This window comes from Micromys minutus (assembly GCF_963924665.1).
Source record: "Micromys minutus genome assembly, chromosome: 30".
Lineage (NCBI taxonomy): Eukaryota > Metazoa > Chordata > Mammalia > Rodentia > Muridae > Micromys > Micromys minutus.
Window position 1 is genome coordinate 6,190,624 of NC_137965.1, and position 141,576 is coordinate 6,332,199.

At 39.3% G+C, this 141,576-nt stretch overlaps 3 protein-coding genes across 3 annotated transcripts; 2 read left to right on the forward strand and 1 right to left on the reverse strand.

Annotated features, from left to right (window-relative positions):
- Nucleotides 1–16,427: 16,427 nt before the first annotated feature.
- Nucleotides 16,428–27,090, reverse strand: NMBR (neuromedin B receptor; the record flags this gene model as incomplete). The annotated part of the gene is made up of 3 exons (XM_080941757.1): nt 16,428–16,829; nt 20,412–20,760; nt 26,681–27,090. 3 exons carry the CDS (start codon nt 27,088–27,090, stop codon nt 16,428–16,430), a joined length of 1,161 nt encoding a protein of 386 aa, XP_080797883.1.
- Nucleotides 27,091–67,558: 40,468 nt separating this feature from the next.
- On the forward strand, nt 67,559–69,307 carry GJE1 (gap junction protein epsilon 1; the record flags this gene model as incomplete). The annotated part of the gene is made up of 3 exons (XM_080941728.1): nt 67,559–67,597; nt 68,301–68,483; nt 68,912–69,307. The coding sequence occupies 3 exons, from the start codon at nt 67,559–67,561 to the stop codon at nt 69,305–69,307; spliced, it is 618 nt and encodes a 205-aa protein (XP_080797854.1).
- Nucleotides 69,308–75,249: 5,942 nt separating this feature from the next.
- VTA1 (vesicle trafficking 1) lies at nt 75,250–120,851 on the forward strand. The gene is made up of 8 exons (XM_080941862.1): nt 75,250–75,403; nt 90,111–90,205; nt 93,009–93,136; nt 93,843–93,918; nt 103,816–103,924; nt 108,773–108,949; nt 113,487–113,573; nt 118,769–120,851. The coding sequence occupies exons 1-8, from the start codon at nt 75,292–75,294 to the stop codon at nt 118,912–118,914; spliced, it is 930 nt and encodes a 309-aa protein (XP_080797988.1). The 5' UTR covers nt 75,250–75,291; the 3' UTR covers nt 118,915–120,851.
- The last annotated feature ends 20,725 nt before the right edge of the window (nt 120,852–141,576 follow it).

The following is a 141,576-nucleotide window of genomic DNA, read 5'->3' on the forward strand; positions in this document are numbered from 1 at the left end:
TTTTTTTTAAGCTGCAAAAGTTCACTGATCATTATCTTCAGTGGTCAGTATCATGGCTAAGAACCAAATTATTGCTTGTTTAAAATAAAATAAGAAGCCATTATTATTTTTTAGGTTATTTATTTATTATATATCAGTACACTGTAGCTGTCTTCAGACACACTAGAAGATAGCATCAGATGTCATTACAGATGGTTGTGAGCCACCATGTGGTTGCTGGGATTTGAACTCAGGACCTCTGGAAGAGCAGTCAGTGCTCTTAACCACTAAGCCATCTTTCCAGCCCCTGAAACCATTATTATTTTAATCTTTGTCTTAGTTTGGGTTTTATTGCTGTGAAAAGACACCATGACCACTGAAACTCTTATTTTTTTTCTTAAAAAAAAAAAAAGGTAATTGGGATTGGCTTACAGTTTTAGAGGTTTAGTCCATTATCATCATGGTGAGAAGTATGACAGTGTCCAGGAAAACATGGTCCTGGAGGCACCAAGGGTTCTACATCTTGATCCGCAGTCAGCAGGAGACTGTGCCATTGAGCATGATATTTATGAGCACTAAGACATCTACACAGAGAATACTAGAATAACACTTTATTTGAAGAGAAGGATAAACTCTAAGAAGTCACAAGGATAAATAAATAAGTAATCAAATGAAATCCAAGTAAACTCCATAAAGTCAACAAAAGGACAGGAAGTAACTTATATCTTTCAATGGTAACTCTGAATATTTTTCTTAATAAGATACATGCTAACAGATTGGATCACATGCTAACAGATTGGATTAGAAAACTAGATTCAACTTTTTGCTGCTTACAAGAAACACACCTCACAACCAACTATAAACACCACATTAAGGTAATAAAAAGGGTATTCCAAGAAAATAAAACTAAGAAACAAGTTGGTTTATATATTCTAAAACCAAAATAAGCTTTGCACACTTTTAATTAACTACTTCAATATAATAAAGAGATAAAACTTAAATAATATAGCTGATATTATCTACTAATGAAGTTGAATATGCATTAATATTAAAATATTGAAAGAAAAGGTTGTTTTTTATAACAATGTACATATTTGTCTAAACACACAAAATAATTATTAGTTTAGTTTATATTTTGACTTTTTAGTCCAAATGTTTTCAAATAACTAGGAGACAAGAATCCTACCATAATACCTCTAGATAGAAATTAATGTAAAGTATATTGTAAAGAACAATCCCAGACAAGATCCATAATTTCATTTCTAGTTTCTCACCATATCTTAGGACTTTGTCAAAGTTTGTGTTACAATCTTTCCATCTGTCACACTTTGACAGCCCTTTTATTAGAAGAGATTACTGAATGTAATGTACACTAAACGTTAAAATTCAGCTCTGAAGAATATACAGGAGAAAAAAATTACCTTCTCTAACCATGGGTCTGACCCAGAAGACAAACATGGTATGAACCTACTTAAGAGTGGATATTATCTGTTAAGTAAAATGATAATTATGCTATAATCCACAGACCAAGAGAGGGTAACAAGGGGGTGGGTCTAAGTGTGCATGGGTCTCCTTGAGAAGGGAAAACAGAATAGGGTTTGAACGTGGACTGAGCAGAGATGGAAATGGGAACAGGAGGGATCAGGCTGGGGTAGGAACAGAGGCACAGAATATGAAGACAACTTGAACTGCAAGGCATAGGGTGAGGGTTGTGGAAACCTAGTTCAGTAGAAATTCCAAGTATTCTAGGATAACCCCAGTAAGAACTTCTAGTAACAGAGAACTTGGAGCCTTAATCAGCCATCCTCTATAAGCCAGCAAGGCTTCCAGTAGAGAAATGAGACCCAACCCACCCACAAAACTTTCAACCTACAACATGTCCAGCCTGCAAAATGTGCTGGGACAATGTAGGTATAGAAATTGTTTAAGTGGCCAACCAATGACAGTGTACCCAGAGGCCTACCCCATGAGAAGTAACCCATGTCCTACACAGCATGGATGACTATGAACCAGAGACCTATGATAGAAAAAAATCAATACAATGTTTTCTAATGATATTCTTAAATACTCATAGATTGGTGACGAGCCCAACATTCGTCAGAAAAGCTACTGCGGGTAGCAAATGCAGAGATCCACAACCAAACATTAGGCAGAGAACTCAAATTAAAGATCTCAATTTGGTCTCTCCTCTTGGAGCTCCTAGAACCCAGGAGAAGAAGGGGGAAAGAATTACAGGAGCTAGAAGGTTCAAGGACAGCAGAAAATCATGGCCAACAGACATCAACTAAGAGGGCTCACAGGAGCACACAGAGACCAAAATGGCAACCATAGAGCCTTATATGGATCTCCACTGGGTCCTCTGCATATATGCTATAGTTTTTAGCTTGGTGTTTTATGGGACTCTCAACAATGGGAATCAAGGTATCTCTAACTGTTTTGTCTGCTCTTGGAACCCTTTTGCTCCTACTGGGTTGTCTGCTCCAGCCTTGATATAAGGGTTTGTGCCTAGTTTTATTGTGTCTTGTTAGGCTATGTTTGGTGACTATTCCTGGGAGATCTGCTCTTTTCAGAAGGTAAATGGGGGAAAAAGTTGATCTGTGAGAGAGAAGTGAAGATTGATATCTGAAAGGAGTAGAGGGAAGGGAAGCTATGGCTGGGATATTAAAAATAATAGACAGGTTAGATAGATAGATAGATAGATAGATAGATAGATAGATAGATAGATAGATAGATGAGTAGGTGGGCGGATGGATGGATGATGGATGGAAAAGTGGATGAATGATAGGTAAATGAATGAATATAAAAGATTCACAGTATAGTCTGTAACTTTTATCTCAAGGTTCTAGTTCTATTTCTCACTATGTTTTAAGACCTCAGAAAACTTTGTTACAATCTTTTGACTTGTAACCCTTTAGGCAATCCTTTCATTATAAGAGATTGATTGAAAATAATGTACATTAAAGAATAAACTTCATCTCTGGAGAATGTACAGGTAAAATGCCTTCTCTAACCACAGTTCAATCATTATAAATGGCAGGCATATAAATACGTCAGCACAAAACTGTGAATATGACTCATGTAACCCACAGAAGCATGATGCAATGTTCATGCAAGCCATGAAAGAAGAGAGACTTTGATTTCTCTCTTACAGAGTGCAGATTCCTAAATCTGAGCTGGTGAGCAACTATACCTTTCGTGTATGTGTGTGTGTGTGTTTAGTAGAAATATTAAATTCTGGTTCTACAATGTCATCACAAGAATAAGACATAACTTTTGATTGTTAAATTTTGAACCAAATAAGTAATCATGCAAGCATTAAGAAGAGAACAATAGTAATCAATAATTTCTGAGTATTGTATCAGGGAGTGCTGAACTCACTGAAAGACACAAAAATCAAAGCACAGCAAAGCCAGTTGTTATTTTCTGGTCTTATAGCTACGGCACTCAGGAGACAGTTAATATGTAATGAGTTCAAAACCAGCTTGCATAGTGAAAGTCTGTCATAAAAATGCAAACTCGAATAAGTCTAAGAATACTTATTGCTTTAAATTTATGAAAAAGTGTGCTGGTTGTTTTCTGCCAACTTGACACAAAGATTTGTCTGGAAAAGGAGAAACTTAATTGAGAAAATGCCTCCATAAGATTAGCCTGTAGACAAACCTATGGGGTGTTATCTTGATTAACAATTAATGTAGAAAGATACAGTTCACTGTGGCAGTGCCATTCTTTGGCAAGTGTTCTAGTGTTGTAATAAAATAGAAAATCAAACTAACCAACTCAGTAATCAGCATCTCTCCATAGTCTCTGCTTCAGTTCCTGCTACCACGTTCTTACCTTGAGTTCTAGCTCTAGTTTCCCTCCCTAATAGAATATGAGCTGGGACACGGAAGATGAAAATAAAACTTGCAAAAAACTTCCCACCCAGAGAAAGCTGCTCTCCCAGGAGTGGTGTCACTCCTAAATTCACAGGTGAGATAAACACTTTTGCTACAATAACTGGCCAAAGAGGGACCTGCCAAGAGGCCACAGGGCAGGAAATACAGGATAATGGGGAAGAGGGTCCTTCAGGTCTCCATTTGCACCCAGGAGTTAACCATGTGGCACAGCTCTCCAGACCCAAATGCTGTCCAGAGAGAGCTGGTCTCCCTGAAACACTGTCACTCCCAAGTGCACAGGCTCCCAGAATCACAAGAGGGACAGGCTCCAGTCAGAGAGAGCAAGACCAACTAACACCAGAGATAACCAGATGGTGAGAGGCAAGCACAAGAACCTAAGCAACCTAAACCAAGGCTATCTGCCATCATGAGAACCGAGTTCTCCCACTACAGAGAGTCCTAGTTACCCAGTCATACCAGAAAAGCAAGATTCGGATTTAAAATCACATCTCATAACAAGGACTGAGGGCTTTATGAAGGACATAAATAACTTCCTTAAAAAATACAGGAGAGCATAGATAAATAGGTAGAAGCCCTTAAAGGGGAAACACAAAAAAATCCATCAAAAATTACATGAAAACACAACCAAACAGGTGAAGGAATTGAACAAAACCATCCAAGATCTAAAAATGGAAATAGAAACAATAACGGAATTACAAAGAGACACAACAGGGCAGATATAAAATCTAGGAATGAGATCAGGAGTTAGACACAAGCATTACCAACAGAATACAAGAGATAGAAGAGAGAATCTCAGGTGCAGAAGATACCATAGAAAACATTGTTATAACAGTCAAGGATAATGCAAAATGCAAAAAGTTCCTAAACCAAAACATCCAGGAAATCTAGGACACAATGAGAAGACCAAAATTTAGGATAATAGGTATAGAAAAGAGAAAAAATTTCCAACTAAAAGGTCCAGTAAATATCTTCAACAAATTATAGAAGAAAATTCCCCTGACCTAAAGAGAGAGATGTCCATGAACATAAAAGAAGCCTATATAACTCCAAATAAACTGGATTAGAAAAGAAATCTCTCCCATCACATAATAATCAAAACACCAAATGCACAAAAATTAAAAGCAGTAAGGGGAAAAGATCAAGTAACATATAATGACAAACCTATAAAAATCACACAAGACTTGTCACCAGAGACTCTAAAAACTAGAATATCCTGGGCACATACCATACAGACCCTAAGAGAACAAAAATGCCAGCCCAAGTTACTACATCCAGCAAAACTCTCCATTAGCATAGATAGAGAAACCAAGATATTCCATGAAAAAACCAAATGTATAAAATATCTTTCCACAAATCTAGACCTAAAACAGTTAATAGATGTGAAACTCCAACACAAGGAAGAAAACTAAACCACAGAAAAAGCAAGAAAGTAATCTTTCAACAAACCCAAAAGAAGATACCCACAAAAACTCAATTCTACTTCTAACAACAAAAATAACTGGAAGCAACAATTACTTTTCCTTAATATCTTTTAAAAACAATGGACTCAATTCCCCAATAAAAAGACACAGACTAATAGACTGACTATGTAAACAGGTCCCATCATTTTGCTGCATGTAAAAATCGGGCCTCAGAGACAAAGCAGACACTACTTCAGAGTAAAAGACTGGAAAATTTTTCCAAGCATATGGTCCCAAGAAACAAGCCAGAGTAGCCATTAAAATATCAAATAAAATAGACTTTCAACCAAAAGTCATCAAAAAATATAGGACACTATCCTTGTCAAAGAAAAAAAATCTACCAAGATTAACTCTTAATTCTGAACATCTATGCTTCAAATGCAAAGGCACCCACATTCAAAGAAGGAAGTTAACTAGAGCTCAAAGCATACACTACAGCTCAAACAATAATAGTTGGAGACTTCAAAACGCCACTCTCATCAATGAGGGAAACAGAAATAAACAGAGACCCAGTGAACCTAAAAGAAGTTATGAACCAAATGGATTTAACAGGTCATCTATAGAACATTTCATCCTAATTAGAAAGAATATACCTTCTTGTCAGTACTTCATAGTACTTTCTCCAAAATTTACCATATAATGCATCACAAAACAAGCTTCAATAGATGCAAGAAGATTGTAATAATTCCATGATTCCTAACAGATGACCATGGACTAAAGCTAGTCTTCAATAAAAACAAAAACACACATGAAAAGAACAACTTTCTACTCAATGATAACTTGGTCAAGGGGAAAGAAAGAAAGAAAGAAAGAAAGAAAGAAAGAAAGAAAGAAAGAAAGAAAGAAAGAAAGAAAGAAAGGAAGGAAGGAAGGAAGGAAGGAAGGAAGAAAGAAAGAGAAAGAAAGAACAAAAGAAAGAAAGAAAGAAAGAAAGAAAGAGAAAGAAAGAACAAAAGAAGGAAAGAAAGAAAGAAAGAAAGAAAGAAAGAAAGAAAGAAAGAAAGAAAGAAAGAAAGAATTTTAGAATTTAATGAAAATGAAGGCACAATATACCCAAACTTATGGGATGCAATGAAAGCAGTGCTAGGAGGAAAACTCAGTTCTGAGAGCCTCCAAAAGGAAACTGAAGAGATCTCACGCTAACTGCTTGACAGCTCATCAGAAAGCACTAGAACAAAAAGAAGCAAATACGCCCAAGAGAACAAATGGCAGAAAATAATCAAAGTCAGGGCTGAAATCAACCAAATAGAAACAAAAAGAACCATATAAAGAATCAATAAAGCAAGGAGCTGGTTCTCTGTGAAAATCAACAAGATAGATAAATGCTTGGCCACACTAACCAGAGGGAACAGGGACATTATCCAAATTAACAAAATCAGAAAATAAAAAGGAAGGCACAACAGAAACTGAGAAAATCAAAAAGTCATCAGGCCCTACTGCAAAACCCTATACTCAACAAAACTAGAAAACTTGGAGAAAATGGACAATTTTCTAGACAGATATCAGGTACCAAAGTTAAATCAGGATCAGATAAACCATCTAAACAGTCCCATAAGGAAATATAAACACTCAGTAAAAGTCTCCCCTTCCTAAAAAAAAAGTGCCCAGGACCAGATGGGTTTCATGCATAATTCTATCAGAACTTTAAAGACCTAATACCAATACTCTTAAAACTATTCCACAAAATAGAAACAGAAGGAACACTACCCAATTTGTTCTATGAAGCTACAATTATGCTTATTTGTAAACCACACAAAGACCCAACAATGAAAAAGAACTTTATACCAAACTCCCTTATGAATATCAATGCAGAAATACTCAATGAAATTCTCAGAAACTGAATCCAAGAACACACCAAAACAATCATCCATCATGATCAAGTAAGCTTCACCCCAGGGATATAGGAATGGTTCAATATTGGAAATCCATCAATGTAATCCACTATGTAAACAAAGTCAAAGAAACACAACCCACATGATCATTTTATTGGATGCTGGGAAAGCATTTGACAAAATTCAACACCCCATAATGATAAAAGTCTTGGAAAGAACAGGAATTCAAAGACCCATACTACCCGAGGACCCAGATATGCCACTCCTGGGCATATACCCAAAAGATGCTCCAACATATAACATGTTCTACTATGTTCATGGCAGCCTTATCTATAATAGCCAGAAGTGGGAAAGAACCCAGATGCCCTTCAACAGAGAAATGGATCCAGAAAATGTGGTATATTTACACCATGGAGTACTACTCACCTCTAAAAACAATGACTTTATGAGATTCATAAGCAAATGGATGGAATTAGAAAATATCACCCTGAGTGAGATAACCTAATCACAAAAGACCACACATGGTATGCACTCACTGATAAGTAGATATTAGACCAAAAGCTTGGAAGAGCCAAGATATAATTCACAGACCATATGAGGCTCAAATTGAGACCAAAATACTCAAAGGAGGAAATATGGAGAGACCATGTGGAGCAGAGACTGAAGGAAAGACCATCCAGAGACTGCCCCACCTGGGGATCCATCCCATATACAGACACCAAACCCAGACACCATGCTGCATGGCAAGAAGTGCTTACCAGGAGATTGATGTAGCTGTCTCCTGAGAGGCTCTGCTAGAGCCTGACAATTACAGAGGAGGATGCTCACAACCACGCCCTTTGAACTGAGAAGTGGGTCCCCAATGGAGGAGTTAGAGAAAGGACTAAAGGACTCTACAGAAGCAGTGGACATAGGTAGAGGGGAAACCAGGAAAGGAGATAACATTTGCAGTGCAAATAAAAAATATCTAATAAAACAAAAGAAATAAAATAAAACTAGTTTTTCCCCAACTATCTTTTGGCCATGGCACTTTATTACAGCAATAGAAACTCTAAAGAAAAAAAAAAACGGGGATTCAAATTTTACTTTACTAAAATTAATTACCCCTCTAAAATATGAGCAAGTAAACTAACATAGCAAATAGGATTAATAATTCCACAATTCTGCAAAAATCCCATGATTTCTATATTGACAAATTATCGTGTAGTGCGTCAAAAACTATCTCTTCTTTGAGACCTCAAAAAGAATGAACATAGGTTTAAATTTTTAATTGTACTTAATCATGTTAGCTTTATAAATTATATCAGTGGTAAGTGCAAATATGATTGTTATATATACTGTCATTTTCACTGCTTGATACCTCTAGCTACCATTCGCCTACAACCCTCTGCACAAACCACATAATAGAACTTTACTAAAATCTGTCCCATACATAAATATGTATGCTCTAACAACTGTTTCTTAGTAAATTAGAAACATCCATTATCTGCTAGAGAGTGTGGGGTGATGTAAACTCATGGCTCATGGATGCTGGAAAGCAAAAGGTGAATGAAGAGCCAGGTTGCCAAACTCCCCTTCCAGGGCCCATGTCCATGGGACTCACTGAAAGACCCCATCAAGGCCCCACCTCTTAAAGGCATTTGAGACCCCATCCCCCAATAGTCCTAAAACCAGCACAAAGAGTTTAAACGCAGGCCTTTGGGTGCATTTAGCCAAATCATAGCAACAAGAAAGCAACAGCCCAACTTAAAAAAAAAAAAAAAAAATGGGGAAAAGTATAGACAGACAGCTTCCCAAAGTTGTTCTATGAAAAGAAACGAGCATATGGAAATGGTAATTTATTTCCATTTGAGAACTGAACATTAAGACAACTGTGGTTAATCACTACACATCTGTAGGACTGGAATGGCTAAAATTCAAACTTGACATCACCAAGTAGTTTGCAAGCTCACAGAGCATGAAGGAACTGTCAGTCATTGGTGCTGGGAATGCAAAACTTTGAAAGACAACATTAAATAAATGGTATATAAAAAAAGAAACATTCATTATTTTTAGAAATTTAAAAAGAAAGGGCAGGACTTTATGGTAGTGAAAGCATCTCCACTGTGTCTATTAATGTTAATTTTGTTCAATAGTTGCAGATAGAAGAAAATATTTTTATGAGTATTTATCAGAATTTCAGTTTTGACCAAACAATTACATGATTTGCATAATAGGAAATTATATTGAAAATGATACATAGATTTTGAATGACCTAAGCATATAGGTCATTAGTGAGGGTTTTAATTACGAACTAATTTAAGCAGAAATTCTCTCCACTTGACACTGAAAGTGTGTTCTGAGAAGATTGTGGGACTATGACTTTTTATTTCACGTTTGTGAATTTTCTACAGTGATTTTATTAAATATTCTTACTAAAAATAAGTCATCATGATGTTCTAAAGATAAAGATGAAAACAAGCAAAGAACTTAACACTATCACAGGCACTACAAAGGCATAAATATTCATTTCTCTTATCATAAATTCTCTTAAAATAAAATGTAAATTCTTGTCCTCTGTGAAAAAATGTTCTGAGCCATTGAAGACTGCATTCATTAGTGCTGGTCTTCACAAGATGCCGGACATGAGAACGGGGCTCTAACTTCTAAACACTCTGGACAGCTCACTGTCTAGTTTAGGCTGAAGTACAAAGTCTTTTATATGGTTCTCACTGACCTCCAGAGATGGATTTGATTAAACAGATAATCAGAAACAGTGCTGTTTTTGGTAATTTGTTGTAGGTATAAATGTATGCTTTAAACTGAGTGAAAAGACCATCCTCAGTTTAATAAGATGATACATTTTATTAAGTATAGAACATCATCATTATTTGGCTAGCACTGCCACATTTTGTCATGAAGAGACTCCATCCAGCATAGCAACAAATTTATGAAGATGAGTAAGTCTAGAGAAGATACAGGGTAGAGGAAAAGTGATCTGTGGAATTTTACCACTAACTTCTTCACTCCCACAAAAGGCAGGTTCTAGGAAAAGAAAAAGATTCTTCTTTATACTGGCACATATGTTAACATAAGAAAAATAGTAAAGGTTGTGTTATTTTGGGTTTCACAGTGTGGAACATGCCTGCATTTCACCAGAGAATGCGGAAAGTATAACTGGGGGTTAGAGACTAACCTGGACTACATGGGAGGGAAAAAATGAACTATCTTCAAAACAAAACTCATACTGTGGATGGGTTTTGAACATTGTATCTATAAGAAAGCAACAGAGTATTACATACAACAAGCAAACAGGTTCCTAGCATTGGAGTCTAAGAAAAATTAAAAGTTTCAAGTATTGGTTCATGTTTCCAAGTAATATTTTAGTATAATAAAAACCCAGCAATTGAAACATTCTACTACCTGATTTTCAGATTGGATAATTTCGATAAGTTCTTTTTCTGACTTGAAATTTGAGAGAATTCAAATGATTATAGGTTTCTTGTTTCAAGTAAATAAATTACAAAATTCCCAGGGGCTTTAGCTTATATAATTCTTCCGCTGTGAGGTGTAATTATTATCAATTTATTACTCAAGAAGAAAGCTGTGCCTTAGAAATAAAATCTTCACCAAGATATTGTTATATGTGATTGCAAATTACCCATTAAAATTAACAATTTTATAGGGATACAGAAACATTTTTGTTCAAAAGCCTGCTAAGTTGCAACATATAAAAGACCATAAAATAACCTGGTAAAATAATTTAGAGAGTAACCCCACCAGTTTGCCTATGTTAATAAACACCACTTTCTAGAGGAAGTCACTAGCACCACAGTTACAAACACAGTTCTCTTGCTACTTTTCTTTTGTTCTTTTGTAACTTTACCCAGATAATTTTCAACCCAGAAATATTACAACTGGTGATGTCATTATTGTGGAATATCCTGTGTAGTTATAGTCACAGTGACAGCTACAATGTTATTAGATGACTTCATCTAATACACTTATTATTTATATTAAGCCCTACTTTGACTAAAATGTCCATAAACAGTAAATGATTCCATATAAATTTAGAAACCAGTAAAAGCTAAAAGATAAGCTCTTGCTCATGTGTTTTGCCTGCTTTTTGGCACTCAAATTCCTTATGCATTGGACAGAAATTAGAACAACCCTTCTATAAAGAGCTGACATAATGATCCTTATAAAGAACACAGTACGAGCCGTCACAGTAAGTGTTTCATAAATTTAATGATCATCCTACCAGGTGACACAAGTTGATTTTAAAGTATGCTAGACAGTGCCTTCTGTGAGCATTTACTGTTGGGCCAGGTGTTCTTGGGCAACGTTATACATTCAATCTTTGTGGTGCCATTATTCCATCTTCTGTGCAGGAGATAATTGTGAGGTTAGGACCTATTCTCAAGCATAAACAAGGTCAATGTATTTATTTCCTTCGTGTCTTCTGTTTCAAGGAGGGTATTTGAATAATAAGACTTACCCCAGGTGCTCATTAGAAATAAGACTGTTTACTTCAGCCTGCTTTGCACCCTTCAGAAGGTTTACTATTCTTTGGTGTACTTCATAGGTATGTTTTTGGCTAATTTACCTTCTTATCATCGTTTGGAAGTAAGAACTATCTTTGTTTGTTCTTTACCATTGATATATTTATAGAAAAACATTTTTATAAAATGCCTATGAAAATTTTTTTCTAAAACATGTCATAAATAGAAGTTTTTCTTATAAACATAAATTATAAAATATCTCACAATTGTATGCTCTTGAACTCTAAATTCTTAAGAATTCATAATTAACGTATGTCCATGTCCTTTTAGTTTTAAAGTCACATAAATATATTACAGGATATATGCAAGTGTTTTTACCACATTTCATATATTTCTATATACATGAAACTCAAAGAATCTTTAAGATATATGTGAATGAGTCTTGTAATCTTTCCTATGTGTCTATTATCATCTTAATATTTTTTTGTGTGTACCACTTTAATTTTAATACTCCAGAGGCAAAAGCTGGAAACACAGATGACCCTCAAAAGAGGAATGGATACAGAAAATGTGGTACATTTACACAATGGAGTGGTAATCAGCTATGAAAAATAATACCTTCATGAAATACAAAGGCAAATGGATGGAACTAGAAATTTTCATACTGAGGGAGGTAACTCAGTCACAAAAGAACACACATGGTATGTACTGATTGATAAGTGGATATTGGGATACCTTGGAATTCCCAGGATACAACTCACAGACCATATACAGCTCAAGAAGAAGGAAGAACAACAATGGATGCTCAGAATGGGGGACAAAATAATCATGGGACATTTAAGGAGAAGGAGGGACCAGGGAGAGAGAGGAAGGGGAGGGAAGATGGGGCCAGGATCAGGTGTTGGAGGAGCTGTACAAAGGGTCAGAGAATTGAACAGGGGTGTGTAGCAGTGGGGAATAGGAAAGTGGGGTAGCACCAGCAAGTTCTACATGTCAGGAAAGTAAGTGGCTCCCAGGACCCAACAGGGATGACATTATCTAAAATACCCATCAAAGGGGAAACAGTACTTGTGGAGACCATATTCAGAGATTAGGCTCAGCACGAGGTTGAGATATGGGGACACCCACCTATCTCAAAAATAACACAAAATTTCTCCTGTCTAAAGGAAATGCAGGGGAAAGAGTGGAGGAGAGACTGAAGGAAAGGCCATCCAGAGACTGTCATCCTGACGGATCCATTCCATCTGCAGACAACAAACCCAGACACTACTGCTGATGCCAAGAAGTGTTTGCTGATAGAAGCTAGGTATGGCTGGCCCCTGAGAGGTTCTGCCAGAGCCTGACCCATACAGATGTGGATGTTTGCAGCCAAACATTAGAGAGAACATGGGGATCACAATTGAGGAGGTGGGGAAAGAACTGAATGAGCTGAAAGGATTTACAACCCCACAGGAAGAACAACAATATCAATCAACCAGAGACTTCAAAGCTTCCAGGTACTAAACTACCAACTAAAGAGTAAACATGGGGGAACCCACAGCTCTACTTGCTTATATAGCAGAGGATGGCCTTACCTGGCATCAATGGGAGGGAGACTCTTGGTCCTGGGGAGACTCTATGCCTCAAAGTAAGGAAATAATGCTAGGGCAGTGAGGCAGGAGTGGGTAGGGGGTGACGGAGCTCCCACATAAAGCAGGGGAAAGGGGGGATGAAATGGAGGGTTTGTGGAAGGGAAACTGGGAAGGGGCATAACATTTTGTCTTAGTCAGGGTTTCTATTTCTGTACAAACATCATGACCAAGAAGCAAGTTGGGGAGGAAAGGTATTATTCAGCTCACACTTCCATAACGCTGTTCATCATCAAAGGAAGTCAGGACTGGAACCCAAGCAGGTCAAGAAGCAGGAACTGATGCAGAGGCCATGGAGGGATGTTACTTACTGGCTTGCTTCCCCTGGCTTGCTCAGCCTGCTTTCTTATAGAACCCAGGTCTACCAGCCCAGGGATGGCACCACCCACAATGGGCAGGGCTTTCCCCCCTTGATCACTAGTTGAGAAAATGCCTTACAGCTGGATCTCATGGAGGCATTTCCTCAACTGAGGCTCCTTTCCCTGTGATGACTCCAGCTGTGTCAAGTTGACACAAAACCACCCAGTACGCATTTAAAATATAAATAAATAAAATAAGCAATATAAAAAAGCTGAGGGTGGCGCTCTACATAGTATGTTCTAGGCCAGCCCCATGTCAAACAATGATTATTTTGAGGCTGGAGAGATACCTAGAGTAACCAGCACAGACTGCTCTTTCAGATCACCTATTGCAGGTGGATTAAAACTATCTGATATTAACTACAAATCACATGATACCTCAAGGGACCCAATAGCTTGTTATGTCTCAACTTCCATTTCCTTTTTGGTGCCAATCTATAAAAACTGAAGTGCATTGTATGTAATCTCTGCCTAACCCACTTCATGAAGTGCTCATGGTACCCACTGAGAATGCCCAACAGGAAGCTGTAGTCAGCATGAACACTTAGTGGTTGGCTCAGCATAGTTGTGGAATCTTCCTCCTCTGGTTGGGGCTGTGGAACACAGGGAAGATCCTGTGCTGGAGTTCATATTTTCAGGAAGTCATATTTGAAATCCACCAAATGGAGCACTTTGAGTCTACACCAAACCTTCTGGCCACTCAGCCAATCCACTCCATCTAACACAGTCCTGAAGGTATCAACATTGGAAGTTGTCCATCAGGGGGTCAACATAGAGGTGCAGATAGAGCCAAGTTGCTACTGTGTGGTCCAAACTTCTTCTGCATCTCTTAATGACGGCCTCCTTGAACAGTGGGGAGATTAACACTTTGGGCAGGTCCTCCAGAAGAGAGACATCCAAATCTTCATTACTCACCAGCACCTGGATTGCCAGCTCTGAAATGGGAAGAGCCTGGAAGCTCATCCTTAGGAATTCAGGTGGAGGGGTCCAAGTACAGACACTAGTGACTGGTCTCCTATTCCAGCAGGGTGAGGAGGTGACTCGAAGATTCCCCTCATCTTAACATTTTTAATGAGAAATATTCTTCATGGACCAAAGATTTTTCTTTTTATTCTGGGGCAACGGTTCTACAGATTGCAGCGAGTGGGCATTAAAAGATTTGTAAGATGCTCAAAACGAACATAGACTTGGTGCACCTTGTGTGATTTCGTGGTAGGTAGATCTGCAGCTTGCCCGAAGCCACAACTGAATGACAGTGGAGTTGTGGGGCACTCACTTTATCATGTGGTGTTGGTTTCACATTCCACGTTGTCTACACGGCAGAATAAACCTGTCTAAGACTATGCAATCTATACAATAAAGAAAACAAGGGCTATTTCCCAGGTGTCTTTCCATGAAGTTAATGACAGCCAATGACCAAGTTTACATTCATTAATACATTACCATTCTCATTTAATTTGGGGGATTGTGTCATCTCCTGAATCAAGATCCCCCCACCCCCAAATTTGAGAATCTACATAACCTAGAAAATTAGTGCCGGTCTTTTATTCTTTTAAGAGTTTATTTGAAGAAAATAGCTACACATAAAACTCTGCTAATAAAACTAAAAAAACAGCAAACACTTGATTAGTGTCTGTTATCATTCATATTATCAAATGCTACAGGTAATTTATTTACATATGTTTTCCAATTGCTGTGTACAAATTGCTTATTTCATACTTTTAGTGTGGGTTAGGGATATGTAAAGGGAAGCTTAATGTTCCACAAAAATTCTTAATGCATTTAGAAGGAAACATAGTATGAAGAAAGTCAAGTACTAGACGTTTGGTCTGGGCTTAAGAAACAGGTAGCCTTTAGAGTTTAATAATGACAATGCTTGTATTTCACCGACAAATGGCAAGAAGTTTATTTGGAGAAAACTGTGCTATCATGCAGAAGAAAAGCTGTCTGAGATCCATACACTTGTAAGTTGGCAGATGCAAGATCAAAGGAGAACTCAACAAACTGTGCAAATCTGATCATCTGTTCGGGATCAGTCCATTTGTAAAAAGTTTAGGTGTTTACAGAAATTGTCATGCTGACATACAGGTAACAGTATTGAAATTTGGGGCATATTGTATCTGTTTTACATATACAAGTCAGGTCGCATTCATACATCAATTTATAATTCATAATAAAATGCCATCATGCTTTCTAATACAATATCTAGAACTTACAAACCTTTCCATAAATTATAATTATACAAAGAACAATAAATATTAATAAACTATTATTAAGCTCCACTTTGGGAATTTTTTTAAAATTAAGATATGTGTGTGTGTGTGTGTGAGAGAGAGAGAGAGAGAAAGTGAGAGAGAAAGAGAATTATAAATAAAATTTACTCAGCAGAATGATGTAATTTATATTTCAAATAATGGGAGTCTGATTATTACCCCTCACTAAATTACAGAATTATTATGGAAATGCTCTCTATAATTTAAGATAAAAGAAATTTAAAGTAAATATGCCACATTTGTTTGTTGAAACACCCTAAATCCCAAGGGAATTTGTAAAGCAATGTTAGCAGGAGATGTGTGTGATTTACGTGTGTGCAGTATAGACAGGAATGTTGTAATGTAAAACTTTTTCTATTCAAACAAAAGTATTTGCCTTGCACTTGAGTCAGTCATGAGCTCCCCTGATGAATTAGCTAGAGAGCAGTATAAATGTGGAAATTATTGAATTCTGCTTCGCTTAATAATAATGAAAACATTTTCGAAGTACTTTCCGAGCATGAATTGGCTGGTCTCCTGTCACAGTGCTATTTCTTGCTTTGTGCTATGTCCATTGAGCAGGACAGAACTGGTCACCACATTCTTGGTGTTGCTTTTTAGAGAAGTCATTCTTACAGCTGCGGAGCTGAGGAAGGAGCTGGTGTTTCTCTCGGGGTAGGACTTCCTCCCGCAGCAAAGCTGGCTGTTGAAGCGCTTCCGGAAGTTTTCGCTGAGCAGGTAAAGCGCAAAGGGATTGACACAGGAATTGCTGAAACTCAGAACCCGGGCCACTAAGGTGACGATCATGTGTCCAAGAGAAGGATCGATCTCTTTGTAGTTGAAAGACCTATACAAGTAGAGGACGTGGTTGGGAAACCAGCAGAAGACAAAGCAGCCCACAAACACCAGAACAATCTTGGCCAGGCGTTTCCGTGTCTCCATCTGTGAAGGGCAGAGACGACCACTGGTCAGTAGGAAATGGAGTCACAGAAGCAAGAATGCTTATCAGGGCGTTCGGTGAATCCCAAACACAAGAACTCTTTCCTTATCTCATCACCTCATCAAAGCCATTGCTCTAATGGCTAGACAGGGACAATTTTGGTTACCACCACATCATTTTCTTCTGAATACATTTCATATGTCTACAAGATCAGATAATAAATTATAAATGACTATCTTATGTCAAAACAGTGATCTTAATGAATGCCTCCGAATATTTTCCTTTTACTTAAGATAGGACCATGTTAGTAAAATCATAAATTATTTTGTTTATATTAAACATACTAAATTAAACAAAATACACTCAGATGTACATTTTCCCCAAATATCAGGATATTTTAACAAGGAAAGAGTGACCTAATGAGACAGAACTAATTTCTCCTCCAGGTACCCCTACTTATCCCCCCACCCTTTCACACAAGTAGATAATAAAAAATGAACAAATAAATAGACACAGAGATTTAGGCTCCTGACTTGCAAAACTTTTTTTTTTTTTTTTTTTTTTTGAGGATTGAAGCGATTACTCAGAAGTCATATGCTGCCAAACCTAACAAACTGAGTTTCAATATCATGACCCTCATGGTAGAGGAAGAACAGTCACTCTAGGACGTTCTCCTCAAATTCTCACACACATGCTCACACATGTTTATACATACAAACATAGATGAATGATAGATACAAAGATGATAGATAGATAGATAGATAGATAGATGATAGATAAATAGATAGATGATAGATAGATGATAGATAGATGATAGATAGGTAGATAAGCAGATGATAGATAAAAAATAGAGAGAAGATAGATAAAATAATTTTTAACTTACAAGAAAAAGTATCAACACTAATAAAATAAACTAGATTAGATTATAGGTTTTTTTTTTTTTAATAGAGTGCATACGATGACACTGCTTTGCAACAAAGTCCCCAGGGAAGTAATAAGTAGCATTCAAAGTCAGACATTTAATATTTTAACCTAAAATCTAGAGCACAAGATTTGGATCTTACTTCCCATTTGCTTAAATAATTAAATATAACGGTATGGATGGGGACCGAATATTGGAAGACACTGACAGCAGTCGGCACATTTTCTGCAATGGAGCCATTAGTGAGCTGCCAGAATACTCCAAAGAGAACTGGAAAATCTGAAAGCAGAAGCAAGGGCAGCTGACACGCAGGAATAGAAGGTGCAGTGTTAATGGTGCATCTTGGTGGAATAAGTTGGACAGACCAACTGTTTTAAGAAGTGGGAGTGTGGAATCTAGAAGATTTCTTGTGTCCTCTCTAGACGAGGCAGCATGGCTGTAACACTTCCCTGGCAGGCGGAAGCTAGAGATTCAACTTCAGGTGAGCTTTGAGATGGTGTCTTGGCAAGTGTCAAGAATCAGTTATCCAATCAAGGCTTCTAAATCTCCAAAAATAAGACATAACCAATAATTAAATAGAAAAACAAAAAGCCATGGGCATGCAAAGAACTCAACTTAAAAGAAATCAAAAGCCAAATAACAAATATCCAGTTATAATACAAACTGGATTACAGAACTCTGAGTAAAGTTTCTAGTTACAGAAAGTGCACGGTGGGCCCGGAGCACTGATGTTTTGTTTCTGGGATTCCAGATGCCTGGGAAACAAATCATTCATTTACCTGAAACACTGAGTCACTAAGTCTTTAAAATGAGTGTTAGGTCTTCATGGTGACAGTTCTTACTCAATGAAAGATACTCTGCACCATGGCAACCTCCACCAGCCCCTGATCCGTGGCTCAAGGCTCCATTTTCTTACTCCATCTCTCCCACCACTGATTTTTCCCCAATCTCAGATTAAATTTGTTTGCCTTCAAATTAGCCACAAGTGGCCATCACCTCCCTGTAACCTTTGTCATTCGTTGTGACCCATTCTCTCTCCAGGAATATAGAAAGACACAAATAGAAACTTTCACACAAATAACATTAGCCAAAATTATCAGTGCATGTTCTTTAACAACAATAACAAGAATGTAGCTAATCTACGTTACCAACTTCGACTAGTACGTGTTCTTTATGGGAAGGCTGCCCAGTTGCAATAGACCTACTGTTGGGATTCTGTAAACCCCACCCCTCAATTACCTAGCAACAGCCAGGTATACCCCACCCCTCAATTACCCAGCAGTGGCCAGGTATGCTCCGCCCCAGTGACCTGACACTATAAAAGGAGCTGCTTGAGCCCTCCTCTCTCTCTTGGCCTCTCTTGCCCTTGTGCTCTTGCAGCCTTGCTCTCCCCTTTCCCTTCCCCCCTCTGTCCCACGTGCTCATGGCCATCCTCTACTCTACTTCTCTCTTTCTGTCTCTACCACCCTCTTAACTCTCCCATGACCTGAATAAACTCTATTCCGTACTATACTGTTGTGTGGCTGGTCCCTCAGGGAAGGGATTCCCAACATGGACCCCCCAGAGGCATCTCCCTTGCCCCCAGGCCTCGCCGCACCTCCATGGGCCATATGCCCCCCACTCTCTTCATCCTTCCCCTAACATTGGTGCCGTGACTCGGATCGTCATCCTTTCACAACATTGGTGCCCTGTGACTTTTCCTTTCAGTGACTTTTCCTTTCATTGGTGCCCCGTCATCTTTTCCTTACACCTACTGTCCCCACCTCCAGCTGCCTTTGGCTTTGCATTCATTCTTTCTGCTTCTCTGGGGTTTCTAGCTTCTCTTCTTCTGCTACCCCTCAAGCCTCATGATCAGCCCTAGAACATTAAAGAGACACCATTTTTCACTCTTCCTGATGCCCTTACAGGGATACTAGGGAAAGAACATAATCAGTTCAGACTTAAAATGTAGAATTTTCAGATCGATGATCTTGAACTTTATAAAAGTATTTTCTCATGTAAAAAGTTGAAAAACAAACAAACATTGGTTTCTTCTAATTTATTATTTATTCATGTGGTGTATGCACGTGTGTGCATGTGTGTATGTGTGTGCATATGTGCATGTGTGGAAATCAGAAGCTGCCTTACATGTATTTCCTGCTATCATTCTTTATCTTTCTAGACTGGTTCTGTCACTTAACCCTGTGCACACACTTAAACTTATGCACACACTTAACCCTGTACACACACTTAAACCTATACACACACAACCCTGTGCACACTTGACCCTGTGCACACATAGTAGATTAACTGGCTAGAAAGCTCCAGAGAATTTTTTGCCTACATCCTCCCCCCTGTTCCTGTTAGAGTCACACCTCAGACCCAGGTAGATCTCTTCCCCATGTTACAGAAGCACAGGTAAGAAATTCTCCAAGAACCCTTTCAGCTAAGGCAAAGGAACGCCCGGGTCTGTCTTTGTATTTCATGGAATGGACAACGCATAAAATAAAACAGGAAATACTAGTCACTGGTTTTGGCAAGCACTCTTATAAAACACATGCACCGGGAGAGAGAGAGACAGAGAGAGATAGAGAGACAGAGAGACAGAGACAAACAGAGAGAGACAGAAAGACAGACATAGACAGACAGACAGACAGACAGACAGAGAGCTGGATCCGCTTACCTGCTTTTTGGTATGTTCATTGTATTCTCCAGGAAGATTGTGTGCACTTTTAATTAAGGTCTTTGCGATGTGGTAATAGTAAACGCTGATAATAACAAGTGGTATGAGGAAATAGACGAGGAAGATGAGAACTGAGTGGATCTTCGGATGCAACTCGTCTGTCTGTGGGTAGGGTATGCACGCCGTGAAACTGCTGTTATCCAAGCCACCGATGCGAGCTACTTCCGAGAACACGGCTTCAGGGACCGCCAGCAGCACAGAGACCACCCAGATGCCCACGGCCTTCAAACTGGTCCACAGCACCACGCCAGATGTCTGCATGTCCATGGGGTTCACGATAGCTCTGTACCTAAGACAAAAGTCTCAAGTTACCCTCTAGGAAGAAAAAAAGAGAGAGGTATGGAAGGAGGGAAGTAGAAAGGGAGGCAGGGAGAGATGAACAGGGGAGGGGAGCAGGAGGGAGGGAGGGAGGGGAGAGGGAAATAAATCTCACTGGCAATAGAGGTGCCAACATTTCTTCTCTCCTGACCATCTCCTAATGTATGGAAGATACAAATTCCCTGGCATGTCAGTGTCTGGTATTCGTTGCAGGGTTTATTGGCACAGAACAGAGATGAAAATATTTTAAAATGGATTTTCCTGAGCAGTGGAAAGTGTCTCTTTCACAATGACTTTCTCTTGTGTCAATGGACATGGATCATTTTTCCTTGAATGTGACCAGCTATTAGACTTTTTCACTTAAATGATTTCATTTCCAACTTATTATTATAATTGCTACCTATGGAAAAAAATAACTGAATTATGAAAGGTTCATAAAGCAATGCATTTGAATTCTACCTTGATTCTATCTATCCTCACAGCTTTGGTATTGGGGACTTTGAACATTTTTCCTTAACAATTTCCTAATCAACAAACCCTAGACACTAGCCCAGAGTGAGAATTTCCCCACAATCCAGTTGAGAGACCTGATAACTCTTTTTATATAAGACTTTTTATAAGACTACTCTTTTTATAGCTTGATATTATTGCCTTAGATCATACAGAAGCCTCTCTTTTTAGCTCATGTTTATTGGTGGCAGTGTGCAGTAAGGTCCACTGGCACAGGACTCGCCTTCAGAGATACTGTGTCTTAACTCCTAACTCATCATGGCCAACTCCACACTTTAAATGAAGCAGTGAAAACTCGAATTGTCCAGAAGCAAGTTATGTTTGTCTTTAAAGGCATTAGAAAGTATATACAAGAGACAATAGACTACAATAAAAAGTAATTTCAGTTAGACTAATCTGTCATTATGATGTCATTTAGACAAAAACCTAAGTCCTTTTTATTTTCACTATGAAGTATGGACTAAAAACATCTCCCTCCCTCCAACAGTTACATATCTAATGGCTGATAACGCTTATCAGATAACTCATAAGGGCAAATTACCCAAACACATAAATACATAAAGCAGTTGAATGTATTTTTTAATTGAGAAGGATAAATGAGACAGATAATAAATCTCTATAATGAGCCTTCTTTTTACATAGCTAAAGACCAGAAAGGATGTTCTCAATGCCCTTTATAGTTTCAAAAAATAAAAGATGCTTTTCTCCATATCATATACAGTAATACACTTTCGGAGACTTAGTCATAGGTCATTTGAAATACTAAATTAAAATAGGCTGGGTGATTTATGAACCCCAGAAAGTTACTGTGCAGTCCAAAAAGAGTAGAAAGTCCAGGATGAAGGCTTGGAGAGATTCAGTGCCTGGTGAGAGTGTCTCTCCTGGATGACATGGGTTAAATCCAAAGCAAGTCCCCACAAAGACAGTGCTGGTGACTGTTCTAAACAGGCCTCTGAGTGGGTAAACAGAAGCCTAAAGCCAGCATTCCTTCCTCAGGCTCTTTTAAGGCTGGCTTCTGTTACCAGGAAAGCCACTACCTCCCATCTCCCCTAACAGTCAAGTCCCTGGCCTACCCGGGCAGGGGCATGTAGCTCCCAATCAGTCTGAATATCCTGCTGGCTCTCCTGCTAGCCTTTATTCTCAGAGGGAGCCTGGCAGCTTGTTCCCCCCAGAGGCTTTCTTTCTGCCTGCAGAGGGGTCCAGTTGGTTTCACTATGCCCTTGCTCAAAGTACAAAAGCGGTGTCTTCTCTTGGGTCCTTCTGGGGTACTTCTCACAATGGCCCTACTTTAAAGGCCTAATTACACCTCAAAGGTTCTACTACCTGTTGCTATTGATTTGTGGGAAAAGATTTTGATTTATGTGAATTTTAGGAAGACACAAACCTTCAGATTATAATATGCACTATGCCCCTAAAACAATGGTAAAGTAATTCAAAACAGTTGTAAAATGTATAACCCTTCCATTCTGATGAGATTACTGGCTATACATTTGGGTAAGCTTTTGTATAAGCATAGATTTTCCTCTTGTGTATATAGATGGGAGGTATTTTGTGGAATTATATTGTGAATCTATGCTTAATTTCATAATTGATTTTAAACATACTTGTATTATTTAACATCTAGAAGAGAAAAATATTGTGCTTCCTATAACTAAGCAGCTGGCAATCATACTGAGGGATTTCATTCAATTTTTGTAATAAATGTCTATCAGATTCTTATTAAAAAAAAGATTACTGGCTATAGGCCAAAATTCATTTAGGAAAATAAATCCAGCAGGAGTCAACAAAGATAAGAAGGGCCATTCCAACAGGGATGATTCTCTTCACCTCCAGCAAAGAAAAAAAAAAAAAAGGAAGTGATAGCTCAAGAAGTCTCTTAACATTACCCAACTGAGTAAAAATACAATCGTGTAAATTTCATAAACAAAGAGTTAGAATACAAAAAGAACAGACTGCCAAAGCTAATAGTGCTTGTAACATAGCTCACAATTACTGAGTGTTTGTGTTTGTTTCTTTGTTTGTCTGTTTTCTTGGGGAGATGCAAGTACTAGAAAATACCAGGATATCATGTATGCAAGGCAAGCAAGCGCTCTACCACTGACCCACAGACCAAGCTGGGAAAGAATATCAATGCTGCAAGTGTATCTTTGAAAGTCCATAAAGAAATAAGTAAAGCCATCGAATGCATATTAAAGTGGGCATGTTTTATCATGCTTCCTTCAAATATGTACATAAAACATGAGAAAGATGTCCCTCAGCATAAAAGCTATTTAATTAAACTCTGTAGATTGCAGATATGTGCAAAGTCTTACATTTTCTCTTACAAATGGTCTCAGAGAGATATTCCTAATTGAAAACTGAGTTAAAGGATAACCAATCAAAAGGCAGTTATAGGGATGTATAATCATTATTGACTTATTAGGCATCAACGAATAAATTTACTCATCAATTTGAATCTCATTTTGTCTCTATGTGGTATAAATTTAATGCAGATGTAAATTTGGATTTAATCGTAATACAAGTTAGAGAATTAGATCATTTTTAGTTCTTGCAAAAATCATCAAAACATCTCCAAATCTGTTTCTTTGAGCTTGTCTACCTAAACTTCCCTCTTTCTGCTTACTGGGCTTTGGTGTGCAGAAAGGAGGCCAGCAAAAGTCCAGGTGTGACCCACTGTTGACAGAAGCACAGCGATTTCTCACTATTGCTTCTCTAGTGCACAGGAGAACGCTCGGAGTGCACCCTGGCTTCTCAGTAAATGGTTGTTGGCTTGAGTAATGAGCACACCCTCAATGGAGAGCACTTGAGAGTGGGTGGAGCTGCTTGATACTGGGTTGGGACAGAATAATGATGTACAGTGGAGACTGTCTGGTGATGTTCAACGCACAGCAAGCTTCAGAATCATCTAGGACTGCTGTGCAATTAGAAGGGCAGACTGGGATTTTCCAAAGATTGACCGAGACAGAATCTCTAAGAGGTGAGCTGAGGATTCTGCCTTAACTTTACTAATATTTTTCAGATCTGCACATAAGCCGTGCTTAGAGACAGTTTTCAACAGGACTGATGCTGCAGTGGGCATTTTTGCCTCAGGCTTCCTGCAAGCTGTCCAGAGTGGTGGGTGCACAATCACAGTGAATTTCTGGAAACAACGTAAGTCTGTTATTTAGAGAAGCAGACGCCATTTCTTAAAGCATCACATCATGTTGAAACAATTGGTCTTTTTTTTTAGGCAAACTAACTAAATTATAGAATCAATATTAATACTCGAGAACAACACGGTGCATCTTAAGTCACCAATGTTCCTTCTGTGTAGGAGGAACATAGAAACAATCTAGAAGTGACTAAAATCAATTGAGCAAAAGACACAATTTACTATATTCTGACATAATATAGCATAATCTACATAATGATAGAGTAATAAACTAGGTGCAGAAATCGCCATTTTTCTCTGTAACTGTGACTGTAACAGTCACAGCTGGACCCATACTATAAGAGGGAACTTTTGTTTTGGGGATGACAGCTTCAGAAACTCTCAGAAATTTTAATTCCCCTTAGTGAAAGTGTGGGTTACCCTATATTTGTCCATTTTCATTTTTCCCTACACCTGTTTGCTTCCCCTTTTATCCTCGTTATATGTTATGGATACTTTTTTTTTTTTAACTTTTAAGCTTCCAATAAAAACCAAATTGTAAACAGCCAGGGTACTCAATGGTCCAAAAGAGGCCGCCGTCCACCAGTCCTTATCACTAATAAATAATCAACAATGAAAGCGTCATGATGACCCCGTCATCCCCCAGGCGTGCATAGGATGCCCTCAAAGTCCTGAACACAGGTGCCTCTTCAGTCTTTGGCCTCTGATCTAGGCAAATGTACTTGTTTCCACGACAACAGACTCGGAAACTTGTTTGAAATAAACTCAAGCTCTGAGTCTTGCTACTTACTTTAAAAAGACAATCTATCTTTTTCTTTTTTAAAGGATGTTTGGTGCAGATGTCAGTGACTGTGTTTTATTCTAATTAAGTTTATTTCTTTAATGGTCTGATTAGAATAGGAAACCCAAAGAAGATCAGCCAAGCTTCAATGTCATATTTTAGCTTTGATGTTTAAGTAAAAGTTTGTAATAGAACTGGTGCCAAGAAGACAGAACAGGTTCACGAGGTATTTGAAATTTTTAATCACTTTTCCATGAGCGTTTAAAAATAACACATTTCATGAAATAAGTATCCACTTAACAACAACAAAAGAGACACTCCACTGAATATTGTCTTACTTCCAATAAATATTAACGCTTCGACTCCAAACTGATATAAGGGCATTATAACAGCCCCAAGAAACTCCAGGCTCATTAATAATTCAATATGCAAATGAACAAGGTGAGTGAATATCTTTTTTTCGGGTTAAATTGTTTAGCTAAATAACTTCAGACTGTCCTTCATTCCCAAGGCAATAGAACCACAGCTCCAAAAAATGTCACCTAATTACATACACTGCCTCCTGTCACCCACCCAGACATTCCTTCCTGCAACAGCCTGAAATCAGAAAGCGGACAGCCAGGGATAACAGCTGTAGCCTCCTAGATTTTCCTCCCGGAAATCTCAGGAGGACTTACATTATCTGAGCTCCAGGATCTGCACGTGGGGAAAAGATGCCACTGAACCAAGTGATCTGCCAAGCAGAACGATGAATAGATACATCACACCGCTAGAGTGTACGTGAAAGCAGATTTGTTCATGAAGGCTGTGTTCACAGTGCAGTCTGAAGACGTTAACGTTTAGCATTATGGGGCGGGGGCAGGGGAATCACTTGATTCCAACAAGAAGTAGAAGACCGGAATACTTTTATACAAGATGCGAGAGTCCATTTTTGAAGAACACCTATTACTCTAACAGTTTCCCTTAAACGACGAATATTTACTTCATATTGTAAGTGGTGCGCAGGCTGACCTGTGCAGCTTCCCAGAGTTAAACTCAGCGCTCTAACATAGCAGAAGGCCACCCTACTGAATCAGTAAAGCACACTGTTCAGGTTTGGATACAACGGAGAGAAAAAGAATCCCAGACCACAATTGAATTTTAACTTGTGCGTAGTAAGGTTTCCAAAGTGTGTGGGGGAACGCAGGCGAGTTTAAAGCTGGTGCAATTTTAAGTATTATTTAAATACTTTTTTTTTGTAATTTTAAACTCCACTTTCCATTATGTTTTAATTCAACTTACTAGGCTTTCCTTATACACATACACTTTCCTCCCCCTCCCCCCACCTCTATCTCCAACCTTTCTTAGCATCCTTTCCTAGGCTGGCAAACTCCAATTCCCAGTCATCCTAGCCCCCTGCCCTGTCCGTCACTTGTCCAGTCTAACCCTTTGCTACCTGTATTTTTTTACCTGTCGGCGCTGAGGGCCGTGAGGGTGAACACGGAAACCCCCACCGAGGTGAGCTGGATGGCCGGGATGAGTTTGCAGCCCAGCTTGCCGAACACCCATTCATCAAAGAAGTACCGGGAGGCGTCCACTGGGACGCAGGTCAGCAGCAGCAGCAGGTCCCCAGCCGCCAGGTTAGAGATGAAGATGTTGGGGACACTCCGCATGGCGCTGTTGGTGAGGAGTATCTTCACCAGCATGATGTTGCCCAGCAAACCCACCGAAATGATGATTAGGTAGAGGGATGGGATCACACAGCGGATCACCAACTCCGCGGTGGTCCCATCCGAGTCAGGCAGGAAATCCTCGGGTACCAACTCGCTCTCATTCGCCTCCATGGGCGAGGAGAGGTTGGGGAGAGACCTGGGGGGCATGGCTTTCTTTCCCAGGGAACTCGCAGGACTTTTCATACACTCGCGTGTCTCGAAAGCGCAATGGGCACGACGTGGGTTTAGTTCATTTGTCCCTGATCCTGGCAAGTTTGTGGCTCCTGGGGCACAAATCACCGTGCCGGTCCTGCAGAGAAGTCTGTGCGCGCTGCGCTCCAGAGCTTCCCCCTAGGAGAGGTTCCCTTCACTGCCGCTGGTTTGCGATTTAAACTCGAAACAAGAAGCCAAGCAATGGAGCCTTTATTCTATCTTTAAGGCTTAGTTTCCGCTAGTAGCAAGCAGGGGAACGAAGGTCAGGCAGTCCCTGTGGGTCCCAGAGTCCTACCTGCCTAACTGGTCCAACCCCCAGGAACGGAAGTCATCCAGGAGCTGCGCGGCAGCTGAAAAACTGCCACTAACGCGGGGCCTCTTGTTCTTCTCTCCGCCGCTCCTGTTGTACAACTGTGTGGAACTGAAGGGTGGCTGAATCTGGTTTTCATTCTGTGTCCCCATACACATTCATCCTCAGGCGACTCCAAGCAGGAGGAGCCCACACAGGAAGTTTGTGAGCCTCTGAGGGTTGGAGATCTGAGCTGGCAGGTCCCCAGTGCTGAAACACTGAATTTAGCAAGCCAGCCAGGGACAAAAGATTCCTCTCCACTGTTTCCTATCAACCTCTGACCACACCTCACCCTAAGTCTTGGAAACTCTATTTTACAGTTGATGCGTATTTAAACTTCTATTTTATTGTGCTATATATAGCTTGTGAAAAGTGCACATCTCTTAGATGTATGCTTTACCATTGGGACAGTCTAGTAGAGGCCAGCATTATGTCTGCCAACCTTAGTTGGCCCTCTCTTGAGGATCACAGGGATTGGACTTCTCAGAATACAGTCATCATCCAACTTTGTCCCCCCTGCATCTGTGAGAGGCACACATGTCTTTCAGAGGAGCAGATGTGTTCGATAACATTTCCAACTTTAACCGATTTTAATGAAATTTCTACGAACTTTTTTTTGCACACGGTTTCCGGTGCTCATACTTGCAAAACTTCCAGGCTTGGATTTGCTAGTCTAAGAGCTCATGTATGTTATAAAACATAAAGAGTTTTCTGTATGAATTGCCAACTTGTTTTTCTTTTCATATTAATGTGATATTGACACTATCTGTATGTGTGTATGTATGTTTATGCCTATAGTTGATAACGACAGTCATAAATTTAGACACTCAAAATCTAATATGTTCGTTTTCTGAAGTGTGATGGCGTGTGTCACCCAGGGTGGTCTTGCGTTCTTGGGCTCAAGCGATTGATTCTCTCACTTCCGTTTCGGGGATTTGGACCTACAGGACATAACCCTGCAGCCGAATTGACAGCTTAAATATCCGTCAATAGGAATAACATGGTTTTCCGAATAACCACCGCGTCAGAATTTTACAATAAAAAGACTGCTCAGGGCCAGTGAGTTTGCTCAGTGCAGGAAGCATCTGTAGTGTAAGAGAGACAGACGGAAGTCATCCCTTGAGTCCAAGGAAGGGATGGGAGAAGAAACACAACTGAAAGTACTGCCTCTAACTTCCACAGCACACCTGAAAGCACAACAAGAAGCCATAATAATGATTCCAAATTAAATATTTTAAACTGCCTAGACATAAGGACTCCAAAATTCAGCAAACAGCAGCTTTGTCATCGGGAAACATGTGCATGCGGGTTTGAGTATTAAATGGTAAAATTTAACAACTAAAAGTCAGCCAAGGATCACCTTCACTGACCTCGACAGGAATTCATAAAAGAGACACAGGGGCAAACCCACTTGTCAGTTAAGCGGCTTTTCAGACACCACCTGCCAAAGGAGAGTTCACACAAGCAAGGTAGATATTGGGATTAAAATCGAATTTTTCCTTGCTCAATTTTAATTATTATTATTTTTTTTTTTTGGTACTCTGGAATTTCACCGCTTAGTCCATGGCAACATTTGGACCGGCTAGATGGAATTCTCATGTACAGTTCTTTCAATAAGTAAACGTTGTTTCTAGTTTTGCACATTATACTTCTGTAAGATGATTAGCATTGCATATTAATTGAAAATATGTCCCGAAAATATTATCTCCAAGGCTAAGTTTTCCTTTTAACATTCAGTCTCGCTGTGCAAAATAGATTTTTAGAGAAATTAAACTTTTGAGGGGTCTCAAACTTTCCAGATCAAAGTACTGTTTCACTGACTTTTCCCCTTTTTAATGTTTTCCCTCCCAATAGAATTGTATCATTTGCACCCGCTATTCACTCCTGTCTGGTTGAGAGCCTCTTTTATTTTATTATACTTAGTATATATGTATCTGCACATGTATAAAATATATACCTTGTTGGATCCATTGGTGTCGTTTGTGGGTAGATGGTTTCAAGGCTGACCACTCCGCAATGGGAAACCAATCAGGATGCTCAGCTCTGAGAGCTCTTTGTGCTCTCCTGGTAATCATTAGCTGCTTGTAGTTCTTTGTCTAGGGGCAAGACTCTGCGATATTTCTCCCTTCTACTAACATTATCATTTCTATTGATACAGCCATTGTCCTAGTATTATTTGTGTGGCCATTTGAAGGAAAGACTGCTTACAGAAGATGTCCTGATAGTCTGGTTCTAAAATCCTCCTGACACTTCTTGCTTAATGTCTCCCAGGGCATAGATGCAGGAGCCGTGACAAAAGTGTACCAACTGGGACTGGGCTCCCCATGATCTCTGGACTGTGTCCAGTTGTGGTTTTCTGTGATGGCTTCCATTTGCTGTGAGAAGCTTCTTTCATGGGTGGGGGTCGGAGTGGGGGCTGTACCTACCTGTAAGTGTAAGGATGGGATTTAGAATACAATATGGAATCAATGCTGATCTATCAAAGCGGTGGCAGTAGATTCTCTCTCTCTCTCTCTTAAGTCCCTGACCTCACCACCCCTAAGAAGCTGGTTATGTTAGTACCAAGCACCATCTGTCCCCTTGAATGGGCCTCAAGTCCAATTAGACAGCTGTCAGTTGTCATGCACAGGTGAATGTTTTCTTAAAGTGATCACTATCTTACACACTGGAAATTGTCATGGCACATAGGTGCTGCAGCTGGATAGGGCTGTTGAGCTGATTTCCTGTCTTCTCAGCCTACATGGTGTTTTCTGGAACCAAGGGAGCTGTGCCACAGGAAAGAGACGGTAAGGTCAGGTCCAGGTTGTGTATCCTAAATGTGTGGTATATTCAGCAACAGGGGCCCACCCTCCACCCTCAACTCCTGAGAGGCAAACATGTGGTATGATGTGTGCATACATATATAATTATATATAATATAATATATATAATATATATAAAATACATATAAAAATGTTAATGTGGTATGGTGTATATATATATGCACACACATTCACAGACATATATATGTGTGTGTATATAAATATAAGTTATATATAATTATATATAATATAAATAAAAAATATTATATAATATAAATATATATATATAATTTATATTGTTTTGGAAATAATATGGACTACACTGACCAACCCTCTGAAAGGCGCTCTCTTGTGTCTTGCTACTATGCCAGTGTACAGTTATCACTAGACATGTATGTATGTGAAGGTATGTGTGAAATAAAAGTATTGGTTTCTTTCTTCTGGTTCTCTATATTTTCATAATCATTTAGATGAGAAAAGTGTTTGGTTCAGAAGCCCTGTTAGCAAATATCCAATAAAGGGATTCGTAGAGCCTGTCCGTCATATTTCAACTGTGGTTTCCACTGGAACTGGAGATGAGATCACCTCCATGACAGCCTCCAAACCCCTTAACACCTGGTGCCCTGACCCCACTGTTGACCTGTGCTAGGTGCTGTCAGGACCTGACTCGTGGGACACACCCACCCATGACAGGAGCTCTGATGGAAGCAAACTGCCCATATGGGAGAAAGAGGGCTCTGGGCTGAGGTAGGGAAAAGATAGGATGTGCATTCTCTGCACAGAGGTATCACTTGTGGGAGACCCTCACTTATGTGTGCCCTCAAGATGGAATAAGCCAGGCAGTTCACAAAGGCGAGAATTCAGACCAGTTTTATTTTGCCACCTGGGGACACCTACTGGAACCCCTCCTCCTCATGGGACTCAATCATGGTACAAAGAAATGACACTACTAGGGGCACTACCAGGGGGACTGAGGGTATTGGGACACCCCCTGCGCAAAGGCCACCTGTAGCCCAATAATCAGATTCACTCAGAAAGACAAAGAAGCAATGGGATAGCCAAAGAAAAAAAGTTGGGGACTCACATTGCATAAATTCGGGTATGATGGCCAAGGTGAGAGAAGGGAAGCCAAATGGAAGAGAAAAAGAGAACAGAGTCAGGGCAGGTTCAAGTCTTGATTCAATTCCTCCCCTTGGCTAACCACCCTCATATCCACCTTGGTAGGACCCTTAATTGTTCTGCTATTGTTGACCTTTGGACCCTGCATATTGAACAAACTTATAGCCTTCATATAAGAGAGAAAAGGTACAGTACAGCTGATGGTCCTGTGCCAACAATATGAGACCCTGAGGACAGGACCTGAAGAATCTGAGTTAGTTATCAGAGACCCCTGAGTGTAGCTAAAAGATTGGAGCTTGTACAAGAAAAAAGGGGGGGAGGATGAAAGACCCTAGGGGCTTTCCCTAGATTTACACCCACCACCTCAGGTCAAGACAAGGCCAGTATCAGCCTCCGAGCTCAGGTCAAGGCTAGCCCAAATTCCATTCTCCACCCACCATTCTCAGGAGAAGCAGGAACATTCTTGAAAAACCACAGAATGTATCACCTGATAGTCACCTGACTCTCTGGTCCCAGATAGAGTCCTAATGCCTGTCATGTGCTTGCTAGCCAATAAATTAAAAGGTCAATATGCTTAGCCAATAAGTTCACATTGTAACCTTGCTGATGTACCCTGTACCCGTAATAAGTATAAAACCTGCTGTTTTTGCTTCCTGGTCACTCGAAACAAGGGGCTGATTGAGGGTTGATCTCAACATGCCAGAAAATAAACCTCTTGCATTTGCATTAAAAAGAAGAAGAAGAAAGAAATGAGACATTTGTATTGAATGAAACTTTTCATTTTGAATAAATCTATATATATATTTATTTAGAAGTTAAGGTTTATGCTAAACAAAATTATAGACAATGTCTAAATAATGAATATTATGAAAAATTTAAATGAATACAGCTATTGCATGCATCACAAATTCCAAATAAAATATGGATATTATCTAATGTTTCAACACACATTAGATATAGGCATGCACTGAGGGACAAACGGTTTATTTCATTTAACATGCCATCCATCCCCTGAGAGTCACATCTCATTGATAGGTATAAACAGTCTTTGAGGTGAGCATTCAAGTTTTATATTTTATAATAAACAACTAAATGAGTGAGGTAAGATGCTTAATTCTCCAAAAATCCCAATAAAACGGTAATGCTACAACTAAGGCTATGAGGTTAGTGTCTGTTATATTCCTTTGTTCCTTAAAAAAAACAAAAACTATTATGGATTATAAGCAACAGCAATAGGTCCCTGGGTAAAGTGTTTGTTGTGTAACCTTGAGGAACAGAGATCAGCACACCAGTATATGTGTAAAACCTGGGCACATATCTGTTATATCAGCAGTAAAACAACAGAGACAGACAGATCCTGGTATCTTCTTGAAAGGACAACGTAGTCAAAATAGAATATTCCATATCGAATGGCTAAGAAGCATCTAAGGAAGTGCTCGACATCATTAGCCATCAGGGAAATGCAAATCAAAACAACCCTGAGATTCTACCTCACACCAGTCAGAATGGCTAAGATCAAAAATTCAGATGACAGCAGATGCTGGCGAGGATGCATAGAAAGCGGAACACTTCTCCACTGTTGGTGGCGTTGTAAACTGGTACAACCACTCTGGAAATCAGTCTGGCGATTCCTCAGAAAATTGGACATAGTACTATCTGAAGACCCAGTTATTCCACTTCTGGGCATTTATCCCAGAGAAGCTCCAACATACAACAAAGACACATGCACCACAATGTTCACAGCAGCTCTATTTATAATAGCCAGAAGCTGGAAAGAACCCAGATGTCCTTCAGTAGATGAATGGATACAAAAATTGTGGTACATTTACACAATGGAGTACTACTCAGCTATCAGAAACAATGACTTTATGAAATTCTTAAGAAAATGGATGCATCTAGAAAATATCATCCTGAGTGAGATAACCCAGTCACAAAAGAACAGACATAATATGCAGTCACTGATAATTGGATACTAACCCCAGAAAGCTCTGAACACCCCAGAAACAACTGACAGACTATATGAAGTTCAAGAAAATACAAAAAGAAAAAGAAAAAAAAGAAAATGAAAAACCATGATGCTTAATTTTTACACACCAAGAAAACTTTGACTAATTCCAGGTTACGTCTTATTTTACATGTACTTTATGCTCATTGTAACTAGTAAGATTTTAATGCATACTATCAAACCTTTAAAAAAATAAATCAAGTACTGACAAAAATGTATTCATATACTTTTATGCAAAAATGCTTAAAATCTGTACATTTATCTTTGTTTTTTTAAATAAAGTTGTTCAATTTATTTAAAGAAAATAAAGTAAACAGAGCAGTGGCTGAAGGGGTGGCAGGCATAGCCCCTGGGGTGGGATAACTACATCATTGCTAAGATGAAGTTCAGCTTCTGTCCTAGAGCTTTTGGAGGAGGCACAATGTCCAGGTGAAAGCTTTTAGTTCTTCCCTGGGGACAGCTGGGAAAGGAAGCTGAGAAAGAAGAGCTAAGCGATGAGACTCCATCCCACCCAGTCCCCCTCCTTATCACCCCTTGTCCTGCCTTAGTGTTGCGTTTGTATGGAAACTCTGGGAATTTTTTTTTTAATTCCAGAATGAAACCAAATAACTAAGAATGGTCAAAATGGGACAGCTCTCAACGCAGGGTTGTTTTGTAAACAGTGATTTGCTCATTGCATTGCAGTCCTTAAAAGTAGACAGCTCTAACTCGTTTGGAAACCTTGGCAAAAATAGAGAGAATAGTGAGTGTTTTAGAGGCATTCCCTGGTGGTGAGCTGTGCTATCTATGTCTGACTATGATTTGTTATTTTGAGTGTAAATTAATATGTCAAATTCATGACTATTCATGTAAGTATTTGCTTTTAATGCATGTGTATCAGTTCATGTATGTGTGGGATGGGGATGCATATACATTTATATGCTAGAGACAATGTCAGGTTATTGTTCTGAGGAATGCCACCTACCTCCTTTGAGATGGGCCACTTACTGGTCTGGAGCTCACTAGTAGAGCTACACTTGTTGATTAGGAAGTCCCAAGTTTTACATGTACTTTTTGCTCACTGTAACTAGTAAGACCTTAATGCAGAGTATCAAACCTTAAAAAAAAAAAAAAAAAAAAAAAAAAAAAAAAAAAGCCAAGCACTGCCAAAAATGTATTTGTATACATTTAGGCAAAAATACTTAAAATTTGTTCTTTTATCTTTGTTTTTTTTAAAAATAAAGTTAAAAAAAAACAAAAAAATTAATTAATAACCTTTTTTCCATATGTAAATGTTACATATATACATATGTGTATGTATATGTACCCACAAATACTTAATTACAACCTTAAAAAATGTATTCGCATATGTTTATGCAAAAATGCTTAAACTTTGTACATTTATCTTTGTTTTTAAAATAAAGTTAAAAAAAAGAAAATTGAGATAATATCTTCTGAAATGTTAAGCATATGGTACAAAAAGAGACATATTGAATTTTAGATAATATTTACTATGCATTGAATCAATGTAAGTATGTATCATTCTGTTCTAAAGAATTCAATTTAAAATAATTTAAATTTAGTATTGGTCTAATTTCTTTTTCTATTAACTTGGGATATTTGCATGTTCTATTAGTGCCAGGATTTTAATAATGTAGTAAACCTTGTAAATCCTATGAAATAAACATTTCAATGAAAATTTTTTTAAAAAAAGGAAGTCCCAAGTAGCTGTCTTTGCCTCACTGGGATTACACACATTTGCTACTGTGCCTAAAGCTTTCACTTGGCTTTTGGGACTCTAACTCAGGTTCTTATGCTTATGTGATAAGCACTTTGCCAGGTAAGCTAAAAAAATAGAATATTCCAGTTTTGATGAGAGTTTTGTATCAAATATTTGGTAGAGAGTTTAACTAAACTCATTGTAGGGTTTCACATACTCATACACGAGGGCAGGGTGTGTGTGTGTGTGTGTGTGTGTGTGTGTGTGTGTGCATTAGCCACATACACAAACACAAAAAGAATGAATAAAATTGAAATTGAAAGCTAAAATGCATCAATGAATATAATTTCTATATAAGTAAAAGATGAGTTATTAACCCTAAGGTACTAGATACTCATAAAATATGCATTATAGGTTTTACATCCCCAATACAAAAACTATAAGGAACCATATCCTTGTTTCAAATTTGTAAATATAATCATTCTATAAGTCAGCTGAAACAATTTGAAACTTACATTAGTTTCATAACCTTTATCTCTCCCACTGTATATTCTTTTAAAGTATTATGAAGAAGTCAAATATTATACACATGATTCCCATTTAAGAGCATTGCAAACACAATGTATCTACAATTATAGTTGCTGTGTAATAGTTAGAGGCTACTATAATCAGTGTTATAATAACAAAAATAGAAATGTCTAAAGGTTGAAAAATGAGATGGTGATACAAAGTAACAATGCTCAAAGGACAGTGGCAGGGGCTGCATAAGAAAGAAAAGTTGGAGAAAGATGAGGAGGCAAGGCCACCCTGGAAGAGGACCAGCAGTCTCAATTAACCTAGACCCTGAGATCTCTGAGACACTGGATCACCAACCAGGCAGCATACACCAGCTGATATGAGGCCCCAACACATATACCGCAGAGGACTCTCGGGTCTGCATTCAGTCAGAGAAGATGCACCCATGCCTCAAGAGACTGGAGGCCCCAGGGAGTTTAGAGGTCTGGTGGGGTGGGTGGGGTGGGAACATCCTCATGCAGACAGTGGGGGTGGGGAGAAGACGTGGGATGTGGAACAGTAGGAAGGTGGACTGGGAGAAGAATAAAATCTTGAGTGTAAAAATGAAATAAAAAATATAAATAAATAAAAAAGAATGAAACTCAATGGAAATGAACAGAAAGTTCAAAGACAACTTTGTCTACAAGCAAACATGTATTTAAAAGTCCGTGGCAACCAGTGCGCACAGGGAGGTGTAGCTTTGTTAATAGGCAATACTTGGAAAATCAGTTCCCATTCTGAGAATGAGTCTCTACATAACACCGAATGCTAGAATTTCAGGGAGTGATAGCACCGTCTGTGACGCACAGGAGAGAAAACAGGAGAGAAAAGTCTGTTCATGACCAAGGGGAGGGAGGGGCTTTAGACTAAACCAAGAGCATAAAAGCAACGTGCAAAATCACTGGTCAAAATGAGATGGTGATACAAAGTAACAATGCTCAAAGGACAGTGGAAGGGGCTGCATAAAAAAGAAAGGACCTAAGTGAGATACTTAGCATCAGGGATATAAGAAACCTTTGAATACACAGAGCTTCTGGTACAGCACTCTGGAAAGTGGAAAAAATTAATGACACAATAAAGGCTTTTCTGTTCTGTCCTTCCAACCAGAAAACTGCTAATAAAGATGGAAACTCGGCTCAATAAAATCATACGGGTGATATAATAGTAGATGGGTAATGAGAATGAATGAATGCTGTCTCATTTGGTCAGAAAGGAAAACGCATTCTGGGATCCACAAAGAAAACAAAAAAGACATATGATGATGATTGTATAGAAAAATGTCTGTTATAAAAAATAAACTTTATACAACTAGCAGCAGAGAAAACATTGCTAGGGAAGACCTATAGTGTCTCTCTAGATGGGAATATATGCTACTTGAAGAAATAATATACAGACAGAAGACTTAATTTTAATTTAGCTTTTAAGCTAAATTTAGTAAATAAAATTTAAGACATATAACCTACCACAGAATATCTAACCAGCCTGATATTGCTTTAATGAAGTGCCAGAAAGTGGATGAAAACGAAACAGGAAACAATATTATTGAAGAAACACTGCCCCCAGTTTTGTGTATTTGTGGAAAGCTAAAACAGTCCAGACACAACAAATCCAGGCATATTTATACAAGTTTGAACTCTGCAGCTTTCTCACTGAGATCGGTCACATAGGACAGTGTGACCTCCTCCTATGAACACTGTCCGAGATGTCCTGGACAATGCAATAAGGCAAGAAAGGAAAATAACCTGGATGGAGGAAATCAAACAGCACTTGCTCATCCACAAATATGAATCAGGTTAGAAAATCTTGGATAATGAAAGAAGCCAGCAAGCAAAATGTTTCTTGTAAATAATAACGGATCACAGCATAATTTCAAGACTTAAAATTAGTGCCCAGGTGTCAATTCTTTTCACATGTACTGTCACCACTAAGTGGGTTTTAAATTCCCAACAGGAGGACATGTTCACTGGGTCCCTCAAGTGAAATACATAGATGCACATCTATCAAAGCACATACGGTATCTAGTTGAGGATGGTTGTAGAGAGGAAGAAAGACTTGATATATCCGTCATCACACGTGGATCTCCAGATTCAATGCAACTCAACTAATAGTCTTAAAAAAGTAATATGTTGGCATCAACAAAATGACTATAAGGTTTCAATGGATTTTCTGAAGGCCAATAATTGTGAAAGCAATGTCGGGGAGAAAAGGGACAAACTCACAGAACTGATTTTACCTGAAGCCATGATCTGTAGTTGCCAAAATAGTGCCATGGTGGGGAAAGAATGACAAGAGAGTCAGGGGAACAGCAGATGTGTCCTGAAAGTGTTTCCACAGAAACATAAACAGCTGTTCACTGACAGAGAACTAAAGGGAAAATGTAAACTTATTAGCACATGGTGATTAAACAATGCACATCTAAATACAAAATCTTCTCCTCCTCCTCCTCTTCTTCCTCTCCCCTCCCCCTCTTCCCCCTCCTCCCCATCCTCCCCCTTCTCTTTCTCCTCCTCCTCCTTCTCTTTCTTCATCACCACCACCCTCCTCCTCATCACCATCAGCATCTTCTTTGTCTTTATTACCATCTTCATCATCCAGGCATAGATCCTATATCAAACATGGAAGTTAACTCACAGTAGATCACAGGCTTGAATGTAAAACACAGAACAACAGAATCCCTCCATAATCACATGGGGAAATTTCTAAATGACATGGGGATGACAATGAGCTATTGTATTAAACCGGTAAGTTGTACTTACTAACTTGATCAAAATATAACTTGTAAAAATTACTGTCAAGAGGATACAAAACACAGGCACAGACTGACTGAGATCAGTGAACTAAAGAACACCAATTATAAAATTGTTGTGATTACATATCCAAATTGTGCAAAATAAAATCTTTTATTTGTGTGTACATTTATTTATTTATTTCAGGTATGTGTAAGTTGCCTGCGTGCATTCACCTGCCCCAAGTACATGCCAAGAACCTGTGAGATCAGGAAAGGCTAGATTTCCTGAAACTGAAGCTTCCATGTGGGTGCTGGGAACTAAACCTGGGCCCTTTGCAAGACCAACAGGTATTCTAAACTACTGACCCACTACTAAACCCAAGGACACAAAGAATTTTTTATTTTAATTTTTTATTAGATACTCTGTATTTACATTTGAAATATAACTCCCTTTACCCACCTGCTCCCATCCCCCTCCCTCTCTACTTGTCTTCACAAAGGTGCACTAGCTCCCAATCACCCACTCCACCTCAGTGCCTTGGCTTCCCCTACATTAGAAAAACATGCCCTCCCTGGACCAAAGGGCTCTTCTCACATTAATGCCAGACACTGCTATTCTCTGCTGCATATGCAACTGGAGCCATGGGCCTCTCAATGCGTGCTTGATGATTGGAGATCTAGTCCATGGGAGCTGTGAAGGATTTCGTTGGTTGACAATGTTGTTCTTCCATGAGGCCGCAACCCCCTTCAGCTCCTTCATCTCCCTGCCCAGCACCCTCACTGGGGTCCCCGGACTCAGTCTGATGGTTAGCTGCAAGCATGCTCAGCTGCATGACTCTGGCAGAGCTCCTGAGGAGGCACACCTGTCTGGTTCCTGCCAGCAAGCACCTCCCAGCATCAGAGATAGTGCTTGGGCCCAGTGGCTGCACATGGGGTGGATCCCCAGGTGAGGCAGCCCCTGAAAGATCCCCTCTTCAATCCCTGCTCTTCCACTTGATCCTGTAGCTCCTCCCGTGAGTGTTTTGTTCTCTCTTCTAAGGACTGAGGCTTCAACATTTTGGCCTTCCTTCTTTTTGAGCTTCATAAGGTCTGTGAATTGTTCCTTTAGTATTCAGAGCTTTCTGGGGCTAGTACCAATTATCAGTGACTTTATATTATGAGGGTTCTCTTGTGACTGGGTTACCTCACTCAGGATGATATTCTCTAGTTCTATCCATTTGCCTATGAATTTCATGAAGTCATTGTTTCTAACAGCTGAATCATTGTGTAAGTGTACCACACTTTCTGTATCCATTCCTCTGTTGAAGGACATCTGGGTTCTTTCCAGCTTCTGGCTATTATAAATAAGACTGCTATAAACTATAAACATGGTGGAGCATGTGTCTTTATTATATGTTGGAACACCTTTGGGGTATATGCCCAGGAGTTGAATATTGAATAGCTGGGTCCTCAGGTAGTACTATGTCCAATTTTCTGAGGAACCACTGGACTGATTTCCAGAGTGGTTATACCAGCTTACAATCCCACCAACAGTGGAGGAGTGTTCTTCTTTCTCCACATCCTCACCAGCATCTGCTGTCATTTGAGTTTATTATCTTAGCCATTCTGACTGGTGACATAAAGAATTTTTAAAGCTGAACAATACGAAAAAAAAAAAAAAAAAAAACTGACCCAGTTTTTAAAAAATGAGTCACACCGCTTCAACAAAGACAGACATATGGATTTCTAGGTCTCATAGCCAATCAGTCTAGTCGTTCTGTGAGTACCAGGTTCAGGGAGGTACTCTGTCAAAATAATGTACAAAGTGATAAATGAAAATACCCAGTATTATCCTACATCCTACACACACACACACACACACACACACACACACACACATTCATTTACATAGAAATATATCCTTCACAAATAAAAAAAAACTTCAATTAAAAAAAATCAGGATAAGATTCCATAGGATCTTAAAATTTTAAATTGCCACCCAAGTCAAAAAATAAAAATCAGTACAATCGTAGGTGATAGTAGAATAAACGTGTGATGAAAGAATGGGGGAGGGGTGGTCCTCAGAGTTCAAGGTTCAAGTGTTAAAGAGGTAGAAGGGTGGGGGATGGCAGGGGCAGGGGTTGGTCAACCAAGCTGAAGATGCAGAAATTAGCCATAGGTAAATCTTCTAGTTTGTAAGCTAATGACAGATAATACAGAGCAACGGAGCTTAACTACTTTTCCAGGAAGACACAAGTTGTTTATTGAAACTTCGGTGCCAGGTACAGGTCACCTCCGAATGAATGACTGGACAAGGAATTCACAAGGACACCGAAACACTGCAGGCTGTTGCCCCTGTGCTTGGCTGTCAGACTCTGGCTGAAGACGCTGCTCACTCTGGTTTCAGGACATTGAGAGAGCAATGTCACACTGACCAGGAGACTCCGTACTATATGCTTTTACTGTGCCGGAAGATTCGGTGTGGGCCACTGGGGATAAAAGTTGGTCATACGTAGCACTTGATAGTACAGGACACAATACCAACCTGCCAGGCAAGTTGTTCCCACTGTCACAATAGTGGCATGGTGGTCGTGAGTATAACTAATCACTTTCTGATTGGACTTGAAGGGCCCAAAGCACAGGAAAGATTTCATTTCTGGTCAAAAGCTCATGGTTGGAATATCACAAGCCCCGGTGACAAATGTACTAGTGTTTCATTTAATAATCATGTTGGCAGATGCACTACCTTCTTAATATTCATGTTTATACCCACAGGTGTGTGCTGCTCTCAACTTTGGGGACAGAGAAGCTGCTGTTGCTCTCTCCTCCTCCTCCTCCTCCTCCTCTTCTTTTTCTTCTTCCCTCTTCTTTGTAGTGAGTTATGATTGACACAGATTCACATCTGATAAAAATAAATGGCCAAGTGCTCAGCCATGAATGGGTTACCAATCTAAGCCCCCCCCATCAAAGTTCAGGGAACATCACGGAAGAAAGGAGGGGGAGAGTTTCAGAGCTGGAGAATGGGGAGAAGAGCTGTCAAATGCTCTCCTCTCTGCATGACTGTTGAGCGAAATACTTTCCGAGGGAGAAATAACACACGTGTCTACACATAAAGAGAACTCAAGACAAACAATTTGCTCCAAAATTCAAGCTGAAGCAGTGAGGTTTGCTTTCGTTAGCAGGAGCTTGGGTGAACGGTGACACGCAGAAGCAGGGATTACATGCCAACAGTGGTGATGACATGACCCGTAAGGCTGCATCCCTGGAGCTCACTGCACAGTGTACAGGGTCTCTACAGACCCAAAAGACCTCATCTCAGCAAAGTTGGCAGGTCCATCTCCTCCAAACCCAACCCCACCAGACCCCACTTACAGCTGCTTACTGCTTTAAATAATGCTGACTTTTATATATTATATTTATTATCTTATATATCATACATTATAATAGACAGTATTTATATATCATGCATTATTGATATATTATTACCTTTATGTAAAATATTAGTTTTATATAATATTACTTAGGGGATGTGACCACTGGTAGGTTGTTAATGCCCTAGTGGACTGTCCCATTCCTGTTTGCACATGATCAGCTTTGGGGGGACAGGGAACTCTCAGTACCTTTCCAGCACCACATTTTCCTGCATGTCATCATACATCCCACCACGCTGATAATGGAACTGATAATGAGATTTCTGACACTCTAAGCAAGCTTCTGTTTTTTTAATTTAATTTAATTTTTTGGTCTACATAATGTATTTTTTTCTTGTTAATATTTTTTTGTTTTTATTGGATATTCTCTGTATTTACATTTCAAATGTTATCCCCTTTCCCCCTAAACTCACCCCCCTCCACTTGTTTCCATGAATGTGCTCCCTCTCCCAACCACCTTCTCCACCTCAGCTCCTTGGCATTTCCCTACACTGGGGAAACAAACCTTCACTGGACCAAAGGCCTCTTCTCCCGTTGATGCCAGACAATGCTGTCCTCTGCTACATATGCAACATGGGCCATGGTCTCTCCATGTGTGCTCAATGGTTGGTGTTTTAGTCCCTGGGAGTTCTAGAGGGTTTGGTCGGTTGATAATGTTGTTCTTCCCATGGTGTTGCAAACCCTTTCAACTCCTTCAGTCCTTTCTTTAACTCCTTCATTGGGGTCCCCATGTTCAGTCCAATGGTTAGCTGCAAGCATCCTCACCTGTATCTGTATGACTCTGGCAGAGCCTCCAAGGAGGCATCCTTATCTGGCTTCTGCCTGTAAGTACTTCTTGGCATCAACAATATGCTTGGGTTTGGTGGCTGCATATGTGGTGGATCCCCAGGTGAGGCAGCCTCTGAATGATCTTTCCTTCAATCCCTGCTCCTCTATTTGTCCCTGTATTTCTTCCCGTGAGCGTTATGATCCAGACTGCTGATATAGAGGGGTGCCTCAGCTGATACAGAGGGGTGCCTCAGCTGATACATAGGGGTGCTTCATTCAATATTATTAGCTTACAGCACACTATGCACCTACATTCAAGATAAAATAATATTACTTTTGCTCAAATCCAAATATATGTGTCTCCTTGTTATCCAAAATGTGGGCACTCAACTGGTCTTATTAATGCATGACTATACTTCCACCAACTAGTATCTCTAATAAATTATATTCTGTGCAATCCAAGTTCAACTTGGTTTTCTTTCTTCAGATTTACCACATTGTGATGTCCAACCTCTTAAACTATATTGAGCATATCCAGAAAACTTATCTGTCTTAGTGAGGGTTCCCATTGCGGTGAAGAGACATCATGACCAAGGCAACTGTTCTAAAGGAAAGCACTTAATTGGGGCTGGCTCACAGGTTCAGAGGTTCAATCTATTATCATCATGGTGGGGAGCATGGCGGCATGCGGGCAGACATGGTGCTGGAGGAGTCGAGAGCTCTACATCTTCATCTGAAGGCAGCCAGGAGAGATTCTCTTTTGTAGGAAGCCAGGAGGAGGCTCTCTTTCCACAGCGGGTGGAGCTTGAGTATAGAAACCTCAAAGCCCAACCCCACAAGGACACACTTTCTCTAACAATAACTCCTGATAATGCAACTTCCCATGTGTCAAGCATATTCAAACTATGACAATATTGACAAAACAAAACAAAACCAACAACAACAAAAGCCTGCCCATACATAGGGCTTACTATTGTCAAATTTTGGCAACAAACAAGATGTCTTTCTGCAAGTCAATGGGACAAAAGCAAACTATGATAGGCCGAACTAAGGATGGTATTCAGTGCTAAAATAGGCTCTAAACCTTTAAAAGATTAAGAAACAACAGAAGATGTGTGTGTGTGTGTGTGTGTGTGTGTGTGTGTGTATAAAGGCAACCTGAAAAGGATGCAGCCCATATTATTGTAAGCATAAGGAGCTCTTCAAAGGGCAAAAAATAGATGCAATAAAGATACCAGTGGCTACCAGTTTTGGGGTGAGGTGAAATCAAAATATTCAAACTACAGAGGATTTTAGGTTAGTAACAACTACTCTGTATGAGACCACCATGTGTAATGCATGTAACATACACTGCTAAGAATGATTCCTAAAGTATAGTCTCTCTGTGGTTTGGAGCGTTTCAACATAGATTCACTCATTATTAAACAAATACCGCTCTTGTTGAATATAACAATAAGTTATATTCTATTCATATATTGAGGTGAGGGATACCTGTGGAATCAGGACATCTTTTGAGTTGTACCTTGTCAATACTCTCTGAATATATTAGTTGATTTTGCTATGATAACAAAATATCATACTGGATTATTTCTCTGTATTCTCATATGGTATTAGAGACTGACAAGCTTCTTTGGGTTTCTTTAATAAGGGTGCCATTGCCTCTTCCCTAGTGACCTAGTCACCATCTTAAGGTCCTATGCATGCTACCTAATACTGATAATGATTAAGTTTCCACATATGAATTTTGGAGGAATACAAAAATTCAGAAAATAATACAAAATATTTTTCCATTTTAAAAAACAATGTGGAAGTACTGAAGCCAGCAGACCCATGCGGATCACAAACAAATTCTAGTACTAGAGGTAATATCTGTAGTCTAGGTGATTTATAGCAAACCCTCTAATACACACAGATACGAGTACAGTGAAGATTAACTACTGCCAAATGATTCTGACTTTAGAAACACGCCTCTTGTGTGTAGCGGCTTCTTAACTTCAAAACAATTGTCACACAATGGGTACAGCATATGTATTAGATCAAATAAAAAATTTTACTACTAGGTTGAAGACAATATTGAGATAAACAGTAACTGGCATAGGGAAATTATTGCCAATAGGATTTGCCCCACTAAAGAGATACATCCCGAGGCAGGGCTGGTCTTGGAGAATAAGCTATCCCATGGTTATTCTATTCCGAGGGAGGAAATGGAAGAATGGTGGCAAGTGTCTAGCTCAGGTAACTGTGTCCTTCCTTCCCCTGAGGGTAAAAGGCGTTCAGATGAAGATGTAGCTCATAGCTCATTAGTACAGCACTTGCCTGGTGATGTGCACAGTGCCTTATGTCAGACTTCCATTCTCCATCTGTACCCAGAGCTAAGGCTGTCCCACAGCCCTCCGGACCCAAAACCTGCCTGGAGAAGGCTGGTCTGCCAGGAGCGCTCTTATTCCTAAGCCCACAGGTGAGACCCCACTTTCACTCCACTGACTGATCAAAGAGCAACAGGTATCTTAGTCAGGATTTCTATTCCTCCACTAACATTATCACCAAGTAGCAAGTTGGGGAGGAAAGGGTTTATTCAGCTCACACTTCCACATTGCTGTTCATCACCTAAGGAAGTCAGGACTGGAACCCAAGCAGGTCAGGAAGCAGGAGCTGATGCAGAGGCCATGGAGGGATGTTACTTACTGGCTTGTTTCCCCTGGCTTGCTCAGCTTTCTTTCTTATAGAACCCAGGACCACCAGCCTAGGGATGGCTCCACCCACAATGGGCTGGGCCAGGGATGGCTCCACCCACAATGGGCAGGGTCCTCCATCCTTGATCACTAGTTGAGAAAATACCTTACAGCTGGATCTCATGGAGGCATTTTCTCAACTGAGGCTCCTTTCTCTGTGATAACTCCAGCTTGTGTCAAGGTGACACAAAACCAGCTAGTACAAACAGTACAAACAGGGCACAAAAACTGAGGACTAGCCTGGGACAGGACCCTTCTGGTCTCCATTTGTCCCACAGCCTTCTGGACCCAATACCTGCACGAAGAAAGCTGGTCTCCCTGGAATGCTCTCACTGTCAAGATCACAGGCTTACAGGCCCACAGGAGGGACAAGCTCCAGTCAGGGACAGCAAGACCAACTAGCATCAGAGATGACCAGATGGTGAGAGGCAAGCACAAGAACCTAAGCTACAGAAGCTTAGCATCATCAGAACCCAGTTCTCCCACCACAGCAAGTGCTAGAAATCCCAATACACCGAAAAAGCAAGACTTAGACTTAAGAGCACATCTCATGATAATGAGAGAAGACTTTAAGAAAGACATAAATAGCTCCCTCAAAGAAATACAGGAGAACACAGGTAAATAAGTAGAAGCCCTTAAAGAGGAAACACAAAAATCCCTAAAGAGTTACAGGAAAACCCAACCAAACAGGTGAAGGAATTGAACAAAACCATCCAGGATCTAAAAACTGGAAACAGGGCCTTGTGTTCAACCCACAATCCATAGGAAAGAAGGAAGAAAATACAAGAAGTGTTAACACTATGTGAATCATTAGTAGAATTCAAAAGAAACCCTTCAGATGAATGGTTAGAAGTAGATACAAAAGCAGCCCTCTCTGAGAGCACACCAAGACCCATGCTAGAGGGCTCTCCATAGACCCATCTTACCCCAGGAAAACAGAACTGGTGGACATTAGTAATGCACATAACCATCCGTAACCTTACACGTTGTCAATAGTTCAAAAAAAAATGAAGAGACTGTCCAAAGTACCTGAAAAGTCTAAATAAAATCATAATACGCCTGAGGCATTGAGAATCAACCTGTCACCTCTAGTCCTTGTAAGTCCAAATTAGTGTGGTACCTTTTTCCTGTAACTTAGCAGCCACAATCATGAGACTCCATCTTTCCCTGCTCCCAGCAATGCTATTACAGTTTCCTCCCAGGATGGTCAGGCTACAGCTCGGTATCAGTCCCAGCATGCCTGAGCTCTAATCCAGCCAAGAGCACTTGAGTAGTCTAGAGCGATCTTACTCCGTAATCTACCACCAGAGATCAGAAGTTAGACCCTGGGTGTAGCAGTCTATAAATCTGGGGTTCTTCTCACCTTCCCTCCAGTTCTCTTGAAGAGGGAGGGGCAAGGCAATAAAAAATTAGACGACCACACTTGCCCATGGCTCTGCCTGTAAAGCAATGGCATTACTCAAATAAAATAAGCCATTACCCTGCATTTAGGGCTGCAGCATATGGTTTTGCTAAGTTGGAGTGCTGAAAAATGACTAAAAGAGAAAAGAAATCAAAAGCTTTACTCAGGGAAACTCACGCTGGAATAAAACATGGAGAATTTCAAGATGAAGGACATGCTTCAAATCAATAAAGATTATGATTTACTGTAGCTTCTAAGAATAATAAGCTAAACTGTAAACCACGTACTTACTTCACAAGAGAGAACCAAAAAAAAAAAAAAAAGAAGAAAAGAAAAAGAAAGAAAGAAAGAAAGAAAGAAAGAAAGAAAGAAAGAAAGAAGCAGGACAGAACAGAGCTCAAATGCTGACCTCAGAGTCTACCCTATGCAAAGGGTCCTGAATTTAATTAAATCACACTGTGAAGCATTTAATGCCCTCAAGGTATTATTAAAAACAATAGATCATAACTCAGCAATTAGTTGAAGCTAACAGCTGGGTATGATGTTTACTGAGGCAGATAGATTAATAAAAAAGTTCAAGGAGGGGCTGGAGAAATAGATGGCTTGGTGCTTCAGAGTGCTGACTGCTCTTGCTTAGGACCAGAGTTTGGTTTCTAGCTCTCAAACACACCTGTTACCCCATTACAAGGGATCTCATGCCTTAACCCTCTAAAAACACCTCCACTCACATGAGTATAACCTCACACATAATATATGTTTAAAGATTCAGGGACAAAGACTATCGGAAAAATGATGCTCAGACTCCTGCCTACTGGGATGACGGTTGTCATACACAGCTTCCATTTATGAGAAGTGACCACAGTGAAGAATCTGGTTCATAAATATGAATAAGCCAATAGTTTTGATGATGGTCAGGACAGAGAGTAGATACAATATCACCAGAAGTTTTCAATGAACAGAAACAAAACATATGGGAAAGAGTAGACAAGAGAGAGTGAAATACCAACTATAACATATGAAACATTAAAGGTAATTATTTCATAATGACTTTTCTATACTGCCTGAATGTGATTATTGAAATGTTCAAGTAACTAAATAAGCCTTGGTTTAAAAAAATAGGATGTCTCATTAAGTATAGCATATTTAAAAAGAGGTAATTTTTTCTGAAAGAACATCAAGTAACTTCTGTTCCCAGCACTGGGTTTGAACTGGCAAGAAGCCAGTCACACAGATAGCCTGTAGTGTGTGTGTAACCTGGAGACAAGAGACAGAGAAATGAAAGTGAACAGACTTGGAAAAATTGTCACATGTCATTAAGTGTGCAGTATAAATAATATCATAATAGCAGACAGATAAAAGAGTCATAAAATATTCAAATGCATTTCTCAAACTCAGAAAAGCATATTTAAGACACATTGGAAAAAAACTCCCATAATCTACCAACTGGACAGCATAAAAATATTTATACAGAGGCATTTTCAAGGAAATGAAAATGGTCAAAGATAAAATAGTGAAAGCATCAAAGAAAAATGACTTGTCAAGTACAAGGGAACATCTGTAGGGTAACAGCTCATCTTTTTTTGTTTTGAAAGAATAAAGGGAGATCTATGCTCCAATGGGCTGTCATATTCAAAATAATGAAGGAAAAACTGCCAGACAAGAATCTTATAATCAGCCAAGCTATCCTTTAAGAATGAAGGCAAGTACATTCACAGACCAAAGAACAGTACTTTATGGTAGCAACACTTAAAGAAACACTAAGGACATTTCTGTGGTGGCCTCTACTGCAGAAAAGGTTATTCTATAAGGCGTAAGAGCTACACTCATCTTAATCATAAGGATCGTCTTTGTAATGTACCAGCCCTGTACTGGCTTAAGGGAGTGACATTAGTAGGTTCTCTCTAGTACCAAAACTTGTCAGCCACAAGTAGTTGAATGTGTTTACAGTACCAGGCATGAATTACCTCTGGTTGAATGGACCTTAAGTCTAATAAGATGGCTGCTGATTAGCTCCAAAAATCTATGCTGCTTAGCATCCCAACTGATGCATATACAATACAACCTCTTCACCTAAGGCTCATGGAATCCCAGAGAAGAGGGAACAGAAAGAATGGAGGAACTAGAGAAAGGTCAAGGGGCTGAAAGGGTTTGCAACCTCATGGGAAGAATGATATCAACCAACCAAACCCTCCAGAGCTCCCAGGCACTAAAATATCAACCACTGAGCACACATGGAGAGACCCATGGCTCCAGTTGCATATGTGGCAGAGGATGGCATTGTCTGGCATCAGTAGGAGAATAGGCCTTTGGTCCAGTGAAGGCTCGATTTCCCAGTGTACCAAAACGCCAAGGGGATGAGGTGGGAGTGGGTTGTTGGGACTGGGAGCATCTTCATGGAAATAAGGAGAGGGGGAGGGGGATAGGAGTAGGGAGAAAGGGGATAACATTAGAAATGTAAATACATAGAATACCCAATAAAAATGATAAAATAAAAGAGACAAAGGGCCAGGACATCGGCTCCAATATACTAGGGAAGCCACAACCATGAAATAGTGACAATATGACCACCTTAAAAAAAAAAAGAGTTGCACATGACTCCACCAGTTGCCGTCCTGATACAGAAGTGGCGTGGCACAGGCTCCATGCACAAAGGAGGAGCAATAAGCAACTAATGGATGCTTTTCCAAGGAACAAGTCCACTGATAGAATAGTCAATCCCAATTGTGATGGAAATTCTCAGAACGAAATGTGAAAAGGAAACGTATGTCTCAAACAGTACATCACATATTTTAACTACGTTTTCCCTTAATAGTAATAGGCGATTTTATTGTCATTGTTGGTGTTTTATGCTGTTTATCATATAATTATACACATTTCTAATTATATAACAACTTTTTGTTGAACAAATACATGGACTATGAAGAAAAGATAAGGGAAATTCCTTAGCTGGTAAGCAACTAACTGCAGTCCAAATTTACATGAATTAATATAACAAACCCTGTAATTGTGCAATTCCTCTTACTCCTCCCCATTTCATTTAGAAAGAGATTACAAGACATAAAAATTACAACAACGTGTTACTGGACTAGTAACATGCAAATGAAATGTCTTCAATAATACAATCACCAAAAATGGGGTGTGGTCTATGTGACTGTCAACCTGAACCTGACTGTTGGGACTCACAAGGTAAAAGAGTTGTTCTCTGACCACCCGCGCCATGTGCCATAGCATACAAGCCCAGAAACATACATATACGCAATGTAATTTCAAAATAAAAGTTAAACAGTAAATAAAATTGTAACTTACTAAAAAATGTTCGTGTACTTCTGAAGCGGATCTGATGACATGCACATGATAATTCATAAGGTAAACACTAAAAATATAAAACAGAAACTCACAAAATTCAAGAAACTGAAAACCTTAAGACAGAAAATAGACCAGTTTCTCACAACCTGGGAAGTTATGAAGAAATGGGAGGAAATGGGAAAAATGCTAACGATGGAAGGTTTCTTTTGGGCAAGACAAAAATGCTTCGAAATTGAAAAGACTTTGGGAAAATTCGATGTTGATTCTCTAAAGCAACACATCTGTCTGTAATAATGCTTATGGGACAATGGGGGCCTGAACTCACTGAGGCGTGACCTTTGACGTGTGCTGATAAATACAACTCAAACAGAAACTTGAGAAGACATCGTTCCTGTTAGAGAGAGACAAGGAATTCAACAGTCAAAGTTTTATTTACGGCTACAAGTCAAATTAAACATGTCTTAAAGTGAAAAGTTGCTTTGGCTATGTTATTATATTGAGCTTACTATCAATATCAATTGCGAAAATTATAAGGATTGGTAACATTAGGGAACCACTTTAAAATAGTATTATCCAAGGACTTGTATCGAATAGTTGCAAAGAAAAAGTGAAAGGGGTAGATGTGTTCAAACCAGAGCACGGAAGAAGACGGAATGGTGAAAAGCTTAGGATAAGAGGAAAGCCGGTGTTGACGGAACCCAAGTGAAACTGGAGCTTCAGATAACACACACTGGTGGGGACTCAGTCAATGACTCTAACTCCCCATTTCACACAACTCTTCATGTGCCGTGGCTTTCAGCTTCCTCGGGGATGCTCTGGTACCTTCCAGCTCAAAACCAATGCTGTTTTCAAGTTTAATTCTTAAGCAACATAAGCAAGGCCTCAATCCATTAACGGATTTTGTTTTGTTTTAGTAAATCCACTGAGTGCTCACGCTGTATGTGATTTTTGTTCTGAATGTACAATGAAGGTGAGAGTCATTTTTCCAACTTGAAGCACTCATGCCTCAAAGACATGATAAAAATTTCCTTCTAGTAGCTGCCATGACTCTCATTCGAACCTTATACAAATAATTAGAGAGCTCATCCACACGGTCGAGTTTTCCCCTCTTCCGATGCATGGCTACAAGGATCTACTCATTGGTTTAAGAAAAGAAAGTCTTGTTTTCAGCAAAAGAAAATGGTTTTTATTTTTATATTCTCCGAATATGAAATGGGGGGAAAGAATAAACACCGTCTTCAAATTCTGTAAATATCAAGAATCAGACAGATCACTAAAATCCCTTGATACATGAGGCGAATTCCCCAAATGAGACAACGTGGCGAATCTGTCTGCAGCCTCCACATCCGTTTTGCTGAAGTTCATAATTTAACTAGCAGAGTGTTTGACAGTTCAGTAGTGTGTGTCTCGTTAGCGCCATCTACCGAGTGCTGGTTTCCTTTTCTAAACCTCAGAAACAAGACCAAAATCAAAACATAACCAAATCAGGGGAACAAAAGAACGACAACAGGGCTCTTCTGTGGCCAGAACGTCATCCCGGTCATTCATTTTTAAGTACGTGTGAATGTCACAGCACAGGAGGCGCTAGTGTGGAATTCCACATATATAGACACATGTTTTTACCCACCTTCTCTAAACCTTGTTAGTCATGAATCAGTACTGAAAAGGTAACGAAATAACTCCATGTGTCTTATTAACCACACACACATAACACGGAGGGAACCTCACTTGGGAGAGTCAAAGAATCGCCACGTTGTCTACAACGGCTACCTTTACACTCGGAAGCTTTCGTACTCGCAAACAAAAACATACTCAGGATACGGGTGCCAAGCCCTCTCGCCCTAGCAGATGCATTCTTGTGCTGTAGAGATCACCCGGTGGTATAAGATCCTGCAGCATTCTCTCCCCGTGCCGTTCCCCCAGAGGTTTCTATCATGGAGATCTCAATGAAATAGGAAGCTCCCCTCAAAGCCAATAGTCACCGAGTACGCTGCGGAGGTTAAAAAGCCGGTAGGAGTTTGGTCCACTGCGTATATCCTGCGCGGTCCTGCCAGGAATTTGAATGAGCCCAGGTGGAAAAATAAATTGTCTTGTTCCTTGAGTACCGTGTCTACTGGTCAAGGCCATGACCTGTTCCTTTGGGACTATAATCATGTCTCCCGTGCCTCTTGTTTCTCTTTCCCTGATAACTATGTGGTCTGGACATCTTAGGGAGTAACCTGGTCTTTTATCAGAAATTGTCTTTCAAACGATGAAAACAGTTCTTGATAGAATATGAATGATACACAAGTCCTCCGCCACTAAATCAAACTCAGTTTATTAAGAAGAATGTGTCCCTTCCCTTCCTTATATTTACCTGTACCGTCCTCGTTCAGTGAGTACACTGTGACACTTCAATTTCCCGGTATTTCAACACATATATAGAAAAGTGTAATGAGCAGATGGCTGTATGTCTTTGTTGATGTCAGACAAAAGGAAACAACACACTGGTTGAGAAACTGTCGTCTGAGCAGTGTTCGCTTTACAGGTACCAAGTTGATAGATGGGTTTCAGTGAACATTAGATTAAAGCCAGAGACTGCAGGGAGAAAAACAGAAAACCTTCTTGAGAATAAAAAGCAAAACAAAGAACAGTTGTAACAGTGCGTTACCAGTGCATGCAATTAAATGGTTCTCAGGCCACAATCTCCAGAGCTGGGAACCAACATATATCTATTTATATCTATCTATCTATCTATCTATCTATCTATCTATCTATCTATATACACATATATACTCATATATACATATATTTACACACACACGCATATATATATATATATATATATATATATATATATATATATATATATATATATATATATATATTCCTCTTTCTAAGTGGCTCATCTGAGGGATTTTTGTTTTAGTGGCAGAAGCTGAACATAAAATGTGATTTTACATTTTGTATACAAATATCACACTGCTGAAATACATGTCAACCAAAAGTTGTATGTGTGCATTTTAAAAGAATTTTTCATGTTTTAAAGGGTACTGTTTTTTTTAACTGATCCATTCAGAGTTATTTGCTCACTAAGCTGTGCATCCCTTGGAATTTTCTACCTACTAAAGTGTTCTGGATTTTGTTTTCCCAACTTGCACAAAAACATCAAGTGGCCTTGTATTACACTGGATAATGTCAAATGTTCCAAACATTGAAAAGAAAAAAGGTTTGCTTTTGACTCAAATGATCAAGCAATCAATTAATAAAGCTAGTCATTAAAAGTCTACATTTATTGACTGATTTTACTGTGTGTGTGGAGTGTGTGTGTGTGTGTGTGTGTGTGTGCGCGCGCGCATGCATGCATGCATACATACACATACATGTGTTTGTGTATGGGTGTGTACATGGAGAAAGCTCATGGGGATCCGAGGAAAACTTGCTGGAGTCATTTCACCATGTGGGTTCTAAATATCTAGCTCAGACCACCAAACGTGGCACCTTTCCATGCTAAACCACTTTGCTGATGAGAGAAATAGCTTTGATAATTCTCTTTGCACCCTTAGTCTTACACGAATACACATCCATTAAAACACACATCAAGACAAAAGTGCCTACTGAATTCAGTCACAGGAAACTTCTTGTAGAATATTTGGCTCTAAGGGAATTTGTAGTTACTAAGATCTCATAGGAACACAAACAAAGGCCTGGAAGTGGTCCCATTCCCACACTCTTTCAGGAAAGATAAGTTAGTAAGACCATCCATTGACTGAGAAACAACTTCAATATTTACAAGGCTGATGATGCTCCTGCATTTCTGAAATGTTACTACTCTAGAGAAATCTCCTATGCTGTGTGTCTGAGACAGCATTTGACTCCAAACTGCTCTGTGGACCAGTTCTAAACAGTTCATCCCACTAGGATCTTACTTTTGGTCAAGGTCCCTCTACACTTTTTGGCAATTGATGAGATGTATTTAGACAAGCAACATTAGAACACACTTTTTAAAAAAAAAATTTATTTATTGCCTATTCATGTTTCCATTAAGAATTTTAGAGGTATATGTTTTACTGCAACAAATTCATTGTCATAGATAATCTTTCTGTTTACTATTATAAATTTTATCTAAATAGGCTTTGATGGTTATCAATGCCTTTAACTAGCTATTAACTTCTATCGGCATCATTATGATTAACATCATTAGGAACCTGCCACCTCATGGATGAATAAATCACAGATGCAAATGCATATTTTGTATAGTAACATTGCTATTAGAAACTTGATGCACATAAGCTCATAACCTACATTGTTTGGATCCCAGTTACCAGCATGCATTATGGGATTGGTTTCTACTCCTTTAATGTACAACAAAGTCTGCTATGAATAAATCACTATAGGATACTTACAGAACCTTTCACTGCATCCTAAGAAGTATTACTGACAAGTCTGGGAAAACTGTTCATTCTAAAACTGTGAGAGAGTGTGAAATGCTTTTAATTCCTTTTTCCTATATGACTCTGAAATCTGAAACAATTATAGTAAGTAGAACATTAATATAATCATCACACATATGACCCTTATTCTATCAACTCCTATATATCTACATCGGAAAATCTCTATTAATACTATAAAGAAAAATTAGCATGTTCTCAATGCATAATGAGTAGAAATGCATAGAAAATGTGACACTAAATTTTCCTTACAAAAGGGAGCAAAAATACTGTATAAATTGAGTGTTCATAACAAGGGAAAGCATTAATCAGCTTTCAAAAAGCTAAATGCTTCTCAACTTGATTATTATTTAAAGGAGTGGATTTTCCCTAGTTAGATGTCACAAAGGAATAAGAAGGAGACCTCATGACAGCCCAACAACTTAGTAGGAGATTTTTAATTCTACAATCTGAAGCTTATGCACATACAAGACCGCTTACAGGAACTAAAGTTCAATTTTAGAAGCAAGCCATAAATTAATGACATGCATTGTATCTTAGGAATTCAAAATATGATTCCATATTTTCAAATATTGAGTCATTACGAAATAATGTTTTCTTAAGCTAGAAGCAATCATTAATTTTCTCCACACTAAAGCAGACAGCCTAAGCATTCACAATTTCTCATTATGTGTGACATTTGAAAATTACAAGAAATCAATGGCATAATGATACCGATTGATGGCATATAGAATTTACATGAATAAAAATTGGAATTAAGTCAGATACGAATGCCAGGGAAGGAGAAGCACTAAGCGTAGAGACTTAAGTTTGACTTGTAGTAAATAATTTTAATTATATATTAGTCCTACAGATATTCGGTTTGTCAAACAATGAAAAACAATTGAAACGTCCACAGATTTAATGTTTTATTATTTGTCACAAGGAGAAATGTGCTTCTCTTACCAACAAGTCTAAGTGGTCCAGCTAAAACACCATAACCTCAATAGCTCTTCAGTTTTTACAATTACTTGAAGTGATATGAGAAAAATCCAACCATACTGAAAATACTCCAATCAAATGCGTCTTCAGCTCTCACTTAAAAAAAATATATTGGCTATTTTATTTATTGACATTTCGAGTGTTATCCACCTTCCCAGTTTCCCCTCCACAAACCTTCCATCCCCCCTCTCCTTCTATGAGGGTGTTCCCCTAACCATCCACCCACTCCCACCTCAGTGCTCTAGCATTCCCATATCCTGGGCCATCGAGCCTCCAAATACCAAGCGGCTCCCTTCCCACTGATGCCCAATAAGGCCATCCTCTGCTATATATCCAGCTGGAGTTATGGCTCCCTCCATGTGTACTCTTTGGTTGGTGGTTTAGTCCCTGGGAGTTCTGGCGGGGGGAGGGGGTCTGGTTGGTTGATAGTGTTGTTCTTCCTATGAGGATGCAGACCCTTCGGCTCCTTCAGTCTTTGCCCCAGTTTCTCCACTGTCCCTGCATTCAGTCTCTATTAGTCACGCTCTCTCAGGGGACAGCTATACCATCCGGGCTCCTGTCAGAAGTGCTTCTTGGCATCAGCAATAGTGTCTGAGTTTGGTGTTTGCAAAATGGACTAGAGTGTCCACTTCTTGAGACTATTTGAATTATAAGAACTACTCTCAGAGATCAGTCCTAGAAGATGACATGGACCTGACAGACGAGAAACGGTCCATCTTCTAAAGGGTGTGCCCCTCTGAAGCCTGGAGCTGCTAGCTTACGGATTCTGAACATGCCATCAGGGTTTGCCTGACAAAATGACAAAGACTTTAGACATAACCAGCACTTTAAAGCTTTGATCTCCAAGTCGCATTGGCAAATGACCAACTTTCAATTAGTGATCACAAAAAATCAGCATCAGTATTTTATTGATAGCCTGGTACTTAATGTTTGCATATGAAAATGAACACTTCACACAGATTATCTCATTTAATCTTCATAGATGCCTTAGGAGGCACATCATACATCAGCTCATAACTGAAAATCAGGAATAAATAAAGTACAATGTTTTCAGTATAATTGGAAAATAGTCAGATATTGAAATACAGGAGATTGACTGTCTTGGATGTCAGCTTAGCATTCCATAAATGAGGGGTTAATCATATCTAATACAATAAGAACATGCTAAACAGTATGTGCTCAATTTCAGGGCTTAGATGGAGAAAATAGAGAATCAACGTCAGCAAATTGTCTTCTAACCTTCAGGCCTGACCTATGGCACACTCACGCCTTATCCCTCCAAAACCAGCAAGTATACTGAAGCAAACATAGTAAAATCCTAATCATTAATTAACTGAAATATTTTTGTACTAGTCCCCCAATAAAATCTCAATTTCTTCTTAAAGGAAGAAAAAATAGTACATACCGAAATAGACAATCAGTAACACTCAGAACTTGAAATAATTTGGTCTTTTAAAAGAATGAAACTTTACAGCTTGGCATAATACTGATGGTATACCCTTGAACACTCACATGGACCTCTGTCAAATTTCTCATTTTACTTCTAAGTCTCACCTGCATTATAACAGATCTTTTGAAACTGCATTATATTTGTCCCGTTATCTTATGTCCAACAATCTTAATTTGTTAGAATACTTGGAACCACACAATTGCTTTGAGGGGTTCTCTGTTTGGGAAGAAGTGCAGTGCTATAAAATGGGTGTTTTGCTTTCAAACTAGGGTATTACACCAACACCAACAACAACCTTCTGTTACTATCACTGCAAAAGATTCCACGTCCTTACAAAATAAACAGTGCAGAGCTTCACTAAGAGAAGAAACAAACAAGCAAACTGTGAATACATCAACTTCTGTCCATCTGTTTCCAAGTTCTTTTAGGATCAGGAAACCCAAGCAGAGCCTAGGCATCTCCATGAACTGAGAAAGCGCAAGTCCATTTGGGGAAATGGGAAGATTCCTGGTTTGCCAAAATTAATACAGGAGGGGTGGCAATGAAGCAGAAGGAACTCTGGAGACCTGCACACACGTCTGCTTGAAGCTTCTGCTGAGGTCTGATCTCATATCTGACAAAAGGCTACCCAAAGCCTGAGAAAGTACTGGTCTAAGTTCTAACTCCCACTACCACACAGACAGACAGACAGATGGGCAGACAGACATAATAGTAGGTGTCTATTGTTCTGGCACTCAGGGATGCCACAGGAAGATCACAAACTTACTGAAGCCTAGGTTGCTAAGTAGCAATGTCTTTTCCCCAAAATTAAAACAAAAGTATTTGAAATACAAAAAACTGAAAGTACTCTATGTCCTGCGACACTTTGTATTCTCAGAAAGGGAAAACCTCATAATTGAGGATGTGCTTTATATATTACATTCATTCGCTGAAAACTACATTTGGGTCAATTATGGGCCATTCATATAACAGTGTCCCCATAAGATTAAACCATTCCATGATATAACCATCTTAGCTGGTTCACAGTAAATACACGCTATGGTATTTGAACACTGATTGAATTGCATTAACCATGTATGGCTCAGGATTTATCCCCAACCCTGATTCATATATGATTATCCTCAGTAGAATTTTACTTTAGCTGTGAGTCTAAATTTTCCTACACTAAAAGCAAATTTAAATCTACCTTAACAGTGTTTAAACCAAGCCTCAAAACTATTCATCAGAATCTAATAATATAGCTGCATGCCAGAACAGATTATAATCATATTTAAAAGAAGACTATAAAGTTCAACAGCCAACAAAATAAAATTTGCAAAGCCAGGCAATCAGTTAAAACTCACCAGGTTTATTAAAAGCTACAACATGTAATTAATAACAATAAAACTCAATCACGAAAAACAGACAGTGATAAAAAAAAAAACATGAAAGCAGAGAATATATTAAAACGGCTAATATAATATATTCTGTCTGTTTAAACAAGAAGAGGAAAGGTATGGTCACAATTATTAGAAAAAGAAAAAAGGATTTTTTTTAAGTCCTTAATCCAGCTTCTAGTGCATGACGCACTCTGAAAGCTCTACAAGCTCTTGGTTTATGGTCCATATAGTAAGTACTCTACCTTCATGGACCACTTAATTTCTGTCACATGATTCAGCTCTCATTTTATACCAAAGAGCAATCAGAGAAAATACATACGTACATACATACATACATACAATACATACATACACACATACATACAACAGTGGTGCAATAAAGCCCTTGTTCATAAAGAATTTATCAAGCTGCTCTGTTGAACTCTTCCTAGAGATAAAATATGTCTAAAATAAAAAAAATTCCACCTCCAGAACTTATGCATTAATTATTTAAGATTAAAAAATACTGTAAAAATGAATAAGGATCAGTTACGGTCCTTGTTTTCTGTTGCTATGACAGAGCACATCACTTCCTGCTTTGGAGACTTTTTTTCCTCACAGTTTCTGTTACCTTTGGTTAACCACTGTCCAAAGCTATTACATGGAAAACCCCAAAAGGAAACAATTTGTAGGCTTTGAACTGTGAAGCACTCAGAGTGGCGTGATGAAATCTCTCTTGCCTCATCACTCCCTGCTCTGAACGTCAACTGTCCTCTTATCTGTGTAGCCTCTGTGTGTGTGATAACTTTACATTAGTCACTAAGCAAGTGTCTGTGACTACTCTGTCAGTCTCACGGTACTTACGTTCAGAACAGCTCTGACAGAGGCACCCAACACTCACACACATGCCTGAACATGTAAAGAGCACTGAGTACTCCACACAATTTGAGAGAAAGAATAATCACATGCAGAACATTTATCAAAAGAACTTGCTACATTTTCTATTTGGTTGGAAGTTTAAAAATAAACTCTTCCTGTGCCTAGCTGATAAACTAAATTTCTTCATAGACACTGTATTTAGAAACTATGTTTAAGAAATAACACCGTATAACAAATGTAGGACCATGGTCCAAAAATGGAATTGTGAGAGAAGAATTCTAAGTGCTTGTGAGAAAAACCCAAGAAAACAAGAGTCTATTGACTCAGTTTCTTCAAACCACAGAGTTGTTCTTGGAATGTGCTTTCATGCTTCGCCCTGGCATAGTAAAGAAAGATGTTTACTTCAGATTGCTCATTTCAACTGGCTATTGTTATTTGTTTATAGGCCTCTATGAGAAAACACATTTTTGCCTCATGCAGCTTGCCTGACCTCCTTGTGGCTTGTCCTTGTGATTGTACATTTTTACTCATGTGGCTCTCCTTAACTCCCACAGGATAAATTATCTGATGCTCTGAATAAAGTTGGCTGTTGCATGAGACTTGAGTCACCTCATTCAGCTCCCTTCTCCCGGGTCCCAGACCTGGGTTCTGTCTCTGGCTTCAGGACTGTAGAATGGAAGAAGTAGTCTAATGTGCCACAAATTACAAAAATTATTTAGCTCATAATGCTGCAGGCCTGATAGTTTAAAATAATGACTTTGACATCAGGCAAGGGCCTACATCCTATGCAGTAACATGGTAGGAAACCAAGCAAGTATGCCTGAAACAGAAAGAAGAGCAAAGATGTGTCCTTGTCATCCCAGAGTAACCCTTTAAAAGTTCACTCCCTTCCACCATGCCCATTAAGCCATTTTCAAGGACAGAGGTCTCAAGAATATTTGGCATAATTTCTGCTAAGCTTGATAGAATGAGGAATCACCTCCCAAACAGTAGTTGAAATATTGTTTATGGAGAAACCAAGTATATATCTGACAGACACCATTCAAAGTAAATTACATAATTTACTACTCTAGTCAGCATCTCTGTTAAAAGTGGCCTTATCCATTTTAAAGATGGAGAAACAAAAACTGAAGATTCAACAGAAATGGTTAAACAATAGCAGTAGCAAAAAAAATAGGTATGGATTTGGGTCTTCTAGATTTATATGTCGTGTTTTCCATGGAGTTTGATCATAATCATGAGGTATCCAAAAAAAAAAAGGGAAGATTTCCATGCATTATGAAAGTAGAAATCAGGCAATCTAGGAATATTCAAAATATAAACTCTGCAGAATGATGGGAAAGATGACCTTCCATTCTAGTCTTAGACCAAGAAACTATTGGTACCCAACAAATAACTGTCAATAAATCTCAAAAGTTGAGCAATTATCGCAAGCATAAAAATACTTAGGCTCATAAAACCACAGAATTGTAAAATTATTTAGACTGTAGTATCTAGTGCCTTCCAGTTAGAGAAATGGAGGTGTATCTTAGAACATTGATGGTTATTGGCCTTTCCACTAAACCATCCCCAGTTGCATTCCAGAAAATATAAATTATTCATGTAGAAAGACAAACCCAATTTTGGCAGGTCAGAGATTTCAGTGAGATATGAATTGGTTAAGGACCATGATTTATGAATCTAGGCAGCTATCCAGATTGTCTTATCTCAGCTGTCCTTCTGGGAAGCACACTATTGTGACAACCTAAATTGATCTCTATTCTACCCCATTCAACAGTCACTGGCTATCATGTGAGGGGAAATGTAATTACTGAGACACAATACAAATACTGAAAGTCAAAAAATGTTAGAGAGGAAATTTATATTGAGATTGTCTCCCCTTGCTTGCTAGATACAAAATTATCCAAGATAATTCATGACCATATTCTGAAAGCTTAATACAAATCATGTCCCATTTTAAGCAAACCTTCAGCATGTTTTTAACACAAACACACACACACACACACACACACACACACACACACACACACACACACAGGCATGCACTCGCATGCACACATGCACACACATCAATATATACATAGCCATTCATTCTTCATTTAAGATTGTTATGTGTGTCATTGTTTTGCTTGTATATGTGCACCACATGCATTCAATGACTGTGGAGGTCATAAGGGTACAAGAGATCCCCTAGAGCTTGAGTTGGATGCTAGGAATTGAACTGGGGTCTTTTGGACTAGCAGCAAATTTTTCTCAACCACTTAGCCATCTCTCCATCCCTGACCCTCACATTCTTTCATCCTTGTATGTTCTTTGAATTTGAGGACTACCATTTTCTCAGTCATTCCAAACACCTTGCACAGCAGCTGATATTGTAAGTGATCAATGATTACTCAATGAATGAAAAAGATACAGAATAAGCAGAAGAACACACACACACATGCACACAAACACACAAAACATGGGTAGAAAGTGAAACATTTAACAACTTACTTTTTATCATCAGGCTTTTAAGGAAATTTGGGAACTAATTGTATTTATGTATGGTGAACATAATGATGTTTTCATGTTTACATACATTATTAATCATAGTGAAGCTTACTAGTATATCCATATCTGTTTATATGATTGAGGTGAGATAACAGGCTACCATTATTATCTCTAGCAGTTTTAATTCCTTTGTTGGTATTTCATAATTTTCTCTCTTACACAATTTTTATTTTTACTGAAAGTAGCTTATTGTCTCATATAATATAGAGTGATTATGGGTCCTTCCATCTACACTTTCCAGTTCCTCCCAACTGCCCCTCCCATCTTTTGTCTCTCATTAGAAAACAAAAGGCTTCTAAAGAGAATAATAAAACATAGTAAGACAAAACAAAAAAAAAAAAATACTGGAATTGAACAAAATAGAAAAGAGCCTAAGAAAAGGCACAAGAGAAAAGCATAGACAGAAAGACTGACTCATTTGCACATGCAGGAATCCCATAGAAACACTATCCTAAAATATACATACAACGGCCTGTACGGTTAAAAAAAAAGATAGATAGATAGATAGATAGATAGATAGATAGATAGATAGATAGATAGATAAATAGATAGACAGACAGACATAGACAAATAGTAGATGACAGATAGATGATATTTTTCAAAATGCCCATATAAGACCCAAATTGAGCCTTATCTACCTGAAGACTCCTATGAATGATATGAGAGTTCAGGGATCGATGTAAAGACAAGAAGTTTATTAGTCCAGTGCACTGGAGAGGCCTACATTCAGTGCACTGGGGTAAGGAGAGGCAACCCCGAACTTACTCTTATTACAGTTTTTATACACTTTGTAAAGGGCTATAGCGGTGGTGTTTAGGCATGCAAACATTGGTGGGGTCATCTGACTTTTAAGATAATTGGCTGTCACTGACTTGTGCCACATTGGAGTTCTTGGCCCACACTCCAGGGGCTAAGCTGTGCCAGGATTTCCCAACCCACAGTCCAGGGGCTAAGCTGTGTTGGAATAGGGGTAGGTGTCTAGATAAGGTTGGGACATTTCTTCCTGTGGGGAAGGGATGCTTGGTGCCCTGGAGACCTTCCAGGAACTGTGACTAAATAAGATTGAAGCATTTCTTCTGGGAGGGGAGGGATTACTCAGCACTTTGAGGCTGGTGGAAAATTACTTTTTCTTTCACCCCAACATGAATTATAAAACAAAGAACTTCCACTGACATCAAGTTCATTTTCTGTTAGCCATCTAGTGTTGGGAATAAACGCCTACATAACTTTAAGAGTACTTTGTTTCCCCCAAGTGAGATTCCCTCAAAGAAAACTAACCTTTCATTCACAAGTGGCTGTCAATGGAAAATCACTCCTGGGTTACAGTCAGGGGCGTGTATTCACTTCTCCTTACAGTTCTAAACTCACATCTGGAACAGACCCCTGTGCATGTTGGCTCAGACTCTGTGGTTCATAACGTTCATTCATCATGTTGACTTAGAGGACCTTGTTTTCTTGGTCTCCTCTATACCATATGGTTTTTATACCCTTTAATCATGAGTATCCAAAAGTCTCTCAATCTCTGAATACTGCCTGGCTTTGGATCTCTATACTTGTTCCCACCTGCTGCAGAAGGAAGCTACTCTGATGATGGCTGAGTAAGGCACTGAACTATGAGTATTGCAGAATCCTTAGGAGAATCATTTTATTGTTTCATTTGTTCATTTGCTTGTTTTAGAGCAATGGGATATGGATTTACCCTGGCTCTTGGGATATCTAGTTTCAAGCTCTTGATGACCAAACAAGCAGTATCAAATATGGTTTGTGTCTCATGGAATAGGCCTTAAGTCAAGTTAGGTATTGGTTACACCAACTAGCTTTGTGACACATTGCACTAGCAAATCTTGTAGGCACACTACAAGGCACACTACAAGGGTTTATTGATGGGTTGATTGGCTATGTTTCTCTTTTTGTAGTGTGCAAAACACCTTCTTGTTGCAGTAAACATTAAAAAGTTTAATATCTTATTGGCCCCGTGTACCAAAGATGCTAGCATGTGGATGTAAAGATTCCATGTAGGCATGAGCTTAACTGTTCCACATTCAATGAGTTGTGTAGGTGTTGTTATCAGCAATGGGTCATTGTCATAGTTTGTGGAAAGCAACCTATATAGTCTTGGCAACATCCTGGTGTGTTTGTTTGGGGCTCCATGGGATCCCCTTTGTCTATTAACTGCATTAGATCTATAAGCTTCATTTGGTGATAAGACATGGCCAATTACGGCTTCTCCCCACATAACTGGTGATTTCATTTAGGTCACCTTTATATATGTATATATTTTACAAAGCTTTGACTGTATTAGATTCTTCATATGACACTTAATTTTAGCTGTCTCTCCCTGTACTCCCTCCCTCATTTCCCTCCCCATGCCAACATGATCTCCCTATTCAGCACACACCCCAAATCATCTATATTATCTATATTCTAATTCCTTTTCCTGGGATATTTATCTCCAAATCCCTTACTCTATACCTAACCTCTGTGTGTGGTTTTATGGATTGCAACTTGGTTATCATTGACTTAATATGAATACACACACACACACACACACACACACACACACACACACATATACGATATCCACATATAAGCAAATTCATATAGTATTTGTCCTCCTGGGCTTGGGTTAACTTACAATTTTTTTCTAACCCTGGATTTATATAGTATGTGCTCATTCTGTTCCCACTGGTGCATTTCTTTATGAGGTATCTCTATTTGTTGCAACTCTTCCCTGGGTATGTGTGATGACTGGCTCATTCTCTCCTTCACTTGGTCTCCTTCCAGTGAAATCAGACTGTGAAGGTGGAAAGAGAGCAAACACCCGTGGGCCCTTCTGATACTGAGCTCCTCAGTGCTCTCCTAAGATTTCAAGAAAACAAGAAAGCATGTGTGATTTTCTCCCTTCTTTCTTCATGATTCAGGATCCAAGACTTCACTATTTGCTTTGTAAGCAGACGGAACATGCTGTGCTAGAATATTTCTACTATTGCTCTTCCTGGCCAGTAAACAATAATGTCTACTATAAGAAAGAGATTTAGGATAGAATTCAAATTGATGATAAACTATAATGTTCTTGCATGTAATTTCACAAGTACTTAAAATATGAGTAGTGGTCATGTCAGTGAAACAGAAGATTGCTAAGACTCTTTAAAGCATGTTCTCCCAAAAAGTTTTCCCCAAATAGTAGCAAATATATATATATGGACAGAAAATTAAGGATTATATGACTTATTATTATATGACTTATATAATAAGATATTATATGACTTATTAAAGTGGAGCCACACACCTTTAATCCTAGGACTCCAGAAACCTAGATAAGCAGATCTCTGTGCCTTTGTGGCCAGCCTTGTCTACAGAGCAAGTTCCAGGACAGCCAAGGCTACATGGAGAAACCTTGTCTTGAAGACACAAAAGTAAAAATAGCTGAGTGTATTAAATCTGACATATACATATACAGAAACGGGCAGGGGGACAGGGATTAAGCATGTAACAGGAGAAGCTGGAGAGATGGCTTAGCAGTTTACAGCCTTGCTACTCTTCTAGAGAACCTGGTTTCCCTTCTCAATATCCACATGACAGCTAACAGCAGTCTATCTCCACTTCTGAAGGGTATGGCATCATTTCTGACCTGTGCAGGTACACGGCATACATGTGATACACATACATATGTGCAGAAAAACATTCATACACATAAAAGAAGTGATTTTTAAGACTGTAGTAGGTAAAGAATCGCTAGCATGGGTTAAAGAGCTAGATCTTGGTCAAATTATAAAACCATTTGTTCCCTGGTTTTCTCCTGGAGGGCAGCTGTTACCATTCAGCTTCTAACACAAACCACTGTTTTCCTAATAAAAGAGGGAAGATGCTTTCAGCGAAGAACAGAGTACAGAGTTATAGGCCATTGAAGAGCCACAAACCATAGCTAGCTGTGGATCTGGGGACCATTCCTGTTAAGCAATAAAGTCTCCAGCTGGCAACATTTTCCCCTGTGAACTGAAAACTTGCACTGCAGTGGGGGCTGTATTCTCCTGCTCTTTCGGGTCAGGTAGAAGAATCGATAGGTCACAGGTCAGCTTCAGCGTTCTCTGTGGGTGGTGAGTGGAAGAAGGCATTTCCCTCTGCATCTTCAGACTCCAGAACAAGAAGAGTAATATCTAAGCCACTTCCAGGCATGGTAGCTAAAGCCTGCTATTAGACCAGACACTTAGCATCCTGTCTTAATACTGAAAATGGTGAAAAAGATGTGAATGTCTATGGTAGAATATTTATAATAGAATATGAATTTGGGCATAATTTTTCCCTTATCTTAGTGCCTATGACTCTGTCCCATGACTTAAGATGAAATAGCAGAAACCATTTCTCACATCTGTGTTACCATCACTTACATTGCTTAATGTATCACTAGTAAGCATGTGTTAAAAAAGTAAGCAGGTGCCCAGGCACTGCTTAACCTGTGTCTTAAAGAACCTGCATGTAAATGAACCCAGACGATCACCCAATAAACAATCCTACAAATGTTGTCATATGTGTGAGTCACCTCTCCCCAAAAGTGCTCTTACCTGGTGGGTTTAACATTCCTCTGGAAGGTAAGAGTAACTACACACCATTTATAGATCAGGACTTGCCCCTCGTGAGCCAGTAGTGCACACGGGAGTGGTAATGACTCGCAGATGACACTGTATATATTTAACTAAACATTATCATCTATTTCTGTCCATAGACAGAATCCAAAGCAGGATCCCTTCACAAAAAGGACTGTAAGGCCTAATATAATCTCTCTCTAGGAAGGAATTAAAGTATATCCCTATTTCGAATCCGAAGAGGTAAGATTATGAGCTAATTTTCTAACCAGTCATCAAGTGGCTTGTCTTGGTTGCGCCTATTAAACCAGTGTTCTTGTTCAAGAATGTAATGGTCTTTGCCCATTGGTTATAATTCTATATAATGTCATTTTTACCCCACTGTTGAAAACAAAACAAATGAACAAAAATCAGCCTGGAGTTAATCTGAATATCACAAGGGAATGAAGAGCGAGTAAAGGAGATACATCGGAGGCTGCACACTCCTTCTGCTGTGGAGAGAAAGACAGCAATCGGTGTAGATGGAGATAGTTACTGTCTGTCTAGGTCCATGCTGTACCTCAGCCCCATAACCATATCTAGTGGACACTGTATCTACGAAAGAACAAAAGGAAAAGATAAATTCTTTATGATTTAAGCCAGACCCTAGCCATACCTTCATTATTATTCTACATATGAATCCTTAGAATTGAAAACTAATTGTATCATTTTCCACACCTCTTTCAAGTATTTAGCAGAGAGACAAATATAAAGACATGCTGATAATATCCAGTATTGAAATAATGATCACAAGCCCGTGTGTCTAACTTCTTAGACCTCCTAGAAATTAGCCATGTGTTCTGGAAGTCAGTCAGAAAAAAATATCAGAACTATTTCCATGTACTTTAGGACACAGCACATAGTATTCTAGAGTACACAGTGTGCCGATTTATATCTAAGCAATTCTCAAGAGACCGCAGGGCCCCTCGTGCTCAGGGTATCTGTCTGCTGGCCTGCTTTGCTAGCACTCCTGGCTGACCGGCGGGCTTTGCTGATCTTGCAAGCCAAGGGATTATTAGACTGACCACATGCCCACTGCTTTTGTTTCTTTGTTTTTGTTTTGTTTTGAGATGGAGATAGGAAAGTTTGACTAGGGCCCCAGAGATCTATGATGGGGGTGAGGGGAAGGAAAAGGAGGAGGGGAAAGAAATTTGCAGAGATAAGTGGTTTCTGTTGTACAAGTCAAGAGAGAACGTAAAAGTTTGATTCTGGTAGAAGGAATCTGACAGCATAGTTCAACAACAGCCCACCGGGATGCCAGGATAACATCTCCTGAAAGATGTCTCTAAATTACATCAAGAACTTCTATGAAGGATGTGTAAGTAGCAAGCCAGAAGATCAATTGCATGCGTTTTTGTCTGTGTATTTTAACCCCATTGGCATGTACGGCGATGAATGTATTTGCTGTATCTTTACAAAGAAAATAAAGTAACGGCCATCTGCTGTAAAATATTCAGAATTTAAAATTATAGGTAGATTTAAGTCTGGAGGCACGTTCCACTCATCCACTGATGCAATAAAGTGGTTCACACCCTTAATTCAATATTAAGTTTGAAAGGGCTGAATAAATACCGTCCCGTCAGTGCGGTGGTGCGTGCTCTCCATTTAATGTTGTGTTTGTGCTGTAAGCTTCCAAAAGGAAGGAAATCAGACATTCTAAGATCCTGTGGTTTTGTTTCAGAGGGATTGTAGGAAAAGGAACTATTCATCGCATTCCAAGCTGGTTAAAGTATCTCTAAGCTTACCCATGTGATTGGCAACAGATCCCCGTTTGCCTTTTGTACAGAATAATTTATAAGTGAAGTACACAATAACCGTGCCGTAATGCGGACTTAACAGCAAACTTGACCATTTCAAAGGATCTGTCTTGCTACAAAAAAAAAAAAAAAAAAAAAAAAAAAAAGTCTCAGCTCTATCTCAACATTTTTGAAACTCATTTTAAAATGTGATGATAAGTGCATCCTTCCAATTCTCCTTTTGTAAATGTTTGTTTCCAACCTTTCTCCCTCCCCAAACAACAGGTTAAACCTCCAACTGTGATTGGCCAGTTCCACACTCTCTTCTTCGGCTCTGTGCGGATGTTCTTCCTTGGGGTGCTGGGCTTTGCTGTCTATGGAAATGAGGCTTTGCACTTCAGCTGCGACCCGGACAAAAGAGAGATAAATCTGTTCTGCTACAATCAGTTCAGGCCAATAACTCCTCAAGTAAGTTCCACCCCCCAACACTCATGGTTTCTTCTCTAGTTTTCAGAACTGTATTACTTTCTTATTGGCTGAACTTGAAGTCCTCAGAAATGTCTCCCAAACCCTATATTCCATTATCTATCAGCATACGTCACATAAAGACATTAAGCAGCTAATATAATCAAGTAATTTACCATTTCTTTAGCAGACAAGCAGTGATAATAAATTGTGATTCTCAGCTGCCTTATGTTTAAAGTTTCATTAATTTAATTCAATGATTAAAATTTCAGCACTACTAGGTTTGTTCACTGTATTTCATTTTTATAAGGTATTTGCAAAAATGTACAGTTTTTTTTTTTAATTAGGCTTTGGTGAATGTGTGAATTTTCCATGCGTCTCTTTGACTGTTGCTTATTTGATTTGACTAAAATAGTTCTGGCATGCTTTAGGTGTTCTGGGCATTACAGCTAGTGATTGTCCTGCTTCCTGGAGCTATTTTCCACCTTTATGCTGCATGCAAAAGCATCCATCAAGAATGCATTCTTCAAAAGCCTGTGTACACCGTGATCTACATCCTCTCAGTTCTGTTGAGAATCAGCCTGGAGGTGTTGGCATTTTGGCTTCAGATTCACCTCTTTGGCTTCCAAGTGAAGCCTATTTACTTGTGTGATGCTGAGTCTCTTGGTAAAAAAATCAGTATTCTAAAATGCATGGTCCCAGAACACTTTGAAAAGACGATTTTCCTCATTGCAATGTACACATTCACTGTGATTACCATGGTACTGTGTGTTGCGGAGATTTTTGAGATCATATTTAAAAGGTCGTGTTTCCTCTTTAAACAATGACAGGGTCGATCGCCAACTGTCATGCCACTGTTCCTATCAATCATTTATGTTTGGTTTTCTGATCAAGCACTTCAATTCAATACGATCTTTAAACCTTGGTGTGTCTGTAATTTATATATACGAGAAGATAGGGTACCAAGTTCTAAACTAGGTGTTTTCAAGCAAATATTTCCTCCTGCTGTAATTTTATAACTTATTATATAATAATGTATATGTAACCCTAATGATAGCTCATTTAAAAAAAAATACTAAATTTATAGGCTTCTCTCATATACAACATTTTAAGTGATCACATTATTTTTGGCCAAAAAGACTTCTTATGAAGGATAAAGACTGGAAAGTTGATGTTCACAGATGTTATTTATATGCCCTAAGTCACACAACCAAATCCAGGTCTTTCCCTATACACTAAACTATGTACCTTTAACTTTGAGGACATAATTATTCCTGCATTTGTGTAAATATGTACCTTTAAACACAAAATATAAGTAAATTAAGAGTCATATAGTTTCATTGGTAACTCAAAGAAGATGAACAATTGAATTTTTTAAAAATATTAAACCCATATTGTTTTGGTGAAATAAACATTAAATGATTATGGTGGAGATCGTTGTCAAATAAATTAGAGCTGCTATGGAAAACACTGTGTTATGTGTTGTGGATTCCTTGCTTTAGTTGTGCCCATCCGTACCCTGAAACAGTGAGCTTCCATGTTAAAAAGTATTGAACTGAAAACTTTGTTTCCATGGGACTGTAAGTCCTCAACAGATCACGCCATAGGTAAATACTATAGAAAATCAGAGCACTTCCTTCTGTCTGCCTGTCTTAGCAACAGCCATCCTCGCCTTGTGTCTGTTATCTTTCTCTGTCTTAGCAACAGCCATCCTCGCCCTGTGTGTGTTACCATTCTCTGTCCTGCTGTTTTATGTTGGGTGGCACTTTGGTGGGGAACCACCCATAGTCAGATACTGAAACTTTGGAATCTTTATTGAGCACCGTTGGGCTTATACTTGATATTAAAAATTCTTTATTAGGCATTAAAACCATTGATTTAGCGCCACATAAAAGCACAGAGAAAAATCCAACTTGGTTTCATTAAACAAATAGTGACTCGGGGCCTATTATTTAATATGTACTACATTGCTAGGTCATATTTAAAAGCAACAAATTGGCACCCAAAGGAGGTCACGTTCCATTGTCCAGTAAAATACCTACAGGGTAGCGGCCTGTCATAATGGAAATAAACTGTAAATAGAATAAAAAATAAAGTGTTTAGCAAATGTCTAAATATTTGGAAAGAATTCACTGATAAATTGATAATTATTGTGGAATAAGGAACACGGCATCAGAAATTATAAAGTAAAAAAAGCAAATAATATTGAAAACAGGATTGATCAAAAATTGTTTAAAGAATTGAAGCAGCGTTTCGCCGCCCATAAAAATTCTATTATTATGTCACTAAAAATTGTAACAACTTTTATCTTCTCACTTCAACAAATTGGCTAAAACAACTCAGTGAGGTGGGGACAAAGCTAAACGCACAACACATAGAAAGATGAAGATGAGTGTTAGGGGAAAATGTATTAAAGGAAGCTTGGTAAACTAGTGCGTCTTCAGCTGCACAGTTTGGGATGACAAAGAGAAAGAAATCAGCCTTTTAATAAATGCAAAGTGATGGACATTAACGCGATCACAAGAATATTTGGAAAATCAAAAAGTTTGGCGGGGTGAAGAAAGTCGTTGAAACCCATACTACTGAGACAGGAGAAACTGATAAACTACGTAAACTTATAAATATTCTTAAGCCTATTTTAAAAATGCAAACCCTTTTCATAAAGAAAATGCCTCATCCAGAGGGCCCTGGTGGAAATCATCAAATGTTTAAATGTTTAGAGGAGAGAAAACATTGCAAAATCTCTTTAGGAAAAAAGAAAAAGGAGCCTCCTAGCTTCTTGGGCAAGATCATGTTGGAATGAGTGGAAAATATTTCCCATTTTGTTTAATTCGAGCAGCTTAATTTTTCTATCATAACTTTGATATCAACATTCTTAGCAAAAATACATTAGCAAGTGTAATCCAGCTCTGTGTGCACAAATAAAGCAGGACCAGGTTGGGTTTATCCTGGAAATAAGAGACTACTTTTTAACACTTACAAGGCAATGGATGTGATTGAACTGTATCAAAGAAAAAAAGGAAGAAACCACATAGCCATCTTAACAGATGACAACGCAGGTGTCTGATTATATTCAACAGTCATTTCTGATGAAATAAACAAAATCAAACTTTTCACTTAATATGAAAATTACCTAAATTTGAATAGATAGATGGATAGATATAGATATATAAATTTTTGGAAATACCACATAATATTGAAAGAATAAACAATTTTCCTCATGATTTGAACAAGGAGAAAATTTTCCATTTTTTTCAATTTTGGCTTTATTTGAATTGTAGTTTCAGCAAAAACAATAATAAAATGTGAATCCACTGAATAATTTCTTCAATAAACGTAATAAGACCAAAATAAAAGATACTCAGATACATAGCTTGGAAATCATCTTGACTCAGACAACAGTACATACAAAATTCTAAAACATCTTTTAAAAACCTACAAGACTAGTGAAATGCACCAAGAAAACACTGTAGCAACAACAACAAAAAAAAAAATCAGCAACAAACCATTTAAATTTGTGTAAGTATTACCTTTTAGAATAGGCTAAAATGCAGGGAAACACATGGTGGAAATCCCACAATATTTGCTAGACAGGTACAATAAAAATAATGTAGCAATTCTGAAAGAAAATTTTTTAAAAATCATGTCATGGCCATGACTATTCTGGTCGCCTTAATCACTTAGAACTTCTGATACTGACACAAAAATAGTTCAATATAATCTCAGCGAATTATAATAAATATCTGCAAGTGGTTTCTAAATTTCATATGGAAATACAACTGAAAGCGAGTGATAGAATAAATATCCCAAAAGAGAAAAATTTATTATGTCGGTAAGTAAGCCAAACAAAACAAGCAAGCAAGCAAACAAACAAACAAAAGGTACCATTACAAATGGGGGGGGCGGGGAGATAAACTGACCTAGCACATCTCTGACAAAATCACCTAGACACTGAAACTCAAAGAATATTAGCATAACTATTAATAGAAACAAATCAGGTTGCTGTAAGCCAGCCTAGAGACTTCCAGTCAAAATGAACATACTAGTCAAGTGACCCAATAATGATTTAACAATTATAAATGTAACTGCATTCGCTGAATGTTTGAGCTTCTAATTTCATAAATTAAACAGTAATGCACATTAAAGTTTAGACATAGGCTGAGACAATCAATACCCCAGACATCAATACCCTATTTTTATTCTTAGAAAATCCATCCAAAGTAAAAAATCAGCAAAAAGAGTTCAGATTTAATCTGCATCACAGACCAGCCGGAATTAATAGATAGGTACAGGAAATTCTACACAGTGTATACAGAATATACATTCTTCTACTCATCCTGCAGAACTTTTCCTGTCATAGAACATACAGGTCATAAAGTGAGTCTAAATAAATAAAAGAGATTGAGATAATCCGTAGCATCTGTGAGACAATGGAATAAAACTAGTAACAACCAAAAATACGTGAAGATGGACAGTGGGGTCTAGAAGGAGCAGTGAGCCATTAGAGAATTCAAGGAAGAAACTTTAAAATCGCTAGGATCAAGTGAGAACCACGGCCCAACTTACCAGAATTCGGAGCTACAGATAAGAACGTGTCAAACTATAGAGTGGAAACTGTAAAGCTGTAAGTGCCCACATTAAAAGGAAAATTCAAGGAGATCACTAGTAAATAACCTAGGCATATCCTTTAAACATTCCAGGGGAAAGAGAACAAGCCAAACCCCAAAGAAGTAGGCACTGAGAACCAATGGAGGACACGGCAGAGACTAGAGAGTCAGAGGTTACAAGAGTACCTATCAGTTCCAAAGAATATAGGTGTTTGAAAAGCTAGACGAGATTGAGAAACTCCCAACCCAACTAACCAAGAGAGAAACCAGAATTAGACATAAAGCAGGTTGTTAGGGGAGAATCCAGTGAAACTCACAGAATCATTAGAGCATATTTCAAAAACTTATATTCAAAGAAAGCAACTGAAAAATCTAAGAGAAACAATTTCCTAGGCATATATAACTTACCAAAATTCAACATAAATTAGACAACTTCAAAAGGTTCGTAACCAGGAATGAAAATGAAGCAATATTTTTAAAAGTTTGTCCACAAAGCAAGAATAAATAAACAGATAAATAGATAGATGAATAAATAATAGGACCAGTAATGTTTACTACTGGATGCCCTTAGACTCTCCTAAGACAGGTTTCTCTTTGTAGCCCTGGCTGTCCTTGAATACCCTCCATGGACCATATTTTCCCAGACCTCAGAGAGCCACCTACCTCTGCCTTCAGAATGCTGGGATGAAAGGTGTGTGCCATCATGCCTGACAAAACTGAATTATAATGGATCTTTATGGAAGAACCTATAGCAATACTTATCAAACTATTCCATGTATCAAAAGGGAAGCAACATTACCAGTTTCATTCAGGGACACCAGTTTTATTCTGGTGGTAACCCACATAAGGCAAAAGAACCCTATTCACCAGGATTGGCAACGGAAGGGAAGTTCGAGTGACATGTAAGTGCTTAAGGATGATAATATGGAATGAAGAAGAGGCAAGCATATATATATATGTATATATATATATATATATATATATACATATATATATGTATATATATATATATGCTTGCCTATATATATATATATATATATATATATATATATATACACACACACACACATATACATACATACATGTGTGTGTGTGTGTGTGTGTGTGTGTGTGATGCTATAAAGAAAAGGTGGGGTATGCTGTAAAATGCTGAGTCCTGAATCTCCAGAACTCTTATCTTGCCAAGTATTAAGACAGACTAATACTTTCCTAATCTTCCTCGTCTTCCTCCATTAATCAACTTGAATAGCATTAGTTCACTAAAACACACACTAGCTAGGTCAGAGAAACGTGTGAGTTTTAATTTAGTATTTAAACATAATATTTCTCATAGAAGAATTTAAAACTTCTAAACTAAAAGCAATGGTGGTTTCCAGTTCCAAATTCCTTTACATATATTTTCCCAGTCTCTCTCTACAGTTTCTAGAAAGCTAGAGCTTGTACTTTTTTGTGTGCATGTATAAAATTTTATTTTGTGATCATTGCTCTATTAAAATTAACGACACCCCCCCCCCAAAAAAAAACCCCACTGTGGACCATCTATACATCTATGGCTGTAATCTCTACTAACTGGGAAGCCCTAGGTAAAGGATTTCAAGTCCAAAGCTTGCTTTGGCAATTTAGTGGGACTCATTCGGAAGGAAGGAAGGAAGGAAGGAAGGAAGGAAGGAAGGAAGGAGGGAGGGAGGGAGGGAGGGAGGGAGGGAGGGAGGGAGGGAGGTGGGGAGGGAAGGAGGAAAAAAATAAAAGCTGAGAAGGTAGCTCAGTGTATATACTACTTGCCTAGAATGTTACACACACACACACACACACACACACACACACACACACACACACACACACACGAGGTGAAGTGAGAGGAGAGTTTTCCTTTCTCCTAGTCAATGTCCTTTACGTTATTTTCCCCTTTCTTCCTTTTGTTCCATTCAAACAAACAAACAAACAAACAAAAACCCGAAAGTTAAACTTATAAAACGCTATCTTCCTCTTACCAGCAGAGAGCGCTGGAGCCGCGTGCAACACAGAAGACTCTCATCTCCAAATTACAATTGCCTTGATCCAGGCAGCAAAGTTTGTCTCTTTCGGGCATCCGTCATGGACAAGCGTCTCAGCAACGGAAGCGTGGGTGGGTATTGCCCCACTCAAAGGCGGAAGCGGAAGTGTCTGTGGCCGGCTAGTAGGAAGTGGCTTTCCGGGGAGTGGAGATGGCCTCGCTGGCCCCGCTGCCGCCGCTGCCCGCGCAGTTTAAGAGCATACAGCACCATTTGAGAACGGCGCAGGAGCATGACAAGCGGGACCCCGTGGTGGCCTACTACTGTGAGTCCCCCGAGTCGCCGCCCTCCCGCACGGTCACCACCCGAGCCCCGCGCTTCCCTCCGTTCTTGAGGCCCGCCCCGCCCCCTGGCTTTAGACCTGAGCCTTGACCTCTGACCCGCCCAGGGAAACCTCAAGAACCAGAGTGCACCCCCCCATCCCCCGTTTCCCCGCCTCTCCGGCTACGTATTCTGCACACGCCTCCCGGCTTCTCTGTGTGTACACCGAAGCTACCTGTCTTCTGGGAGTGATCACCTCGATAGTCGAGCCTTTGAGATGGGGCGAAACTCTTGTAGGTGTCCCAGAGATGGGTAGGAAGGGAGACGAACAGAAGACATAACAAAAACTGTACATTAATTTCGACAGCTTTCAGGTCCGTTCCCAAACTCATAAACAGTTCAGTGGACAATGTCTACTACTGAAAATTTGAGTTTGACTGTTTCTGACTTGTTTTCTGTACTCCTCATTACTTACTTACTAATTACAATTTTTTCAGTCATCATTTAGCTACCCTGAAAGTTAAATTTAATTAAAAACATTCTTAGTTTGAGATGTATATACTACTGTGCCACTGAAGGGGGAAACAGGCTGAACTCTGTTCAGGCCCCAGGCGTTTAGAGTTGGTGAAGTGGGTAGGACTAGTAGTTTTAAGTAAATTATATTTTGAATATTTGGTTGGGGGAAATGGCTGTGCTACTCTGAGTTTCTAAAGAACTTACAGAATAGAGAAATTCAGTGTGGTGTGTCCTCTGTTGTGGACATTGTCAGGACATTGTCAGCAGAAACCTGGACCAAGTCAACCCTTCTTGACATGACCCTCGCTTCTCAAATGTGCATGGATGTCCTCCCACTACCAATAATTGCCATATTCCAGGTGGCTTAAGATCTGAATTGTCACCTCTTTTTGCAAGCCTTGTGACTACAGTTCCTTTATATAAAAATATAAGAGCATTGTTTCCACCCCATGCTTGTTTTTAAGTTCCTCAAAGAACTCCATGCAGCGGGTAATTATAGGTCTGTTTACCTATTGCCAAGCATTCCTAGGTACTGCAGCTCCTATATTCATAGGGCTACTGGGAGAAAGGTGCTTGGACAAGCATTATATAGTCAGTCAGGAAGGGGAATAGAAATACCGAGGTAGTGTAGAGGGGACCTCTTTTTCCTGGGCTCAGAAACACTTGCTCAGTTGACAGTTGAAGCCAGACCTTTGTGCCCAATTGTCCAAGAACAAGGAGTAAAAGTCAGAAAGTCCGGGGCAGGTTTAAAAGACGAGGAGCTAGATTCCGAGTATAGAGCCGAGAGAAACTGGTACAGAACAAAGAAGCTGACTCTGGACTGGGAGCCTGGTCCTTTGTTTCCCTCTGAGCTAATCCTTATCCCTGTACCTATTGTAGTGCACATTTGTGACTACCTGGGTCTTTTCCTTCCTGTATCATTCTATTCTTTCCTGTCCTTTGTTCTAAACTTGTTCCCTTGTTTTCTTTGTTGAAAACAAACACAAACGAAAAAAGGAGAGATGCTTCTCATGACAGTCCCCTAAAATTAAGTGTTACAGCTCTCCCTCATAGATAAATTTGAGCTGGGAGTCCACTCTTGTCCTCACCCTTTCCTGGTGAGGACACTTCGCCTGCTGTTTTTATGGGTGTTTCTATTTCAGTGGAATTCCTTCTCTCTAGTGTCATGAATGGGCATTTTATGACAAAGTCGATGTGGCTGTGATGCAGTTTTTGTTATGAGACCTGCATAAAATCCATGCAGAGTTTAGGGAATGCTGGGAAGGAAGGAATGCACTCACATCTGATATTACTCAAGTTTTTAAGTTTTGCTGAATTGGTGGGTGTGAATGCTCTCTCTTTAAAGTGATATTTGCAATTCTCTGAGTCTTAATGAGGTTCAACATCTATTCATATGTTAATTAAGCATGTGCTTTTCCTTTGAACTGCCTTTTGTTGCTTTTGCCCATAATGCTATTGAAATGTCATTTCCTAGAAATATATACTGATCCTTTGTTGCATGTGCTGTGGCTATTTTCTCCCAGTTCAGTCAGGGTTTCTTCAAGAAATCCTTTTTCCAAAATGCTCCCTATAAATTGTCTGTCATTTTCTAGGATACATTCTGATTTGGTTTGTTAGGCCTTGATTTTCTTTGGTGTCCTCACTTGGGATTTTGTTTCTTAAGGCTGTAAATGGATCTCTTATCAACTGTAGAAACATATGTTGTTGATGCTATTTTATGATTGCTGTTGTGAAGTGTTTATTACATGTGTGTTTTCCTTTTCCCTTTAACTGTCTTCTCTTAATTTTGTCATATATTTCATTTGTGGTATGTTTAATTCCTTAAAGCCTGTTCTAATACATATCTGTTGCATAGCACAGCTATTGAGTTGACATCTACTTTTATTTTTTATATCTAAGTATTGTTTGTCTTCAAACCTGCCTGCCCAATTCTGGTAGTTTCTTAGTAGTGAGTTCATCCTGATGAACTTTTAAGTTACATTCTTACCACACACACACCCCATATGCTCTAAAATACAAAAGGCTATTAATGTCAACATGATGGCACATGTAAAAATAAATCACAGAGAAACATTGTCTCATGCTTCAGACTATTGAAGTATTTAAATTTTCCTCCCGTGCTAGAGAGATGGGTGCTGGAGAGATTGCTCAGTAGGGGAAGTGCTTACTCTGCAATATGAGGACGGAGTTCCGGCCTGGGATATCCTGTATAAACAATAACACGGTAGAGCATAAAGGATGGAGGTCTGGGAAGCAGGACAGGTAGATAACAGGAGTTTTCTGCCATCTGACCCAGCTGATGGGGATAAACTCCAGGTTCAGTGAGAGACCTTGTCGCAGAAAATGAGGTGGAAATCAACAGAAAACTCCCATCTTTGATCCTGCCTCCATCCAAGCCTGCAGAAGGATGCAGATACACACACAAAGTTATCTGCAGTCTCTGGGTATAGAATACTTATGAAATGAAACTATGTATTGACTTGGATTCCTAGTACAGATACCGTTATAATTAGGAGTTTCTAAGAATATAAAATCCAAAATACGTTATATGTGTTATATTTATTCTTGAGTAATTAAAAACCAAAGAGTGATTCCTTGACTTAATAGGAATTCTCTTATTTTGTTTAGTTGTTGTTACCTTAGTAACCTTACATTTCTAGGTTGCTTGCTCTTTTGTTCTTCTTTTAAATCAGAAGTTAATGCTAAATAATAGATTATTTTGCCCTTTTTAGCTACAATAAATACTAAGGTATTTGTTATTTACTTGCTTGGACTATTTAACATAAGCAAAATAGTGAATTCATAATAACTGAAAACTATGTCTATTCCAAGAGTGAATCCCATAAGCTCATCTTGTATTGTGTGGTTTTCAAACATAGTCTTTGTAGCTCTGATTTCCCTCCCGTTCAACAAGACCCACTTCTCCCTCCTGAATGCTGAGATTGCAGGTGTGAGATACCATGGGAATATCAAAGTTTGGTAGACATCTTCCCACATGGTGAACAATTGTTTGGGCAGAAATGCTGCTGCAGGTTCTAGAGGGGACTCTTCTCTGGAGGGGACTCTCAGAAGCTTACAGCCTGTACCCACATCCCCATGAAGTCCTTCAGTTGTGGCAGGCTGTAAGGCTGGCACTTGATGGAAGTCCTGGGGGTCCTTGAAAGCATAGGCCAATTGCTAGTGCTGACAAGTGGGCCCAGTGAACGTGCTGGAAAATTCAGTGGTCACCCAGGCCAAGGCCATCTCTGCACAAAGTCTCAGGTCCTCCTGCCAGTGAGTATCAGCATAGAAACTAGAGGAGTCGTGTTTTGGGAGCAGTGTAATCCAAGAGACTATTCCCAAAGTTCTGATTTTGTATCATTTCATTGGATGGTAGCTTTGTGCTCTCAAGGCTCAGAGCTTGGGACTGGATCACTAGCACATCAGCACCACCTTGGAGTTATGTCATTAAAATATCAAGGCCTGTCCTGGACTAGGCTCCTGTCAAAGGTATCTGGGCTGCCAGGTAGCCTGCCTAGAGCTGGCTTTTGAGGTATAGCTTTATCAGATATGCCTGATTGCAGACTCAGTGGCAGGTGGTGCTGAGTTTTGAGCAAGCAGGGCAAGCAAGCCATGAGAAGTAAAGCCATAAGCAGCATACCTCTGTGGCCTCTGCATCAGTCCCTGCTGCCAGGTTCCTGTCCTGTTAAGTCCCGTTATGCTGCCGTTGGTGATGAAATGTGAAGGGAATAAACCTTTGCTTCCCCAGGTTGCTTTTTGTCATGATGTTTCAGTACTGCAATAGTAACCCTAACTAAGATAATCAGTAATAAGTGTAAGTTAAATGAGGACCATTTTTTAATTGAACTTGCTACAAGTTCTTGGTACTAAAGTCTTCACTGATATAGCTGAGTGAGTTGACACAAAGTTTTTGAAGGCATTTTGGGAAAATAAATATATGTAGTTAATTGGTTCCAGTTTGGGGAAATTTTGTTTAAGGAAAAAAAGCACAAATATTGCTTTAAGCAGAATTTCATGAATATATATGGTATATATCTCTTTTTTTTATTAATGAAGCCAGAAAAGGTATCAGTCCCTACAAAACAACAGACACTGAAATATTTTGGACACTGCTGGATCTGGTCCTGTGGGTAATACTAAATGCAGAAAGATCTTAACGCTTTCAAGTTTGCTGAGCATCATAACATACACCTGTAATCCTGGCACTCAGGTGATAGAGTTCAAAGGATCAAGAGTTCACAGACAACCTGGGCTACATGAGAACCTGCCTCAGAAAAGCTATAGTGCTAGGGAAATAGCTCCCGGTTAGAGCACTTGCCTCGAATGTATGGGGCCCAAGTACTGCACAGGCTTTGCTAGAAATAAAGGTGTAAAATTGTGTGTGTGTGTGTTTAAATATATCACAAATGTATAAATAACTACTATGAAACTAGTAAGTGGCTTCACTGGTAGAAATTATTGTTGAAAATGGCAAAGTCCATTTTATAAGACAAGTTATATAGAAATGTAGGACAAAAAATCTCATATATATTCATAAGCAATGGTGGGTTTATATATGTATGGAATTTTTGCTTTCGATTGCTTTTTTGATGTTCTCTAAGTTGACATAATTTATATTGTAAAAATAAATAAAGCTATTAAAAACTAAAATCAAAAACTATTAAAAGCCATAGGTAGTGAGGAGCCTCGAATGCTAATCCAAAAATAGCAGAGTCTTTTATCTCTAAGCTTCCCCTTTTCTCTAATAAAACCAGAAAATATTTGAGTTCTCACTAACAAAATTGTATTATAACAATTTTGACACCACCAGATTTGATGCTATGGGCCAAATCCAGAAAGATCTCTTCTTAAGTTCACTGCAAATAAAAATATGAACCTTCCAGTTTGGTTTTCAAAGATTCCTCTAGGGGGCAGCATTGTAAAACCCTATTCCTTCAGAGACCTTGAAAATCGTTTCTTGAGACTCGGTCTGTTTGTGTGATCACAGAAAGATATCCCCTTCGGAAGTTGGGGATAGATGCAACTGTTTCTGTCAGATATAACATAGAAAAGCAGAAATGTTTTACTTAAATACCAATAATGTTGCTTTTCTTTGCTAATGATGGTAAAGTATATGAAAATCAATATTAAAGGTTTAGTGCCTATTATTAATTTTTTCTTAATCACACAGAAAAAATGGATTTTTAAGTTATAAGCCTAAACCAATGGAAAGAATCTTGTTATCTTTGGGGTTTCAAAACTTAAATGGTAAATTGGCACCATAGTCTTTTTTGAAATTTTGTATGTTATTATTATAGGCCAGCTCAGCATATTGCACTGTAACAGTGAAAGGTTAACAGTAAGTACACAGGGTGACCAATCCCTGCTCCATGCCTTATATCTGAATTCTTTCTATTTGTGCAAGTGTGTGGGCACCCATATCTTGTCCTGTAACTGTAGTCATCTTAGTCATTCGAATATTCTCCTTTGTTTAAAGCTCTTGAGAAAACAAACAAACTGGGATTGCAGGAATGGAGCCTGTGTAACCCCCCAACTTTCATTTCCTTCTTTGCCATGCCAGAGAATTCAAGACAGTCAGTACTGCTTGCTTTTCATAATGGGTACATTTGACTGCTCAGAGGTGAAAGCCTGCATCCTTTTTGAACATCAGCAGACTTATCTATAGTAGGCTTCAGTAGACAGGCTTGCTAAACTCTGCTTCATTTAGCTGTTATGATTACTTTTGTTTTTCTATCCTGAGGCTTATCAAGTTTTGAGGGTTCTTTTGTTTATTGAGATTCAATTTATTATCATTTCCTTTTGGAAAGAGGGCTGGACATGATGGAAGAGTAATTCTTTGTTGACAGGACTGCCCAGCACATTTTAGAAAGTCATTGTAAGGCCAACAATTCCCTGACACTGCATTCACTAGGAAAGTGGCTCAGTTGTGATGTGTGTACCGTGCAAGCATGACCACCAACTTTGATTGCTAACACCCACATAAAAGCCAGGCAAGATATCCTTCCTCTCTAATCCCAGCACTTACAATGCAGGGACAGGTGGCTCTCAAGGACTGATTGGGCAGCCAATTTGTCTAATCAGCAAGCTCTAGGTCCAGTTAAGAGACCTTGGCTCAAAACAAAGCAAAACAGAAAAACAATCAAACATGTGGCATGGTGGACATTGAAGGTAAACAGACACACACCGTTACCTTTGGTGTTCATGTGCACGTGACTCACAGTGCACCCCATGGCTTTCTTGCTTTCTCTAGAAGCAATAGGCACTACTGTTTTGCCACCTTTAAGAAACATTGGTCAAAAAAAAATGCATGGGTTTTGTTTTTGTTTGTTTTTTAAGAAACTTTCTAATACTTACGAAAGAATAAAGAATCTTACAACTTCCTACTTATAATCATTACACACAGTATTTGTTTGAAGTGACTAAAATGTAAATTTGTCTGCAAATTCACACCTGCTATCTTCTTTAACTTCATGTGCCAGCTGACATCCTTGGGCTTCAGTAGTTTTGAGGGGAAAATGCTTAATTATGTCCAAAGGAAAGATTATCCTGTGAGGAGGGACCTCAGGAACCACAGAGCTCTGAAGTGAGACAGTGACCCAATGGAAGGGCCTCCTGAGACACAGAAGCCCAGGAGCCACACAGTTCTGAGAGAAGCCTCCTCAGGAAGCAGAGAAGTGGCAGCTCCATCCTGATTTTTATGCAGGCCGTACTTCTTTATGTTCCCATTCATAGTGCATGAATGTGACCCCACAGTTGCCAGCATGTGTGGGTTTTCGTCTTAGCCGTTCTGATTGGGAGAAGGTGAGGAAACCTCAGTGTAGTTTTGACTTACATTTCCACAGTCACTAATAATGTTGAAATTTTTTATTTGTGGGTTGACTCGAGTTGTTCTGAACAACACACATTGGTCCCTTAGTTCTTAGATTTTTTTTAATGTTCTATATATCCTGAATATTAATTTCCCAGATATATAGATAGCAAAAATTTTCTTGTGTTTTGCAGATTGTCTCTTCTTTGGTAATTACTTTGCTGTGAAATCTTATGTAAATAACATTGGTCAGTTCTTGATGTTATTCCCTAAGCTGTTTTGAATCCTGTTCTTAAAGTTTTTGCCTGTGGCTCTGATGTGAAGGGTTTTCCCTATGATTTCAAGGCTTTGATTAGGGAGTCAGATCCATTTTCAGTTGAGTTTCAGAGCCATAAAGATAGAGATTGATTCTTTTACATCTGACTGTCCAATTTCCCAGCATTATTTTTTAAGAGTCCTTCTTGTCTCTAACATACGGTTTTAGCACTTCGAGAATCAGATAGCAGGATGTGTACTTTATAGTAATCCTGGGCCAAAAGTAACATCAGCTTCACAATATTTTTGTGTGGAACTGCTTTGATGTTACCACTTTTAAATGATCACCTAAGTCCATGGTTCTTAAGAACTCACTTAATGCTAGTTAGCTTTAAGTTACTATTTTCCAAATCACTGGAGTCTTGAAGAGCATGTATTTGTGAGTCTTACAGTTTTATTTAGTATAGCCTTTGCCTGTTAATTGGAGTAAATCATTTGTTTTACTAATTACTGATGTGCTTGAATTCAGATACTCTTGCAAAACCCAGACAAGTCAAAAACAACACTGACAGCAAAAATGCTGTTCGCCCCTTTCTAATTTTTGTCTCTTTTCCTGCCTCTTTGACAGATAATTGGGGTCCTCTTTGTGGTGGGGGCAGGGGTGTGTGTATGTAGTGTTCTTACCTGCCTGTTTGTGTCACATGTGCATGCAGCTCCTGCAAAGGCCAGAAGAACTGAAAGAATGGAGTGTTGTGCTGAGACTAGAGCCCAGATCCTCTGCAAGAACAACTAGAGTACTCTAACCACTAAGCCATCTCTCCAGTCCTCTTGAGCATTTGTTTTTGTTTTGTTTGAGAATTCTATCATTCTTTTAGTAATATTTCTATGAGAATAAGTGTTTATTTATTAGTAACCATTATAAAGTTTGCAGTAAGGCATTACAGTCTCCCATCACACACTCTATAACTTTACACGTTAAGTATTTAGTTTTGTCCTACCTTTTGCCTGTAGTTGGTATTTTCATACATGTCATATGCCCTATATTTTTGTTATTAACCATTCTGTTTTAGTTTTTTATAAAGTGAGAAGCTCATTTTTCCTATTTTAACCACAGAAGTATCATTTTCCCCAGTCCCCTTCCTTTTTGAATGATGCCATTCCTTTCTCTCTCCCACAGCTCTGCCGTTTCCTACTATATTCATGCTGAAATGATTTCAGCCTCTACCTCAGCAAGTAAGCTTTCAGCTCAGCCTTTCTTTTTGACAGATGCACTTGCAGTGCACTGGACTTGACAGTTTGTTTTCCCTTCACCTCCTTTTAGACACCTTTCTGGCTGGATCCCTCCATTTGGAATCTAGTCACATGTAAGCCAGACACTTGACACTTTCCTGGACCAACAGAGGCTGGTTTTAGGTTATTTGTCTTCCTTCTTTTCTTAAGACTGTTTTCTCCTAGTTTTATTTTTGGGTGGTTAGTGGTGCTATTTCTGAGACGCACTAACATTTTCTCTCCCTCTTCCCCCCTCACTCCCCCCCTCTTCCTCCCTCCCTCTCTCTGTCTCTCCTTCATTTTCACTCTCTATTTCATGTTTATACTGTACTTCTAATTGAATCAAGTAAAATTTTCACTTGGGATAATTTTTTTTTCTGGGTGTTACATTTGAGTTTCTTGGTGTTATTTCTCTTTTTCTTCTTTTTACTGGCTTTTCTTTAAATGATTTAATATTAGTTTCCTGGTATTTGATAGTCATCTGATATTTCCTTCATTTTAAACATTGCTTGATCTGTTTGACATGTTGGCTTATTGCTTTATCTGTCATATTTCCACACCTGTATGGTTAGTAGTTCTTGCTTAGTCACAGGACAGTTTGGAAAGGTTTGATCTGGCCAGCACTCAAGGTATTTGTGGTTCTTTGGGTCTTTTGTGCCTTGTTCTTTAGGATTTTTCTCAGTGTTGTCACCATTGTTGTTCCTGGCTCTGTGGAGAGATGGGTAGAGTAGCCTTTGGAGAGATGGGTAAAGAGCTTTCCTTTAGGGACAGTAAGCCCCGTTATTAAAGTATGGTTTCCGAGTCTTTTCTCTAGATACCATGGGTTGTTGTTTCTGCTGTTAGAAAACACATTTTGTGTATTTTGTTCACATGTCTTTCTAAGGCCTAGGCTGGTTTTGATATCTTTCAGTTTCACAGGCCAGCCTTGAACCTGGCAATTCTCTGCCACAGCCTTAAAAGTGTCTTAGAGTTCAGGTCTGATGGTACCATTGGTATAATCAGTGGCCATGGACTGCCTGCTGTGCGTCAGCCAGTGCTGCTGTCTGTGGTCTTAAGTGTGAGCATTGGCTGGTTTTGTACATGTTTAAAACACTAGATATATTCACTGATACGTTGAAAGTAGTTGTATTATGACAGGAGCTGTGAAAACCTTGTTTTTGAAGGGTGAATGTGTACCCTTTAGTAGACGTTCGTTCATTCTGCCTTCCTTGTTCACTGTTTTGATTTGAGTTGTGATCTAACTGTGTATATGGGCAGGGGAAGAGATTGTTACTGCAGTTTACTTTGTAAGTAGTAAAGTCATACCTACTATAAAAACAGTGCATATAATTCAGTGTTTGACTCAGTAGTCACTGCACAAAGGGTAATACTGAGCATATAGCAAGTACCAAATTGAATACTATAATACTTTCATCTCTAGTTTCTGAAATAATTTTTAATGTCAGTATATATTCTAGTATTTCAATGCACTGTTCTTTTAATATAAGAAAACCTTATTCTTCACGTGTGTGTGTATGTGTGTGTGTGTGTGTGTCTGTCTGTCTGTATATGTGTCTCTGTGTGTGTGTATGTGTCTGTGTTGTCTGTGTATGTGTCTGTGTGTGTTATCTGTGTATGTGTCTGTGTGTGTGTGTGTGTGTGTGTGTGTGTGTGTGTGTTCATGCTCGAGCACGCATCATCTTAGGCATTTTTACATTTCTCTTAGATAAGCAAGATCTGTTAGAATATTTATGTTCAGAGTCTGTGAAACCTTGAATAATGCATACTTTCATGATTGGTAAATGTTTGTCTCCTGAATGTCTCACATTAAATTAAAGTTGGAATGGAAAGTACTTAATCCTTCTGCAAACATGCCTCATTACTCATCATCAAATAATATTTATTTATGAAAACAAACAAAAAGAGACCATGAATTTGAAAAAGAGTGGGGGGTGGAAGTGAGGAAAGGTAGCATTATATTATCATATCAGAAAACAATTAAATTATCCATTTCTCCTAAAGGAAATTCCAGTATGAAATATTCTTGGTGACTTTAGCAACACACATATTTGTGAAAACACTTAATAGGTGTTTTCAGTGTTCACATTAATTTTTATTATATTTCTATTTCTACAATGAATTTCTATTTCTACTTATCTCAGACATGAAATGATCCTTTTTCCATTCATATGGCAAAAGATGCTTTCTACTTTTCTTTCATACAGAGATTTAAGGTTTTTTTTCTTATCAGTATTAGAGAATGTATCTTCTATTACTTACTTCAAACTTGAAATTGTAAGACACTTAACTAATACATAAATGTCAAATCAGAGTCTGAGAGGATCTGATCTTATGTTAAGGATGCTGCAGAGTGAGTCCCAAGCCAGCCTGACATACAAAGCAACACTCTTATTTCAAAAAGCCAAAATAAAAAATGCATTGTAAAATTAAATATGCTTACAGAGAGCGGAAAGAAGACAGATTATAATTTAAAAGTGGAAAGATGCTCATGAACTAGAAGCCTGGAGTGGTACATGTAGTTAAATGTAGAACAGAGTATTGCATTCAGAGCTGTGCTTGACAGACTTACTTCCCTGTATTATCGGCTAGAGAAGGTAATTCAGTTGTGGAATGACAGTGAAAGCAGGTAGCAGTTAGGTCAGTAAGCATGCCACTTTACATTTGAATTAGATTGGCTTGCTTATTACAGAAAATTCAAACTAATAATCCAATTCAATAAAGATTTACTCCCTTGTTTAAAAGAAAGACTTATTAGCATACATTGTCAGTGGATGTCTTGGGGCCCTAGTGTAGTTACATAGATAGCAGCTAGCACATTACAAAGGCTGCATATAGTCTGAGATGAACACTAGAGTTGAGTTCCGAAGTGTTAGTGTTCTAGATGGCAAGGAAGAAGTGAAGGAAATGCGATGTTTCCCTGCCATTTATGAAAGTCTTTCCGAGCAGTTTCTGGTTCTGTAAAGTTGGGTTTAGCTCTTATACAATGTCATCCTTTTGTTTTGAGCATTGCAAAACTCAGTGCTCATTTCAAAGTGAATACATGTCCACATAGCAAAGGAGATGGGAAGCCAGCATTCAAGAGGGCACCCAGCAGTCTCTGCTACAGTAGTATCCGTGTGACCTGGGATGTTTCAGGACTATGTCACATGGACAAGGAGAGACCCTGAGATCCACAGGTCATTGCAGACATGACAATACTGGGTGGCAGAGGACACAGCACCCGAGAGAACTGGGGTGACACTGGAGAGAGATTAAGATTAGATGACAGCAGAATTTGTAAGTGCCAGACAGGCGGTGTGTGGGTATTAAAGAATGGTGGCCACCTGAGGACTAGGATGCTATCCTCTGATGATGTCCTTGGGTGACTAGCAGCTTTCCCTGAGACAAAGCATGGTCAAGGACACGCTTGGTAGAGGCTACTCTGAAGCAGAATGTGAAGATTGGGGCCAAAATATGTGATTGCTGGAAAAACTGGTGTACAGTTTGCCACATTCTTCATCTGCCCTGAAGAAACGTGTATTAACACCAATCTCCAATAATATTGTCCATAATTTATTAGCTACATATTGTTGTGCTAACTTTAAATGAATACATGAAAGTAAATATTTTAGAAGACGGAGATTAAAATGTCATTAGATGTGCTTATATTATCTTTCCACAGGCCATCCCAGCTGTTTTGCTGACTCAGGCTCGTGTGCATTCCAAAGGCTCCCACTTGAGTGTAGCTGAGGATGGTGACTGTTAGGAGAAGTGTAAGCCGTCTGGCTTGGACACTGGCATTGAACTGATTCCTTTCTTGTCGGAGTTTTACTCTTAAAAATAAGCGCAAAGACACTTAATGTCCTTTATGAAACTTTAAAATTACTGTAAAACATGGATTAAATTTAAGAGACTAACCTGAGGACATTATCATGTAATATTTACAAAAGCGTTGATCCAAGATTTCAACAAACTCAAACAGGCAGAAAGCATACAAAGTAAAGTGTATTAAAGAGTCACAGATCACTAAAAAAAAAGATAATGTGTTAAATGGTTTTCACCTATGAGTCACTTAAAGGTAGAATATAAGATAAAGTTAAATTTGGAAAAATAGGCCATGAGAAACCAGATTTGAATGTTGAAAGAAGTTTCGATTCCTGAAGTAGAATACGGAGGTATCTAGGAAATATGTGATGGCAGTTTAGTCGTCAGAATACACAATGACAAGCAGCTGTCAGTCCCTAGAGTGACAGGGTCTTGTGTTCAGTATCAGCTCTTGTGAGTTTAAGAAATAGAGGTACTTGCATATATCACAGAAGTAACTATGGTGGCGCTTTGTTTTCAAGCTCACCTCCACGTGTCTGTCAGTGCAGCTGGCACCGGGGAGTGCTACCTCTCCTTTTTCTGTAACCCAAGGAGCTTGTGAACGTGTGCACTGGGAAGTACTGTAACACAGAATGAATTATAACCGCCAACTTTCAGAATTGCCCCAGTGTGTATTTGCTAGTAGAAGCCATGTGTGCTGCGAAACAGTCGTCCGCCCATCTCAGGGACATGCTGAGTGTGCAGAAGGAGGATTTACAGACTGTGTGCGTATGTTGGTCCTGTAAATTCACCACCATAAAGATTTCTAGTTCTCCACACTGGAAACTGTAGAAACTGAGATGTTTGTTAAAGCCGGCTTCACTTTTAGCCTTATCTCAAATGCTTTTAATAGTTTTTAAGAGGTTTATTTATTTAGATAGTGTACATTGAAATGACTGACCCGGCTCTCTCTGTGACGTCATCGCAAGCTCTGCTGGCACCACCCTAGCCCAAGTTGTCTACCAGCTCCACTAATTTGGCAAGCACTCCTCACATGGGACTGTATTTTATTTTGTTGTGTAGTGCTGTGTCTTTTAATGCTTCGACTCACTAGTTTATTATATATCCGTTTGAGCATCTTAGGGCCTACCTAGTTTTGTATCTCTTACAAAGAGTTTTGTATTTCTTACAAGTAGGAAGGCCTTACTTGTAAAGATATGTTAGCATGACACCTATCTTGCGTTTTTAGGTAAGATTTTGTGTTTTATATAAATAAAATTCATAAGAAATCTAACCTTTAGTTTAAATTTATACACATTCTGAATTTCTTACTAGGCAAAAAATATTTTAAACATTCAGTCACTTAAAAGAAATGTTTAAAGTATAAAAGTTCAGCCGCTTCTCATCTCCTAAGCTGGTGCTTTAAAAACTCCAGGAAGCTGGGCCAAAGGTAAAGCCTGGAGCCAAGAAAGCTGAAAGCCAAGAAAGTGTTGTTGGTGTGTTTCAACAGGCAAAACACGAAACAGGAGTACTCAAGATCCGTGTTCCCTATGTTGCCGTGTGTTCTGGAAAGGGCTTGTAGGAGAGGACTTGCTCAGCTGCTAAGTTGTGAAGACGAACACAGTTGCTGGGAACAAGCTTGTATGCTTAGTGGAGTACCTAGGTGTTTTTCTACTCAGGATACGATGCAAAGGCTCTTGTGCCTGGGGGTGGGGTGGGGAAGCCCTGCAGTAAGCACAGCTCCTGGTGTCAGGTCAAAGGTGCTTACCTCAAGAAAGGCGACTGTCAAAGCCCAGACACAAGGGTGATGAGTCAATGTAACGAAAAAGGAAAATGCCGAATTACCAGGCAGCTAAGATTGACAGAACGCTCTGGACTCATGACTTATACATTTTGCCAAAAATTAAAGCTGTTCCCCAGGTCCAGGTCTGTGTGCCGCCCACTTACATCCTAAGCAGTGGAAGAATCCTCATGGATGGGTGTTGTAAATTTCCTAACCATGGGCCTAATTAAGTAACTGATGAATTTTTCTTTTTTAGTATAGAAATTTAAAGCCAACATATTTTTCTTTTCTGTGTAGGTCGTTTATATGCTATGCAAACTGGAATGAAGATTGACAGTAAAACTCCTGAGTGTCGTAAATTTTTATCAAAGCTAATGGATCAGTTAGAAGCTGTAAGTTACTCACTAATGACTTTCTACTTGGCTCTTTCTATGGCGTTTTGTTTTGTATGTTTATGCATGTGTTTTCTGTTATTTCCGTTCTTCACCTTGAACACTTAGCAATGTCACATTATACCCACAGCATTCCCAGGGGAGTTTCAGGTATGAAATGCCCGGTTATTGTTGACCCGCATTATTATAAATGGCTTTCTGCTCCTCCTTTCAAAGTAGCAAGGCCGCCATTGCTGTCTTTCACATGGTCACTCAGATTGTTGACTGAAGAGTTCTTACTGTAATAAAATGGGCTGCTTAGTGAAAGGAATCACGAAGAAAGAGGTACCAATGGCTATTCTCTTTCCCTTCCTCTTAGTGGCAGGCCACATACCCTCCTATACTTGTTGGATGGTGGTATGAGGGGCTAACAACTCTGACCCTTCAACGAGGTTTAACTTCAGGTTACTGTGCAGGTCGATTGAGGCAGCGGACTTGGAGTTGTTTAGCTTGGATGTCATTGAATAGAGAATGCAGTGACAACCATAATAGTCTTAGTGATCAGGGTTTATCCTTTGCCCTGCTGTCCAGGTGTTATGGTTAGTTTGTATTGGCACTTGACATACTTAAGTCATTGGAAAGAAGGAAATTCAGTTGAGTTGCCTTGATCAAATTGTCCTGTGGGCATGTCTGTTAAGAATTGTCTTGATTAATAATTGGTGCAGGAGAACTCAGCCCACTGTGGGTGATACCATCCTTAGGCAGGTGGGTGTGAAAACAAACCAGAGAGCAAGCTATTTAGAAACACTCTTTCACAGGTTCTGCTCTAGGATTTTGTCATTAGTTCCTGCCCTGACTTCCCTTAAAGATGGACTGTGCCCTGGAAATGTAAACCAAATAAACCTTTCCTTCCTCAAGTAGCTTCTGGTCATTGTTCTTAGCACAGCAACAGAAAAGCAAACTAGGCCACCTAGTTTATCACTTAAGAAAGGCAAAAACAGTGAAGTAGTCATGCGGACACTCCAAGTCCTCCTTTGACAGCTGTGGCACACTGTCTACTTAGGGATGTTTTAATTGGATCACATGCATAATTTTGCTTAAGGAAATTACAGTCATACATACTAAAATTAAATAATTTATGTTAGCCCAGAACACTTTAAGGTTTTTGTTGCTTTTTGTTATGATTCCAAAGTTACTACTCAGATGAAAGGGCCAATCCATGGTAAAGACTGAGAGCCTAGTTGTAATTGGCAGCCATAGATACAGTGCCCCGTAACTTGCTGTGACTGTCTCCTGGTTTCTAGGGTTGTCAGGGGAATTAGAGTGCTATGGCAGAGACCTTCTGGGAAGATGGAAAATGACTTTCACACATAGAAGTGACTCTGTAAAAGTCCACCTGTCACAGACATCCATACAGAATATGTCTCTTTCCCACTACTAATAACAATTAAGATGAAAATTCAGGATAAGCAAAATTCCTGTCTTTGCAATTCATATAGTCACATTTATGTAGGGAATCACCAGGCATTGAAATGATGTCAGGTAAGTTCATATAAATGCGTATCTCTGTGATATATTGTCTACATTATACTTTAAAGCCATCAAACATATGTCGCTATTTTATCAGAATTGTTTGTTTGATGAGGATAAGATGAAGTGGCAGATTCTCACTACTTTTCTAGAACTAAATCTGGTTTTGAAGATCTTTTTTCAGCTTGAACACAGTAAATAGTATTATGTCGGATTTAGGTATCTTTGTGCTGTTTTTTAGAATCAGATTAGTCAAAATTGCCTTAGATCCCAACATTACATATATCACTTCTGAACTTTAAATTATTCTATTTTAATTTTCAGAGTTTTACTTAAGCTCGCTCAGTAGCCAATCCTGATACCATGTGTATGTGTGTGTGCTTGCACACATGAGTGTTTGTATGCATGCATGTGTTCTGTGTGTGTGTAGTGCCTGCAGAGGCCAGAAGAAGGCATTAGATCTCCTGGAACTTGAGTAACAGATTATTGTGAGTCACCATGTGGCTCCTGGGAACTGAACCCATTTCCTCTGCAAGAACAACAGATGCTCTTAACCCCTGAGCTAGCTCCAGTCAGACTCTAATAGAAGCAGTTGTAATAATATGGTTGCTTGAATCTAATATTCCTGAAAATAATTTTATTCCAATGTAATGGTCCTAGACAAGAAAAACAGAAGCTCCTTTGATTGTAAATATTTCAAATTGATGTATATGCAGTAGAGAGATACGAAAACTAAATATCTGCATAGCTGAAATTCTGTTGACTTGTAAGGTGCAGGTTTAAGTGTAAAATACTCTGGTAATGAGTTTGTCACTGTATACGTCTAGTGTGCTGTGATCTTGCCTTAAAACTTGTTCTGAAGGTACTATTTTTGGGCACAGTGATACTTATAGTCTTATTTTTTTATATTTGATACAAACTGAAGTGGGTTAAAGTTAAATTTTAATTATGTGCTTGAGAAGTTTCTAGTTCCATTTTAGGGTAGTTGTTAGCGACTGGGTAATATTTAGCAGGTTTTGATTCCTCACCAGGATACGTGGCAATGTTGTCCTTTATTTTTGGTTGTTTTCAGCTTTAGACCTCAATTTTACCCCTACTTTTCCACCCCTGTGAGGACATCGAGCTCTTGTTTGAATACAGAAAGCTGCTGTAGACCTTTTTTATTTTCATAAGGTTTGCCATTGCAGCTTTTATTGAAGTGAATGTAATTTAAAGTAATTATTAGAATTACTTGTGCTTAAGCAGACCCTTCTGAGAATACAAATCATGAGTTATGTGTCTGATTTTATTTCAGCTTAAGAAACAGTTGGGGGATAATGAAGCCGTTACTCAGGAAATAGTTGGTTGTGCCCATTTGGAAAATTATGCTCTGAAAATGTTCTTGTATGCAGACAACGAAGATCGAGCCGGGCGATTTCACAAGTAAGTGGTGATGGGCAAGTACAAACGCCCTTCAGAGTTACACCATTTTCAGTTAAATACTTTCTGACCACAATATTGTGGAATTGTCAATCTACAATGATTTTTAAGTGTGGATGTGGGCCTTTCTATAAAGAAAATAACTTTTGGAACAAGCTATGTCAAAGTTATTTTTCAGTAAGTTTATCCCAATTAGCCAGTCTTTACATTTAGTAAAAATAGTCAAAGCAAATTTGTCCTGATGGTAGTAATGTTAAAAGCATACCAGCCTAGCTAGGTGTGGTGGCACATCGCTATTTTGAGATAGGAGGATCATCAACAATTAAAGGCCAACAGAGGCTACATGGCAAGACACTGCTTCACAAGCGAACACAAAAGCCAAGAAAGACTGGCTAGTCATTGCTATAGTGTTTAAAGCCATAGAAATATATTGTGGTTTGATAGAGATTCAGCCCATGCTTGACATTTCTAAAAAAGAAAAAAGAAAAGAAGAAAATCCCTCCACAATAAGCCTTGCAGCTTTTCCTTAGAGTGTGTTAGAGACTTCTGATAACACTAGCAATTGACTCCCATTTGTGTTCTTGGGTCAGGTTTTATTTTACATATTAATTTCAGTGTTCTTAAACATTAGTTTTAGGGGCACTTACCTGTATTTCAGTGTATGTCTCTTTGTTTTTAAATTTAAGTTAGAACACCTTTCCTCTTCCAGAAACATGATCAAGTCCTTCTACACCGCCAGCCTTTTAATCGACGTCATCACAGTGTTTGGTGAGCTCACAGATGAGGTGAGTGTATGCTTGTCCTGCCTCAGAGATGACCATGAGTCCTGTCACTTGTTACCAGTTTTCTCATTGCATTGTTTATTCAGAAAAGCATGTCTGTCACAAAGGTAATGGAAACTAAAAAGGTAATTTTTTTTCTAAATACATTTTGAAAATCAAATGAAACACTTTGCACACAGGATAGCAGTACTTTGAAAAATACTTACTTTTCATTTAAAAAAGGGAGAGAGAAAGGCAAACCAGAATATAATATGATTGAATATTCAAGTGCTTAAAGAAAAAGAATGGGGGAGTAGAAATTATAACTTGTTCACCCGAACACTGTTGATAGGGCTTTGTATTCACTTTGAAGGATGCGATCTGGGAAGCAGTAAGTGCACTGGCTGCTCTCTGTGAAGGGAAAGTATAGGAAAAGAAATGTCTGATAAATGCTAAGTGACCAAACGCCAAGGAGAAATAATAAACAGAGTAAGCTGTGAAAACATATTAGTGCTGGTAACACAAGACATCCCATAGTAGTCAAAGGTCACTTCATGAAGAAGGTGTACAGTAACACATGTCTGTATACTCAGTAATAGGATTTTCAAGTTACATGAAATCCCTAAATATGTATAATTATTGTTGGAGATTTTTCAAACCATAGTCACTGATTAAAAAACAAACAATTTCTTTAACAATCAGTAAAATTAGCCAAACAAATAAAGACTGACCCTGGAATGTTTAGAATGAAGAAAAACCAGACCTTTCAGACTTTGCTTGGTGGATATGTTAGTTGTTAGTGGGAAAAAATGGCAGGTTTTACAAAATTAAACATACTCCCACCTTTTTACCCAGCAGCTACTTTTCTGGTACTTAGCCAAGAGAAATAAAAACATAAGTCTAGAAAAAGAATTTGCTCATTGGGAACTTACTATAATAGCCAAAATCTTGACACAGCATGGACATCTACATCTGAACAAATGTTTAAAAGAAAATTGTGATGTTACTCAGTATGATACAGAATTGACAACTTATGTATGGATAAATCTTGTAGAAATAGCCAGTCCAGGCTCACTTTGAGAGAACATATTTAATTGGATGGCTTTCAGATAGTTACAAGCTAGCCAGGACAGAGCATATGGATTTGAAGCTTTTTAAAGTTGGGATAGGTAACAGTGTTCTATTTAATTGACAAAAATGATGTTAGGTGTATTTTGTACTTTGTAAATTATAGAAAGGTAATAGTTGGGCTCAGCTTACATTTGAGAGAAAAGTTTTTTTTCTAATTAGACAAAGGGTGAAATGTGGTTGATGTCCATATGTAGGTGAGGGCAGCGATTGGACAGTGAAAAGAAAGGTGGGGGCAGTTTTTGAGAGGAGGGAGAGATAGGGAGGAGAGGAAGAAACCAAGATGAAGGAAGAGAAGGATGACCCGGACCCATGTGACTTTAATTAGCCACAGTAGCTATGAATATCTTATAAGGGATGGATTGTTACAGGATAATTTGTCTTATCTAGGTGGGCAGTTTGTATCGATATCAATTGGTTCTGAGTTTGTTGTGTGGGCGTTTTGTGGAGTGACAATTTACTGATAAAAATCTGATAGATTTTAAAAATGCTGATCAAAAGAATCAAGTGGTACCCGTGCATGGTTGCTTGTACATAATACATAGCTGTAGACAAATTCCGTCTAATAAAAAATGTAAAGTACTTTCAGAGTCTTCTAGGGAGGCAAGGGAAGTGGACCTGGAAAGGGCTGTAGAGAGTTTTGCTTAGTTGGAAATTATGTGTATTGAGAAGCATATGATTTACACTGACATTTCTATCAAGGTTATAATTTATGTACTTAACATTTGTACATCTCAAATTATAGATAATCTTATTGCAAAAGTTTCACTATTGAACTGTTTCTAGGCCAATTTGGGATGGTTGTTATAAAGTAGCTTATTCTGTTTGAGCAAATGGGTGAATACAGAGGGAAGCAGGTTTGTCACTGGGAGAAATTAAATACAAGAAGAGAGGCAGGTGTATTGTGCTGCAAAAGTAAAGGATCTTAATTCATGCTGCTGAATACATTGATTTATATTATACACATCATGCACCTGTATACATACTATGATTTGTGTGTATAGTTAGCAAATTTTCCTAAATACATGTTTATGGTGTGTATGTAATATGCACAAAAACATCTACAACCTAGTTCCTGTTTCTTTGTTTCAAGACAGTCTAACAACAGTGAAGAACCATAAGGAGAGAACAGCCTGAGTACCCGAGTTGATTTTGAACACCAGTCTTTTTAACATGAGCCAGTTCTTAGACAAATGGCCGAATGATAATCAGATCAGGAAAACACTAAGTGTGGTCGTAACTGAGAGATGTGGCAGCCTCCTTACAAGGGCCCCAATGTCTAATAAAGAACAACTTCAACTGAGCAGGCACACACCTGTGGGTCTGCACTGCAGAAGTAGAGACAGGAAGATTGTAAGTTAGAGGCCACCCTAAGCTGGGTTGAGACCCTATCTCTACATGGATGGATGGACGGATGGATGGATGGGGTGGAAAGAGAAAAAATGTGAGCATCTGTGCAAATCTGATCATGATCAGTACTCACCTATGTTTATAGGACAATGGGGGCATCATGCTAATAAGACAAGCAAGTGATGGGAGGAACGAGGAAGGTCCTTATAGCACTAGATTCTGTTAAGTGTCTCCCTCAGATTGGTTAATAGCTTCAAAGAGAAAAACAGCAAATTCAAAAGGAAAACCATGGACCTTTTTAACCAGGTTGTGAAACCTGGCCTCCCTGGTATTGGAGCAAGCCAGCACCACCAGGAATCTATTCTGTATTAAAGAGTCTGTGGCAATGCTGCTTAAAATATAGAAAATAAAGAAACAGCCAACAGATCTAGTCAGTGTACATTTTATAACTCTGCTATCATGTTTTATGTCGGGGTCAGAAAACATGGCCTTTATAGATTGAAATTACATAGACATGACTACTAGGATTACCAGGTCTGGCTCAGTAACGCATGCTTCTTAGAGTCAGTCTCTGCTGCACGAGACATCGCTGCTTCAGCTGACAAGGTGCTGGGCCTGGGAACCACACAGTACTGCTGTGTGTGAGTATTCCTCACCTCCGTGTCTGTCGTATGAGACTGTCTTCCATCTGAGGGGAAAAGAGAGGAAGACAGTATCTTAACAGTTGGAGAACGATTAGATACGTCTATAATATAGTATATCCTGTTATTAACCTTTCTTATAAGTTTAATGAAACTATATGATTAAGTAGTTATTTGGGAATACTTGTTTGAAAATCTAACTTGAGTGTACATTCCAGTGTTATGATAATCCAAAAAATGTGGATAAATCCAAATATGTGGATTAAATTTTAATTATTTTTGTAGTAAAATTTTGGTCTCCTCTTTAAAATCTTGTTTTGTGAGATTATGGTAGCTTTAAAAATTACACAACTATAAAACTCTTGTCAAGAAATATATGTAATAAGTAATTATAAGTACTTCAGTATGAAGTTGTTGCTATTATAACAATTTTTATTGCTTGTTTCTCAAGTACTTCTTACTATATTTTATTGCTCCTGATTATATAGAACACCTATTGCTTGTTATGATACATCTTAAGGACCAAAAGTAAATATGCTGTAGTCACTAAGAGTTTACTAGTAATTTATTTCTTTTTTGAACTTCTATAACTTGGGGATTGTATAAATATTCTCAATACTATCCAGCAGCAAGAGAAAATGACAGAGTCCAGGAGGGGTGATTATGTGGGACCTGTGCTGCCTTATCAAGTGCTATGAGATTCTGAAGCTACTTTTAACTACTCACCCTTGATTGGGAGGTGGCAAGGCCAATACTGTGGCTGAACTGAAAATAAGAGCAGGAAGAATAATAGAGGATGAAGAAGAGAATTCAGACATAGTTGATAAGAAGTGTCTTTACTGAAACAGTTCCTGTTTTCAGTGTAGAAGACCAGGATTGGATAGGGAAAGCAGACATTAGATAATCAATATTAGATACTGCTTGCTCTTCACTCAAGAGTTAGCTCAAGATAACTCTTGCCAGAATTAGTTGTGCAGGGGATGGCTGCATGTAGTCACATTCTGATTGTGTTTCTGTCAGGCTGAGAGAACTGGGTGATAGGAGCATGACAGAGCTTGGCATTAGAGCGACTGTTAAGAATGGTGTTGCATGCCTAGTGTGGTAGCGCTCAGGAGGCAACAGCCAAAGGATCAGGAGTTCAAGGCCAACCTAGTTTAAGTTTAGTACCTTAGAAAAACAGTCAAATTATAAAAGAATTGTCATGAGAAGAAACAAATTTAGTGAGGGCATCAGATAATGAAGCTGAAGAACTATAAGGAATTTTATAAGGAACTTATTTCTTCTAATATGAAAATATTCTATAATGAAAAGAAAATTTCCCAGCTGGGCAGTGGTGGCACATGCCTTTAATTCCAGCACTTGGAAGCTGAGCCATGTGGATTTCTGTGGGCTCCAGGATTTCCTTGTCTACAGAGTTCCAAGACAGGGTGTGCTGCACAGAGAAGCCTGTCTCAGAACACAAAAAAACAAAAAAAGAAAAATTTCCCAAAAAAATCTGAGACTTTTTACCAGGTTTTAAAATGTGACTTCATGTATTGCCTGTAATAAAACAATAGGGAGGACTTGGGGGGGTCAGGGAGGGTGGCGCGTAAGGAAGGCTACTAAACTTATACATGAAATGTCGGGTTAGATGGGTTAGTGTTGAGGGGTTTGGAAGAGGTCTGAACAGAAGATGGGAGTGTGGGACTGTGTTGTGTGCTGTTAAAGCCATCGTGGACCAAGGCAAATTTTGTAAAGAAAGCATTTAAATTGGATCTGGCTTACAGTTTCAGAACTTTAGTTCATTATCATCATGGCTTGAACCAGACAGGCATGGTGCTGGACAGTAGTTCAATAGCACAAGGAAAATGCAAGACTGGACCTGGCTTGGGCTTTTGGAATCTCAAAAGCCACCCTAAGCTGCAAACCTCCTCCAACAGTGACACAGCTCCTCCAGCAAGGGCATGTCTCCCGATCCTTTCGAATAGTTCATCCCTGGGGACTAGGCATGCAGACATGAGACATGGGTGTCAGTCTCGTTCAGACCACCCCCTGGCTAAGAGGATGAAGGGGAAGAGGGAAAAGAAGGCTATCTGAGAACTAGTTGACAGCAGTCTGGGCCTTACATAAAACAAGAACCAGCAAGGACTGATTGCAGTGTCATCAGAGCAATGGGGGTGATACATCAGGGTGTCATGGTCCAGAAAGTGGCATCTTGTAGGGTGAGTACAGAAGTGTTCAGAAGTATCTGATAACAGCAGTCATCGTGCATCATGAGGGTATTTATAATGTTGGATCTGGTAGGTTCAAGACAAAAAGCCACAGAAGAAGAAATAAAGGCAAGTCAGTGGAGCTTTCCCGAGAGTGAAGCCACGTGTGCTGGAAATAGGTTATATTGGCTTTTTCAAGTTTGCAAGCTTGACACAAATGTGGTTTTTGTATTTAAGTAAATCTGTTTTCATTCCTGTATGCACTTAGCTCAAGACCACCTAATGCAGCTCTGTGTTTTCCTCCCAGTGCCTCCCAGTCCAGGCACAGAGAGCTAGTACAGGCAGAGAATCGAGAATTCAGGGGGAAAGGAACCTTTGCATCCGCTGCTGACCCTACTAGCTGAAATTTGCCATTGTCAGTGATTTTCATCAATTCAGTTACAAAACAGGAAGTTGGGGCCAGGAAACAAAAGTAAAAGCTCCTTTTACAATTCCTGTTTCCCGAAAGGATGTCTTAATCGGCCAAAAGGAGCGAGTGGGTCTTAGAAATACTGACATCTTATTCTCCTCTTAAAATACTGTGTATCATCAAATGTTATTTATTTTTAATACAACAGTATTCAAATGTGCATTAACTCGTTAAAAACTGTCAGAAATTTCTGCTATATATTATTTATGCAAAGGTCTTGGAAATGGGGAATAAAAAAGGTTTTTCTTTATGTGCTATGGGGAATTTTTCTCATATACTTACAAAATAAGCCCTCTTAAGTTTAAACTAATGTTTTCTTAAAACTTTACATATTTAGTAAAGGTGCCCAGAATGGTTTAAACTTCTCACAGTATGAAATCAGTGGATTTTATAGTCTTAACTCTTCTGCTAAATCTACAGACAAGGTTAACTTGTATAAAATGTGACTCATTTGTCTGCAGAAATGTCACTTTTTTTCTTTTGTTTTTACTACAGCTGTTATCTTTAACATGAATTAAGTAATTGGCTTTCTAAAGTCATTTCCCTGTGGTTCATATATTTCCATCTGAATTGCAGATAGATCGTGATCATGATTGCTGTAGCTTACAGATCATTTATCAATAATGTGCCCGGCATCAGTACTACAGCATCATGACCACTGACAGCTCTGCAATGATGAAAGTGTTCAGTCCTAAGGGAGAAGATGAAGTGACTGCTATGATGTGGATGACGTCTCCACATATCTGGGTTTTAGAATGCTCACTTCCTCAGAGACCTTGTGGTGGGAAGGAAATCTTTTAGGCCATTGTAAGCATCCCCACCAAGGATATTGCGGGACCCAGGCCTTTCTCTCTTGTTTCTTGATGATAAAGTATCAAGAAAGAATTTCTTTTTCCAGGAGAAGCTGACAGTAGTACTTTGATGAAGGGGGTCCCTTTTAGAGTTGGCAGTTACTGCTGGCCTTCATGTAGGAGTGTTTGTAATGTTTATACTGTCTTCATCCTGTCTCCCTCAGCAGTTAGCATAGTGACTGTCTTGAGGAGATGACAAATAATTATTAACTTGCTGCGAGCCAGGGAGGCTATTTGAAAATAAAGATGTAAGCTGAGCGTGAAGGAGAGGAGACCTGTGAGCACACAGTGACCATGGTAGGAAAGGGAGAAGAGCATGAGGAACCCCACCTCTTCTGGATAGCAGGAATGGCATGGAGCAGACTGAAGCAGAGCCAGAGTGTGGCTTTGTTCACCTGGCCCCATAATGCCTCAGTCTTAGAGGACGTAAAGTATAACTTGCTGGCTCTACAGGGTGGTTGTGAGGACCAGACAGGAAAGTATATGGAAGTGCTTTATAACATGGGTACTGATATATAGTATTTGGCTAAAACTGCTTTGGATTTTTCTTATCCAACTCATTCACGATCTTCTTATCCAAAACACATTGATTTTCTACTCATCCCAAGGTTTCATTTCCACCTTTTTGACTACATGGACCTTTCTTTCTCCCCTGTCTCCTCCTGCCCTTTTCTACCTTTCTATGTCATGTTAGTCTTAGAAGACCAAACCGAAATATTTTTCTTTCTAAATTGTTCAAACACACACTACAAGAGGCAGGTTAATGTTTCTACTTGTTATAGTTGATGTAATATGCTTCCTGTGTGAGTAGCTGGATAATAAGCTCCAAGGGGCAAGTGGAAGGTATAATTTACTTTATATCTCTTTGCTTGCTAATTTAAAGCCTCAATAGCAGATGTTTATTAAGCTATAAAAAATTTATAGTTTCTACATATATTAAAACAGATCATTTTAATTTTACAACTGGAAGATAAGATAATGAACATTTTAAAATAATGTCATTTGTAGATATGGGATTCAAGTGAACATCTAAATCTAGAGGTTCTTAAGTTAGATAAGAACCTTTGTCTACCATCAGTTCTGGTTTACTTGGGATTTTGAAACTTAAATCTAAAGGAAACTCAGTTCTTTGACTTTTTTTGTTATTGTTATTTCATATAGTGAAAGAAAGGGAAGGAAACAGAGCAATCAATATCCTGAATATGGTTCTTTAGGTCTGAAACTGTTAGTCTCCTGTTGTCTCACGCTATAATCCCATCATGGGAGGCTGAGGCAAGAGAATTGGCCCAACCTGAACTATACATTGAGTCCCAGCAAGCATAGGCTTTGGAATGATACTCTGTTCCAAGAGTCCTCCCACCCCATACCCAAAAAAGTTCAACAGTCAAGTTTGGGGACTTTCGAAGTTCTCTGTATAACTACACAATTGATTCCATTGAACTTTCTAACCTGAATAATGCATACATAGCCAAGCAACTCTTAATGCATTAGTAGAGAACAAGACAGTTTCTGTTAGCATCCACTCATCAGATGAGAGAGATGCTGTTAACCAGCTAATATGTGCCAGAATAAAACAAGATATATGGTACAGAGAGCAGACAAGAATAAACTGCCTTTGGTGATAGGAGTGTGTTTGTAGACAAAAAAATATTTTATAAACATAAATATATAGTGATAAATTATGGCAAATATTATTAGGAAAAATAGATTACTTAGTTATTTTAGACTTGTTAGGTCAGGAAAACCTTTGTGAAGCATTAATATTTGATGTCCCCCATGGGGAATGAGTAGAGGTAAGTTAGTATACCTTGTGAGAAAGTCTTCAGTGAATGAAGATAACTGGGAGGAGGAGATGCTGAGGAGAATCAGATTAATTTACTTGTGTATATGACTTTGAAATGAAATACTAGATCATTAGATACTTATCAAAAGCAAATTCAGACTAGATTATACATTTAAGATTAGTAAAGATGACAGAAACCATATGAATCAATATGGTGCACAGTCCCGACGCTTGTAGGAACCGCAGGAGTAGAATAAGGAAGACAGACAGACTGCTGTGAGGTGACAAACTACCTGATAATACATGCTCACGATGTGTAAGCCTGGGAATGCAGGGAGAGGGGAGGTGGTGGAGAACAGGGGAGACATGGTATATTGATGAATCTGTGTGAGTGGACATCTTCTGAAGGAGCTGCCTCCCAGCCCAGACACACTGCCAAATAAAAGTAACCCCAGTGTTTCAAAGCCTTTATTTCTGAGAAAATTAGAAAGAATGGATTTCTGTCCCTTTGCTGTTACTGTGGGAAACATTAAGTAATGTTTTCCAGTCCTTTATGAGTGACTCTGGCTGCTCTGCTGACTTGCAGTCTCTGCTAGGACAGGAGCCTGCTGACTTTGAAGGCTGGCTAGGGGCGGGCTTAGGTAGCAAAAACTGAGGTAGGAGAAAAAGTGTGTCACAAAATGGGACTAAAAGTTTAACAAACAGAACTGGTCCAGGGCTTAATGTACTGCTGTCAGGCTTGACATGGGGAGGCTAGAAATAGCCTCTGAGCTTGCCCAAGAGGAGTAGGTTATTGGTGACTTTATCCAAAAAGAAGAAGCTCCAGGGGTGGGTACATTTAGATTGTATGACTTTGTGTATGAGTGAACAGAAAAGAAATAAAGCAAGAACACACATGCCAGTGAGCTAAACAATAAAACTGAGTTCGGACAGTTGTTTTGAAAAGCTTGTTGAAGAAATGGAGCAAAATGTATCAGACCTGGGGGGGTACAGAGATGAGCAGAAACAGGAAAGCACTGCAGGCCCCTTAAGAGCTGTTTTGGGTTCCTCTTTAGAAAACAGACTGAAACTCTGGTTCCCTTGAGAACTGAGGTGGTCAGATCAAGTACTTAAGTAATACATGACAACTTAGGAATTAAAATTAACCACCATACCATTTTTATCATGTAAGTCTTATTTTTATTTTCAAGGATTTGTCTATATCTTTACAGAACTGTTACTGGTTTCTTTTATATTTTATCTTAAAATTTCATTTAACCGATTTCTGTAGGTACCCAAGAGTTAGAAATTTTGCTAGCAAGACACACACATGTTTCCCTTGCAGACTTAGTGATGCCATGGTGTTCTAATGAAAATGCCTTCTCATGGGGACTGCCAGTCCTCAGCACTGAAGAGTCGGCAGTAAGACATGGAAGACCAGACTCTCGGAAATGTGGCTGAGCCCGTGTTAAGTGCTTCTCATTTTTCTTTTGCCATGGTCTAATGGTGCTGCAAATATATTCCCTTTTAGAATGTGAAACATAGAAAGTACGCAAGGTGGAAGGCAACATATATTCACAACTGCTTAAAGAATGGGGAGACTCCTCAAGCAGGCCCTGTTGGAATAGATGAAGATAACGGTATGTATTTATTCATCTTAGTTTTAGTAGAGTCTTCAGTAGAAATGTTTCAGTAAAATCTTAAGTTCTCAGAGGTTTCAATGTTTTCAGAAGGTCCTAGCAATTTTTTCATCTATAGTAATTATAAAGCCAGGAATTTAGGGACAGGTAAGATTAAGGCTTTCCATGTTCTGTTGGTCTTTCTTTGGTCCAGTATTTCCTGGCTATGATAATTTGGAATAGTAACGTATATCCTATGCCATATGCTAGAAGTATCTGATCTGCTTTTTCATTTTGATTTTGTAGGGGATTACAGTTAAAGAGATTGCATGAATCTCAGAAGAAACTTTGAATTTTTGACTTTGAAACATTGATGAGTCTGTGATTCACTATGGGGATTTTGGAAATTGGACTAAATGTATTTTACATTGTACTATAGCTAATTATGGCACCAATAGGCTCTTGTGTTTGAACAAGCCTACGGGGGCCAGGGAATGGAATGTAGTGGTTGGAATATGATTGGCCAGTCGGGAGTGGTATTTTAAGGAGGTGTGGCCTTGTTAGAGGAAGTGTGTCATTGTTGGGGGTGGGCTTTGGAGATCTGCTTCTATGCTTAGACTCTACCTACTACAGAAAAGAGCTTCCTCCCAGCTTCCTGAGGATATGATTCTCTCCTAAATGCCTTTGAATCATGTTGCAGAACTCTCAGCTCCTTCTCTAGCACCATGTTTGCCCACATGCTACCATGTTTCCTAATATGATGATAGACTAAACCCCTGAAACTATAAACCAGCTCCAATTAAATGTTTCCCTTTTTAGGAGTTGCTTTGGTCAAGGTATCTCTTCATAGCAATGGAACTCCTAACTAAGACAACTGCTGACCGGAGAATAAGCCTCTCCCAGGGATGAGCCATCATTGATTCAGTGCAAACTGGTCAGCCTTGAAACAGTATGCACACGACAAAAACAGACTCAGCGGGTTGTATATATATATATATGCATGTGTACTTGCACACACACATACACACACGCACACACGCACAATTTTGTATTGTCTACCAACTCCTAAATGGGGATCATGCCCAGGAGTCTGAGTGGTATATACAGTGCCTCTCCATTGGAGACTATTTTTTTCTTTCCCAGCTTCTTGGACAGAAGTGGAACTGTGTATCTATTTCCCTTCTCTGGCCTGGGGTTTTATCTTTGGCCTGAACTTTTATGGGTCATGTGTGCTTTTACAGTGTCTGGGAGTTCAGATGATCTTCAGTCCTGTTGTTTCTGGAGAATGTTATTTTCTGGAGTCATCAGCTCTCGCTCTTAGAATCTTTGCACCTCTTCCATGTAGATTCTTGAGCCTTGAGGAGAAGAACTTGATAAAGATGGGGTTGTCTTAGAGACAGTGCTTTCAAGTCTCTTCCTCTGCACGTTGTCCACTTGTGAGTTTCCATGTTACTTAGCATCTGCTGAAGGATGATGACTGTGCTAAGCACTGAGGGAGGCACTGATGTCCGGAGATAGCCACACAGCCGTTAACTGACATGTTATTGTCATGTTCTTTTAGCAGAATAATGGAAGGTTTCCCTCTAGTCAGTGCTTCTCAGCCCTCCTATGCTCTGACCCTTTAACAGTTCCTCATGTTGTGGTGACCCTCAGCCATAACATTGTTTTTGTTGCTACTTTATAGCTGTAATTTTTTTACCGATGTGAATCATAAGGAAACTATGGGGTTTTGTTTTTTGGTTTTATGGGTTTTGCTTTCCAACCCCCTTCTGGTGGTTTTAGTTGACCCCCGTAGGATGATGTCATTCTGCAGGAAGGACATTTGCTTCCTAAACAGGCCTCTACCCACAGGTTGAGAAGCACTGCTCTAGGGCCTGTACTTACCCACTTACAAACTTTTGGCCACTTTAGCAGTGTCAGGAATCAGTTCTATATTATAGGGTTGGCCTTAATCAAGTTTTAAAACTGGTTAGTCATTGTTTTTAAGATTTATTTATTTATTGTATAAAACTACACTGTAGCTGTCTTCAGACACACTAGAAGAGGGCATCCGATCCCATTACAGATGGCTGTGAGCCACCATGTGGTTGCTGGGATTTGTACTCAAGACCTCTGGAAGAGCAGTCAGTGTCCTTAACCACTGAGCCATCTCTCCAGCTCATGGTTAGTCGTTTGTATAACACAGTGTCACTGTTGCCCCAGTGTATTTTGCAGGTTGGTCACTGTTGTAAGTCACTGGGCGCACAGCTTAGAGATGGTGATTATTTTTCTCTCCTGGTAGCATATGCAGTACTTTCTAGCACTGTGTGGGCTGTTAGTAAGCGGAGGCGATGCTTTTAGCTGGGACCAACTCAATTTCTCCATGTTTGATAATGTATGCTATATCTTCAGCAATAGAAATAGCATTGGCAATAGCCTGTACTACTTGGGCAGTGGATGTATAATACCCTGCTGACCAGTGATGCTACAGAAGATAACCATCCCTGGTACTGGTGGTTTCACTTGGTGGTGTAAAATGCCTGTCTAGAGAATTGTTTCCTTTTATATGGTAATTCCTCTTAAATGATTTTCATATGTGTACATATGGCTTTAAGTGTTTAGTTGACCCTTTCTATATCCTTCATCCTACCCTCCCATCTGTATCCCCTATTTAATCTTGCTATTCTAATTTCTTCATTAGCTCTTGAAATTTTTTTCCCTCAGCCTGATTACCATTGGTATATAGGGATGCTATAGGATGATTTTTGTGTTAATTTTTCTTAATCCCGCTATGTTGTTGAAAGTATTTATCAGCTGTAGAGGGTTCCTGGTGGAGTCTCTAGCATCTTTTATGCATAAAATCCTATCTGCAAACAAGGATACCCTGCCTTCTCCCTCACTTATGTCCTTTTGATCGCCTTCATTTGCATTGTTGCTCTAGCAAAACTTCAGGTCCTTTATTGACTAGGAAGGTAAGGAACATCTTTGTCCTGTTCCTGACTTTAGTGAATGTGCTTTGAGTTTCTCTCTGTTTAAGTTGATGCCGGAGATGAGTGTGCAGTTACTTCTCGTTCCCTTTTATCCCTGTCCTCACCAGTACCTATCATGAAGGGATCTTATGTCTTACAGAGGCCTTTTAGCACAGAATGAAATAATAATGTATTTTTGTCTTTCAGTCTGCTTATATGGTAGTCTACACTTGTGGACTTAATTGTATTGTGTGTGTGTGTGTGTGTGTGTGTGTGTGTGTGTGTGTGTGTGTGAGTGGTTTGATCATTAGGTTAATAATGACTTCATAAAAAGATTTAGAAATGTTCTTTCAGTTTCACTTTTGTCGAATAATTTGAGGAGATCTGGTGTTAGGGTATCATTAAGTTATTAATATGAGATGTGTCCAGTTTTTTTGATGTAGTGTTTAGTGCTAAGAATTTGCCTCTTAGAACTGTCTACATTGTTTGCGAATGATCAATTTTCATCTTCATTTAACTCTAAAATATTTTTAATTTTCTACTTCACTACTATCCTGACCCAACTTACATTCACTAGTGAGTTGTTTAGCTTCCATAATGTTTTATACTTCCTGCCTTTTTTTATTGTTGTTAAATCTAACTGTAATCCATGGTAGTCAAATAGGATTGAATTCCTCTACATCTGCCAAGACTTGCTCTGTGTCCTGATATTTGTTCAGTTTTGGAGAAAGGTCCATCGGGTGCTGAAAAGAAAGTGCATTCTGTAGTGTTGCCGTACTCTGTTCTGTAGATGTCTGTTGGGTCCATGTGACTTAGGATGTTACTAAACTTTAGCATTTCCTTGTTTAATTTTGTCTGGATGGTCTGTCTGTAGATGGAGTGAGACATTAGAGTTAGTTGCCCAATAGCAGTGTGTGAGGGTCAACATGTAATTTGAGATGTCATATGTTTCTTTTATGAAATATGGTGCCCTTGTGTTTTGTGTAAAATATTTAGAATTGTAATATCCTCCTGGTGGGTTTTTCCTTTAATGAATGTGTAATGTCCTTCCTCTCTCTTCTGGTAAGTTTTGGCTTTGAGTTTGTCTTATCAGATATTAAAATAGCTGTGTGTCTTTATTAAGAATTCTGGATGTAGAAAAAGGGTTTCAGTATATTTGAAGTATTCACAAAGTTGTTTAGAAAAATGTTTATCTCAGGGTAGTAATTTGATTTACTTTTTAAAAAGTAATTTGCTTGAAAGATATATATAATCAGACAAGTACTTGGAAATTTGATAGAAAGCAAAATATTACACTTTAAAGTTTTATAGATCTAACTTTGTTGTTTTAAATTATATGATAACTCAAGGTAGATAACTGTCTCCTTAAGCATACTGTCAAATTTTAACTGTCTCATGTTTGTTTTCAAAGTCAGTTAATTATATAGTTTATTTTAAAAGTGTACCTTTCCAAATATATTGAAGTATATAATCACCTTATTATGCTGTAGATATCTGAATGCGAAATTTCAGTATTAATATTTTACTTATTAATCTTTAAACAATAGTAATAGGTAATCATTTAGTTTATATATATATACATATATATATACATATATATATATATATATATATATATATATATATAAAACCAATCACATATACCAGACAGGGAATTAAAAAACAATTATCAAAAGACAGTACCTTTTTATCAGCACAAATGTGACCTATTTTACTAAAAATGTTCTTGGTTTTTATTTGAGGTTTGTTTTTATAGAAATAACTGTAAAGAATGTGTAGACCTGGTGGACACTGTGTAAAAGAGACAGTGTTCATTGTCACCCACAAGATTTTTAAAAAATAAAAAATGTAAAGTGTAACAATGATCTTAAGAAATAGACTGCTTATCCCTACTTCAACATTTTACATGTATTATATACAGATGTTGAAGAAAATGAAGATGTTGGCGCAACCTCTCTGCCCACTCAGCCTCCTCAGCCTTCGACATCTTCAACATACGACTCAAGCAACTTGGCACCAGGCAGCTACAGTGGGATACAGATTCCTCCAGGTGCACATGCACCAGCCAACACGCCTGCAGAAGTGCCACACAACACAGGTATGAACACCGTACGTTGTCCCCATTTTCATAAAAACTGCAGATTTCTGAAACTGCACATAGCTTAATGAGTAAGAGTACCCTCCACAGTTATGGGAACCTAAATTCTGATGCTAACACCCACGTAAGAAGCTGGCCGTGACCACATACAGAGCTGTAACCCAAGCATCAGGAAGTGAAGAGACAGGAGGGTGGCTGACGCTTGTTAGCTGGTGGCTTAGATCCAGGCTTTTTGAGAGATCCTACCGTAAGGAAGGCAGCAAGTAACAGAGCACAGGAGAGCATTGTCCTCTGGCCTCAGCACACAACCATTCACACACAGTATATACGTACACCACACACAGCACCATCCTCACATATGCATACACCATGCATGTGCAGCACATGCTCACACTTAGGCCACACACAGGCTTACACACACAAAATGTTGTCAGGAAGCAACTCCACTGATACTTGGTCCAAATAATGTTGACTGCTGAGACACGCACCCCTTCTTCTTAGGCTTTCATGCGAGCCTCATTTCATCAAAACCTTTTAGGCCATCTTGTATGAGTTTCACAGTTAGTTAAAAAATTATTTTTTTGTCATGTGTGACCCCATGTACTTGAGCTTCATAGTACATATTTTTTTTTCTCATTAAAGGCTCAAAACCAAAAAAAAAGTATTTTTACCATTAAAACAGCATTTTTCTTCCCATTTTAAAACTTAATGTTTTCTGATTATATTATTAATATATTGTTTTTATTACTTATGAAGCTGATTGTTTTATCCCAGATCTCTCTTGTCTCATGTGACAATTTAGTGAGCATTCAAAATTGTTTTGTGCATCAAGACATATATCCTCCGCCAGAATAGAATTATGGAAGGAGTACTTGAAAGTACTACTGAGGAAGCAGATCAGAAGGCAGCTCTGTGGTAAAGTTACTCACCCTGGGTCCACACTGACCTGCTATGTGTGTGAATCAACAACCACACTGTTAGCTGGAGGGCTGTTTAACTGACCTGTGAGAAATCGACATTTTGTACAGCAAAAGCATTAAAATCTTACAGCTCCATGCAGTCACACTAATAGTCAAAACTTGTCTTTGCAATATTCCTGACAGTGATAAATATTAGAAGGTGGAGTCTAGGAAGTGTTCTAGTGTTCACCGTACATCTTAATCTGGTTAACTGAGACATGGCGGGTATGTGTTCTGTCTCTCCCTCCATGCGCATATGTGCATAAAGGTAGCATATTTTTATGTCCTGATTACCTGTTCCCCACCTCCTCTTCTATTCATCAAAGAAGCAAATAAAAGTAAAAACTTGCAAGAAACATGCTCAGAGGAGAACCAGAATTTGAACTCATGGCTCTGGCTTCGTTAAGTTACTTAAGAAGTTGCCCCCTCCTTTCTTTCTCCCTTGTGTGTGATCCTTGGGGACAAAGATCTAAATCTTTTCAAATCTAAACCTGCTTTTTCAGTCTATTTAGTTATTGATTTTTGATGCCGGATCTCCTTTTAATGCCATTTTTTCTGTGTCAAATAAAAGAAAGCAATAACATTTTTAGTTTATAAACATAACAGATGTTTCCCCTCTTGCTCCCTTTAAGAGTGATTTACCTTCTCTCATGTAATAGGTCCAGGATGCACTTTTATCAAAGGGAAATCCTTCAGATAGCCAAAAAGAATAGTATGTACTCATTTACAAGCTTCAGTTCCTCCACAGAAAAGCAGTGGGTGCAAGGAGGGCAGGAATAGTGGTTGTTTGGCAGTGCCTGCCCCTGTGCCTAACCACTGAGCAGATATCACAAGGAGACATTAATAATGTTCACTGTGTCTCTCGAAACTCAAAATGTGTGCTTCTCATAGGTTGTATCACAGAAGGCCTTAGCAGGAAAATAAACTCAATAAAAATGGCACAACTGTATTATTACTCCGGCCTTTTTTTTCCAGAGACAGGGCTGCACTGTGTAGCCCTGGCTGGTCTGGAACTCTCTATGTAGATAACCTGGACCGTGACTCACACTTATCCTCCTGCCTCAGTCTCGGCAGTGCTAGTCCACCGCCACACCCAGCACTGCTAGCCTGTTGACCTCTCACCTACTACACTGCAAGCCTGTGCTCTGAGACGAGCTGGAGGGAGAAGTTTGCTCTTGGGTTCTGTGAGGCGTCTGCTGTTAACATCCTGGCCTGTGATTTTCTCTCAGAGCCGTTTCCCCTGGTTCCGTGGAGGCTCTGTCATGTCCGTTCTCCTTCTTTCTTCCCTTGGCTCTGGTGTCCTTCGTAGGTTAGAGTAACCATGTCTTCCTACCTCTCCTGGTCCTCAAACTCCACTCCATTGATCTGTTGAAAGCTGGAGGCAATCTTCCTTAGCTTCCTAACCAACTCTTATGTCCGCTTCTCGAGAGTTTCTATGCCACTTAGCCTGTAGAACAAGATATTACTTAACAAAGTGTTACTGTATTCTTGAACATGTATGAATGCCTTTTCATATGCTGCATACTTGTGGCTCTGAAGTTACTTTCTGTCATAACATTAGATTACGTTTACTATTGAGAAACATAAAGGAATTAATGTCCAAACTCACTGCTTTCCTCCAGGAGTGCATTGTAAAAGGATCACCTGACTTCAACATAGAGTAACTCTGCAGTCATTGTGTAGATTTCCCAGAGTGTCCAGTCCAAATCCAGAACAGGAAAATAAAACATATTAGAGCGCTTAGTGAATAAATAATAACCTAAAACCATTACCCTTTGCCAGGTCTTTCTGAGCTTATGTCAGTCCAGTATTCTAGGCTCCTGGTAGTGACAAAAGAGCTCCAAGACAAACGGAAGAGCTGTGTCCAGACTTCCTGCCTCAGGCATGTACAGCTGAGTGGCTGACCAAACACATAGTAAGATTCATACAGCCTTTTAAAGCATTACTCATGAAATATTGTTGTGGAACTAAGCAGCCTCTACGAATCCTACTGTGTTCTTACTGTGGCTTGTTCATACATGTAATTATTTGAAAGTTACCATAGAATGCTGGCCAGAAAGTGTGCCCTACCGTGAAAGAGTCTGTTGAAAGATTTGATCTTCGGATGAGTAGGAGCCGCAGGGGAAGGAGTGGTGTTACTTGCTTGGAGGACATGCACAGGCATGGGCGTGCACTTAAGACATGGCCGCTGAAAAGCCCTCCTAGGCTTCACCAACAGGCCCTCTCAGGTCTCCTGACTTTTCTCACACTCCTCTTTCCTCTCCTCTTTCGGTTTGTTTTGTTTTGTTGTTTTTTGAGACAGAGTCTCACTGTGGCCCTGGTTGGCCTGAATCTGAAAGGGATCTACCTGCCTCCACCTCCCAAATCCAGGCATTAAAATCATGCACCACCAGGACCAGCTTTCTAACATCCTTTTTAATGTTAATTTGATATGTGCTTTTAAAGGTTTGTTTGGAAGAGTATGTCAAATGCTACTTGCTTTATCACTCATTCAAATTAAGCAAAAAGTCACCTAATTGTTCAGCATGAATTTTGTCTGTCTCCTGGCTTCTCAGTAATAGGTACATCCTCCTGTAGTCCTGTGTCTCATTTTATAAGTTGTGGGTTGATTTTTAAATAGTGATTTAAAAAAACAGAAAAGAAGCATTGTAAAGTCATTAAAAAGAAAGCAAGGATTGTTTTGTTAATCTGGAATTACAGGTGCTAAGCCTGTAGCAAAGCAGAGAAGGCAGTATACTACATAAAGAAGAACTGTATTTGCAGGACACGTGTGTACAGAATTGAGTTTTCTTGTCTTCAGTCCGTCTTCATGTACCATCCGAGCTGTTGAATCAGTATAGTCTTTTGTAAGATTTCAGTGCACTTTGCTAATTTTTTAGATGAGCAATAGGCTGTAGGTGGAGCACAGAGCTAGGTACTCACTGATATGAGAGCTTTGACAAGTCTTGACAGGAAGTCACGTCAATCACTCATTTACCTATAAAAGTACCACCTTAAAAACATTAGCTGGAGAATTTCACTCAGTTATAAAGTAGATTTTCTGCTGACTTAAATTGCAATTTTGTCTTTTTGACCTCAGGGAACTTAGCAGGCTAAGAGACTAGAAGGTGAGAAGGGAGCCTCTTCCTTTAAAGACCTATGGCAAGCTTTAAGTAAGAAGCAGTTGACCACTTGGTCATATATGTGAAAGTCATATGAGATGAGATGAGCAGCTCATTGTTATGTTTATGAATATGAATATATATTTACGTATATATGCATATGTATAACATGTAACAACAGTGAAAGGCAGTGAATTTGAGACAAAGAACATAGGAAGGGCTGAAGGAAAGAAAATGAAGGGGGAAATGATGTGATTAAATATTAATTTCAGAGAATTAAAAAAATTGACCACTAGTCATAATTTCCTACATATTTTCTGTTCCAGTTTGTAAAATAAGTTTAAATTAATGCATCAAAATCAATGAAGGTTTCAAGAAAATGTTGAAATAATGAAATAATTGCCAGCCCTTGACTTGTGTCCTGATCATTTGATTAGGGAATGAAGCACTCTCTGCATATCTGACTTTGATTCACAGGTGTAACAAGCAATACCGTCCAGCCTAGTCCACAGACTGTCCCAGCCGTTCCAGCCATTGACCCTGACCTGTACACAGCTTCCCAGGGTGAGTCAGCTGGCTCTAGGCTGCATTGTGTCTCTTCTTATTTGGGGTGATGTTTGTAATTGTTCCTTGAGTGTACCATATACACTTGAGTATCTAGGGTATTAAAAACAATCTTTTTTCACTGTGTCTGGTAGATTGTCATGGGAACCAGGGTTCTATAAATAGGATCCAGGAACCCAAATCCAAAGATACTACATTTCTTTCCATTCCTTTTCTCTCTCTCTCTCTCTCTCTCTCTCTCTCTCTCTCTCTCTCTCTCTCTCTCCTTGTAGCTCTCTGTTCTTTTCTTTACTGCTGTCTCTTCTCTTTTTGTCTGTTCTGTCCTGGATATGATGACACCGATGTCAAACCACAGCTAATGGGGAAGCTTATGGTTATTTTGCTTCATCTCAAAATCACTGTGTCTTGTTGTCATTTTTCTTTACTACACTATTACATTATCCAAAAAGAAGGAGCGAACCATGAGACAGATCAGCATCGCTCTGCTGTTAAGTGTGGTGGGCTCATGCTTTAGGTGACTGGCACGTTGATGTAATCTTATTTTTTAAATTTCTTTCTACTTTTCTGCCTCTAGTTGGGTCTGAGATATAGCTTAACCTTTCATTCAGAGTTTTAAGTCTTCTTATAGCTCATGTAAAACCAAAGAATGGTATTAGCATAAACACATACACCAGCGTAACGGAATAGATATCAGGAAAAGTAACAAAGTAACTTAGATCACATCTCCAGTTAACCTGTTCTCAGCAAAGGAGCCAAATCATTGGAGAAAGACACCACTCACTGGGTAATCAGTGCTGCAGAAAGTGCGTATCTTACGAAAGGTTAATGTCACCCCTTCCTGACCCCTGTGAGAAATAAAGCCAAGATTGTTTGAAGACAAGAGCTAACACTTGGAAGTTCCTAGAGGAAAACACAGAGGAAGCACTAACAGACACTGAAGGACCAGTGTGTATATGGCTCCTAAAGACAGGAAATGAAAGCCAAAGGTGACACATGGTTTTAACCCAAAGGGAAAACAGTCAACTGTGAAGAGGCAGCCCTTAAGATGGGGAACATGTTTCCTAACTAGTCAACTGTTACATTAAGTAAAAATAAAACAGGGATGAATTCACTGAAACAAGAAAAAAAAACTTCAAAAACTTTTATTCAAAATAACCACATGCCTAAATGTAGAACGGGAGTCAGACCCCTTGGTGTTTTTCCAAAGAGGTGGAGACCCTGTTCACACAAACCGCTGCATCCACTTGGTGATGCCATCCTTATTCAGTAACTGAGAAGCTGCGAAGATCTCTGCCACTGATAAAGGGATAAAGTGTGGAGCACCAGTGCAGATGCGCTTCCCAGCCTTTTAAAGAAGGAAAAGAAAAGTGTCTATTACTGGGTGGAAAGCAGCCCACAGTCTAAGTACATGGGTTCCACTAATCTAAAGGCTCTGCACCAGTGTGTTTATGTGACTCCGCATTGTCAGGGGTTGGCATGGGGTTTTGTAAAGACAGAGCAGAAGTTGTAGTGCATGATGAGTAGAGAGCCAGAACTAAAATACCTCCATCCCTCTGTCCCTCCATCCCTCCATCCCCCATCCCTCCATCCCCCCATCCCTCCATCCCTCTGTCCCCCCATCCCTCCGTCTCCCCATCCCCTCGTCCCTCTGTCCCCCGTACTGAAACTGCTGTTGCACCTACTCCCCGGTGGCCTTCTTAGTCATCGCAGTGCTTGCTTCAGGGCTCCACACTGCATGACCCCAACTGTGACGAGAGGCCAGAGAGTGAGGCGGGGAGACCAGTACTCATCAGTTGTGGTGAGAAAAACGGGATGGAAATGAGAGAACAAGAGCTCAGCTGCTGTAAGAAGTATACTGTGAGGGACAGAAAGGGTTTAGAAATTAGTCCAAGCGCACCAAATGCACAAAACCAAAAGGGAACCACACAGTGGCCTCTGTAGGGTGGGGGTGGGGAGTCACAGCATGTCAGTGAGGGCTCATCAGTTGAATCACTGGTGGTGCTAGAAATGGAAGGGCTTTGCTTGTGTGCAGGAGGTTATGAGAAAATCTGTCTGTTTCTCAGTTTAGCTGTGAGCTTAGAACTACTCTAAGAGATTGTCTGTTGTCAGAAAAGGAGTGCAGATTTCCGTATTAACTCCTGCCCTCACCACCACCTGAATTTCCTGTGCCCGTTCCCTACTCCTTTTCTTAGTGTTTAATGACTATGATGTTTCAGAAGTATGCCTGTTGTGCTAATGTGTAAATGCATTCATATTAGTGTATAGTAGGGAGTTAGGCCTGGCTCTAGAGAGGAAAATAGAAAGCAAAAAAGTTTCAAAATCTATGTTTATTTTACCTCATATTATTATAATATTAATTAAAACTAATTTTAACTTTTTGAGTCTTAAATGTCACATATCTGAAAAATACTGAATATCATCATTATACTCAATTACAAAATATTGAAATAATGAAGCTACCTATATCCATGACTCTTCTTATCATGATTGGCATCTTTTAACAATGCCTTTTTATAAAGATGTAGAACTGTGTTTTTCTGTTTCTCTGGGATATGTAGTGAGATTAGACAGAGCCCTTGATGTACTAATTTGTAGAGCTATCTACGTAAATTGGAAATATTTCTGGCTGTGCTCTACAGAGCACACTGATGTTGCAAAGGGAGGCTTTTGTCAGCGAGTACTCAGTGGTGAGACTTTGCACCTGAACTGTCTTTGGTGCAGTGCTTGGCCCTCTCTCCTCACCACAGCAGCAGAGACTGGCAGCTCACCAGCTGTCCTCTGTTCTGGTCCTGCTCGGAAGGAGAGGCACTCTGATAACAGGGTGGTCTTGGTCCAAAGCTGACTTCTGAGGACCGCAGACCACCTGGGAGAGATGCCAGGTTAGACATCAGCACCTGGGACCATGTGGTGCTTTCTCACCTGCGCGGCCTGAGCAAACAGCTTTCACTGTACAGTGAGGCCGTCTGTATGATACTGAGTAAAAGATCAGCACACTGACATTAAACTGTCTCCTGTTTCTACCTTCACTATTGAAATTTTCTATGATAATTTTCAAGAATCATAAGTAAGAGACAAGATTTTATTTTTAATTCCTATTAAAAGTGGAGTTTCTGTATTTCATTGTGACTTAATTATATTTCTTAAATGCAGGAAAGCCCACTGTGTTGCAAAAGTAATTCCTTGACATGGCTTGGTTAACTTGGTTAACTTCTTTAAATCATTGATTTAAAAAAAAAAGCCTAACATTTCTGTATGTCTAGAAATTTTGAATATGAATTTGATTTTTACTATCTAGTTACTATCTTTTATATATGAATTAATTAATGTCTTATGGTCTCCATAAGCTTTATATATCTTTGTTTTTATAGTGATGTTTCATTTACACTATTAATATTGAGATGATTTCATAAGAAAATAAAATATGCTTTAGTTTTATTATTACTAGATTAGTTTAGGAAAATAAAAGTGTCACTTTTCTCTTACTGATGAATGAGGCATCAGCCAGACAAAGCTAACTCATACTGTAGAGGTTGTTCTGTGGTACATACAGCGTTTGCCTTGACATCCGGGTTCACTAAGGTGGAAGGAGAAGCTGTCAGAGAGGAGCTGGGCAGTGTTGAGACGCACTCAGTCTACAAAACGTTCTACTCTAAGAGGCTGTGCAGACCCAGGGTCCAGAGCCTTAGCTAATTTGAAAACCATTGAAGAATCTTGTAGCTGTTTTCAAACAAGCAGAAACTGAAGTGCACCTGACAATCGTGTGAATAGGTTTTATTGGTGGTGCAACAAGTCAAACACTCCTGAGAGATGGCAGTGGATTATGCTTGAATATTTAATTTAACATTGTAATTTTACTCATCTGTTGATTTGAATTACTTTTAAAGTGAGATTAAAAGATTTTTCTGGCAAAATGAGAATGTCTGATTTAATGTCTTTCTAATTCAGTGATCATTTGAGCTCTTACTCCATGTAGTGCCTGCATTTACTGTATGTAAATTTGTAAGCACATTATCTTAAAATCTGGGATATAATTAGTATTTAGCTGTTCAAGAGTTGTATTTAGAATGTGAGGGATTACTGACAACAAAGGCAGCCTTTCCATGCTCAATTCAGTGCACCACTGAGTGGGATCCACCGCACACAAATAAATACCAATAATTCATTGTATCAGTGCTTGCTTCGGTGGTATTGGTGAGGCCTTAGTGTGAGCCTCCCAACAGTTGCTACCTCTTTACTAGGTAGTATCAGACTTTGCTATTTCTAGCAATGGTGGGAAAAAAATTAAAGACCGTTTAGAAATAATCTGTGTGTCAAAACAGCCTTTAAACACCTAAAGTCAGCCACCTGCTCATCTCTGTGCTTCTGCCTTCTTGTCAGAAAGTGTGCCTTATCGTCCTCAAAATCCTGACAGTATGAGTGAATGAATGAATGTTTCTTTTCCAAAGATAATATACTATGTCAGCTTTTTTTATCTTACCATAGGGGGTGTATATATTTATATATATAAATATATATAGAGGGGGGGCAGAAAGAGAGATACTCATATCTTAGATTAAATGAATAATGTATTTTTACCAAAATTATTTGGTTAGGGTCTTATATACTACTCATCTGTAAATAGGAAACTGCTGGAAATAAATTTTGGAAGATATTTTGCAATGATTGTTTTCATGTTTAGATGTATGTTTTAATGATAAGAATGTAGAGGTGACCTTAAGTGTTGTTTTCCATGTATGAAGTGAAATGTAGAATATTTTAATGTTTAAAAAGGAAGCATGTTTTGCATAGATGTTACACACACACTTTTATTGGAGGATATATTTATACTGTAGCGCAGATGAGGGCTGAAGGGTTTAGTCTGTGGTGTTCCATGAAGAGAGAGAGAGAGAGAGCCTCAGCAGTCTAGTGTAAATACCAAGCTGCTTTTCTTCTTTCACACAGCCAGCTGTTTTCCTTTTATTTTTCTTCACAGTTAATTTACTAAACACAGACTTCTGGTTTATTACTTATTGACAGAAAATTATATGCATGTGAGTTATTTTTATTAGCATGTATCTGGTTTTTATTAGTAGCAAAACAGAGATTAGTTTTTTTTACATAAGTATAAATACATTGTTGCATCTGGAGTTGAAATAGGCACCTAAGTATCAGCACATCATGATGTAATCTGTGTTGTCTAACGGTGGTTCTTTTAGGAGACATCCGCCTGACCCCAGAGGACTTTGCTAGAGCTCAGAAGTACTGCAAGTATGCTGGCAGCGCGCTGCAGTATGAAGACGTGGGCACCGCTGTGCAGAACCTGCAGAAGGCTCTCAAGCTGCTGACCACAGGCAGGGAGTGAAGCCGCTGTTCACGGAACCTGTGTGTTGTCCGCGTAGAGAACTAACAGGCCGCCACACTTTCCTCAGCCTTTCAGGAGCATGGTTTCACAGAAGACCTCAGTTCCCCTGATGACAGTGACTCCTGTGTGTTTCAGCCGCCTCAGCCAGTTGTCACTGAGTGTGTAGAACTGCAGTCAGCGTTAAACCCTGTGATGAAATGTCCCTGTAGAAAATCATGTTGGGTACAATATGCTTTCTTAATTTATACACACTAAAGGAAGTTTTTCAAAAATGTGTAATATTTGGACAAACAGACCATATTATGTTGTTTTAATATTCTAAATTAAACTTTTAATAAAGATTACCAGAATATTCTGGGTTGGAGATTCTGGCTTTTTTCCCCCTCCTTAGGATTTGCAAGACAAATGTGAACATCCAAAAGTGGTCAGTGATAAGAGAGGTTGTTTGCAGTTTACGTTCATGTTTAGATATGACAGTAAAGATGGAAGGTCATGGAAGGAAGAACCAGGTGGAGAAGGAATGGCTAGTCTGGACAGTCACACTGGCTTCCGGGGACAACGCCCGCCCACAGGCAGGTGCGGTGGATTGCTCTCCTTCAGCAGCACTAGATTGATGGATTAGAAAGTGAAGAAAAGAATGTTGTCCAAATGTTTGCATACTCAGTGCTCTAAAGATTCTCTTCTGCTCCCGTGGAATCGTAGCGTGTAGGTGGAATGATAAGGAAGTCCATAGGATTTCAGATTCCTGCTCCAACTGATACATTTTATAGGGCTTCAGAGCTGCCTGCATGTGTGCTCTGGGACATCGTACAAGGATTGTTTGCACTTGGTCACCGTACTGCAGAGCCAGCCATGCTTTCATTTGCATAGTACAAATACCATTTGTATTAAATGTCTTTATTTAAAAGGTGGATGTGACGAAGAAGCCTGAGATTTTTCTGGTCTGTGTCACTTATGGAATTCTTTCAAGTAGAGCACATAGATTTATTTATTATAAGGATGGCAGGCCAGGACCCAGGGACTGTTAACATGGGGGACAGGAGGCCTATGGACTCCCCTACCATATAGACTTTTATTTTAACAATACCATACCCATTCATATCTATTTTACCTGGATGGTTTTCATAGTTGCAGAGTTATATGTAATGGTTTACAACATCTGAATGTTTACTATCTAGCCCTTTAAGAAAAAAGTTGAAGGAAAATATAACCTACTAGAGAGGAAAAAGTCACTAACTCCTTTTAATTTGTGTCTGTTTTTCTGCACATCAGTCTTTTACTGTGCACAGTTTGATAGAACAGATAAACAGACTGAACTGTCAACGTCATCACAAAGAATCCACAGGATGAATATCCTGGAAAAAAACGGTCTTATGAAATAAACATTACTCTGGCTCAGCATTTGCATCTGGAGATCAGTACTGTGGTATGGTTCTCCCGGAGTGATTGATCTTCCCAACAGATGTAAATACACTGTGGCAAATTTTATTGCGCACCTAGACATGTTTGCACATGGGAATTAACTCCTAGTTGGCAGAGCACATGGAGGTAAGGAGACAGCCATGAGGCTCACTAACATAAGCCAGAGCCCCTCTGTAAGATGAAAGGACACTGGAGTTCTTTATACAATTACAAGCCATGCCAAGTGTAAGGTACTTAGCACACAGTAGCACTCTATACTTGTGAATTATTCATTTGGATGCTTTAGAATTATGTAAGATATCAATGCTAATTTGTTTTCCAAATACCAAGAAATGTTTTCTTGCATGGGGGAACTGAACTGTATTTAATATCTTTGTATGTATTCCTATAAGTTAGGGCACATTTTCTGGTATGAGGATAAACATTTTTCACGTACTTACATGTATTTATTAAGCTTCTGCATTGTACCTGGTGGTGTTCTTTCAAGAGGAAATGGCAGAAGATAACATCTGCCTCAGTTAACATTCTAAAGGGGAGGAAATGCCCATTCTTAATAAAGGTTACCACATGTGATTTATATGATGGGTGTTTCTCAGAGATGCTTCTTAGAGATGTAGTTTTCAGGTGCTACCTCAGCTGTAACAGTCAGAAACTCCCAAGTAGTGGGACTCAGCCTTCGGTGTGCTCACAGATACATTGTCTAACAACCCTACAGCTTGACTGAGTTAGTCCTGTCTGGATCAAAGAGTGGGCAGCAGAGGTGAAATCAGCAAAGCTGTACTTCCTGAAGATGGCAGACCGTGGTCCACAAGAATCAGAAACGCCTGGGCACTGGTGAGAAAGTTCACATAGTACATTCGGGGAATTTCCATGTTGTAGTTGTAAATGTGAAGAAACTAGGCTGTGTGCAGTGTGTGCATATTTGAACTGGTCACTCAGGCCTCACACAGCTACATTACTGTGTGGCTGATGGGAGGGAGGAAAGACTGTCACAGAGTGTATGGGGGAGGAAGACCGGCTAGCCAGAAGGAGCCTTAGAGTACAGGGTTATTATAGGTAAATTGGCTTTGAATATGGAGAGCAGCAGGTAGGTGGTGAGCAGAGGCATAGTCTGCTGTGATGCTAGCAGACTCGTTTCTCATTTATTTATTCTCTTTATATCTCCATAGCAGCCCCCTTCTCTCCTCACAGTCCCATCCTCACAGGCCCCACCCCCAACTACCTCTTTCCTTCTCCTTAGAGAAGCCCCTCACCATGGGTATCACATCACCTCAAAGCAGGACTGTCCATCCTCTCCCACTGAGGCCAGACAAGGCAGCTCAGCTAGGGGAAGGGGATCCGAAGGCAGGCAACAGTCAGAGACAGCCCCACTCCAGTTGTCAGGGAACCACATGAAGACCAAGGTGCACATCTGCTACAAATATATACAGGGCCTAGGTAGGCCCAGCCCATGCATGCTCTTTAGTTGATGGGTTAGTCTCTTTGAGCCCCCATGGGGCCGGGTTAGTTGGACTATAGGTTTTCCTTGACCGTTCCGGTTCCCTCAGTCCTTCCCCCTGCCCTTCCACAAGACTCTACCTACTGTTTGGCTGTGGGTCTCTACATCTGCTTCTATCAGCTGCTGGGTGAAGCCTCTCGGGATACAGTTAGACTAGCCTCCTGTCCTCGAGCGTAGCAAAGTGTCATTAATAGTGTCATGGGTTGACTGTCCCGTGGGACGGGTCTAATGTCGGGCCAGTCGTTGGTTGTCCGTTTCCTCAGTATCTGCTCCCTCTTTAATCCCTACACATCTTGTAGGAAGGATACATTTTGGGTCGAAGTTTTGGTGGATGGGTTGGTGTTCCCCGCACTCCACTGGGAGCTTGGCTACAGGAGGTGGCCCCTCAGTCTCCATATCCTCAGCTGTAGGAATCTCAGCTAGGGTCACTTCCATCGACTCCCAGGGACTGTCTTCTGAACTAAAGAGTGGGCTAGGAGACTGGGTGTGTGCAGCCGTGTGATGCTCCTACCGATTCCCATCCTCTGTCCAGACTCTATCCCCCACCCTGCCCCCATTCTCTCCACCCGTGTTCCCCTTCCCACCTCCTCTCCCACTCAGTTCCCTCCCACCATCCACCTGCTATTTTAGTTCCCCTTCTGAGTGAGATTCAAGCACTTCCTTGAGCCCTCCTTCCTATCTAAGCTCTTTGGGTCTGTGAATTGTAGAATGGTTATTCTGTACATAATGACTTATAAGTGACTTCATACCAAGTGTGTCTTTCTGGGTCTGGGCTCTCACTCAGGATGATAATTTTCTAGTTCTATCCATATGCCTGCAAGTTTCATTTTGACTTTGTTTTTAATATCTGAGTAGTATTCCGTTGTGTAGATTTGCCATGTTCTCTTTCCTTATTCTTTGGTTGAGGGACATCTAGGTTGTTTCCAGTTTCTGGCTATTAAGAATAAAGCTGCTATGAACAGAGTTGAGGAAGTGTCCTTGTGGTATGGTGGAACAGGTTTTAGGTATATGCCCAGAAGTGGTATAGCTGGGTGTGGAGGTAAAATTAGTCCCAGTTTTCTGAGAAACCACTCAATTTACTTCCACAGTGATTGTACAAGTTCGTACTCCCACCAGCAATGGAGGAGTGTTCAACTTTTAAAAGGACCATTTGACTATGGCCATGAAGAGAGGCTAGAAAGGGATGGATTGGGAACTATGAAGCCAATTAAGAGTATTATGTTGATTACTGTGTGAGAGGTTGGCTTGAGCCACTAACGGCCATAGTTGTAGTAAGTAAATCCGTAGGATGTCTGTAAACTGGGTATGAGGAAGGATGTGGAAGTGAGTTAACCAAAATGAAATTGAAATGCAGTTCCAGCGGGGAGCATTGCAGAATTTATTTTAGTTGAAGCGAGGTGTTCCTGAATTCTTGTGACTGTCCCAAATAAAACTGATACCAGTGTTTTACCAGTGTGACAGAAAGTGATGAGAAAATAAGATAAATGTCTGATAATGATGATTGTTGTGAATGTCTCACCTGGCCACTGCTTAGCTGACGCCAGAGCCAATGGTTCCCGTGACCAGCCTGACCAAAAAGGCCTACTGGCCATAAGACTGCACCTCCAAGACATCCCTCCACTCCACTCTTGGAGTGCTAACCTACTGTGTGTATCTGGAAATGTGGGGCTTCTCTGCATTCACTACAGGAATAAGCAGATTGTGGGAAAGATTCTGAGTTCTAAAGGAAGAGGGCTGAGGAGATTTTGGTGACCCTTGTGGCATGCCCTCTTCACCCATCCCCCACCATTTGTTAGCAGCTCACTTTGTACAGCACAGCAGTTACCACAGAAGCTTCTGGGCTCTAAACAAACTTTCACTGATAGAAAACCTGTGTGTCTAAAAGAGGTCACCGAATTCTAAGGTGGTGGTGTCCTTATTGTTTTGTTTTAGAGAAGTATGTTGACACCACTCACGCATGGTTTTACATACATGAACTCACTTCCTCTTGCCATCTGCCTATCCTGAGAGATGGGTTCTATCATTGGCTTACAGAGCTGTTTCAGACTGTTTCAGACAAGAAGTATCCCTATAGACAACCCACCAAAACAAGGATTTCTACAATATGGGTGTGAACCACCAGAATTATGAGTGAATTCCACAGTTTCTCTTCTACGGTATGGAGATCAGCAAACAGTTTCTCTTGAGGGCAGAGGAAGTGGGAGTGTGTACAAAAGCTAGATTTTTCTGCTGTCTGAGCCATATATCCGAGTGGGCAAGTCGCTGTACTTGAGAACAAAAGATCATTTTAAGAGTGAACTTGACGGTCCTGTTACACCTACAACACCTACATATTTGGGACACACATTAGAATATGAAATCAAAGACTCCAAAAACTAGAAAGTGGGTTTAAATAACTGGTCCAGTAGGCTAGCGTGTTGTCTTGAAGGTGCACCGCATCACAGGGGAGTCCTGAGCATCACTGTTTCTCATCAGCCTTCAAGTATAGATCAAACTGGGATGTGGGCTTCAATATTTAAAAAAAAAAAATTGGTTATTAGCTGCTTCTCCAATTAAGTTTCCATCCAAAAGATCATGGCTCTGTTCAGATCCAGCGTTTGGAAGAGAAAAAAAAAAGTGAATGTATATTACTATCCCATGTCTATCACTGTATGGAAAAGTGGTTTCCTAGCTGAGTGATCTTGGTAGAAGATATAAAGTGGTTTAATCACTAGTTGAAAAATAAAGCACTCTGAGATCTGCTATCAAAGTTTAACATGGTGACACATTACAGGATATAGTGTCACACTAGACGTGGTAACGATGCATTAGAGATTAGGGATTGGCATAGTAACGTCATGTTCAAAGTTGGGTATGGCACATAATAATGGTGCATTTATAGTAGGTACAGGTAACAATAATTCTTCACTGGAGGTGGGGTATGCAGTACCGTACTTCTGCCAACGGAAGTCAAGACTTCACAACACAGGTTGAATTTGAACAATCCCCAGAGCAACCATGAGTAAAGAAAGGCTATGAATAGAGGAGAAAAATGGAAAATTCAGAAAAATTGACTATTTGGTGGGATTATGCAGAGACCATAAGCTATAAATATTGCAGGGGCAACAACGTGTTAGGAATTCACTTGTGTCCCTTCCAAATTCATACTTGGAAGGCCTAACTCCCAGTTTTTTTAACTCCCTGTTTAAATATAAGGCTTTTAGGAGAATAATTAAGGTACCATAAGATCAATAAGACCCCAGCCCTATAGGGTTGATATCCATAAGAAGAGTGGATAGGAGAGCTCTCTGACAGAGGAGCCAGATGAGGAAACAGCAAGGCTTTTAGCCAAGAGATTGCCCGCTTGATTAGTAACTAATGGAATTCTCTTCATCCACAACCTTGCCATTTGTGTAGGTATAAGGAACATTTGCCACCCCTTGAGGAAGAAAAGGACATTTGTCCATGATGCTGGGCATACATTATGTTCTGAAATCAGCAAGGATCCTTTAATAGTAACTTGGAAAAATTACTACCACTTCTTAACTGTACATAAGTTGAACATTAGTTTATGTCTGTCACATGGTGAGCTGCTTGTTTTCAAAGCTACTTACACATGTGTGATTGTTAGTAATTCACATGTAGCCTGGTGCATATTTGAGCAACTCAACCATGAATGAGTGAAAGAATTCAATGGAAATCACCAAATAAAAAATGAATGTTTCAAAACCTTTCTATAGTATTGCAGTATAAAATTACACAGAGATAAAATTTTAATGATAATTGTATCTAAAAGTTCTGTATCTGGGCTGGATATGTAGTTCAGTTGCATAACGGCTTTCATCTCCTGCTCTGAGCTTGGTAGACAGGTTTTGAAAGTACTTTTAGAAATCCACAAGCATATGCATATATACATATTCATGTGTGTTCGTATACATTAAAGCCCATGGGAGTCACCAAACTGTAATAGAAAACAAAGCCTATTCAGATCATAGAATATAGTTATTCAGATCAGAAGATAGTTATGACATCTGAAGAAAGAACATTTTTGTAGATGAATGGGCAAATAATTTAATATACAGAAACTACCATGGAACTTTGAAAATAGAAGTCAAGGTCATTTGATTTTTCTTTCCCTAATTACATAAAGTTCAAAGCCAAGCACTTGGAGACAAGGTATGGAGATTATAAAGCCATGGGGGAAGGAAAGGTAATAGTGTCCTAGTATCCAGAAATGTGTTCTTTCTCTCTTTGCCTTAACCTGTCCTGCCCAACTGAAGAGAATGTTGACCCTCCATGCTACTGATTTGTTGGCTTTCCCACATGTAAAATGATCCTGCACAATTAAATTACTAGCATCGTTGGAGGAACTGAAATTCAAGTTCAAATACTTGGGCTTCAGCAGACAAATCTCAGATGAGGCTTTGGCCCTTGAACCACTTCTCACTGTAACCAGAAACATCGCATATTTTCAAAACCTAAATCCTGGCCTGAGTCCTAGTGAGTAAGTAAACAGTCTTCAACGCCGTATGATAATATGCCAAGAATTCGGTCAATAAATGCCTTTGAGGAAAATTGAAACCATAGACCATGACAGACAAAAATTTGCTCTTTGAGAGGCAGGGAGGTTACTCTGCCAGGGCCCAAGCTTCTAGAAAGTAAGTCTGATGAAGGTGTTAGAGCAAAAGTATTACCAGAGATAAAGAGTTATAATGATTATGTGGTTGATTAATCAAGCTAGCCAAAGGGACAAAATCCCCTGTTCTTTCCAAGACTTCCATAATATGTAAAGCATCCCTGTTGTCAGAATATCCAAAATCGAAAGTGTAAGTAGGGCTTGTTACCTACATAACCCTCTCAGTAAAGTTTAGATTTTAGAGCATTTTAGATTTGAAGTTTTCAGATTAAAAGTGTTCAGTAAATGATGCCTTAGAAGAATTTAGAATTCTGAAAACCTCCACACGTCAAGCTCAACTGAGTATTTCAGAGAAGAAGCATTCAGTAGAGGTATGTTTTTCAACACCATGTCAAAAGATATAAAAATATTCAAAAATATCTCCCTAAGTAGCATCCAACACTTAGGAAACTCAAAGCCAGCCATCACTTTCTGTTTCTGCAGAGGGCTTCTCTCCTTCTTTGCATGTGACTTCTTTGGCTGCGGGGATGCAGGGACTCTTTTTTTTGTCTTCACTGTCGATTTTAGTTTTACATAGACCAAGATCTTAGATAGCCATGAACTTAAAAGGAAACATGATATGCATGGTTAGTTACAAATGTGTGTGTGTGTGTGTGTGTGTGTGTGTGTGTGTATGTATATATATATACACACACACACATACTTTTGATCTTAAATACTTCTCAGTCCTCTTCAGGCCTCTCAAAATATTTTTTATGAACATTCCATGATACCAAATAAGTATCTGAAGAACTGTTTAGCAGCTTTTAAAGAGGAATTTAGTGCAAGTCCCTATAACAGGTTCTCAGATTCTTCATTGTACTCACCGTTTTCTGATATTTATGAGGGGAAAAGTCATAGTACCACAGGTAGAAAATGATTGAGATCCCTGTTAATATGTTTGCATAAGTGCATGTGCCCTTGTGTGTATGAGAAAACAGACACACACAGATGAAACTTTCATCCAATAGAGAAGCAATGAATGAACAATGTATTTGCTATTCTGATAACGTCTACTAAAGTTAGAGATGCATATGTTTTGGTCCCGTCAATACTGTAGATGACAAAGGTTAGTGCATTTCTATGAATAACATTGAACTTCTGTATGGATACAGTGGGTATTTAGTCCACTTCAGAGCAGCAAGCTTTGGTTAAGGAGTTATAAAATACCAAGCACTATGTGGACCTGAAGACACAAAGTTCCTATTAGACATTTCTGGCCACTTAACAACAACTGTACAAACAATGGATGATCCCTATTCAGTGATCTTGAGGAAACACTAGTATGTTATTGGAACAATTATTATTTCCCAAAGCTATAAAACATAAAGGTATTTCTACGAAAACATGAAGAAAGTCAAGACACAAAACAGCAGATACATCCAAAACTAAATCTTCCAATGATTTAGTCTTCCCCAGATCTAAGTGGTGTATTCCAACGCTATATAAAATGAGCAGCAGATCCAGCGGAGGGCGTTTGGTGGCAGTTAAGAATGACAAGGGAGTGTTAGCGGAATGCGACTTTACAACTGCAGCAAAATTTCATTTATTCCTAAGGCAAACCTTCCTAGCAGAGCAGGTAGAATCTCACTGTTCCCAGTGAGCATCCTTCCAAGTTTACCGATCCGTTCAGTGTGTCGTCTGCCCTGGGGGTTCATTTAATGTGGGACTTTGCAAAATGCAAAGTTTCAGACAATAGCTTGCCTGCCATGCACTTTCTGTACATAAATATAAGTTCTTTGGGGATCAGAAATAGTGCATCCGTTTTCATAGCTGTAGCTTTTATTGTGTCAATAAATATGAACATTGTGTTGCCTTTTAAAATGGATACACAGTAGAATCTTCTCAGCCAACATCAGCCAAGAGAAACCAACAGAAACAGCAATGACAGATGCATAGATACGTCTAACTGTGCCCTTATCCTCCTTCCCGTTGAGCTGTGTACTTAATACTGTGGAAACTCTGGCCCCTAGTGACCTCCACCCTTCCTGGTTTATGTCTTAACTGCCAAAGTGAGCACTGGGCTGTTCTTAGGGAAGGACCTGTGAAGCAGGCAGAAGAGATGGAATGTGGCAAAGAGGTGGATGAAAGGGTGAAATATTCTACAAAGGACCGTAGAGGACAAAAGTAAATGTGTAGTTCAGTCCCCACTGTAAAAGGTTTTGGTTGTCCAGCAAGGACTCAGGGACAATCTAAAATGCTACAGTAGCTCTTAAGAGAATGTCAAAATCACAGCATGCATTTCTTTTAAAATTGAGAGTTGGGGAGATGGCTCAGTGGGTAAGAGCACTTGCTGCTCTAGCGAAAGACCTGGGTCTGGTTCCCAGCGCCTACATGGTGGATTGGAATTCTAGTTCCAGGGGGATCTGACATCCTTGTGTGTATATATATATATATATATATATATATATATATATATATAGATATAGATAGATAGATAGATAGATAGATATATAGATATATAGATATACATATACATATACATATACATATACATATTCTTCAAAAGAAGAGCAAGGACTTCCCTAGCTTACCAAGTATTTTATCTTTGTGGACTAGAGGTACAGGTAACATCATTTCAGATGAAGTTTTTAATGATAAATATATATTTTTTATTTCTGTTTTCTGCCTGGTTAGTTGCTTGTTTGTTTTTCTAGATAGAATCTTGCTCTTCAGTTCAGTCTGGTCTTAAACTAAGAATTGTTCTGCCTCAGCTACAGGCCTGCCACCAAGCTCAGACAATGGACATGAGTCTTAACAGAGGTGTATTTGATATAGTCGCAAATGATTTCTCGGGAAATGTGTAGTGTTTAAGCACTTCCGTTGTTACTGCCTGGAGTAGTTCAATAATCTTGGAAGTTTTAATTCGGTCCTAATGAATGAAGTGTTACAATGATGTTGGCACTGATTCAAAAAATCTTCAAGATGGAGCAACCTTAGTAATTAATTAGATACTTTTATTTAGTATGGAATGGAACCGACAGAATAGGGACAGTTACTTGCTCAGTATCACAGAGCCATTGGGAAGAGAGAAGATGAGGAACACATCAGTGACTCATGACCTACCTTGAAGGGTGGCACTCACTTGTAATCCCAGGAGTATCAGGACTTAGAAACAGCAGGATTAGGAGTTCCAGGCCAGTATCTCAACTATAGCTAATTGGAGTCCAATATGGGCCAGATGAAAAAAAAAAATTGGTAGTCAACTAATCAAGTAAGTCTGGAAATTTGCTGTTGTTGCCAAGGTATGTAGGTAAATTCAGTACAGATCTTTAACTGGTTAATTTCTTAATCAGTTCATAAATATTCACTCACTATCTTAAAATGCCCCCAACTCTGGAAAGGGTAAAGGACACTTAGATATCAGCTATCACTTCAGCTTGCAAGTCTCCCAAGCTCATCAGGACAGGAAGAAGAATCCACATGAACAGGTACTTCCTGGATCTGATAAAACACCAAGCAAGTAGACAAAATTTAAAACACACATGTGTGTGCACACAAACACACACAGACACACACACACACACACACACACACACACACACACACACAAAGCCTGAAGTTACTGTTTTCCCTTGCAGATGTCCATGTTAGCAGAAAGTGGATTTTTCTAACATTGTGGGAATTCACTTGGCTACTTTCAGGAGAACATCGCTGTAACATCTCTTGATGTTTCCTTGGAGCACAGGGGCAGAGCCCCACAAGGAAGCCTCTGGTATAGGATAAGAGCAAAAGAACATCCTGAGTGCTTTAAATCTTTTTCTGAAGCAGCATTAACTACAAGTATGAATTAGAAACATCGAAGTGTTATTGGCAATATCCTTAGCTATACTTGTTGTGTGATTATTATATAGCGTAGTCACTGTAGTAGTTGCTAACTTGGTCTACTCCTCCTGCCTCCCGAGTGATAAGATGGCCGCCCCGTTGGCTAAGCATATGCTTTTTGGGAAAAGCAGAGAATGTTTCCCAGACTTAAACAGAGAAGAATGGGAGATGTAAGAAAGACTGATCTGCCTCTGTAGACTCTGACAATGGAAAAGGAGACAAGGAGCCAAGGAATATGGGTGGCCCCAGGAAGCTGGGAACCACAAAAGAGAGAATCAATTGTGTCTTCCAAGAAACTCAGCCTTGTTGGCACTCTACTGTTAGCCCCTCCCCCTGGGATTTCTATCAGAATGTAGCCTCCAGAACTGTCAGATAATAAATCCATTCTGATTAATTCACTAAGCCAATGGGACTTGTTAGTGCGGCAACACAAAATAGGTATGCTATTCATTTTACTGTATTTCTTTAAAAACAGTTCTGAGGAGTTTCAAACAAAGTTGTTAAGGCACACATTATTTTATAAAACCTGCTTAGGAATATATCTGAAGCTACAATGAAAATAAAATTAAAAGTAAATTTGTATTAATCTGATACAGACATGTTTGTTTAGTGCTAAAAGTGTGTGTGTGTGTGTGTGTGTGTGTGTGTGTGTGTGTGTGTGTGTTGTATGTGTGTGGTGTGTGTATGGTGTGTGTGTGGTGTGTTTGTGTTGTATGTGGTGTGTGTGTGTGTGTGGTGTGTATGGTGTATATGTGATGTGTGTGTGTTGTGTGTGTGTGTGTGTGGTGAGTATTGTATATGTGTGTTGTGTGTGTGTTGTATGAGTGTGTGTATGTGTGTGTGGTATGTGTGGTGTGTGTGTGTGTTGTGTGTGTTTACGATTTTCCAAACGTTTTGAGTAAAGCTTCTGTAGTAAAGTCACAAGTATAATTTTTTACCCAGGCCTGAACTTCCCTTCTCCTTTCTCGGTGATTCATATTTTTTCTGGCTTCCTCCATGTCCGCATTTGGATAACATTTATATATGCAATTCGTTCGCACAGGAGTGAGGGCCAAGGGAAGAATGACTGTAAGCCTGTTAATCAGCATTATTACTTTATGAGTGTCCAGTGAGCCCATTGGTTTTTACAGTATCATTCTGGGTGATTGGGGTAGGGGGACATTATCCAGTACTGACAGGGTCTCTAGACATTTCAAGATTGGAGTTATTGGGGCCATCCTAATCCTGTTCCATTACTGTCAAAGTAAACTGTGAAAATACCTTCTATTTTTCTATTAAGTGGAAATAGCACTTTTTGAAGTGTTTGGCTAAGAAAAATTAGCAGTTATCTCTGAGGGCCTTCTATATTTCAGGAATTCTTTGTATGATTTAGAAGTGCATTTTTCCATCTGAAGTCTGTTTTATTGAAACTCATTTATTTCTGTTGAAGTAAGTTTGTTTTTTAATATGTAAAGAATGTGTATTCCTCTCTAATGTGACAAAACTCAATCTATGTGAAAACTGAGAATGTAGGTCTATGGTAGGGGGTTGACCTAGCAAACATATCAGGACCTGCGTTCCATCCCCAGTGCTGGGAAAGAAAGATAGGAGGAAGAAAGAAGGAAGGCAGGGAAGGGAGATGTAAAGAAAGAAGGGAAGAAGGAAGTAAGGATGGATGGAAGAGGGAAGGAAGGATGAACCCCCATATTCTCTAATAACAATGATGTAGAAAGTGGGCTCCCAGGCTACTGGAAATGAAAAAGAACAAAATTGAAACTGGCCATGCAAATATTGTAAATTGAAAGATTACTGGTCAAGTTGCTTTAGAAACCCTGTGTACTGGAACATCATTTTTCTTCCCAGAGATTTCCAATGAAAGGCAACTATGTTGCCGATGTGTGGAGCCAGGTCAAGAATATGCCGTGTAAGATAAAGTGTGATATCTGGCTCCTGTACCGAAAAGAGCCGCCACAGGAATGTGGCCAGCTTTCACCATGGGAGGAAACATGAATGAACAGAAAAATATTTTTTTATATACTTCAGGAACCTAAATGTCTTTCCAGGCATTCAAAACTAATATGTATCCTTGCTTTGGCCATTTTTATTAAATTGCACATGACATTGCAGAAAGTCTCACGGAAAGCTTTCCTCAAAAAGAAAAGTGATGCTTAGAATTCAGTTTGAAAATCTTCAAAGCAAGGAGTTGTGCATCACAGAGTTTTCAGAATCCCTACCCCCTAATCCCCCTCGACTAAGATGGTTTGTTTGGCTTTGCTCGCTGCAGATCGGTTCACGTCCTGGCCTACACTCAGCAAGTTTGCTGTTCCCAGACTATCTCCCCAGCCCTTACTGTCTTCCATTTTAACAAAATACTTCCTGCAAATATGAGTGCTATAGCAGTAAGTAGTATAAAATAACTCACATCTTGATCCACAACCACAGGCAGAGAGAAACCAGAGTGAATCACACCAATATTTTTAAATCTCAAAGCCTGTTCCCTTTGACACACCTCCTTCAACAAGGCCACACCTCCTAATCCATCCCAAACAGTTCCATCAACTAGTGACCATGTACGGAAATGCATGAGCCTATGGAAGCCAATATCATTCTAACTAACTACCACAATGACTTCTTTGACTCTTATCGCTGATTTTGACTGGACACTTATTTTATAAAAGAATGGCTACTCATATATTCATATGGGTTTGGTTTGTATAGGGCATATCTTTTATTTTTTAATTTTTACTCTATTAATGTCCTTAAAGATGAGAAAAATTTATTGTAAGCAACATGTAGTTAAGTCATATTTTTTAAAACGTGTTCAGTCTCTCTCAGCCTTTTCTGTGGGAACAGAGGGGATGAAATTATATAGCATACATAGGATAGTTCATGATTCTCTTTCTTCAGCCTTCTGCATGCTAGGATTACAAGTACATAGAACAGTGGCTGGACAGCTATATGGCTTTTGGTTAAAGAGTGAATCCATTGACATTCAAGGTAAAAATTAATAGCTAAAATTTTACTATAGGCAGTCATTTTGTAACTTGTTTTTGTTTTATCATGATTTCCCCTTTGTAAGGTCTCTCATTGTTTCGTGGTTACATAATTTACCCTAATAACATGTTTTAAGATTGTTTTTTCTTGGCACTTACGAAGAAGTTAACATAATGATCCTCTGAGATAATTATATTAAAAGTCTCATGAAGACAAGAAACAAAATGAAAAAGAAACAAGAAATTTCATTTTTTCAATAGGAAGAACTTTTTAATGATGCTTACATACAAGTTCTGTTGTGGAAATTCTATGCTTTTTATATGTCTTGGGGTTTCTACTGTTGTGAAGACACAGCATGGTTACGGCCACTCTAAGAAAGGAAACCATCTAAGTGGGGCTGGCTTTCATTTCTGGTCTATTGTCACCAGAGCAGCGAGCTTGCGAGTCTGCAGGCACACATAGTGTTGGAGAAGGAGACAAGAGTTCTGCATCAGGATCCATAGACGACAGGAAGAGAGAGAGACACTGGGCCTGGCTTGAACTTCTGAAAGCTCAAAGTCCATCTGCAAAGACACATTTCCTCCAACAAGACCATACTTACCACAAGACCACACCCACTCATAGGATCACTCCTTATGAGCCTAAGGGGGTCACTTTTATTCAAACCACCACATGTTATTTTCTGGCCCCCATAGGCTTATAATGATATTATAATAACACAGAAATACATTCATTTCAACTTCAAATTTCGCCATACTCTATCATTCTGAACCCTGTTTAAGAGTCCAAAGTTCAAAGACTTGCAATCTCTTAACTGTAATCTCCTTTAAAGTAAAAATCAGTAAGTAATCATATACTTCTAGCATATAATAGCACAGGATAATATTATCATTCCAAAAGCAAGGAAATAGACCATAGTGAGGAAGTACAGGACCAAAAGCAATGTCTAACGTGAAGGTGCTCTTCAATCTCCAACTCCTTTTAGCTTTATTAACTATAACACACGTTTCTCTCTTGGACTAGTTCTATACCCCGTTAGCAGCTTTCCTCAGCAAGTACCCCAGGATTTGGCATCTCCAACATCTTTGGGACTCTAATAATAGGCAAGGATCACCTTCATAGCTTCACACAATGGTCTATCTAGGGCTTCATGTATGGATACCCTTGACATATGCGCCTCACCTCAGAGGCTTTCCTTAGTCACCAGAGGGAGATTCCATAACTCTTTTCTTATATCCTTGACTCTAAAGCCAGAGTCACATGTCTGAAGCTCCTAAGTTCTTCTACTTGCTGAAGCTGGAATATGACCTCTTCATCCAAATACATTTTCAACGCTTTCTGATTTTGAAGGTTTCCTTCACTGACTACACTTGACTATGCTGAAACTCGCTCTGTAGAACATCTGGCCTCAAACTCAGAAATCCATCTGCCTCTGACTCCACAATTTTGGGATTAGAGGCCTGTATTACCACTCAGAGCCCTAAACTATTCTTTAATTTGCTTTCATTTTTTAAAATTCCTTTTCACAAGTTAGAGGCTTAGTTGAGGGATCTTGCTCTGAGGTCACCACACCTTTTATTCCACTTACTATCAGCCTTTCCTCTCATCCTTTCATGGGGATTGGTCTGGTAGTGTGTTTATAAATACTAAATCCTGAACCCCAATAGGAGTGATTTCTTTGGTATGCTAGCCTTTCTTGTGTAAACATTGCTCCTCATTTTAAAGCTATTGGTTAAATAGAAGTGGCTATAGCTAACTACTAGAAAGAATGGAGGTAGGAGGGGCTTCAGTTTTCAGGCTGAAGGTTGGAGGTAGGGATCGAGAGAGAGAGAGAGAGAGAGAGAGAGAGAGAGAGAGAGAGAGAGAGAGAGAGAGAGAGAGATAAGACAAGAGAAGACAAGAGAAGATAAGACAAGAGAAGACAAGAGAAGAGAAGAGAAGAGAAGACAAGAGAAGAGAAGAGAAGACAAGAGAAGACAAGAGAAGAGAAGAGAAGAGAAGAGAAGAGAAGAGAAGAGAAGAGAAGGAGAGAAGGAGAAAGAAACTGGAGATGAGATGGAATGGTCCAGGAGCACCTGGCCAGATAAGTGGTTCCTGAAGACAAACGAATGGAGCAGAAATAACCCAGGTTGTGGTCCTTTTCCATCTGTGCATTTTGTATTTTTCTTTGCTCAGTTTGCTCCTTTCCATGATAGAACTACCTGAGGCTGATCAGTAATGGTCATGTAGCATATTCAAGGCTATGTTATTGTGGAATGTCCTCTGCTAAAGCTGCTAATTCATAGTTCTTCAGTTTACCCTCAGGCAGAATTTTTGGATGATGGCAGAAAGCAACCACGTTCTTCATTAAAACATCATAAGCATGGACCCTAGGCCACATATTAACATTCTTCTCCTTTGAACCCACTTGAGCCAGGTCACCGCAGTACAATCACCCTCAGCATCACCGTCTTCCACGCTCCCACTACTGTGGCCCATTAAATTCAGCTTAATGTATTCGTCTGCTAATCTAAAACCCCCAAATCCATATTTCTTCAAACAGACAGACAAAGACTCATGGTCTGGCATGTCATAGCAGTAATCCACAACTGGTACCGGCTTCCTGGTTAAGGTGTGTGCTCCCGTGAAGAGGCACCATGACTAGAGCAACTCTTATAATTACAGAAAGCATTTAGTTGGGGCTGGTTTCCATTTTAGAGATTTAGTTCTCATTGCCATCCCAGCAGCAAGCCTGGGAGTCTGCAGGCAGACAGGGTGTTGGAGAAGCAGACAAGAGTTCTATATCAGGATCTGTAGGCAGCAGGAAGAGAGAGAGAGAGAGAGACACTAGGTCTGGCTTGAGTTTTTCAAACCTCCAAGTGACACATTCACCCCAACAAATGTACACCTACTCCAACAAAGCCATACCTCTTAATAATGCCACTCCCTATGAGCTTATAGGGGCAATTTTCATCCAAACCACTACACTGTAACTCAGTCTTCCTTGTGTTTAGCCCAAGATGTTGAAGTGTTCTATTGTATTAAAGGTATTTGATTTAATCATTAATTACTAATAGAAATTCTTTGATTATAGACTTAGAGTTTTTTGAACAAGTGATAGAGAGCATGCTTCAAGAGTAGTTCGCTGCTTGTGATCTTCACCATCTATTACTGTAAAGCTTGCACTACTATTATAAAGTTTGCCATGGCAAAACTATGCTAAGCAATGCTACCATTACGAAGAAGTTCCAGGATTTGGTATCATGTGGCAGACATAAAAAAAAAAAAAAAAAAAACTATGATTCATGAACTAAATCTGACCTCTCATTTACTTTCTTCAATAAAGTGTTGTTGAAATACAGCCATACACTTTTACTAATGCATAGTCTCTGTCCTTTTAGGCCACAACTCGAGTAACTGTAGAGACACTACCATGACGTATCTTCAATAAAGGGGAAGATAGATACTTTCTACCCCTTTTAGGAAAAATCATTTCTGATTTATATCTTAAATTGGCAATGGTTTTTAATGCAATGTTAGATGTTCCCTGTAGTCGTAAGAGACCTTCTGTCTAAAGTCTGAGGAATATCTGCTTTCAGCTGCATTCTATTCCAATAGGCCTGTCACAGGCTATCTGCAGAATCCACAAAACTAAGATAAGCAATTGATTGACCTGAAGGTGACTTTGAATGGCAGTGAAGAGTTATTTCAAGCATCAGAGATAATGCGCATGAAATGCCTACCTCAGTTCTTATGTTGATACTCGATTCAATAAATGGAACCATGTCATGAGGTTCCATTTAGCCAGTCAATTACTCATCCACATGTTCATTGTTGTGGTAAATAGTAATTGGGGATTTCTAGCCCAAACTAGATTATCTAGTTCCCAAATTAAAGACACAATATTTATACTTATAATAAACTTTCAAAGCACTAGAGCTGGGCAGATATTAATTCTCTGTGCTATCTTGTCTACTTCTCTGTCAATAACCCTGAGATCTAACTTGTCATGTTTTGCCTGGGCTGCTCCTACTAACAGGCTGGTCCTCATGTCCATGTTCCCACAACCACCTACCCCATGATACCTTCTTTTTCCTCCTCTCCTCCTGGTCTTGGCCTCAGAGACCTCATGCAAGAACCAAAACCCCAGATACCTCTTTTCTGCTCAGTGACAGGCTGTAGACAACTTGATCCAACCAATAGTTTTAAATGGAGGAGCAAGTTACATGACATCACTTGGTGTAAGTGAGGATCTCCTTGTCAGGGGCAACCAGATTTTGGAGCTAGCATTTATCATGATAATACATAACCATAGACCAAACCCCAACAGTTCACTTACTTATTTTGGTAAGTTAGCATTGAAGCCAAGTTAATAAAATAAAATGATTGACACACACTTAGTTGATGTCTATTTGCAAAAAGAGATTGCATTGTACACTGTCACTAATAGCCCAGAACAGTCAAGACAACTTGTTTTTCACAACATAAAATAATGAGGCTCTTCTTTCACGCAAATGAGTGAGCGAATGGGTCTAAATGACAGTTTCTGGACTTTCACTATGTAAAACATCAGAGCATCAGACTAGTAATAGAATGCAAGAAAACGGGGGGTAAACTGAAATAGATGTAAGGCTCAGAGGAAGCAAAATGTTCTGCTCCTAACTTCTTCTTTTTCTTCTTCTTCTTCTTCTTCTTCTTCTTCTTCTTCTTCTTCTTCTTCTTCTTCTTCTTCTTCTTCTTCTTCTTCTTCTTCTTCTTCTTCTTCTTCTCCTCCTCCTCCTCCTCCTCCTCCTCCTCCTCCTCCTCCTCCTCCTCCCCCCCCTCCTCCTCCTCCTCCTTCTCCTCCTCCTCCTCCATCTCCTGCTCCCTCTCCTCCTCTTTCTTCCTCATTTTCTTTCCTTTACTGTTCATCACCTCCCAGCAGCTCCTCTCTAAGGAAGTAAAACAACAGGCATGCAGAAAAACTCAATGAATGTGGCTTCTAGGAATATATGCTCATGCAGCTTATGAATAATGTATTCGCTTAATGGGCTGCCGGCTAGCTGCAGGAAGTCTCCTAATAAAAGCCGCCAATGTCATCTCCAAGGGGAGCTCAGAGACATGGAAAGTAAATGTAGCATCCCATGTAGGACAGAAAAAGATGCCTGGTTAAAAATTAGGAAACTGAGTGAGCAGTAGCTTTTAGCTAGTCACGAGGTGCCACCACTGATTTGTTTGTTGGGATGTGTGTGCTGCACACACCCAGTGGAAACATACTGTGTTATGTGTGTTTTCTGGTTTGTTTTGTTTCTTCTTTTTTATCTATCTAAAGCTATTCTAAAACTTATTTTTAAAACTGAAGTTTCATCTCAGCATCCAGCATTTTGGCTCTCTTACGTGCGACATTTTTGCTGTGTTACTGCAGTGAGATGCTGCCCTGGGTGTATATTCACAAGGCACACAGATTTTAGTACATTGTATTAAATTATAATCCAATATGTGAGTTTAGCATCAAGGACAATTAATTAAAGCAAGTAGCTTTGGGGACCATAGATACAAAAAGGATGGGAAGCTATCAAAAGCTAAAATGAACCCTCAATGACTATGACTCAGAACCCTTCTAAATGTGTTTCCTTGTAGCTCAGCAGACCATGTTACAAGTATCAACCCAAACGTCTATATTTCTACATACCACCTTAAGTTTATTACGGTCTTTTTGATTCCAATCCTATACAATCACCCTAGATAAGAAATAGTCTTTTGAATACTTTCTCTGCCCTGGTTCACTGTTTCCTTCCCACTTCTCGTATTAGTTGTCATTTCATTTTTCAGGTGTCCAGTCACACGAAGAAAAATGACAATCTAGTCTGTCACCCTTCCTTGTCCAAGGGGCATTTCATATGATCCAGGTGGACCCACTGATCACTTCTCATTGGAGGGACTTGCACTGTGAGGCACAGCTGGACATATCCTGGTCCCTCACCATCAGCATCTCCCATGCCAATGTCTCGGGAGTGATCTTTGGTGCTGGCATCTCGCTCACTCAGTCTCGGTCTCTGGCCTCCTCTGGGTCTCCCACACTTCCACATCACCTCCATCATAAGCACAGAGGTCTTGATTGCTTTCACTACGTTCATAAGGACTGAAAACGAGGACCGCTACTCCAGGCTACAAACCCAATGCCCTTCTTCACTTTGGTAATGACTGTTAGCTTCCATCCTGTGTTACAGGGGACTTTTGCTCCAGAATTATGCTGAGCGCCAGCTTTCTGGATGGGAACAGGGAGCAAATCCTCCGACCTTGGAATTTTTATAAAGTAACTGGGGATTTCTATCCTAATGCCCATCAACAGTCTCTCTTTTCCACTTTGGTGGGTGGGAATAGAACAGAGTGTAGATTAGACCATCCAATTGATTCCCGTCTTGCTCTATTGAGTTTAATAGTGATGGCATGCTCTCTATCTTTCTTCATATAATCCAGTCTCTCTCTCTCTCTCTCTCTCTCTCTCTCTCTCTCTCTCTCTGTGTGTGTGTGTGTGTGTGTGTGTGTGTACGCACATGTATTGTGCATACATACCTAGGTATGCACACACTCAGGCACATGTGCATTTAAGCACCTGTGCTCCTCTATGATGCTCATGTAGAGGCCCCAGGACAATGTCGTATGTCTTCTTCACTCCCTGTCCACCTTTTGTTCTGGGATATGTCTCAATGAACCTGAAGTTTACTGACTCAGGTAGACTGGTTATCCAGGAAGCTCCAGGCTTCTTGTCGCTCCCTTCCCAGTGCTGATATTACACGTGCATGGTTACCAGCATCTAAGCATTTACATGGTAATAACATTACCAACTGAGTCACCTCCACAGTTCCCAAAGAATATTTATCTCCTTTTTCCTCCCTAGTGGAAATTTCTCCCATCACCATTATTTCCTAGCTTGATATTAAAACTTTATTGTGGTAATCCATGTATGATTCAAGATTTAAAGCTGGGATTTGCAATCATTGAAAAAAAAAAACATTTTATAGCTCTAGTTAATCAAGTAGCTCCAAAATCAAAAGCCTTCATTTCACACCATTAATACATCTCAGATTCCAAGAAGCTCTATTTATTTCAATGTTCAAAATAAAGCATTGATTTCAGTTCTCTGGGCAGTGTCTGCCCTCTGCTCTCCTTGGACAACAAGATTTGGTTCAGTTCTAGTCCATGGGAGTAGGGCTCCAGGGGCAAAACTTGGGCACTCAGGAGAAAAATACAACGGGCCACTGTGGTGGAGTGAGTAGGTATAACACCCATACACTCATGTGCTTGAATGCTTGGCCCAAAGGAAGTGACACTATTAGGACATGTGACCTTATTAGAGTAGGTGTGACCCTGTTGGAGGAAGTGTGTCACTGTTGGGGTGGGATTTGAGCTCTCAAATGCTTAAGTTATACCCGGTGTGGTAGATAGTTCCTTCGGCTGCCTGTGGATCAGGAAGTAGAACTCTCTGCTCCTCTAGAGCCATGTCTGCCTGCCTGCCACTATCTTTCCTGCCATGACAATAATGGACTGAACCTCTGAAACTGTAAGCCAGCCCCAGTTAAATGTTGTCCTCTGTAAGAGTCGCCACGGATTGCTGTCTTGTCACAACAATAAAACACTAAGATAGACACAGTTAAGATATTAACCGTGAGTAAATATCTGTACTCTTCCGTGACCCTTGATGGAACTCCTAATTTCCCTGGCAGTAGCATTTTCCTGACTCTGTTCTCTGCCTTACTTACGAATGAAGTTTAGTTATAATAATCTTCCCCACCAGATCTGTTAACCATATTGCATTTGTATGGAGGGACTCATATTTTAATATTTTTTAAACCTTACTTTTAACTTTATACAGAGGTTGTTTTGTGTTCATTCTGTACACAGAGGGGACAAAATCAACAAAGAACACTACTGAAATCTGAGAGAAGAATTTTAAAAAAAATGTCAACAGAATAAGATGCAGAAAAGCCCAGTGGTAAAACTCAAGGGAAACAGGAAGATAAGCAAGCGCCTTGAGCAAAATGGCGACACTTTAAACCCACATTCTACACTAGTTACTCTCCCCTTCTCCACGCAGAATCAACCTAACAGAGAAAAGACAGGGTAAAGGTTCACAGTTCAGAAGCTCAGTCTGTCCTGGTAGAGGGAATATAGCTGAACATAGCTCTTTACTTCCTGACAAGAACCAAGGATACCTGTGGACCATTCCCATGTTTTATTCTGCCCAGCCACCTAGCAGATTGGCTGGAGCCGCTCAAATTCAGAGATCTTTCTTACTCAGCTCATCAATTCTCCTCGGAAATGTCCTCAG

Coding starts and splice junctions, on each gene's coding strand:
- VTA1 (XM_080941862.1), top strand. CDS start 75,292: ATGGCCTCGCTGGCCCCGCTGCCGCCGCTGCCCGCGCAGTTTAAGAGC. Junction 75,404..90,110: donor CCCCGTGGTGGCCTACTACT/GTGAGTCCCCCG, acceptor TTTTCTGTGTAG/GTCGTTTATATGCTATGCAA. Junction 108,950..113,486: donor AGAAGTGCCACACAACACAG/GTATGAACACCG, acceptor TTTGATTCACAG/GTGTAACAAGCAATACCGTC.